The 117,655-nt window shown below is 42.0% G+C and overlaps 1 protein-coding gene across 5 annotated transcripts; it reads left to right on the top strand.

Annotated features, from left to right (window-relative positions):
• The first annotated feature begins 1,946 nt into the window (after window positions 1-1,946).
• DNMBP (dynamin binding protein) lies at window positions 1,947-109,648 on the top strand. Of its 5 annotated transcripts, XM_072739756.1 has the most exons (18): window positions 1,951-2,203; window positions 10,764-10,805; window positions 36,762-36,916; window positions 38,859-38,981; window positions 49,662-51,674; window positions 85,682-85,875; window positions 86,435-86,534; window positions 88,919-89,066; window positions 89,848-89,865; window positions 90,998-91,197; window positions 93,293-93,423; window positions 94,387-94,491; window positions 99,293-99,421; window positions 100,671-101,003; window positions 101,379-101,558; window positions 102,956-103,154; window positions 105,535-106,082; window positions 108,025-109,648. In XM_072739756.1, the coding sequence occupies exons 3-18, from the start codon at window positions 36,772-36,774 to the stop codon at window positions 108,208-108,210; spliced, it is 4,752 nt and encodes a 1,583-aa protein (XP_072595857.1). In that variant the 5' UTR covers window positions 1,951-2,203; window positions 10,764-10,805; window positions 36,762-36,771; the 3' UTR covers window positions 108,211-109,648. The 5 variants fall into 5 exon arrangements, with proteins under 5 accessions (XP_072595858.1, XP_072595857.1, XP_072595855.1 ...); XM_072739757.1 differs by lacking the exon at window positions 10,764-10,805 and having other exon boundaries at window positions 1,947-2,203; XM_072739754.1 differs by lacking the exons at window positions 1,951-2,203; window positions 10,764-10,805 and adding an exon at window positions 2,995-3,119.
• Window positions 109,649-117,655: the final 8,007 nt, after the last annotated feature.

Here is a 117,655-nt window from a genome sequence, read left to right as displayed (position 1 = left end):
ACTTCCTCAGCTCTTAAATATCTGATTCTTTCTCATCCTTGAGATCCCAAGCAAACATTACATCCCCAGGGACTTACCTGACCACTACCATATTCAGAGAAGCTTCCCACTGCTTACCTAGGACCTTATCAGACCAGATCCTCATCTAAACCACAGAACACAGAAATTATTTTCCCAATTCTCTCAAAAGCTGTATATAACTTACACCACTCCATGTTGCACAGGTGAGAAGTTAATTCATTACAATTCAGTGACACTAGGGCACTAGGGACTAATTTTCTATGATTTAATCTATCACATCATCTGGTTTATTTCCTTCACAACACTCACCACACCCTGTCCTTATTTGGTTTATCATTTATTTATCTATTGTCAATCTAGAAGGTGAGCTCCATGAGGGCAGGAGGCTTGTTGTCTTATTCAGGCTGAATCCCAAACATATAGTAAGTGCAATGTCTGTTGCGTTACAAATAAACAGTAAATCTTTGTCGATGACTGAAAAAATATTATTTTGCCCTTAATGATTTAGAATCTTTGCCATGCCTTGGAGCAGTGGTTCTTAAACTTCAGTGTACTCAGTAAGGAAGCTTCCTCCAAAAGATTCAGATTTAGTCATCAGATCGTTTGGAAATTGACGTTTCAGGTAGAAGAAAAAAAGTTCAGGGCACCTGGGTCACTCAGTTAACTGTCTGCCTTTGGCTTAGGTGATGATTTCCGGGTCCTGGGATAGAGCCCTGTCCCCTGCCCCCCTGCCCCTTTGGGCTCCCTACTCAGCAGGAAGTCTGCTTCTCATCTCCTTGGCCCTCCCCACCAGCCCCTCCCTCCCTGTTTGTGTTCTCTCTCTCTCTCAAATAAATAAAATCTTAAAAAAAAAAGTTCAGGGGGGTCTGGGGTGGCTCAGTTGGTTAAGCTTCTGTGTTGTAATCTCAGGGTCCTGGGATCGGGCCCCATGTCAGGCTTCCTGCTCCACCGGGAGCCTGCTTCTCCCTCTCCTTCCCACTTGTGTTCTCTATCTCTGTTGTTATCTCTGTATCTCTCAAATAAATAAGTAAATAAAATATTTAAAAAAATAAGTTCAGGTTGGGTTGGGTATATGTTAAGACATTCAAAATTGTCTTCTTTTTAAAATGAAATGCTTTGGGCATTTGGTGCAGCTGGTTGGGCTTCTGACTCTTGGTTTTTGCTCAGGTGGTGATCTAGGGTCCTGGGATCCAGCCCCCAGGTGGGCTTCAGGCTCCAGGTGGAGTCTATGTCAGACTCTCTCTCCCTTTCCCTCTGTCCATGCACTCTCTCTCTCTCTGGAATAATTAAATAAATCTTAAAGAAAAAAAAAGAAAAGAAAAGAAATGCTTGAGAGGCACCTGGGTAGCTTAGTCAGTTAAGGGACCAACTCTTGGATTCTGCTTGGGTCATGATCTTGGTAGTGAAATCAAGAGAAAGTCTGGTGAAATCTCGGTGGTGGTGAAATCTCGGAGTCTGCTCAAGGTTTTCTCTCCCCTTCCCTCCCCTGCTGCATCTCCCCCTGCAGGCTCTCTCTCACTCTCAAATACATACATACATACATACATAAGATCTTTAAAATGAAATGCTCAATTTTCATTTAATTCTGATTCCACATGATATGGTTGACTCTTTGTCCAGGCAACATTAGAAAGTACATCCGGAAAACACAAAATTGTGCTTAGCTGAATAGTAACAGTATCCTCAAAAACGAGGGCAATAAATTTGCAATGTTACTTATTCTTAGGAAGAAAAGTCACTGTTTTACAGACGAATGAAGCATTTGTTAACAATTTTGTCAAAGCCAGATCATTGATATTTTACCGGAGAGTCTGGTGCTTGCAATGTTTGAGGAAGCAAAGGAGAATAGTATGGCCGTTCCTCAAAAAAAAGAAAAGAAAAGAAAAGAAAAGAAAGCTAGAATTACCACGTGGTGGAGCAATCCTATTTGTGGGTATATACTCAAAAGAACCGAAGTCAAGGCTTCAAACAGATATTTGTCCATCCATGGTCATAGCGGCATGGGTCACACAAGGGTCAAAAGTGGAGGTTGGATGGAACAAGAGCACCGACACACGAATGGGTCAACAGAAGGCTCATCATACAAGGGAGTATTATTGTGACCTGCACACAAGGGGCCTGGAAGACACGCTGAGCGAACGCTAGTCCCCAGAGGACAAATGCTGCGTGATTCCGCTGAGAGGTATCCGGGCCGTGGAGTTCACGGAGACAGGGGTTGCCAGGGGCTGCGTGGGGAGAAACGAGGAGTTAGTGTGTGAGGGCTGCGGTTGCAGTTCGGGAAGGTGACAAAGCAGTGGGATGGGTGCGGGTGTTCTTAACGCCGCGGAGTCCACACTTAGCAGAGGCTAAAGCGGCCCAGTTCACGTATATTTTACAAGGGAAGGAGAGAGGAGAACGCGGGAGAGATTCTGACATGCGGCTTTCTCGGTTTCTGCGTCCACAGGAAGAGGCTTGGGGGCGGTCTTCAGAGTCTCCTGGGTAGGTGGAGGCGGCAAGCTCCCGCGACAGGCCAGCACCGGGCCGCCGTGGCCTTTAACACGCCGAGGGCAGCCTGCGGGGGCTCTGGAACGCGCCCGGGCCCGGGCCCTCTGCTGTGCTCCCGGCGGGCACGGCCTCGGGGCGCCGCTGTGCTGTCCCCCGGGGAGCGCGGCGCAGGCCGGCGAGCCCGGGCCTCCTCCCCCACGACAGTCGCCTCTCTCCAGGCTGGAGGGCGGCGCGGGGCTGGCGCGGGGCCCAGCGCCCGGCGGCGCCGCTGCCTCAGTTTCCCCGGCGGACGCGCTCGGAGTGCCGCCCCTCCGGCGGGGCGCGCAGGCGGGCGGGCAGGCAGGGCGGCGGGCGGGGGGCCGGCAGGGGGCGCGAGCGCGCGGCGGGCGCAGGGAGGTGGGCGCTCGGGGACCGGGGCGGCCCCGGGCCGCGCGGCCGCGAGAGGCGGAAGCCCGGGCGGGAGGCGGGAGGCTGGAGGCTGGAGGCGGGGCGGCCGCGCTGAGTCACCCCGGGTCGGCCCGCCCGCCGCTTCCAGGGGCGGAGGGGACAGCGGCCCGGGACGGGCGGCCGCAGCTGCCCGCCGCGCCGAGGGACCGCGGGGCGGCGGAGGGCAGGTCAGGGGCCGCGCGGGGCGGGGCGGGGAGCTCGGGGCGCGGACGCGGGGCGGCGGGCGGAGGGGCCTGCGCCCCGGGGGCCGCGCCGCTCGGCGGGGCCTGCGCCCGCCCTTCCCCGCGGCGGCCGCTTCCCCGGCGGAGAGCCCGGGGCCGGGGCCGGGGGGACCGGGGGCGCCGGCCCTCGGCGGAGCCCGGGTCGGGTCGGGTCCGCGAGGCCCCCGCGCGGCACAGGCTGGGCGGCGGGCGGCGGGCGGCGGGCGGCCGGCAGTGGGGGACGCGGACGTGGGCTTTTCAGCGGTGTCAAGCCCGGGGCTCTTTCCACCGTGCCGCCCTGCCCCGCGGGCGGAGAGGCGGAATCCGCGAGCTGGCAGAGGATTCAGCACTAGCCCAGCCCCTCGTTGCCGATGAAGCCGTGGGCTTGCCCCGAGTCCATCCACTTGGCCTGGGAGTCCGTGATTCTGCGGCCGGGAGGCCGGGAGCCGGGAGGGCAGGGACGGAGGACTTCCGAAGCGAGGGTTAAGACCTGTTTGGCTAGAGCGCGAGTTTGGGTTTGCTGGAGTTTTGCTGTTACCCACGGACACCTGCATTCCGGCCGCGGGGACTGATGTCCACCAGGCATCAGTTTCTCGAAGCACCTCACCTGGAAGGAGGTGACGGTGCTGTCAGTTGTATAAAGGAATCTTGGGGATACACAGCGGTCAGGTCTCCGCAGATGAGGCGCTGTGGGGAATGCTTGGGGTGTCGAGGTAATGTTTAAATGCAAAACAAAACAAAACAAAACAAAAACACACCCTACTTTAAATGCAGCCTCATTATCCTGTATTGCCTGTCTCATTTATGCAATAATGCCGGGCTCTCCCTATATTGGTAACCTAACTATATTACAGTAATATGCACACCTCGTGTTGAGACACCTTCTTTTCCTAATTAGTGATGCTGGGATATGTGGCGAGCAGTGGAAGGCTCAATATTTAGGGTTTGAGCATCGTTTAGCTCGGATTGTTTGCACAGCTGAGTTCCAGGAGGGGAGAGTAGGGCTGATTAATCCCTGGTTGTATGTGGCGACTGCGGTACCAGGCGGCACACAGGTGTGCTTTCTCAGTGCTGCACTTATTTTCCTCACCACAGGAATAGATTCCAGGTGATGAACAAGTTAGTTTATCCCTCAGCACCTATTTTTCTCTAAATTATTGAATTAAAGGGTCTCTACCCCCTTTTAAGCCCCTGATTTTACGTGTTCATTTGAAACATATGTCACTCATTGTGACAATGAAAAGTTTTAATAAAACGAGTCACATTATCAGCGTTGGCCTAACATAAGTGAAAAGCAATTTTTCTTTTCTTTTTTTCTTTTTTTCTTTTTTTTTTTTTTACTTTTTTTGAAAAGCAGTTTTTCAAATTACTTCAGTGTTAAACGCACTTAAATTCAGAGATTGGCATGGAGCGCTTTGTGAGAATAGCTAAAACCTGACCTGGGAATGGGTTGTGTGGGGTGCACAGATAACTTTGGCAATAAGCTGAGAACATTCTGCCTCAGGAAATGTGATAAGATGTCTTTTATATAGTGCTCATATTGTGTGTGTATTCGGCTGAGATATAATAATCTTTATAGACAATCTGTTCAAATATGTATGTTATTTATTTTGTCTTGCAGCCCCAAAGCAGAGCCTTTCCCACTTCTTGTTTTTTCTTCTGCCTCTTTCTGAATGGCCCTCTTTCCTGCAGAGACCCTTTTCCGTTCCTCTTTCATCTACATTGCAATTCAGAGCCTCCTGCAAGCACTGACTGAGCTTACACTACTTTTTCTCCCCTTAGAGAATATGACTAGTCATAATGCTTTAGTCGTTGTTTAAGATCTAAAAACTAAGGGTGGCTGTTCATTTTTGGAACATATGCAAGACTTCATGAGGCTCTGGTTCTGAAAAAGGGTTAAGTGGACTGCGCTTAGATTTTTATCGTGTGCATCCTTGGAGTCTCAATATAGGAAGGCTCCAGAGCCAGCAAACTCACTTATCTCTGCCTCAGAAGGAAATCCTTTCTGCAGGATGTATAGGGAATCTTCAAATGTGTTCTTGTTCTCAACCCTCCCACTTTACAGGGTCGGGCTAAAATAAGTGAAAAGCTGTTTTTTCAAGTTTCATATACTTCAGTGATTTTTTAAGTTACAGATACTTTTTATATTGGGATTTTTTTAAATGATAAAAGCAACTGCAATAGAATGCAAATGGAGACTTGCATACCTATTGCCCGGTATAAGGCTTGAATCATTTTCTAGGTTGTTTCTGAAGCCACGGTATTACATACAGCATAGCAATATTACAGGATTATCTGCTTTGAAATTCTCAACCATGCTTGGTTTTTAGCTAAAGCATCCTGAAAATTCATTCAGGGTGGCATGAAAAGTTTATTATGAAATTAATATTAATTTGAAATAGTTTCTTATGCTCAACTTAGGAAAACATCTGGATAAACTAATTTGCAAGATTAGATAACAGAGTCTTGTGGGTCAGGTGTTAATTATGAGATATAAGGGACGCCTGGCTGGCTTGGTCCGTAGAGCATGCAGTTCTTGATCTCAGGGATATGAGTTCAAGCCCCACGTTGGGTGTAGAGCTTACTTAAGAGAAATTATGAGATATCAGCCTCTCGCAGAAACCTAAAGTAATAGCCATAACATCAGATCACAGAACAGCTCTGTAATGAAAGAGCCTGTAGACAAACCAAAAGTGTTAGCTTTTGGTTGGGTGCTTTATCCTTGATGCTATGAAAGTCAGCCAGAGGAGATAAAATAAACATAGAGTAGCTGAAATATATTATTTAATTTTTAGATTTTAGAGTTTACCTGAGAACCCAATCACCAAGACCTGGAGCAGCACAGCAGAGCAAATAGGGCATTGTGCTAGGGGTCTGAAGTCTGCACTTCTGATTTGTTCATTCACCACATAATCGTGAAGCACCTGTGTCTACCAGGCAGTATTCTGGGTGCTAGGGATACAGCTGTGAGCACAACAGACAAAGCCCTGACCGTGTGCAGTAGGATTGTAGTGGGGTGGAGGCAGATGTAAAAATGTGAATGGATCAACTGTCACATGATCAGAATGCTATGGAGAACTTTAAAGAGGTATAAGTTGGAAGGAGTAAGTATGCGTGCAGGGGTTGGGGGATTTACTTTGCATGGATTGGTGAGAGAAGGCCTCTGCCAAGGTCACTTTTGATCTAGGACTGGAACGATTTGAAATGGCGAAGGTGGGGGGGATAGAGGGATGAGCAAGTTCCAGGCCCTGATGCTAGCATGTTTGGCATGTGTGAGGGCTTACAAGGTCATAGCAGCCAGGCAGCTCCAAAGCGGGTGAGGGAAAAGTGGGCAGCAGATGAGAGGCGGTGGGAGTGGGAAGGGGCACATCACTGGAGGCCATTGTAAGGATTTGGCCTTTACTCTGAGTGAGGGGGAGAAGTCATTAGAGGGTTTTGAACAGAATTGCTCATGATGACTTAAGTTTGACAGGATCACTCTGGCTGCTGGGTGAGAACAGAGGGGAACAGGGCAGAAAGTTGGGAAGACCTTCCCTGTGACCCTAAACTGTAACAATTTTGGGGGCCTTAGTTTCCTTAACTGTAGAGTGACCAGGTCCCTTCTAGCTGTAGAATTTTTTTTTTTTCCTTTAGGGATTTTATTTATTCATGAGAGACACAGAGAGGCAGAGACACGGGCAGGGGGAGAAGCAGGCTCCCTGTGGGGAGCTGGATGCGGACCCCAGGATCAGGACCTGAGCCAAAGGCAGATGCTCACCCTCTGAGTCACCAGGTGCCCCTAGCTCTAGAATTTTAAGATTCTAAGGAGTGTGGAATATTTCTACGGGGAGACCAGGGGATTGCATATGAAGAGGTTCCAAAAGTGAAGAGCTTCAGATGACCTTGAAAACCTGACTCCTACTCGCCTCTAGCTGAATCATTCCAAATCAAGAGGTAATCGGGTCTTTTCAGTTAGGTTGTCAGGTCATGGGAACAAAAACATTGTTTCGTGAATATTCTCTGCTGATCCCTTTAGTACTCTGCTGATCCCTGAATTTTCTCTTCCTGCTTGAAAAAGGATGAAGAGCTGTTACTCATCAACAGAGCTGGCAACCAAAGTAGCTTTTGTTGTTAGGAAAGTTGGAAACTTTGGGGAAGGAAGCAATTCTAATTTTGTATTTATCATGGATCATTTGAATTCTTTTTTAATGTGGAAGGAATCTGCAAGATTTGTTTTTAATTCCCTTATCCTCTGTCCATTCACCTTATGTCCCATAGGTACTCGTTGTAATGCATGTAATGTGTTTCTTTTTGTGTGTATAGGAACTTTTATATGTATTTTTAATTTAAAATACTGTATTTCATTTTGCTTCTTTTTTCTCTAAATACTGTTTTGAAGATCCATCCGTTTCCCTGTATACATCTAATTCTTTGTTTTTGACTGAATCATTATACTCCATACTATGTGCTCAAACCACAGTTTTTTGTTTTTTTTTTTTAATTTTTTTCTTCAAACCACAGTTTTATGTATCTGCTGTCCTTGTGATAGATATTCACATTGTCCCTACCCCCTAACATAAATATTGCTGCAGTAAGTAATTTCATACCTGTCCACTTATAAAGCTACATAGTATTTACTCAGAAGAGAATTTCTGGGTTATAGGCTGGCATATAATGAATTGATTAAATACCACCAGATCCCTCTCCACAATGGCTACCCCAGTCTCTCTTCCCCCAGAAGTGTTGGAGGGTTCCCATACCCTCACGTCCTACCAATGCTCAGCTTTATCTAGATCTACATCTTTTCTTTTTTTAAAAAAATATTTTTTTTGTTTGTTTATTCATGAGAGACCCAGAGAGAGGTAGACCTAGGCAGAGGGAGAAGCAGGCTGTCTGTGGGGAGCCTGATGCAGGACTCAGTCCTAGGACCCCCGGATCATGACCTGAGCCAAAAGCAGATGCTCAACCACTAAGCCACCCAGGTGGCCCTCTACATCTTTTCTAATGTCATAAGTGCAAAGTGATTTCATTTTGTTTCTTTGCTTATTAATGATTTCAGACATCTGCATACAGCTTCTGTAAATTGCTTATGCATATCTTTGCCTATTTTCTATTGAAGTTGCTATCTGCATTGTTCACATTTAGACTCTGCAGATGTCTTCTCTTTAATCATCTGTTATTTTGTCTTTGTTGTCCTTTTTTTTTTTTTTTTTTTTTTTAAAGAGATTTATTTATTTGAGAGAGAAAGTGTGTGTGTGGGCACCCATGCAGGAGAAAGGCAGAGAGAATCTCAAGCACACTCCCTGTTGAGCGCAGAGCGCAACCTGGGGTCGATCTCAGACCTCTGAAATCATGACCTGAGTGGAAATCAAGTCAGTCCCTTAACTGACTGAGCCACCCAGGTGCCCCTCTTTGTTGTCCTTTGATCAAGAAACAGTCTTTTTTTTTTTTTAAGAAACATTCTTAATTTTGATGTAATCAAATAAATTCTTTGACATGTTTTAATACTTGTGGAGTCTTAAGAAGCTCCTTTCAATCCCTGGGTCATAGCTATGTCTTTGATTTATCTAGAACCCACATTGTATGTGGTGTTAGACAGGGATCCATTCTTATTATTCTTCATTTAATGAGGCTAATTTTCCAATAATATCTCCAAAAACATCCATGGTTTCCTCCATTGAATTGTGGTACCCTCTCTCTCATGGTTTCCATGGATATACTGATCTGTCTCTGAGCCTGTGTTCTGTTCCATTAGTCTGTCAGTCACTGCTCCATGTTTTCTTGCAATGGTTTTGTAATATGTCCTCTTGACTGGCACAGCAAGTGCCTAATCTCTGTTCTTCATTTTTAAGTTTCATTAGCTATTTCTGGACCATTATTTTTCCATATAAAGTTTGGAATTAAATTTCTAAATTCCTCGAAAATTATATTTTTAAAGAATTTTTATTTGGATTACAGTGAACTTATAAACTATTTGGGAGAGGCTTGACATCTTTTTGATATTAACTCATTTCCTCCAAGAGCATGTAACATGTCTCTCCATTTATTTCAGCTCTTTTTAAGAGAATTTTTGTTTTATTTGGAAATAATTTAAAACTAGTGAGAGAGTTCTAAGGTTAGTACAAAGAGCTCCTGTATATCTCTCATCTAGATTCACCAAATGTTAGCATTTTGCCATATTTGCCTTATTACTCCCTCTCTGCATTTCTCTGCATGTTTTTTTTTTTCTGATGCATTTGAGTTAGTTGCAAATATCATGCCCTTTTATCCCTCAGTACTTCATCAGCTCATTTTTAAGTCTTTTATTAGAACTTTAAAGTTTTCTCCATAAAGGTTTAAGAATATATTTAAACTGATTTCTGAATATTTCATAGTTTTGTTGCTATTATGGATCATGTCTGTATTTTTTAGTTGACCATTGTTTAAGAAAAATAGTGTTGATTATTGTATGCTGATCTTGTATTTAACAGCCCTTCTTCCCCATCTTACTCAAATCATTGATTTCTGGGGTTTTTTCCCCTATTAATCACATTCTTTGAAAATATTGATAGTTTTGTTGCTTCTTTCCCATCCTTATACTTCTTACTCTTTTATCTTTCCTTATATCGTTGGCCAGAACTTCCAGGTCTGTGTCAACGCAGTTGCTATGCTAGTAGGCTTCTTTGTCTTGCTTTCAGTCTTAAAGAGAATGAGTCTAATGTTTTCCCATTTCATATACTGTTTGTTTTAGGTCTTTTTTTTTTTTTTTTAAGATTTTTACTTATTTATTCATGAGAGACACGCAGAGAAATAGGCAGAGGGAGAAGCAGGCTCCATGCAGGAAGCCCGATGTGGGACTTGATCTTGGGACTCCAGGATCACGCCCTGGGGTGAAGGCAGGTGCTCAGCCATTGAGCCACTCAGGCATCCCTTGTTTTAGGTTTTAGATGTACCTTTGTTAGGTTAGGGTGTTCTCTTCTATTCCTAGTTTGTTGCGAATTTTCACCATAGATAGTAAGCCTTATCAGATACTTTTTCAGGATTTGTCTCCAAAGAAGCAACATGGCAGCAGGAAGGGTGCATACCCAAATCCTAAGCCTATGCTAAGGTTAAGTTTTAAGCAAAAGATTAGTAAGAGTCTTCGATGCTTTCGGACCTTGCTTATGTAAATTTATAGTAAACGTTTCATGATTCCAGTATAAGCTGATTTCACCATTAGATCAGCTCTTTTCTCCTGCTGTTAAGAGTCAGAATTTAAATAGCTGGTATGAAAAATGAATGAGAGCCATATTCAGCATCACAACTGGGGTCGTCAGCATGATTGTAAATATAAGATATGTAAAATTATAGTTTGCTTACTCTGTGGATCAGTCTGTACTCCAGGTATAAATCTTATCCAAGTAGATCTCACAAAATATTGAGATACTTCAGCAGGTAGCTCTTTAGCAACTATAGCTGCTTTGGTGTTGAGCAACTGATTCTCATTGCCATCTCTTTTGGTATATGATTTTTTAAACTATTTTTTACTAATTATTAAAATTATACATCTTCATTGTAGAAACCTTGCAAAAATATAGAAAGGCAGTTTTTTAATCTTGAATGTTAGCACCAGCCTATAAAAATGTTGATTATTTCTCTCTTTTTATTGGTTAGGGGGAGGGGGACACGCTCGTGAAGGAGGAGAATGCACTTGGGGTATGTATAATTGTATCCCCCTTCCTCTTTCAGGGTTAGGCCATCAACTCTGTTCTTCTTGCTTGATTGATCCTTTGAAAAAAGGCAGAGATGAATAACTTATAGGCATAGGGTAAATGCAGGCTGATTACTCAGAAATTGTGAACAGGCTATGTCTGTGGGAGCCACTGTGCACAGACAGCCCAGCCTCCCAGAAAATGGGACAGTTGTAACCCAAATGCTACTAGACCAAAGACTAGCTTGGTGCAGGAAAAGGGGAGGAAAAGTCTATCCGAGATCACTTTGATTTGGTTCATTTAGTACTTTCCTTTTTTTTTTTTTTTTTTTAAATGATTTTATTTATTCATGAGAGAAAGAGAGAGAGAGAGAGAGGGAGAAGCAGGCTCCACACAGGGGGCCTGACATGGGACTTGATCCTAGGTCTCCAGGATCACGCCCTGGGCTGAAGGCAGTGCTAAACCGCTGAGCCACCGGGATGCCCAGTACTTTCCTTTTTGAGGTCACTTTCAGAAAAGAAAAGTATGGAGACAATAATTGTTTATTTTCTTTTGACTCTGAAATAAACGTAATACAATTTTCTTGTTTCCCTCTTCACTGGCTAGTGTGGTAAGTGGTGAGGGAGTGGTAATAAATAGCAGGAAATGAGAATTCCTAGGTTAACATTCCTCCCAGCTGGTAGATTGCGCATCTGACTGCCCTCCCCTTCTCATTCCCTATCCTTTCGCCCTGCCTTTTTTTTTTTTTTTTTTTTTTTGTCTTAACACTGTCACTTCTTAAAATGCTGTTGTTTACCTTCCCCATCCCTCAAGGAGAAAGTTCTTCAGTGGCAGGAATCTTTGTTTTGTTCACTGATAAATCCCAAGCAGGTGCCTGGCACATAGTGTGTGCTCAACAAATGGAAGCCATAAAATGAATCAATTGTAAAGAGTAGCTCTGTGGTACAGAGCAAGAAATCTCAGGGAGGGGTGAAGAAAGAAAGTTCTCTTGGCCTCCTTTAAATGTATGGGTTCAGTCATTTAGTAGACTCCTCATTTCCTCCTTGACCTTGTATGCTTCACCATCAACCCAACCACAGAGCTAATTTCTCCTCAGCTGTGTGAGCAGCTCCTGTGGAGTCTATGGTTCCTGAAAGTGGAGCATGAGTGTCTGTGTTGCTGACAAGCACATGGTGGGGTAGGGCCCCAGAGAGAATAATCACTGCTGACATTCTAGCCATGGGTTCTGGGCCCAGCACACACACTCTGCATTGTTTTCATGAGGTGATTCTCTTAGGATAAATGATCTGCCCCATCAGCAGAAAAAGTTGCAGTGGATGTGTCGGGTTGTGCTGAACTCCCCAGCCTCACGTCCCGTGTCCTCCCACTTTCTAGTCTATTCTTTCCTCCCATACCCAGTAATGTAGAAACCTTTTGGTGTTTCTCTCATTTCTGGATCCAGTTCAGGATTGTCATGAACAGTCATGGTGCGTATGCCTGGTTACTTTATTATAATGCAAGGCCTCAAATCATATTAACAGCACAATATAGGGTGATTAAAAAGAAAAAAAAGTTCCCGTAAATACACCAAAATGCTGCCCTGGAGGCCAATGCCACAGACCCAGTTTCTCTTGTACAGACTATTTTCTGACTCCTTATCCTGAGATACTGCTTTCATTTATGACTACTGTTCAACACTCCTGACACACCACTGTCCCCAACAAACCTTAGACTCTGCTGCCTGGCCCTCTATTGTGTTCCAAATCTACCTATACATATTAATTTGCTTTTAGATTCCCACATTCTGCTCTCCTCAGACATTCGTCAGATGTCCTTTCCTACAATAGTAATGATAGCAGTAACTATATTGTTAGCCATTTCATCTTTCATTTTTTATAAAGATTTTATTTATGAGAGAGGCAGAGACATAGGCAGAGGGAAAAGCAGGCTCCCTAAGGGGAGCCCGATGTGGGACTTGATCCCAGGATCATGACCTGAGCCAAAGGCAGACACTCAACCACTGAGCCACCCAGGCGTCCCTCATATTTCAATTTACTGAGTTTCACTAATGGTCTAAATTCAAGTAAAAGGAATATAAAATAACAGCAACAATACTAGTGTAGAATGGCAGCTGATATTTTAGCTAGTCACCATACTAATGTATTCTCATTTAACCTTCAGAATATGATTTTATAAGGAAGGTGCCAGTGTAATCCTCATCTTACATATGGAGAAATTAAGGTACAAATTGGTTGAGAGGGGTGTCTGGCTGGTCAGTTGGTAAAGTGCACAACTCTTAATCTCAGGGTCATGAGTTCAAGCCCCACATTGGGTGTGGAGCCCACTTTAAAAAATGGGTGAGAAACTCGCCTGGAAATTATACTGCTGTTAAGTGGTAGAACTAGAGTTCAGACCCACATCAGTCTGTTTCCAAAGCCCATGCTCTTAACCAGCATGATGTACAGAGTAGGCCTCAGATAAGCAGGTAACTGATGACAAGGAGTGACAGAGTCACAGGGTCATTGAGGATTGGCCTTTCCTCAGGTATGCCACATTACTTACGGGTGCTCTGCATTGTGGAGAGCATGGGAGGATTTTGCCTGGAGCCGAAACCATTTGGGGGGGGGGCGGGGCTCTCTTCTCCAGATCCTGCATTGACTGCTGCATATGGACAGAGACAGTAACACCTCAGAAAAGGATGGGCTCTGGAACTATCCATCCACATAGTTTGACTTTTCAACCTTTCTCCTAATGAAGTACTTAAAATTTGCAAAAATGAATAAACATCTGTGTATCCAACACTCAAGTTATGTAAAACTGAGCTGGTTTCTGTATTCCACCTTCCTATGTGTTTTTGTAGACCCTCTGGTTCTAATAACTTAAAAAGAATTCCTTTTTTACTTACCTATGACACAATACTGTTATTGTCACCTAAAAGAAGTAATAATTCCTAAATAAAGAAGCTAGTCAAAAATTCCCCATTTGTCTCAATTTTTTAAACAATTGATTTGTTTGGATCAGGACCCAAGAAATAGGCACACACTGCATTAAATTGTTTTAAGTGGTCTTTAAATGATAAGTCCTCCTTTTTCATTTTCATGTTACAATTTATCTTCTTGAAGAAATTTATCTTCTAGTTTCCCACATTTGGGATTTTTTTTTTTTAAGGATTTGTTTATTTGAGAGAAAGAGTCTTTATTTTTTTTAAGATTTTATTTATTTATTCATGAGAGACAGAGAGGCAGAGGGAGAAGGGGAAGCAGGCTCCTCTTGGAGCAGGAGCCTGATGTCGGACTTGATCCAAGGTCTCTGGGATCCTGACCTGAGCCACTTAGCCACTGAGGTGCCCAGAAAGAGAGACTCTTAAGCAGACTCCATGCTAAGCATAGAGCCCTACATGGGCCTTGATGTCAGGACTCTGAGATCCTGACCTGAGCCAAAACTAAGTCAGATGCATAATTGACTCCACCACCCAGGTGCCCTACATTCTGGATTTGTAAAATGGGTTTTGACTTAACTTCACTGACCAACTGTTGTGAGTTAAGTTGCCCTTCTAATCCATCAGTCACTATAGGAGGTTCCAAGTTCTTCAGCTTCCATAAATAGAAAGGATTCACTGGCCTGTACCTTGCCTGGTCTGGCCGAGACGTAATTTCTGAGGAGTCTTCCAAAGCATCCCAGGTGACACTATCAACAGACTATGTATTTCAAAACATTTTGCCCCAGAAAGAATTCTATAACTTCTAATCGGCAAGGGCATTTCTGTCCCCTGGAGTTAGTGGGGGGAGCAGAGAAGGGAGTGAGTAGTCTGGTTTTCTTCTTTTAGACAGTGTTTGTTGCTTTAAGGATTTCTGGGGCTCGGTGCCAGAACCTCCTTGGGATATTATTGTCTTACAGTTTAGATCTGCTTATCAGGAAACAGAATCCCTGAAGGGTCAGGTAAGAGGAGAATGAGTTTACATTAAAACCAGACTTTTGTTCATGGCTGTTGGGGTCTGGTATTCTCGAGCGGCTAGCTGGACTGTGGAGCATAGTGCTCATATATATGTTTTTCAAACCATATTTTTCATTACTCGTTCTTTTTGCCGCTGCTGTCTAGATGTTATTCCATAATTATGATAGCTGGGACCTCTGTAGATGTGAGGAAGTCCAGTTTTGTCTTATTTTTCTTATAGTCTTGTTGCCTGGACCCGCTAGTCAGCTGGGATCGTTCTGCAGGGTAGTGAGTCAATATTAAAGTGAAGAATGAAAATTAAATGAAAACAGTGAAAATCATTGAAGTATGAAGTGATATGTGGATTTATGTATTCAGTGACTTGGAGAATATAAGAATACAGTATCTCAATATGAATATTTTCATCTAGTTTTAAAGCCAAATGGTTAATCAAGGCTAAAAAATATCTTAGCATAGAATGAGAAAGATGTGATGAATTTATTTGAAATATTTTAAATAATTTTATTATAAAACTACTTATTTTAAGAGGTTTGCTTTCAGGCATTGATAACAATAAAGGAATGAAATTTCTGTGTTGACTTTTACCAGTATGTTCAGACTTGATTCTTATAATCTGTAGGTATGAGTCAGGCTTGGTGTGTGTTCTTTGCTGGTAACTCTGAACACTAACAAAGTAAAATATATTTATTCCCAAAGTGTTAGTGATTTGATAATGCCCTGATTGTTGTTTTTTTGGAGGGATCAATTAGCAATAAAAATAAGCACTTCACATTCACATCTGATCGTAGATAGCAACAACACCCACATGAGCTGATGTGTTTGAAAAGCAGGCTGTAGATTATTAGATCGTAACAATGCGTATTATAAATCTGTAGTGCCTTGCAGAGTGCTGCCAGCATTTTAGTGAGGCTTGAGTGCAGGGTGTATGGTAGGTGGAGAGTGTCTGGAAATGAGGCTGAACTTGTGAGAACAGGGACCTGGTCACCATGAGCTTTGTACAATGTGCAGAGGGGTTTTAGATACTTCTGCATGTGCTGGATGGGAACCCCTTGTGGAACTTCAAGCAGCAGAGAATGATGGGATTTCGTATTTAAAAAGATAATCCTAGTTGCAGTGTGGAAAACAGAACAGAAGGCAAGGAGCCTGGTGGATAACCACATAGGAAGATGTTGCAGTAGTCCCAAAGGAAAAGTGCCAAGGGTCTAAAGTAGGGCAACAGTGATCTCAAATTTGTACATTCCAAGCCCGAAAAAACAATTTTTATTAGGTTGATGCATGAAGGATTTAACAGTGTCAGTGATTTCTCTAGAAGTTCAGGGTTTTTGTTTTTTTTTTTCCAAAAAGTAAATAAATTAATTTTATATCCCTCTTCTATCCCTGGAAGGCATTTGGCAAAGGTTTTCTTAGACTCATAAGCAGGGATCTCGTTTGTGAACTGCTGCCAAATACTTGTGGGTCTGTTGTGAATACACAGCTCCAGCTCATTTAGAGCTTAGAGTAGAGAGGGTGTCAATTGCTTTGTCCTTGTGACCAGTAACCACAGAATCACGTTGCTCCCCCTTCCTCTCAAGAAGACTGTAGCAATTTTGGGCAGTGAACCCCACCCAGAAGTTGCTGCCTTATCTGTATTTTTTATGTTACAATTGGTTTGGGTGATAATGATAGTTCTCCTCCTCCATCATCATCATCATCATCATCGTTCTCATAGCTGACATTTATGAAATCTAGGAGTGCTAGATTTCCTATTTGCTAGGAAGTATATTAAACGTTTTATCTTCATGATCAAACTTAATCCTCCTAACACCCTGTAAATTACTATTACTATCTTCAGTTTATAGATGAGGGAACTAAGGCTGAGAGGTATAAGTAACTTGTCCCATGTCATGTAGCTTGACAGGTGGTGGAGCCAGAAATGGAACCTAGTTCTTTTTTTTTTTTTTTAAAGATTTTATTTATTTTTTTCATTCATGAGAGAGACACAGAGAGAGGGAGAGACACAGAGGGAAAAGCAGGCTCCCAAGGGGAGCCTGATGCGAGACTCGATCCCAGGACCCCAGGATCACACCCTGAGTCAAAGGCACTAAGCCACCCAGGTGCCCCTAATTTATCTTCTGAAATTTGCTCTTTATTGTAGGTCTGCTTAGTAATGTCTATGTAATCAAACACTGTTTACTTACTTTTTATCTGCAGCTCATAACAGGTATAAAACACAAGTATAGAACATTTTTAAAACATGTAGCACTGGGGCAGTGCCTGGGTGGCACGGTCCATTAAGTCTTTGGCTCTTGGTTTCAGTTCAGGGCGAGATCGCAGTCATGAGATTGAGCCCCATGGAGGGTTCCTCACTTAGCACGGAGTCCGCTTAAGACTCTCCTTCTCTTGTTGCCCCTCCCCACTCAAATAAATAAATCAGTCTTAGAAAAAAAAAATGAAGCACAGGACAAACCATGGGGAAGGTGGTGCATGGCTAGAATAGGGAAGCTATTTAAATTTCTAGTTTTTTTTCAAGGTAGACTATTCATGTATGCCTTCACTGTTTTGCCTCAGTAGAGCAATTACTGAAATAGGAAAGACACACAATTTAAAAATTGAGGTATAACTCATAAACCATAAAATTCACCCTCAAAGTGTACAATTGAGGGGGGTTTTTCAAACGTATTGACAAAATTGCGCAACCATAGCCACTATCTAATCCCAGAACATTTGCTTCACCTTAAAAAGAAACCCTGTGCTCATTAGCAGTCATTCCCTAATTCTTCCTGCTGAGACCCTCATTTTCAAACCTGTTGAATACCAAAACAAATCCCAAGGTATGAAAAAAATTCTGACATTATCCACATTCTCTTTAACTTAGATAATAATAACAGCAGCCAACACCTGTATATTGCTTAGTATGTGTACAGTACTATTCTAAGTGCCTTATGTATATTTCAATTTCACTGTGATCGTATGAGGCAGGTTCTGTTGTTAAACCCATCTTACAGATGAGGAAATTAAGTCACAGAGAAGTTAAGTAACTTGCCTCAAGTCGTAATTCTAATAAGGGATGGAGCTAGGATATAAATCTGGGCAGTCTGGCTTTGTAGTCTGTACTCTTAATTATTACATGTGTTTTAAGCTGATCATATTTATATTTGAAGATGATATGAAGACCTGGAAAACATGCTAAATGAAAGACACCAGTCCAAAAGACCACATACTGTATGATTCCACTTACATGAATGTCCAGAATAGGCATATCTATACAGAGTATTTATAGAATAGTAATTTACAGAAAGTCAGTTACTGGTTGCCTAGGGCTGGAAGTGGGGTGGGGTGGGTGGGAGGCTGGGGGATGGGTGGCAGGACAGGGAATAACTGCTAATGGGTATGGAATTTCTTTTTTAGATAGTGAAAATGTTCTAAAATTGATAGTGGGGAAAGTTGAACAACTGTGGGAATATATTAAAATACATTGAATTGTACACTTTAGATGAATTGTGTAGTATGTGAATTACAACTTAATAAACCTGTTTTTAAAAATGATATGAACAGAACCAATCAGAATGATTTTTCTTAGAATAATTTTGTCTTCAAATAAAAAAAAACACTCCCCCACCCTTCTTCCCCCCTTTTATTTGGGGGTACTTAATCACTGTAGCTGACTTTGATTCTAAGGATCTGCTTGCCTACTCAAACATTTCAGATGCTTCCAAGTGCCTAAAAAATCAAAGCCCAACCCTCCCTAACCTGGAAGTGAAGCCTATGAGACTCCATATAGCTCTGTGGGAAAGAATAGCATGATCATTGGGAATATCACTATATATTTTGATATATAACTTAAAGCAATTCAATGTATTCATTCATTCTGCACATATTTATGGAGGGCCTGCTATATACCAGGCAGTGCTCTAGGTGCTTGATATATGTCAGTGAGTAAAACAGACAAAAATATTCTTTGCACTATAGAGTATATAAGAGATAAGGCCTAATTCTATAGGCCTTCATAGAAGTACTATTTGAGTTGGATCTTAAAAGGTAATAGGAATTTATCCAGATGATAAGAGTTATGTGTGTTTGATGGAAGAGTGAGGTGCCCAGCTGGTCCAGTCAAAACATAGAGCATCTATTTTGCATCCTTTTTAAAAATTTTTAGTTTTGACTGTGTAGCAAAAAACTTTAAAATGTCAATGGTTTTACCCCAACAACCATTTACTTTCATCTTCTTGCGTCTGAAGTCTGGCTGCAGTTTGGCTGATATGGGCTGGGCTAGGTAGGTCTCAATAAGCTTTCATTTGAGTTCAAGTCTCTTTCCCTTTGTCTTCATTCTGGGGCCCTGACTGAAGGGGCAGCAGCTTCCCAGGGCATGGTCTTCTCATGGTGGGTTATTAGAGCATAAGGGGACAGTTCAAATCATAAAATATGGTTTAAAACTTCTGCTCATTTCCTTTCCACTGACACTCCATTTGTCAAAGCAAGTCACACGGCCAAGTCCAACAAATGTGACAGGGAACTATATGCTCCGCCCAGAGAGGGAGGCACTGCACACAGCAAAGGGTAAGGATCCACAATTCTATTATAAAGAAAGTGATAAATTTTGAATAGCAATTTGATCTACAAGAGTATATATTATAAACACAAGAAATAGCTGAACAAGGCATGAACATAGAGGTGAATAGACATGGGTATAAAAATGACTGAAAGTTGTAAAGGTATGTCAAAGATGTTAGAGGATTGGAACAGATTGTGGATTATAGTGCTCCACGGATTCACGAATTCTTGTTTTGGTTCTGTGTTGGTGGTATCAGTTTTACTTCACAGCACTGTGATGTAAAGACATTAAATATTTCTTTCTTTATCTTGGTCATATTTTGTCTATTTTAAGTTCCCTCCTGCCTGGCTGTTGGAAAATTTAATTTTAGGCATCATTGGAGCCCTTCTTTCCCTGCACCCAGCAGTATCAGATTCCTGGATCCACATGGTAGAAAACTAGAGAAGGAGCTGTGCCTTTAGGCTATAGTGGTTGCCTCCCAATATGATGGGAAAACCTACTATTCACATATACAACATTCAGAGAGTTTAAAATTCAGAGTTAGAAAAAGATATTCTAATCTATGAACTGGAGAAGTTTAATACAAAACATTTGGAAATACAAAATGCCATGAAATCCTTCTCTCTTTGATGGAAAAACCAGTGTCAGACTTATATTCTCATGTAAACAACTATAAAACTGGGAACAACATGAGGCAGCTGTTTTCAGGCATTAAACAATAGGCAGCACAGATCTGTGAGCCTTGAAAGGAAACACCATGTAACCATATATGCACCCTGGCTTTTGCCTGGGGACATTTTCCCAACTATAGCCTTGGGAACTGGACCTCAAATGAGAATAGTGGTCTCACTGAATAGAGGAGGAAGAGATCAGAGTTTGGGGCTACTAAGAAGGCTGATTCATAGGACAAGATACAGGAGGAGAGGAAGCACCATATGGGTATAGGGGACAGGAATCTGCACGGGGATTTCCCTCAGTTTCTTGTCCATGGGCCAGGCTGGGTATGCATAGGACAAGACTCTGTGAGCCCTGACGCAGAGTGGTTGCTGTGTGGCTGAGAGGTGACCAAAGACTCCTGAGGGGAGTCAGTGCTCAGAAATGTTGGAGTTCTAGTCCAGCCAGAGTGAGAGACCTTGATGAGCACTGAAGGCATTTGGGACCCCAGATGGGACAACTTTAGGAGTGGGAACAACATTCTAGAGTAAAGGATGCATCTTAAGACTAGGGACAAAACCAAAATGGACCCACCCAATGTGGCATAAAACCAAACCCAACAGAATCAAAAGGATCTTACAGTAGTTTAACTGCTTCTCAAACCAAAATCCAACACCCATTAAAGGAAAACAACATAATCTAGGCTTTGTACATTTCATTCACAATATTTAGTACACGATAAAAATTACTAAGATACAAAGAAGTAAAATATGACAAGCAAAAGTGTGACCCATACTATAGAGAAAAAGATATATGATGGCCCAGATAATGGATTTAGCACACAAGGAATTTAAAGCAGCTGATGCAAATGTATTCAGATATTTAAAAGAAGAGATGGACATAATGAATAGATGGGGAACATTAGCAGAGAAATGGAACTATTAAAAAGAGCCAAATGGAAATTCTAGGACTGAAAACTACAAAGCTAAACTAAAGATTAACTGGTTGGACTTATGGGGTGCCTGGGTAGCTCAACGGTTGATTGTCTGCCTTTGGCTCAGAGTGTGATCCCTGGGTCCTGGGCTCAAGTCCTGCATTGGGCTCCCCTCAAGGAGCCTGCTTCTCCCTCTGCCTATGTCTCTGCCTCTCTCTGTGTCTCTCATGAATAAAATCTTAAAAAAAAAAAAACAACTGGATGGACTTAAGAGAACAGGAGAGACATACAAAAGAAAGAAGCCAATGAGCTGGAAGGCAGATAAATTGAAGTTACTCAAACTGAAAAATCAAAAGCAAAAAGATTGAGGACAGGGGATAACGAAGCTATAGTGACTATGAGACAATATCAAGTAGTTTAACATATGTCTAATTGGAGTCCCATAAAGATAGGAGGAAAGCAAGAAATAATATTTGAAGAAGAAATCAAAATCTCCCCAAATTTAGTGACAAACATCCAACCTGCAATCCAAAAAACTCATTGAAACTCCTACAGTAAATATGCAGAGAACTATATTTGAGCCCATTGTACTCACCTGCTGAAAACCAAATTTTCAGTAGCCAGAGAAAAAAGATATGTAGAAAAAGAAATGAGAGTGAAAAATGAGAGAGAAATAAAAATATTTTCAGATAGGGGTGCCTGGATGGTGCAGTCAGTTTGTCATCTGACTCTTGGTTTGGCTCAGGTCATGATTTCAGGATCATTAGATTAGCCCCGAGTCAGGCTCCCCACTTAGCTTCAAGTGGGTTGAACCCCACTTGAAGCTACTTGGGGTTCTCTCCCTCTGCCCCTCCCCCCACTCATGTGCAAAATAAAGCTTTAAAAAATATTTTTAGATAAAAGCTGAGAGAAATTTTTTGCCAACAGACTTAGTACTGTAAGAAATGCTGAAGAATGTTCTTTAGGCTGAAGGGAAATGATAACAGAAGGAAACTCAGATCTGTAGAAAGGAACAAAGAGCATTAGAAATGGTAATTATTTAGGCAAATGTGAAAGACTTTTCTTTCTCAATTTATTTAAAGAACAACTGTTTATAACAAAAATGACATTGTATTATGGGGTATATAATATATTTTATCAGTTATTTATTGCTGTATAACAGATTATCTCCAAAGTTAATGGCTTAAACCAATAAATATTATCTTACAGTTTGTGTTGGTTGGGAATTAAAAGTAGGTTAACTGAGTAGTTCTGGCTCAGAGTCTGTCATGAGTTGCCATCAGAATGTTGTCTGGGGCTGCATTCATCTATGAATCTATGATTCATAGGCTCTATGATCTCCTAAGAGCTTACTCACATGACTGTTGACAGGAGGCCTCATTTTCACCATGTGGGGCTCTCTGTAAGGCTGCCTGAGTGTCCTCACAACCTAGTCTTGGATATCACACTATCACTACCACCACATTCTGTAGTTTATTATTTTTTTAAAAGATTTTATTTATTCATGAGAGACACACAGAGAGAGATTGAGAGAGAGAGAGAGAGAGAGAGAGAGAGAGAGAGAGGCAGAGATACAGGCAGAGGGAGAAGCAGGCTCCATGCAGGGAGCCCGACGTGGGACTTGATCCAGGGTCTCCAGGGCCGAAGACGGCACTAAACCACTGAGCCACTGGGGCTGCCCCACATTCTGTAGTTTAGAAATGAGTCACTAGTAAAGCCCTCAATCAAGAGGAGGGGAATTAGGCTCCTCTCTTTGAAGGGGGCAGTATCTAAAAATTTGTCGGCATACTTTAAGGCTACCACAAATACATAGAGGAAGTATATATGGCAAAAGTAACACAAAGGACAGCATGGGATGGTAAATGAAACTAGACTGTCATATAGTTAATACATTGTATGTAAATGTATGTATAATATGAATTCTAAGTAAATGCATATTGTAATACCTAGAATAACCATTGAGAAATCCAGAGGTATAGCTAAGAAGCCAGTAGAGGAAGTGAAATGGAATACTAAAAACTATTTGACTAGCTTGAAATAAGGCAAGAAAGAAGGAACAAATGGGACAGGTAGGAAACAAATGCCTTATCAATAACATTAAATGTAAATGGTCTAAATATTTTAATTTAAAAGTATAAATGATCAGATTTAACAATTAGCTGTTTAAAGGAGAGGCATTTTATTTTTATTTTTTAAAGGATTTTATTTATTTATTCATGAGAGACAGAGAGAGAGAGGCAGAGACATAGGCAGAGGGAGAAGCATGCTCCGTGCAGGAAGCCTGATGTGAGACTTGATCCCGGGACTCCGGGATCATGCCCTAAGCCAAAGGCAGATGCTCAACCGTTAAGCCACCCAGGCATCTCTAAAAGAGAGGCATTTTAGAAATAAGTCAGAGAAAGACAAATACTGTGTGAACTCATTTATATGTGGAATCTACAAAAAAGCCAGACTCATAGAAACAGAGTAGAATGATGGTTGTCTGGGCTAAGGGGTAGTACTAACGGATGGGTCAAAGAGAACAAACTTCCAGTTATAAAATGAATAAGTTCTGGGGATATAATATACTATACAGCATGGTGACTATAGTTAATACTGTATTATATACTTGAAAATTGCTAAAAGGGTAGATTTTAAGTTTTCACTGCAAAAAAAGATTCTAATGTGATGGATAATCTTAACTAATCTTATGGTAACCATTTTGCTATATATACATGTATCAAAGCATCACATTGTGTACCTTAAACTTACATAATGTCATATGTCAATTATATCTTCATTAAGGTGAAGGAAAAAAAGAGATGTACTTTAAATATAAAGGCATAGATATGGTGAAAGTAAATAGCAAAAGATAAACCATGTAAACACTAAGGGAAAAGCTGGCATTGCTATATTAATGTCAGAGAAAGTAGGCTTCAAGGTAAGGAGGGACATATTGTTATGATAAAAGTCAGTTCATCAAAATGATTGAAAAATTCTGTATATGCTAATAACAGCTTCAAAATACATGAAGCAGAACTAACAGAATTAAAGAGAAAAACAAGTTCCATTAAGAGTTGGGGGTTTAATACCCCTTTCTCAGTATTAACAGATCAAATAGAAAAAGTCAATAGGCTATGATCTGAATGCCAGCATCAACCACCTTAACATAACTGACATTTTATAGAACGCTATTCTAAACAACTGCAGGAATGCACGTAACACTCACTAAGAGAGACTGTATGTGGAGCCATAAAACACCTCAATGAGTTTAAAATCATACAAAGTACGTTTTCTTGTTTTGTTTTGTTTTGTTTTTTTAAGATTTTATTTATTTATCATGAGGCACACAGAGGCAGAGACAGGCAGAGGGAGAAGCAGGCTCCACACAGGGAGCTGGATATGGGACTTGATCCCTGGTCCCCAGGATCAGGCCCTGGGGCTGAAGGCGGCGCTAAACCGCGGAGCCACCCGGGCTGCCCCAAAGTACATTTTCTGACCACAGAATTAAACTGGAAGTTAATAACAGAAAGATCTCCGGAAATATGAGTTATTTGGAAAGTAAACAGTGCACTTTCAAACATAGTTAAAAGAAGAAGTCATATGGGAAATTAAAAAATATTTTTGGTTGAATGGAAGTGAAAGCATCATATCAGAATCTATGGAAAGTAGCTAAAGCACTGTTTAGAGGGAAATTCAGAGCTTTAGATGCTTATATTAAAAAAGAGGAAGAATTTAAAATCTGTTGTCTAAGTTTTCACAGGAATGAGAAAAAGATGAACAAATTAAACCTACGGTTGAAGCAGGGAAGTAACAAAGATAATAGAAAAAGAAATCAGTGTAATTGAAAACAAACAATAGAGACATTTAACAATGCCAAAAATTTATTCTTTGAAAAGATCCACAAAATTGATAACTTCCTAGAAAGACTACGAAAAAAGGAGAGAAAACAAAAATTTCCAATATCATTACAGATTATACAGATATTAAAGGGTTGGTAAAGGAATATTATGAACAACTGTGTGCCAGCAAATTTGATAAGTTTGGATTAAATGGACACATTTCTTGAAAAACACAATTTACTAAAACTGAGACAAATGGAAAATTTGAATAACCCTATATCTTGAAAAAGTATTGAATATTTGACTAAAAACCTTTTCTTCAAGTTCTGTAGGACCAGGTTATTTTCCTGATGAATTCTATCAAATATTTAAGGTTAAAACAAAACCAGTCTAACATAGACTTTTTCAGAAAATAGAGGAGAAAGGAACACTTCGAGTTCTTCATGTGGCTAGCCTATCTCATATTCATAAATCTAACAAGGATATTTAAAGAAAAGAAGATTATAGTGGCAGCCGGTTAAGCATCTGCCTTTAGCTCAGGTCATGATCCCAGGGTTCTGGGATTGAGTCCTGCATTGGGCTTGACAGGGAGCCTGCTTCTTCCTCTCCCCTGCTTGTACTCTTGCTTGCTCACTCTTTCTCTCTCTCAAATCTTAAAAAAAAAAAAAAAAAAAAAAAAAAAAGAATAAGGTTGCAGACTAACATCCCTTGGGAAAATAAGTGTAAAATCTTGAACAAAATAGTAGCAGGGGCACCTGGGTGGCTCAGTTGGTTAAGTGTCTACCTTTGGCTCAGGTCACGAACCTGGGGTCCTGGGATCAAGCCCCACATTGGGCTCCCTGCTTAGCAGGGAGTCTGCTTCTCTCTCTCCCTCTATCCCTCCCCCTGCTCCTTCTCTCTCTCTCTCTCTCTCAAATAAATAAAATCTTTAAAAAAACCAACCAAACAAAAAACTCCCCCAAACTCCAAAACAGTAGCAAATTGAAATTTGTACCATATAAAAAGAATAATAGGAGAGGCTGGCTCAGTTGAAGGAGGTCTGACTCTTGAGCTTGGGGTCATGAGTTTGAGCCCCAGGTTGGGTGTAGAGATTACAAAAAACAAACAAAAACAAAACCAAAAAAACCAAAAAACTTAAACATAAGCAAATAGGGTTTATTCCAGGACTACAAGAGTAATTTAACATTTGAAAATCAATATAATTTGCCACATTAACAAAGGAGAAAAAACTTGATTATCTCAGATTCAGAAAAAGCATTTGATAAAACTCATTTATTTATGATTTTTTTTTAAAAAGCAAACAAAACAGTATGCACAACTGAAGCAAGTCATGAACTATGCCCTTCATTTCTTTTGGCAGGTATTACAATGATCAGAAATGCTAGCTGCCCAGAGGCCCAGCAAAAGACCCTGCACAATCTCTAGGACATAGTTAATTAATTGCCCTGTGATTGTGTGCCTTTTCTATTTTAGCATTCCAGCTTATATCAATTACCAGACACTATTATTAGCATCTGTAGCAGTTTTGTAATCTTGTTATGAAAATGTCATCTTTGTTTTCTATCATGGCAGTCTATAATATAAATCTCCCACCTGTTTTGTTTTGTTCTCCTTTTATCTTATCTCAGCCATTTTTTATAATATGTCACTCCCAGATTCAGGGTTTCCATATAGGTATATTATTTTCTTTACATATCCTACTTTTGCCCCCTCCTCTCCTGTCAGAGATCTTTTCACATGAGATGAACCTTTCCATTGTTGAATTTTAGGTTTGACCATCCTGATTTAGGACATTAAATCCTCCTCATTGACACTGTCTAAGGAATCAGGCATTCACTGTGTTTGCACTCTCTTGGCTTTACTCTCCAGTTCATCTTAAGTAGACACTACCAGAAGATTCCATATATACATTTTTCTTTCAAGTATAGTGGCTCTAGTATTTATAAATGGCAAATTAGTTTTTGTTATTTGTTTGTATAAAGCTTTCAGTCCCTGTTTTCCATTGTGGTGGTGCTCTTTAAAATGAGCTAAAGCACCCACCTTGATAATGGTCTCAGCTATTTTTAACTCTGGTTGGACAGTTTCTTTCCTATTTTTCTTCCTCAGAATCTTTTGTTTTTAGAATTCCTTTTCTGATTTTTCCTCCTAAAATACCAAGAATATTTTACAAGGTAGGCTGAGAAACTCCTCATGTCGTTTTAAATCTTTTTCTATAGCAAAAATCTAGCTTGTACTTGAAACAGATAAGGAAAAGAAACAAGATGCCTACCTTGCAGATCTATGTAACAGTTCCTCACAGTTTGGAACACTGGGTTAATACATTTTCTTGGCGTTCCCTGGAAACTGTCCTAAAATGTCCTGTTTCCACACGTTCGTGGTGTTCCTTGGTATCTGCGGCCTCACCCGAAAGTTTCATCTTCATCTGCACTTCTGCAACTGCTATCAGGTGTGTTATCTGGGCATTTATTACATACACAGCAGAGTGGAGCTGTGAATTTTAATGTATTGCTCAGTTGCTTAGCTCAGACATGTCTAACATATTTACTTATGAGTCAGTAAGTCTTATATTTCCACCCATAATTGAGATTCATGCACGGCTTAAGAAATGGGTACCTGAGAGAGCACTTAAGGAACTCTTAGGTTGACCCATCTAAAAATATTTTTTAATGGAAATATCTTCAAACTTGGTAGGTCCTGAAGTATAACCTTGGGACCTTCCTCCATCAGTGCAATTTTATCAAAAGACAAAATTGATGTAGGATATATAAGCAGATTTTTTTTAAAGTCGCTGCTACTTTGTTTTAGATGAGAAGTGTTTGGTTTATTTATTTATTTTATTTTTTTATTTTTTTTAAGTGTTTGGTTTAAATCCCGAAGTGGACCAAAGGACTGATGGACTGGAAGCCTGATCTATATCCTATCCTTCTGCCAAGGTTGCTGTCTTCCAATTTGGGACCAATTTGAAACAAGCAAATGTGATGTAAATTGTAAGATAGTTTATGGTAGCAGATTCTTTTTCTACCTTCATTACCCTGATCACCCTAAGTCAGAGCAGGCTCTTCATTTTTTCCTAAGAGTCCAACATTCCATGTAGCTGTCTAACCAAAGTATATGTCATGAGTCAGTGCTGTTGTCATCAGAAGAGCAGGAGGCAGAAGATTCTCTTGAGGGAGGACAGCATGGCCCAGACTGTGCTACTCAGCCTCATGGGGGATGCCATGATCAAGATGGGTTCTACTTTTTCCTCCTCGTCCATTGCTATTTCTCTGATAATCACCTGGCAGTGACTGTTGACCTTCTGTTCAAAGTGAACTCCAGTGACAGAAACCAGAAGAGGAAATGCTATTTTCCTAGCTTCTCTCATTTCCTTCCTGAAACAGATTTAAGCTTCATTTTCTGACACTTCTGATCCCTTCACACAAAGCAAAGATACTATTCTTTTTAGCCCTGTTTTGTCAGGAATGAGAGAACTGCACAATTGCTTTTTAAAGTGAAATATTATTTATCATGGCTAGGACTTGAAATTTTAAAAATGGATTTCCATTCCCAAAAGGTAATGTTTTCATGAAGGTCAGTTTCAAGACCTAAAGAAATTTCTACATGCTCATAAAAGCATATTCCTTTGAAGGAACCTGTACTGGAGAGTCCCTACAACGAAGACCCTCTTCCCCACCTCCTGCCAGGTGGGCACAGATGTAGTTGTACGACTCCCGGGCTCCCCCTCTGCAGGAGTGAACAAGGAGAAAAAGCATTCATTTGTTAAGGAAACCCACTTGGAAATTTTGTTCTAGAATCCCAGAATTTAGACTTATACTATGAATTGGGAAATATTAGAATAAATATCAAAAGTGTCACCAGTGTTTTTTGAAGGAATCAATTTTCACAACTCTTTTACATTGTATCCTACTTTCCTCGTAGTAAAATAGATGGCTCTGAGTTTTGAAACAAGAATTTAGAGTTTGGGTCCCATGCACCAAAATCTATCAAAAGTGAGGCTATTCTTTTAGTGGAGTAATACATACATCAATATTTTTTTTGCATCAATATTTTTATAAGTATTTTTAAAGCCTTCAAAATTTATATCTCTAGCTCTTATCTCTCACCTGGCTTTACAATGGTAGATTTAGGAACTAATTTTTTAGTTTTCTGTATTCTTTGTCCTCATTTTTTTCATGCACAGTTCTCAGAAATCCTGAAAATCCCTTTGGGCATGTATCCATCAAAAATCTAGCAAAGTATGGAAGGCACTCTGAGGTTAGGTAAATTGAGGAGGTCCTACCTAGAACGGAATGGATATAGGTTTAGGGTATATTACTAGCAGAAGAGCCACCCCAGGCCTGAAGGGGCAGGGAACCTGGAGTCAACTGATAGCCCAGCAGGGAAGGAGCCAGGGAATAAATACTCCAACGTTACCATCCTTCTGCCATAGCTGTTCTGCTATGCCTCCCGTTGGCTGAACCCAAATGGAAGCCAGAGGTAAGGGAGCACATTGATGGGTTCTTAAAGATCAGCTCTGAGAAGCAGAGTGCAGGGCGGAGGAAGGTGGAGGACAGGCCTAGAAGGGAAATGGAAGACGTCCAGCACATGCTTACTGTTTAGTGGTCTCAGTCTGTACCAGGCTCAGCTCTGTTCTCAAAAGACTGCTTTGGAAATAACTCTTTAAGCTTTGTAACATCAGTGTCTATCAGGGTAAAAGTTTATAGCTTGTGATCTCAGGAGATCTTTCAGTCCAGACTTGTAGATATATTGCTTATTAAAAATGACTGATGACTGAAGTTCCCCAGGCCTTCCTTCACATCCTCTCACTTGTATGACATGCATTTTAAAAACTCTTTTGACTGCGGTATATATATATATACACACACACACACACACACACATACACACACACACACATATATATATATATATAACATAAAATATACCATTTAAACATTTTCAAGTGTACAGTTCTGTGGCATGCACTGTTTTGCAGCCATCACCACCATCCATCTCCAGAACTTTTCATCTCCCGGAACTGAAGCCCTATACCCATTTTCTCCTCACCCCAGTCCCTGGGAACCACCATTCTACTTTCAGTTTCTTAGAGTGTGACTGTTCTTGATACATCATGTAAGTGAAATAACAGGATTTGTCTTTCTGTGACTTAGCATAATGTCTTCAAGGTTCATCTGTGTTCTAGTTGGTGTCAGACTGGCCTTCCTTTTTAAGGCTGTGATATTCCATTTTATGTACATACCACATTTCCCTGCCCCCCCCCCCAAGTTTTTATTTAAATTCCAGCTTGTTAACGTACAGTGCAATATTAGTATCAGGTGTAGAATTTAGTGATTCATCAGTTACATACAACACCCAGTGCTCATCACAAATGCCTTCCTTAATCTCCATCACCCGTTTCACCATTCCCCTTCCTCCCCCCACCACCTCCCCTCCAGTAACCAACAATTTGTTTTCTATAGTTAAGAATCTGTTTCTTGGTTTGCCTCCACCCCCCTACTATGTTCATTTGTTTTGTTTCTTAAATTCTACATATGAGTGAAATAAAATGGCCTTTGTCTTTCTCTGACTTATTTTGCTTAGTATAACACTGTCTAGTTCCATCCATGTCGTGGCGAATGGAAAGATTTCACTCTTATGGCTGAATAATATTCTGTAGTATATATTACCCCATCTTCTTTACCATTCATTAGTCGATGGACATTTGGGCTCTTTCCATTATTTGGCTGTTGTAGATAATGCTACATTCAGTGTCATGGCTGTAACCTAAACATGTGAGGTATGAGGTCTCAGAAATCTACAAGGTGATATAAGAGCAAGGGCTATAGAAACTGAGACACTGAAGGTGGAAGTGAGCTTGAGGAGGAGAGGTAGAAGTGGAGAGTGGGGAGTCTTTAAATATGTGGACAGATGGGAACCTACAATGGAGAAAAGAAAGAACATGTAAACAAATGAAAAAAATCTGGACAGAAAATGCTTTATGGGAGCAGAGGGCATTTTGATTGAGTAGGACTGCACTGAGGGCTACTTCTGAGTAAGTACAGTAAGATGAGGCTTTTGAATGTGCTGTGGGCAAATTTAGAAAAGCTGGATTAAAACTGATTCTTAGCTGGATTGTCTCAGTCCTTAATATACTAGTATTTTGTGCCCCTCCTCTTTTTTTTTTTAAGATCTTATTTATTTATTCATGAAAGACACCGAGAGAGGCAGAGAGAGAGGCAGAGACACAGGCAGAGGCTCCCTGCAGGGAGCCTGATGTGGGGTTGGATCCCAGGATCACACCCTGAGCTAAAGGCAGACACTCCCAGGTGCCCCTTTTATGCCCCTCCTAAAGGGAAATACAGTCTATAGCCTTCTCCAAGTTTATAGTGACCATGGAGCTCTTGTATTGGAAGCTGATTAGTGTCCTCAGAACATGTTTGGGCAAATGATGGCGACTAAGCTAAATTCCTTGGGGACAGGAACTATATCTTGAATGTTCTTTGTATATCATGGGAGTAAAACGGGATTAAGAGGTAGCTTCCATGGATATCAGTTGATAGAAAGTGTTAAAATATCCTTAAGGGATCCCTGGGTGGCGCAGCGGTTTGGCGCCTGCCTTTGGCCCAGGGCGCGATCCTGGAGACCCGGGATCGAATCCCACATCGGGCTCCCGGTGCATGGAGCCTGCTTCTCCCTCTGCCTGTGTCTCTGCCTCTCTCTCTCTCTGTGACTATCATAAATAAAAATTAAAAAAAAAAAATCCTTAAGTCACTAAAAAATTTCACTGTAGATTTAAGAATCTCTCTCTGGGGCAGCCCTGGTGGCTCAGCGGTTTAGCACTGCCTTCAATCCAGGGTGTGATCCTGGAGGCCCGGGATCGAGTCCCACATCAGGCTCCCTGCATGGAGCCTGCTTCTCCCTCTGCCTGTGTCTCTGCCTCTCTCTGTGTGTGTCTCTCATAAATAAATGAATAAAATCTTTAAAAAAATTAAAAAAAAAAAAGAATCTCTCTCTGTCTCTACCTCTACCTGAGAGATAAGCGTGTGTATCTCCTTATGAGATTAATGGTCAAATTATCTGCAGGGCTTTATTTTTCCCTAGGTAGGGTAGATACTTTGGGATAGGAGTTGAGCTGTTTAGGATGATAGAGAGTCAAATGCTCCGGTCAACCACCAACAGGATTAGAGAATAAATACTTAATGAATATTGGGTTAAGCCTGTGTGGGAATTTGACTGAGTCCATTAGGTTTGATAAATATTTGTTGAGTATGTGAATGAATTATAGAAAACAGGAAGACCTTGTGAATTTTTAAGCAATTGAACAATATATAAAAATCAACAATTCAAAAGATTAACAAGGTTCATTGACAGATTAGTGGGGAGAAATGAATTGTATCTTTGGCAGAGAAAAGAGGAAAATGACTCTTAAAACCAACAACAACCAAATGTTAACAGATAATGACCCTAGCTAAGATACATATATGCCAAAGTCTCAGAAGGGAAAGTCTATGGTTCATTTTGAAATGCATCAAAAATAAAATGAAAAATAAACATTTGCAATGTGTCAAAAAATAACTCTGACTGATACATGGATAAAGAGGGATGATAAGGTAAGTGCAGTAAGATGTGAATGGTAGAATGTAAGTGGCAGGCGTAAAATTCTTCCAACTTCGCTGTTTGAAAATCTTTACATGAAAATGTTGGGGAACCAAAGAGAGGAAAATGGAAGTCTAGGCGATTTCAAAGGAAGAACCAGTGAGACTTAAGAGAAGAGATGCTTGTAGTAAAAAGAACATGGGCACTGGAGTCAAATGGATCTGAATTCTGGTTCTGGCTAAGCTGTTTATTCGCTGGAGAGTTGAGATACCCTGCTCAGCGGTGGCACTGGGATTTGAACCCAAGCACCCTGGCTCTAGAGCCTGGCTGTCTACCTTGCAATGCAGCCATGATTCAAGCTTCTAGCTTAGTGTCTGGCACACACTAGCCTCTCAAGTGGTAGCTGTTGATGCTAGTGTACCGTCGGCTATAGAGGGTGAAGAAATCCACAGTACTGTTTGATCCGGAAGATTTATATGACACTGTTATACAAGCTGGAAGGTCAAAGTATTTATGGACTAGAGATCGTTAATTTTGTTTTAGATAAGTGGAAGTAGAGATTTTGAAATGAACAGTTTCATATATGTTTCTAAAGTTTTTTTTTTTTTTTTTAAGATTTTATTTATTTATTCATGATAGAGAGAGAGAGAGGCAGAGACACAGGCAGAGGGAGAAGCAGGCTCCATGCAGGGAGCCCAAGTTGGGACTCAATCCCGGGTCTCCAGGATCGCGCCCTGGGCCAAAGGCAGGCGCTAAACCGCTGAGCCACCCAGGGATCCCCTGTTTCTAAAGTTTGATAAATGATTTGCTCCCTAAAAATGTAAAAGCATGTTATGTACCGAGCACTGCTCTAGACTAGTGAGCAAACCAGACCAAAAATCTCTCCATTCACAGGGTTCTGTGTTCTAAAAGAGTCTGAAGAATTAAGGACCTTTAAGTCTCAGATGCCGAGCGGAAATGCAGGCATTCACCAGCAAGAGCAGAAGATGGTGTTTGCACAGCCCACTTTCCCGATGTCCCTGACATCCTGCTGTCTGGGCAGCCCTCTGCTCTGCTCGCTCTCAAGCCCAGCTGTGTTTTCTGATTTCCTCAGCAGCTCTTTTTACTTCCATCTGGAGTTGGTGAACAGCTTATATAAGCTATTTATGATTAAGTTTCAAAATATCTGTCCAGGCCTCTAAAATGGCCCAGACAGGAACAATAACTGTTGCTTTGCACGAGGGTAGCCAGAGCAGAGAAGACAAAGATGAAATTCATGATAGTCCACGTAAAACAGAGAGCACTGAGATCTCTGTCTGGTCTCTCACACGCATCCTGTGCTGCAGCCGGGCTCTGACTCCAGCGCCCTCGCAGGGTGTGTGCTCCGCAGCGATTACGCACTCATTCCAACAGGGTAGGAGGTCAGTCAGTAAAAGTATTCATCGAGCCAGACCCTCCTCTCCTCTGAGTCATTTTCTGGTACAACAGAAAGGTTCTCAGGGAGAAGCTTTAACTCTTTCAGTTCACCAACTTTACTCCTCAGTGCAATAGGATTTCTCTCTCACCCCCAACGGAGCTTATGTTCATCATTTCTTTGACATTTCAGAGAATGAGGTATATATTTAGTCTGAGAGTGAGATGGAATGTGAGAAAATGGAGTTAGAAGGAGGGAAATAATAGCCACCACAGCCCAGCCTTGAGGAGTTGTGTTAACATATATAGATGGCTAAGAGGCTTGCAAAATATTATGCTTGTTTAAAAAAAATATTTATGACACCACCCTTACAGGGAAATCTGACATCTGGCAACTTTAGCTATTTGGAAGACAGCCAGAAAATAAGAAAGTGGCCTCAGAGCACATAAAAAAATAACTGTTGAAAAACTCTAGCTAGCTAACACATGTAGTTTACCACCACAGAAGAGTTAGCGTTTCCTGTGGAGCTTGTTTACTTTTTATTTATCTGGAAACTTCTGATAATTTGGGCGGGGTCTGTGTGGCCTTCTTTCCCCAGCAGAGTAGAAACAGCATTCTAGAAAGAGGATAGGAAAGCTGACAGAGGATGTTACTGATAGCAAAGGAATGGCTGACCTCAAAAGAGAAAGACCCAAAAGGCCTACAATACTGGTATTATCACAGTAGAGTAATGTATGGTCTTCATAATGAACTTGCATCCATCAGTGAAAGAGTAAATTAGGTTCAGTGTCTTTCCTATTGAATAAGGCAGAGAGGTTAAAAAAAAAAAAGAAGAAAGAAGAAGAAGGCACAGAGGTATATAATGTCTATTTTTAAACATGGTCAAAGCCAAACCAAGTTTTGACAAGTTGAAATGATAAATTCTATGGTGTTTCTATCCTTGAAATAGCACATTCTCTGGTGATGATATATCAGTGAGACAGATTTGAGCTTGTAGCTGATTATGGAAATAATGTTAGGAATAGCTGCTAACATTTATTGAGCACCTCCTGTATCAGCCCTCTCCTAGTGCTTTCACACTATTAGCATACTGTCTCTTTAGAGCCAGTCAGATCTGGGTTTCCATTTCCATTCCATCTGACTTACTGCATGCCCTTGGACAGATTATGTCACCTCTCTGAACCTGTGTCCTCATCTGCAAAATGGAAATCAATAATATACGAGAGGATTGTTGTGAGGACTCAATGAAGGAAGTACATAGTACAGTGCGTGGCACATAGTAAGTGCTCAGTAAATACTAGGCATTGTTATAATGATTTTCATCATTATCATCATCCTCTTGATGATTATTATGAACGTCTAATTATCCCCATTTTTCTGAACAGGAAACTAGTCCAGAGAGTTTAAGGAGTGTGTCCAAGGTGAAATAACTAATAAACAGTGGAGCTGGCATTTGAACTTTGGTCTCTGATTCCAGACCCGTAATTACTTTGCATTCATATTCTGACTCTTTAGCATGTGATTATAATTAGATTTTCATACTTAAAATACATGGCAGGAAAGGGCAGAGGATGTGGGGAATGTTACTGGCCACCTCTTTTTTCCACCATGGACCCAAGTCATCTCATGAAAAAAGTTCCGGTCACACAAAGATAAGCTCCTTTTACTCAACAGTACAAATTAAATATGCAGTGTTGAATAATGTTGCATAATCATCAAAATCTTAAAGGTACCCCACATCAATATACTCAATTATTTATTAGGTGCCTAACATGTTTGTCCATATCACTGTTTCCTTAGATAATAAACTCAATGGAGCTTTAACTATTTTTTTAAATTAAGCATTTAGCACTCTTTGATGTCATCATAGTTATATATGAGATGAAAGTTAGAAACCTCATCTCTAACAACACCAGCTAGATCCTTGAGGTAAATAAAGGAGAATAGACTTGAGGCCTGACACTATGGAGAGCGTTAGCTGCTCCATGTGAAAGATGTAGGGAGAGAGATTGCTAATCATGACTGAATGTTTACAGGTGAGCACATGCCCACTGGTTCCTCCCTTTCTGTTGCTTTAAATGCATACTTAGGCTCCCCAGGCACACATGTCAAGGTAACAGACACATCAACTTAGCATAGCACAGACACAGTAACAGCATGAGGATACTATGCAGGCTTGGCCAGTGGGTGTCTTTGAGCTGAAAACACATTCTTGATCTGGTGTAGTGTATATACTAGATCTTGTATAGAGGTGTCACTTTTATATCTCCCTTGTTCTTTTCATGGATTCCTATTTTTCAGTATGTTTTAAATCTCTGTCTTTGAGGTATGATCCCACATCCTTTTTTTTTTCTTTCTTTCTTTTTTTTTTTTTGCAGTAGGGAGGAGCCAGAATGCCCTGAGCCTGAATCCTGGCCTTGCTCCTATGAACTCTGAGCTTAGACAAATTAAGTTTTCCAACTTGCTGATCATAAATATTCTAATCTTTAAGATAATTCTGGGGAAATAAATGAAATGCCATATTTAAAATCTCTGCTTTGGGGGCACCTGGGTGGCTCAGTGTTTGAGCATGTGCCTTTGGCTCAGGTTGTGATCCCAGGGTCCTGGGATTGAGCCCTGCATCAGTCTCCTCACAGGGAGCCTGCTTCTACCTGTGCCTATGTCTCTACCTGTGCCTATGCCTCTCTCTCTGTGTCTTTCATGAGTAAATAAAAAATCTTTAAAAAATATAAAATCCCTGCTTTGTAAATACCTCTTAAAAGTACCATATTGCCTGTACTTGAAAAATGTGAATTTCCTTATTGCCTTCTTCAAGCATGTTGAGAAGTCTGCATTTACCAACTTGTACCTTTTCTGTCACTCCTAGATAAAGATCACTTTTTTCCCCCCAATTCCAGGATTGCCTTGAGAATCAAATGAAAAATATATGAGGAAATTATTATTTTTGTGAGATAGTACTTCAATTTCTTTAAAAGTATAAACTACAAACTTTATATTTGCTTAGCTTTGACTTGATTCTGTCTTTTGATCTTAAGCGTTGTCCTTCTCAAGATATTGACCTATATCCCAATGTCTTAAATAGTTATGCTTTCCAATTTCTTTTGACCTATTTTTCCAGGTTATAAAACATGGAGGCTGGCTCAGTGGTTCGAGCCATCTTTGACTTCTGCCCCAGTGTATCAGAAGAACTACCGCTCTTTGTGGGAGATATTATTGAGGTGTTGGCCGTGGTGGATGAATTTTGGCTTCTAGGAAAGAAAGAGGATGTTACAGGTAAGGGGCCCCTAATTCCTTGGGTACAAAATAGAGCATAAGCCCTCCTTTCTTTCCATATTAAAAATAAAGATTAGGGATGCCTAGGTGGCTCAGCGGTTGAGGGTCTGCATTCGGCTCAGGGCATGATCCTGGAGTCCTGGGATCAAGTCCCATGTTGCACTCCCTTCAAGGAGCCTGCTTCTCCTTCTGCCTATGTTTCTGCCTCTCTCACTGTGTCTCTCATGAATAAATAAATAAAATCTTAAAATAAAAATAAAGGTTAAATGGGAGGCCGAAGTCAAATACACTTCAGAATCCTTTTGTGTTTTTTGTTATGTCTTTACTGTGGTTTCTGCCAGTGAGGAGAGAATGTTTGTTATCGTTCCATCTCTCCTTATCAGTTCCTTCCAAAGGTTGAGATGGTTCGATACCAGCTGCCCCCAGCCCAGTTTTCTATTCACATGTTTACCTAGGTCTTTATCCTTTGTACTCAGAGCTGTTGCTTCCCTTCTGAAAATATGTGTTACTTCTTTATTCAGAACCCTGTTGTTTGCCATTACTTTTCACTACCAGTCTTTATCTCTGATTTATGGGACTTAAGTTCCTCCCCACCATGTTTTCTCTAGCCATCTATCTTCTTCCAACATTTTCTACCCTTTATTTCACTCTTCTCAAGGGAGCATGATGCACCCTGTTCACTCCTTCCTAGATCCATGGTTGGTCCAAATAGCTACCTTCCATTTCTTATGCACCTGGTTTCCTTTCTTCTATTCTTTAAAATATACATTAACACCGATTTCTTTCATTAATTAGCCTAGGGAAAGGTGGAAGTTTTTACCACACACTGTGCTCTTGTGTTAAATCTAGTCCTTAATTTATATATATTTATGTAAGTTAGGGCTGAAGTTTGTTATATAATCCTTTGAACAGACTCTGGACACTTAACCCATATTTGGGAGATAGTAGATTATTCCCCAGTAGAAATGGTAGCTCAGCTAAGACAAACATGATGAGTAAGATTTAGCAAGGCAAAGAGGATAGATAGATAGATAGATAGATAGATAAATAGATAGATAGATAGATAGAGCTGCTTATCCAAAGGCCCTGGAATGACCAAGAACATGGAGAGTCTGAGAAAAGCTCAACATGGCATGCAGTGTGAAAGGTTGAGGGAGGCAAATGGTGCTGGGGAGAGCCGCAGGAGCTAGATCGCAGAGGACAGAGTGTGCCATGATGAGGAGTTATGGAATGGGATACAATACAGGTGCTTTTTAAACTTCATCAGAGATGAAGTTTAGAAAACTCACTGCTACAGATTGGAAAATGATAGGAAAGGGCAAAACAAAGGATAGGGAGGCAGACTGGGAGTTGTTGAAATAACCCGGGTGAGACATGCTGCTGGCTTGGACCAACATGGTAGGTCTGGAGATAAGTGGAGGATACAAGAGATATTTAGAAGGTGGAATCCATTCTGATGCTTTCCAACTGACAGACTCTGTCTATCTACTACTACCCGTAAAATCCCTACCGATCTTCAGATTCAGATGCAAGCTTTTTCAGTGAATTTTTAAAATTCTTCCTGAACAACTTTCTACCTTTTGTAACTTCCATAGTGATTTGTGCACCTTTAGTATGTCACTAGATTTCAGCATGGAATTATTGCTTGTGTCTGAATTAGATTTTAAGACCTTTGAGAGCCAATACCATCTTACCCATTTTGCCCTCTGCAGGGTGCCCTGTGTAGAGTGGCAGCCAATTAATGCTGATTGGATCAAATTGCATTCTCTGGGCTCTACATGCATCAAACTTTGTGCACTGTACTTTTTTGACAGTAGATTCTCCAATTACGAGTACTCAGTTTTTAATTCAGTGTCTATAAATGGACTCGGAAGTTATTTTGTCTTGGTACACAGACAGAAAATGAAATTTCAACATTGGAAATGTTTGCTTTTATTTTCAGGGCAGTTCCCCAGCAGTTTTGTGGAAATTGTGACCATTCCCAGTCTAAAAGAAGGAGAGAGGCTGTTTGTCTGTATCAGTGAATTTACGTCCCAAGAATTGAACAGTCTTTCCCTCCATCGAGGTAAGTTGGCCATTCAAGAGTAGACTATTTTTTAAGGATTTTACTTATTTAGTTGAGATAGAAGGAAAGAGTGAGAGAGAGAGCACGAGCAGAGGGCAAAGAGGGGGAGAAGCAGACTCCCCGTTGAGCAGGAAACCCAATGTGGGGCTTGATTCCAGGACCCTGAGTTCATGTCCTGAGCCAAAGGTAGACACTTAACTGATTGAGCCATCCAGGCACCCCAGGAATAGACTGTTTAAAATAAGATTAGTTGGGGCACCTGGGTAGCTAAATTGGTTAAGCATCTGACTCTTGATTTCGGCTCAGATTATGACCTCAGGCTTGTGAGATAGAGCCCCATGTCAGGCTCCATGCTCAGTGGGGAGACTGCTTGGGTTTCTTTTCCTCTTCTGCCCCTCCCCACTTGTGCACATGTGCTCTCTCTCTGTCTCTAAAAAATAAACAGGATTAGTGGAGTTGACCCATTTTGACAACTAGATCTCTTTTGGAATTTTTTTAAGTGTCTAACCTCTGGAGATCTTAGTTATAGCAAGATTGTGCTGACAATAATATGCCTTATATTTGCATAGCATTTTGTAATTTCCATTGTATTTTCTCACAAATACATTCTAATTTGATCCTCACCACAGTGCTGGGAGGTAGCAAAGTAGATATTATTAACTGCATTTAATAAATAATGAAAATGAGTTTCAAAGAATGTTACCTGCAGGTAAGAACTTTTGGTCTCAGGAGATGAAGTCATGTCACCTGATTATAAGTTCAGCATTCTTTTTCCACTGTATGAACTTCTAAAGATGGACTCTAAACCATTTCACCAGGGATGCTAGGGTGGATCAGTGGTTGAGCGTCTGCCTTGGGCTCACGACGTGATCCCGGATCCCTGGATCAAGTCCCACATTGGGCTCTCCACAGGGAGCCTGCTTCTCCTTCTGCCTGTGTCTCTGACTCTCTCTCTCTGTGTCTCTCATGAATAAATAAATCTTAAACAAAAATGAACCATTTCACCAAATATATTTAAGTCCACACATTTCTGCATAAGCACAGAAACCAAGAATGTTTATGATCAGTGCAATTTTGTGATGAGTCAGGACAGCCAGCAAAATGGTAGAATTTATTTGGCATGTTATTAATATTGTTACTTGTTCTTTTGAGCATGGCCCTAAAGGGATAGGCTTAATTTCTTAAACCATGTGCACATATGAGAGAGACAGGTCAGAAGTGGGGAAAGACAGGACCTAGCAAACTTCCCTAACCTTTAGGAGAAGAAGGAATATCGGATTTGGATCTCTATCCTCAAATCTATTTTGAGAGTTTCTTACACTTCACTTTACACTGACCCTCTACCTCTTTTCTGAACAGCTCCTTGTTAATCAGTATTGGGAAGGCAGAAAGAAATAGATCAAGATGTTATAGCAGGGAATTTCTATCTGCCTGTACTCACAGCCCTCCCACTGCCGGGGGCGGGGGGGGGGGGGGGGGCTGTCATTCATGTCAGACCAGAGGGAATAGGAGAAAAGTCCAGAGTACAGTGGCTTCGATCAGAGCTCTGCAGAGGATATGGGTGGCATAGATTTGTCCTTTCCTATACCTGGTTCCTGGAGCAAATAGTGGGCATAAGAAAATACTCTGTAGGAATATGCAAGGTCTATAACATTTGGGGAACTTGAGGATGTGGCTTCTAGAATTAGCTTTTTTGCTTCATAATCATATCTTGTGTCATCTAGTTTTAGATACTAAAAAGAAAGATTTTCTGCTGAATGCCTTCTCTGGGAGGACTGGTCTCATGGGTTGTTCTGAACTTGTTTGGAGTTAAAATCCACCTCAGGAATCTCAGGGCCACCAAAATGATTTCTCAGGAAGACCCTAGGCATGGACCTTTCAGCCATGAGCTTCCTGAACCAAGACTGACTCAAACTAAGGCTGGGTCCTGGAATCTGTAGATGTTATCCTGAGTAGGATGGGAAGGAAGGAAGAGGATGCAGCAGGGGCAATACATAGGAAGCAACTAGAAAGAGATAGGCTGTCAGTGGTTTTATCATCTCTTCCCTGATGCTCTCCTGCCAATAAGTGCACTGACTATTCAGCTCTCTTTCCTTCTGTTTTTACCTTTCTTTTATCTCCATGTCTTCTGATTTGAACAAATAAGCCTTTGAGAATGGGAAAGTTAGATGTACCTCTACAATTTGTTTCTTTTGGGAAGTTTAGCATGAGACGCAGAAATGCTATTAACTTCCCTAGTTTTCTGTTCGTGACAGTCCACATTAACAGATAGTAGTTTTACTAGTTGGAAACAAAATCAGTACAAAATGAAAGTATTGTTTTATACCACATATAATTTGGAAGATTTGAGTCTAGGCTTTTCAATTTTCAAGTCTGGTGCTTAGAATGGCCCTTTTACTTCTTAGACTGAAAATTTTTTCCATTAGATCAGTATCTCAGCTCATGAGTAGCATATGTTCCTCGATCCCTGCTTTCTAGTACTATTAATCCTGTTTCCTGTTTCTTTATCTTAGTACCTTCAGTGTAGCAATGAAGCTCTCCTATTCTGTGTAAATAATATTTTTGGTGATTTAATATATGTCAGGAGGGGATTTGAAAACCTTAAGAGCATGTGGGATGGTTTGAGACTTGTTTTATTGTACCATGCTGCCTTAGGTAATTGTTATCGACTTACCTTTCAGAAATATCATTGGGGTTAATAGAAAAGATGACATTTTAATTGCAAATTATATTATTAAAGAAATATATGTGGGGCACGTGGGTGGTTCAGTCGGTTGGGCATCTTCCTTAGGCTCAGGTCACGATCCCAGAGTCCTGGGATCGAGCTCTTCTCTGGGCTTCCTGCTCAGTGGAGAGCCTGATGCTCCCTCTCTTTCTGCTATTCCCACAGTTTGTGCTCTCTCTCTCTGTCAAATAAATAAAAAATCTTAGAAAAAAATATATGGGTTTAGATATATTGAGAGCAGGCAATATAAATTAGGAGATAAGAACTCTGATGGCCCTAGATGTAAATACAATTCCACAATTCCATCGCTATGACTTTAGGTTAGTTACTTGCATTCTCTCAGCCTCAGTGGGATACTAATATCTAACTCAGGTAGTTGTGAAGGCTGCATGAGGTTATATATATAAAGCATCTGGCACAAGGTAGGCACGCATTTAAGATGAGCTATCTTTATTATTCTTAACCTAGGATTCTTGGACTTCATAGATATGCTTTGGGGGCCTTGTTTCCTGATAATTACATGAAGGTTTGTGTATATGGACATTTTCCCAGGGAGATTATATCTGGAATTGGAATCACCAGTAGTTCTTCCAGCAGGTGTCACTCTTTCTCCTTTCCACAAAGCTCTCCAATTGTTTTGAACTGTTTTCTGTCGTTTGAGTTATATTTAAACTCAGAAACAAGGCTATCTTTGTATATCTTCTTTGGAAAAATGCCTATTCAGACCCTCTGCCCATGTTTTAATCGGATTGTTCTTTTTTTTGGTGTTGCGTTAAGTTCTTTATGTATTTTGGATATTAACCTCATCAGATACGTCATTTGCAAATATCTTCTCCCATCCAGTAGCTTGCTTTTTTATTTTGTTGATGGTTTCCTTCACTGTACAAAAGTTTTTTATTTTGATGTACCAAAAGATATATGAAAAGAGGCTCAACATTACTAATCATCGGGGAAACACAATCAAAACCACAATGAGATAATACCTTATACCTGTCAGAATAGCTAAAATCAAAAAGACAAGAAATAACAAGTGTTGGTGAGGATGTGGGAAGAAAAGGAACTCTTGGATACTGTTGATGGGAATGTAAATTCCCATCAGCCACTGTGGAAAACAGTGTAGAGCTTCCTCAAAAAGTTAAAAACTAGGGGCACCTGGGCGGCTCAGCTGGCCAAGCATCAGACTCTTGGTTGCAGCTCAGGTCATGATCTCAGGGTCATGCATCCTCTCCCTCTGCCTGCCACCACCCCCCACCTCTCTTCCCCACTTGCACTTGTATGCACACATGCATATGCTCTCTTTCTCTCAAAATGAAAAAACAAACATAGAAACACCACATGATCCAATAATTCCAATAATTTACCTAAAGAAAGCAAAAACACTGAGCTGCCTGGGTGGCTCAATCAGCTAAGTTTCCAGCTCTTAGTTTCCGGTCAGGTTGTGCTATCAGGGTTGTAGGATCGTGTGATCAAGCCCCACATGGGGCTCCGTGCTCTGTGTGGAATCTGCTTGGGATTCTCTCTCTCCCTCTCCCTCCCCCTTTCCTCAATGTGCACATGCGAGCGTGTGCTCTCTATCTCTCAAATAAATAAATAAGTAAATAAAATCTTTTTTAAAAAACCACTAACTTGAGGGATCCCTGGGTGGCGCAGCAGTTTGGCGCCTGCCTTTGGCCCAGGGCGTGATCCTGGAGACCCGGGATCGAATCCCACGTCGGGCTCCCGGTGCATGGAGCCTGCTCCTCCCTCTGCCTGTGTCTCTGCCTCTCTCTCTCTCCCTCTCTGTGACTATCATAAATAAATAAAGATTTAAAAAAAAAAAAACAAAAAAAAAAACACTAACTTGAAAAGATATGTGCACCTATATGTTTATTGCAGCATTATTTACAATAGCCAAGATATGGAAGCAACCTAAGTGTCTGTTGACAGATAAATGGATAAGGAACACGTGGTAAATATATACAATGGGATATTATGTGGCCATAAGAAAGAATGAGATTGTGCCATTTGTGGCAACATGGATAGATCTAGAGAGTATTATGCTAAGTAAAATAAGTCAGACTGAGAAAGACAAATACCAAATGAATTCACTCATATGTGGAATCCAGAGAAGCAAATGAATAAACAAAACAAAAAAGCAGAATCAAGCCTCTTAATACAGAGAACAAAGTGGTGGTTGCCAGAGTGGTGGAGTGGTAGAGGGATGGGCAAATTGCATGAAGGAAGTGGGAGGTACAGGCTTCCAGCTATAGAATGAAGAAGTCACAGGGATAAGGCTCAGCATGAGGAATATGGTCAGTGGTACTGTGATAACCACATATGGTGACAGATGGTAGGTATGCTTGTAGTGAGCATAGCATAGCATGTAGAGAAGTCAAGTCACTGTGCTGTACACGTGAAACTAATTTAACATTGTGTGTTAATTCTACTCAAATAGAAAAACTTTTTAAAGAGAGAAAAACAGGGTTTCCTCTTAGAAGGATCAGTGCAGTTGTCCAGGGCCACTGACTGTCTTAAAAATAAACAGAAGAAGAAAAAAACAAAAAAACAAAAATGAAAGTATGACAAGGAAAATACAGAGAAAGAGGAGATAAAAAAGCTAGTGGGAGTGATGAAATACCATTAATCATTGCCTCATATAACACAGAATGCCTATAACCTTGTTTCCAGGCCACTTCCCACCCTCAAAATAGACCAATTAGAAATAAATTCATAAATTTATTGTTATTTTTAAATTAAGTTTTAAATTTAGTTCCAATATAGTTAACATACAGTGTTATATTAGTTTCAGGCTACAATATGGTGACTCAGCGATTCTGTACATTACTCAGTGCTCATCATGATAAATGTGCTCCTCATCCCCATCACCTATTTCACCCATCCCCCCACCTCCCTCCCCTCTGATAACCATCAGTTTGTTCTCTGTATTTAAGAGTCTGTTTCTTGGTTTGTTTCTCTCTTTTTTAAAGGTCACGACCTGAGCCACCCAGGTGCCCCTCATTTGTTTTATTTCTTAAATTCCACGTATGAGTGAGATCACATGGTAATTTTTTCTGACTGCCTTATTTCACTTAGCATTGTGCCCTCCACAGCTCTATCCATGTCGTTGCAAATGGCAAAATTTCTTTCTCTTTTATGGCTGAATCTGAATAATATTCCATTGTGTGTATTATATCTTCATCCATTCATCTATCAATGGATATGGAGGCTGCTTCCATAATTTGACTGGATAATTCATAATTTGTAAATATTGCTGCAATAAGCACAGGTGTGAATATATCCCTTTGAATAAGTGTTTTTGTATAGGGGGTAAGTACCCCAGTAGTGCAATTATTGGATCATAGGGTAGTTCTATTTTTAACTTTTTAAAGACTTAATTTATAAATAACCTGATAAATGATATAGCACCCGTGCCCTAAGTCTGTGATGCCATGTGTGTGACATACGAGGGTAGGTTCTGTAATGGCTTATATGGAAATCTAAGTAACATGTGTGGTCAGTCTCCATAAAGCACATAGTATCTTGGGTATTATGATTAGGGTGGGAGGCACCTAATACTACAGAGTCAGACTATTTGTATTCAGATTCTAGGAAGACTTGCATTTGTTCTTACCATCTTATTCCTTTTTTTTTTTTTTTTAAGATTTTATTTATTTATTCATGAGAGACACACAGAGAGAGGCAGAGACATAGGCAGAGGGAGAAGCAGGCTCCCTAATGGGAGCCGGATGTGGGACTCGATCCCGGAACTCCAGGATCATGCCCTGAGCCAAAGGCAGACACTCAACTGCTGAGCCCCACCCAGGCGTCCCTTACCATCTCATTCCTAATGCATTTTTAAAAATATTTTATTTATTTATTCATGAGAGACTGAGAGAGAAAGGCAGAGACGCAGGCAGAGGGAGAACCAGGATCCACACAAGGAGCCTGATGCGGGACTCGATCCAGGGCCACAGGGTCACGCGATCACGCCTTGAGCCGAAGGCAGCCTGACGCCCAATCACTGAGCCACCCAGGCATCCCTCCTAATGCATTTCTTGTTTGAGTAAAAAAATCCAACCAAGCAGCCTGTGGCTGGGATTAACTGCATGAGTGAAAGCCTCAGGTTGGCCCTAAGGGTCACCACACTTCCTATTTTTCTATTTTCAAAGTCTGGGCACTCTCTTCCAACAGTTCCTCATATTGTTTCAGAAGTCTGGAAATGACCACTAGGTAGCCTCCATCCCTCAGGAATCTAAGATGCCAAAGGAATAGCTGCATGACTCTTTCTGATAAAAATGAGAGATTTGTGCAAAAACCTCAGTGCTAGGGCAGCCCGGGTGGCGCAGCGGTTTAGCGCCGCCTGCAGCCTAGGGCGTGATCCTGGAGACCCGGAATGGAGTCCCGCGTCGGGCTTCCTGAATGGAGCCTGCTTCTCCCTCTGCCTGTGTCTCTGCCTCTCTCTCTCTGAATAAACCAATAAATCTTCAAAAACAAAACAAAACAAAACAAAAAACCTCAGGACTCAGCGACAAAATAAAAGTGTTAAGCAAAATTATCTCTCAGGTGCTTTTCAGGATCTAAACTGTGATTTTTTAAAAATTCACGTTTTTATATAGAAGTAGCCAACAGTCTGCCAGGTAATAAAGCTTATCAAAACAATCGCCCAGCTGAAAATAGGAAAAGCAAGCCCTAGTCTGATGGTTTCCTGGAGATCTGGCAAAGCAAGGAAAATATTATAACCCTATAGCTTTAGGAAAGCCAGTTCATTTAAAAGCCAGAGGAGTGGAACTTGTGGCCACCTTTTATTCTTCTTCTTCACCAAAAGGCCTATTGTGCCTATTGTGTCTCCAATTCTGGAGTTTCTGGTTCTGGTTCTGATGGAATAGCCTTAGAGTTAGTGGGTTGAAAAATCACTTGTATAATTCTCAGGACTCCAAGCTCTAACCAATCACTATTGAGTCATAAATTAAAGGAATATAGAAACAGATAATCAAGACCCTATTTTTCAAGAATATCTAAGCAAAACATATCAAATCAGTGAGAACATATTGGTTGCCTTCCACCAACTGCAAAAGCTTACATTATATGCTGTATAACATATAAAAATACAAGTGCCAAAATTAATGATGTAAACGATCATTTCTTTAGTAGGCTACAGATGACCAAGATGAATGTGGATTTCCAAGGTGTCTTGGAGAGGTATGCTAGGGTTTCAGATGGACAGGCTTATGTAGGAGCTAATGAAAATGCCCTTGTGTGGAATAGGGTCTCATAGGTGAGATATTGGCTGACTGGGGTGGGGGTGAGAGGTAGTGGATGCCAGGTTGCACTGAGGTAAAAACATAAAAAAAAAAAAACATACCCAGGTTAGACTGATACTTAGTTACTAAACTAACTAAATCTCTTTAGAGAGTGTCTGGAGCAAACATATATTTCAGATAATAAGAATAGGATTTTTAGAGAAGAATCCTATAAGAGTAGGAAGAAGCTTTCATGCCTTGTGGGACAAGTTTGAGCAGGAGAGGGATGTGATAAGATTGGTACATTGATCAGCTTAGTTTGGCATAAATCATTTGGAAGAGGCTGGAAGAGACAAAGTCTGGGACAAGGTAAGAGAGTGAGATGATGGGGCACCTGGGTGGCTCAGTGGTTGAGCATCTGCCTTTGGCTCAGGGCATGATCCCGGGGTCCTGGGATCAAGTTCTGCATCAGGCTCCCCCCAGGGATCCTGCTTCTCCCTCTGCCTGTGTCTCTGCCTCTCTGTGTGTCTCTCATGAATAAGTAAATAAAATCTTTAAAAAAAGAAAAGAAAAGAGAGTGAGATGATGATTGTTGGACTACGTGGTAGCAAGAGCAAGTAATAAGTGGAAACAGTTTCTGCAAGAAGATATTAAAGGGAGAGGAAACGGGTGGCTCAGTCAGTTAAGTGTCTGCCTTCGGCATAAAGTCATGATCTTTGAGTCCTGGGATGAGCCCCAATTTGGGCTTCCTGCTCAGCAAGGGGTTCTTCTCCCTCTCCCTCTGCACCCCTCTCTGCCCTGCTTGTGCTTGTGTGTGCTCTCTCTCTCTCTCCCTCGCTCATTCTCAAATAGATAAAATCTTTTTTTTTTAAGGCATATAAGAAAATATTAAAGGGAAAGAGGAAGCTAGCAGCCTGGAGCCAGTTTTGGAGGGAAGATATGATTAATTTATTTGGGACTTGGAGTTGAAGAATCATTGTCGTTATCAAATGGACATGGAACACTTGATATGTGAAAGGCATTGTATCCAAGTCAGGAAATACACGAGATAAGTGGTACCTGCCATTAAGGAATATGTGATTCACTTGGTGGGAAGATAGGACAGACTTGATTTGTTTATACATCAAGAGCATGCAAGTTGATACCCTAAACGATAATCCAATTTCAAAATATGCTTGACTATAAAAGGACTTACATGGCTTTGTTAGGTGCTCTGCTGTCCTGGTCTTATTTTCCTTGGGCTGATTCCATTCCCTGATCACCTCTGCTGATGAAAGTGAAGTTGACTAGGTGTTGAGGAAGTTTAAAAAAGGTTAAAACTGATAATTCACAAAATGAACAATCCATCATCAGATAATTAAGCGTTTGTTATAAAACAATTTATTACAAAACTATAGAGTAGTTCCTTAAGTTGCGGGGGGGGGGGGGGGAATCCTCTAAAACTGAGTTTTAACTTCATTTTCTTCCAGAATCACTGTGCCCTATCCTTCCTTTACCTTACTTCATTCAACAGTAATATAGATACTAACTGGTCAATTTACATTTTTGTGAAGTTAACCTGAAACATCGACATTGGAACTATTTTCAAAAACAAAAGTACTGATTGCTAGAACATGCTTTTAGGATTTCATTATGATGTATTGTCAGGGTAAGGATAGTTCAAAACGGCTTCTGGAAGAAGTAAATGAAGAGCTTGTTGCCCACACCCTGTACTGCCATCAAAGAAACCATTCCTGAAGATTTCTTTCATTGTTTCGTATTTGCTACTGATAGCAGTTAGTATGAGAGAGCCGATGCATCTGTACAAAGGATTTTAGTGGACATGTGTATATTCTTTATCATTTATAAACTAATCCAATGGCATAGACTGTAAGAACATTGTTTATAGTGGTGTTTTTCAAACTTCTTGGTCCTAGGAGCCTTTTATACTCTTAAAAGTTATTGAGGCACTAAAGAGCTCTTGCTTATGTGGGTCTGTTGATATTTGCAATGTGAGCTATTAAAACGGAAATTTTAAAAAAGTTTATTAATTCATTTTTTAAAACCTATTTTTTAGGAGTTTATTTATTCATGAGAGACACAGAGAGAGAGAGGCAGAGGCATAGGCAGAGGGAGAAGCAAGCTCCCCACAGGGAGCCTGATGCGGGACTCCATCCTCAGGAACCCAGGATCATGCCCTGAGCTAAAGGCAGATGCTCAGCCACTGAGCCACAAGGGCACCCCTAAAACCTATTATATACTAACATAAATAGCATATTTTTAATGGAAAACAATCAGTTTTCTAACAAAATATAGTGAGAAGAGTATCATTGGTTTACATTTTTGCAAATTTGATTTAATAGAAGAGAGCTAGATTCTCATATTTGTATTTATATTCAATCTGCTATGATATATTGTTGTTTTAACTGAAGTATATGTAAAATGTATGAAGAAAATATGATAGTTTTGACTTTCCAGACTCTCTGAAAGGATCTTGGGGCTCCCCCAGGATGCCATGGACCACATATTGAAAACTCCTGGTTTACAGCACTGTGCACTGTGTTATCACTAAATTGTCAAAATTCACTAAATTGTCACTAGTTCTCCCAATTACCAAAAGTATTGTGCCCTTAAAACTCCAGAGGTATATTTTCCTGAATCTGATAGATGTTTAAAATGATGAGTTGTTTTATTAGTTACAGTAATGTTCTTCTCGGGAGATGACTTAAGTCATTATCTTTGCTTCTCTTTCTTCAGGTGATCTGGTGATTCTCGATGATGCTCCCACTGCCAGCTGGCTGCAGGGCCGAAGCTGCTGGGGTGCCCGCGGCTTCTTCCCATCCTCATGTGTGCGGGAGCTCTGCCTCTCCTCACAGAGCCGGCGGTGGCACTCCCAGAGTGCCCTGCTCCAGATTCCAGAATACTCAATGGGACAAGCCCGGGCACTGATGGGGCTTTCAGCCCAGTTGGATGAGGAGCTGGACTTCAGAGAAGGGGATGTGATTACCATCATTGGAGTTCCTGAACCAGGCTGGTTTGAAGGGGAATTAGAGGGCCGAAGAGGCATTTTTCCAGAAGGGTTTGTAGAGCTTTTGGGGCCCCTTAGAACTGTGGATGAGTTGGTAAGTTCTGGAAATCACAATGACTGCATTATTAATGGTGAAGAAGAGACCCCTACAGGAGAAGAGGAGAGGGGGCCAGAGGAGGATGAGGAGCAGCCGGGGACCTATGGAATTGCCCTCTACAGATTCCAGGCCCTGGAGCCGAATGAGTTGGATTTTGAGGTAGGTGATAAAATCCGAATTCTGGGGACGCTGGAAGATGGCTGGCTAGAAGGATCACTGAAGGGCAGGACAGGCATCTTTCCTTACCGATTTGTGAAGCTGTTTTCTAAAACAAGAGCAGAGGAGACCATGGACCTGCCACAGGAAAGCAGCCCTACTGAAATCCCTGACACTTCCTTAGATTGTCGAGAGAACCCCTTAATGGTGGAGGGAAGGCACAAATCTCCTGAATATAAAGCAGAGAAGTCCAACTGTGTCATTTCTGAAACATCTGCTTCTCCCCTGGAGCATCTGACTTCTGAGTGTGAAGTACACAAAAGCTCTCATCAGGATGAGGGCACCTCACGGGGGCCCCCAAGAAGCCCAGGCTGGGGCCACGAACAGCCTCTTGCCAGACACTCTCCTGCAGAGGATCCTTCAGAGACGATCAACGGGGTTTCTTCCCAACCTCAGGTACCTTTTCGTCCCAGATGGCAGCAAAACCAGTATTATTCTACAACGGGAGGGGGCCACCTAAGCTCAGAGCAGTACTCTGACCCTCTTCCCGTAGAAGCCAAAGCGAAAGACTACTCCAGCCGGCCTCCCAGAGGAATGTACTCTCCACCAAAATCCTTTCAGAAGCCCGTGCCATCTCCTCACGGTAGCTCTTGTCCTTTGGCCCCTAGGGTGGTCAGACCTAGCCTGCTGAGCTCTCAGCTCCAGAGCATGGTTAGAGGTACTAAAAAGTACCACACACCCAAAGAAAATGCCTCCAGCTTTTGTTCTGCATCAGAGAGATCAGAAGTGAAGGCCGGTCTACAAGACAGGATGTTTGCAGCAGACTTGATGGCACTGGGGCAGGGAGGAGGCCACACTGACCTGGATTCTAAGTTGACACAACAGTTGGTAGAGTTTGAAAAGAGCCTGTCAGGACCCGGTGCAGAACCAGAGGCAATCTTGCGCCACTTTTCAATCATGAACTTTAACTCTGAGAAGGACATTGTCCGAGGTTCCTCAAAGTCAATCACCCCACAGGAGCTGCCCGAGAGGAGAAGAGCCCTCAGGCCCCCGCCACCGCGTCCCAGTACTCCAGCATCCACCTCCCCCCATGTGCTTCTTGACCAGAACCTGAAGCCGGAACCACCCTTGGCAATGCGACCCTCTCGCCCAGCTCCCCTGCCTCCCTCGGCACAGCACAGGGTGACTGCAGTCACCCCCGGGCTCTTCACCCCCGGGCTCTTCACCCACGCGAGCTGTGAGTCCCCAGAGAAGGAGGGCCCTGAGAACCTGGACCAGACTTTGGACCAGACTTCCCAGTGTCCACTCGTATTGGTGAGGATTCAGGAAATGGAACAGGACTTGGACATGTGTAGCCCAGCTCCAGAAGAGCCCAACTTAACATTGGAGGAGAAGCAAGATGAATCTCTAAGGGCTGAGACCCCTGAGGATCTTGAGTTCTATGAGAGCAACATTGAAAGTTTGAATATGGAACTCCAGCAACTCAGAGGTAAGTGACGACGAAGTACGAGGTACACATTCCTTGACATCCACAAGTCCACATAACAGCCTCCCCATGTTTTTCAGGGAGATGTTACCATCTTTGATTGACAAAGAATGAGTTGCTTTTTCATTACCTAATTTCTTACTCTGTCTCCCAATTCGACTGCTCTGTTTTGATATATCTTACGACTGTAGCCTCCTGACTTCACTTGCTGCTCAGATGGAGCAGCTGAGACCTCTGACATTTATACCTCCTGTGGTGCTAAGGCCTCCGTTGCAGTCCTATATGTGGGAGGTCCTGAGTATAATGACCTTCTTTAACCAGGCTCTAATAAGGATTAAAGACTTCTAGGCTAAGATTCATGAAAAAAACTCCATCTTATAACTTTGTGGTTTAAGGATTAGGTTTCAATAGTAACTGTAAGAGTTAACAATTATTAACTTGTTCATAATATGGGCTTGTTACCATTTGCTTGCACAAATAATCCACAGCCACCCTAAACGTCTTGGGATAATGCATAAATAAATGAGGAAGATAAGATTTGTAGAGAGTGAGTAGCTTACCAAGGGAGCTGGGAGCTCCTGTTTTTACTATAGTTTTCTGCTTTCCATCTTGTGTGTTCAAAAATTTTCTGTCCCTTACCTGAGGGGTGACTCACCAGCCTCAGGGGACTCCATTCATGTTCACCAGATTCACATGAGAAATAATTTCTAGAGGAGGAAGAGGCAAAAAGCAAGGCAACATCAGCAGTCTAGGGCCCAAGGACGACATGGCCATGTCACTTTGGGCAGGTGTGCCAGAGAGCTCTGAGCCCATATGTCATCAGGGCAGAAAACACTACTGGTGGGCCAGCTACACGGACTCCCTCCCCTCTACTTCAGACTGCTGAACGTGACTGAGAAAATAAGTTCCGAGGAGAAAGAGTATTTTGGGAAGGCCAGAAATTGAGTCATTTTCTGGAAGATGGAAAGCAGATGGTACTACAGAGAGGAGACTTCTATCTGAATATGCTCAGGAGAGGACTGCTCTACAAGGGAGCACAGGTCTGAGGGAGACCTGTGGCAGACTCAGAGGTGGGGCAGTAGGAGGGGGTCCTGGAGCAAATTTGGTGTGATGAGTTGGGGAAGAGCTAGGCCACTGAGGCCTCAGGTCACTGTGCTGATTGGGGGCGGGGATAGGGAGGTGGGGGCAGCAGCACTTACCCTCCAGGTGAAGCATGAGGAGGAGCGCTGGGGCAGGTCCTCAAAAGGTGAGCATGTAGGAGCGCCTGGCCAGCTCAGGTCAATTGGTAGAGCATGCAACTCTTGGTCTTGGGGTGGTGAGCTTGAGCCCCATGTTAGAGGTAGATTTTACTTAAGAAAAGGAATAGGGGGGCAGCCTGGGTGGCTCAGCAGTTTAGCACCACCTTCAACCCAGGGCCTGATCCTGGAGACCAGGGATCGAGTCCCATGTCGGGCTCCCTGCATGGAGCCTGCTTCTCTCTCTGCCTGTGTCTCTGCCTCTCTCTCTCTCTGTGTCTCTCTCATGAATAAATAAATAAAATCTTTATAAATAAATAAATAAATAAATAAATAAATAAATAAATAAATAAATAAATAAATAAATAAGAAAAGGATAGGGACGCCTGGGTGACTCAGGGGTTGAGCATCTGCCTTCCACCCGGAGCATGATCTTGGGTTCCTGGGATCAAGTCCCGCGTCAGGCTCCCTGCAGCAAGCCTGCTTGTCCTTCTGCCTCTGTCTCTGCTTCTCATGAATAGATAAATAAAATCTTAAAAAAAGAAAGAAAGAAAGGTAGGTGGCATTAAAAAAAAATGATCATTTAATATGAGTACCTGAAGTCCTGGGGGATTGCCAGATACTTGATGATTTCAGAGTGTCTGAAAAGGAATTCTAAGGGGATCTTGGCTCAGTGCTACATCCCCAAAGCCATAGCAAGTTCCAGGATCTTCCATTGCCTTCCATACTTGTAATATTTGAGATATACTGGTAAACTATTCTTGTATGAGATATACAGGTGGCAGAACTAAAGTGTTTCAAATTCTAGGTAGTGCGAATTTCTCAATAATGATGCTTTTTAGAGGTGTCTGGCTGGCTTACAGTTGGTAAGGCATGTGACTCTTGATCTTGGGGTAATGAGTTCGAGCCCTGTATTAGGTTCCTCACTCAGTGTGGAGTCTGCTTGAGATTCTCTCTGCCTCTCCACTTGTGCTCTCTCTCTCTCTCTAAAATAAATAAATCTTTAAAACATTTCTACTTATTATATATATATACTTATAATATGACTTATTTATTATAGAAAAGTTGCAAAAAATTAAAGTTCTCATATATCCTTCACTCAGCTTCCCCTTACCTTAACATCCTACATAATTATAGAATATTTGTCAAAATCCAAAATTAATATGATAGTAGACATTTGAAAATTTTAGAAGGGACCATTAACATAAAATAAAAGCTAAATAAAAATAATTTCAAACCTTTAAAATAATATCACAAATAATTAGTATTGAAAAATTATTCTTTTTTTTTTAAGATTTTATTTATTTATTTATGAGACACAGAGAGAGAGAGAGAGAGAGAGAGAGGCAGAGACACAGGCAGAGGGAGAAGCAGGCTCCATGCAGGGAACCCAACATGGGACTTGATCCCCGGACTCCAGGATCACGCCCTGGGCTGAAGGCAGCGCTAAACCGCTGAGCTACCCGGGCTGCCCGAAAAATTACTCTTAAAACAAGATTTTAAATACCCAAACTTTAGCTGCCCTGATAGTACTCATCTTTGTTTTGCTAATAGTCTAGGCATAGGAGAGAGTTTCCATCTTGGATTGATGTTGGTTGAAATAAGAATATACCTAAAAGTATCTTTAGATGGGGCCATTAAGGTGCACGTTGCTTCATGTAAGCTCATTTTCTTTTTTAACAATGAAAATATTTTGTGTTCTTGTTCTGATTTTGACCCTGCCATTGAAATCAATATTGTTTTTGCTAATTCAAAATTTAGACAATAAATTTTTTTTTAGACAATAAATTTTTGACAGTATTCATATCTTAAAAATGTTTTATCGAGGTATAATTGATGTGCACCTGAAACTTATGTAATGTATGACATAATGATTCAATATTAATCATTTTTTCTCTATAATCTTTTACAATATTTTTAAAGAATTATAATCTATAGCAAATATTAAACCCTGGAGAACACTGGGCAAACACTTTTGGGTAGTATTCAAATAATGGAACATTATTCACCACTATGTGCAAGATTTAACACTACACAGAATCATTTGTCAGAATTGCCAATTTAAGGACTTATTTTGTTTCTAAAACTTGGGTATTTCTTGAACAGCACTTCAGAAGATTTGTATAAAATGTACTGTACAAATAAGCTCATTAATATTTATTTTATTTGCCAGAGTGACTCACTGTTAGCAGCACACAGGGCCACGAACACAAACACTTATAAACACACTCACAGCATAGCAACAGCTACAAGCAAAACTAACTGATTAGATCCTGATCACTTCTCTCCAGTGTACTCTTATCCTGGTCAACCTTAACCTTTTACTCTGTGTCAGTTCTTGCTTTGACTTGACGTCGGTGAATTCCTTTAAACCAGTAATGTGTCTACATTTATTACCAGGCTTTATTCTCACAGGAGAATTATAGTATTTTCTCTTGTTTTCCACATTTCTTGACTGATTTTTCTTAGGATTCAGAAAGGCATATAAATTTCCTAAGAAATGCTGAGAAGGAATTCCCAGATGGAATCACTACTCAGTCTCAGTTCAGTTACCTGAGATTAATTTCAAGGCTTAAAATTCTGTGGACAACCAGGATATTGGAATCCCAACTGTAATTTTGTAAGAGGGCTGGTCTATTTATGACTCACTCTCAGGAGTCCTTTGGAATCTTAGCTTCTTATAGAAAAAGGTCTCTTTTTAGACTTCTCACCTCGGATACGGTCTGGGTTTTGAGTTTTTGACCACTTCTCCCCAGAGGATCATTGAAACATAAGTTCTGTTTTGGGGGACTGGCAAAATGTCCTAGGGCAGTACCATTTCTGTGGTTTTTTACCTGTCTGGATTCCAGTTTTCCTTTGGTTTTGGCCAGTGCACTACCAACTTCTCAGTGTATTGATAGTTTTAAGATTTTTAAAATATTTTCTCCGACTTTTTTTAAAGATTATGTTTATTTATTCATGAGAGACACACAGAGAGAGGCAGAGACATAGACGAGGGAGAAACAGGCTCCACACAGGGAGCCCGATGCGGGACTTAATCCCAGGACCAGGATCACGCCTTGCATGGAAAGGCAGATGTTCAACTGCTAAGCCACCCAGGCATCCCTTCCTCCAACTTTTTAAACTTTTTTTCTATAAGAGGGTTGGCCCATATAACCCAAACTTCAATTAGTAGAAATAACAAAGGCCCAAAAATTTTAGATAAGCAAGTATTTGGCCCTGAGAATTTGGGGTTTTAAATTTGAAATTAGCACATAGAGTCAGGGTAGGATAGTAGGAGACGTCTCTGATCATAGCGAACTGGGCAATGAAATGCCGTCTTGCAGGCTGCAGGATGGTATTCAGTTCAGCCACTCATTCACCCAGCAAATGTTTGTTGAGCTTTTGCTTTGTGCCAGATGCTGTGCTAACGACAGAGTAAAACACAGGTGTGAGAAAAAACAAAAAAACAAAAAACAAAACACAGGTGTGCTCCCCTCCCTCAAAGAGCTTCTAGTCAAATAAGCTGCTGGTTAATAAGTGAAGGTCCATGTCTGAACACAGTACCTTCAAATCTGATAAAGAGGTTGATTTCTGGAGCAGTGGAAACATTTAGGGTTAATCCACAGACTTTCAGATTACCTGGTATATGCTACATTCATTCATTTATTTATATTTTATTTAAACTCAGGTTAGTTAACATATATGGTAAAATTGGTTTCAGATGTAGAATTTAGTGGTTTATCACTGACCTACAAAAACCCAATGCTCATCACAAGTGAGCTCCTTAATCCCCATCACCCATTCAGCCCATCACCCACCCACCTCCTTTCATCAACTCTCACTTTGTTTTCTGTAGTTAAGAGTCTCTTAGGGTTTGCTTCCCTCTCTCTTTTTCCCCTTTCCCATATGTTCATCTGTTTTGTTTCGTAAATTCCACATGTGAGTGAAATCATATGGTATTTGTCTTTCTCTGACTTACTTCACTTAGCATAATGCCCTCTAGCTCCATCCACGTTGTTGCAAATGATAAGATTTCATTCTTTTTGATGGCTAATATTTCATTGTGTGTGTGTGTGTGTATGTGTGTGTATTAACAGTATGTGTCACTTTTTAGAACCCCTAGGACTATACCCTGTAGCCCTGAGAGAATCTTACTTTAGCATTTGATAGTTCTGTTCTGTCTCTAGGAGAGGCTCACATGCCTCAAAATGACAAGTACATTCATTTCTTTACTCAGCAAATATTTCTTGGGCACATACTACGAGGCAGGCACTGGCTATCCATTGATTAATAAAAATGACACAGTCACAGTATCATTCATATTTGTGTATCTCTGAAACACTAGTGGAGGTCAGAGTGATACTGACCTCTGTATTTAACCACACTGTGTCTTGCTGTCTGTGAATCATAGCTGTAGTTATTCCGGTGTGGGCTAGGACCCCACTGTTCTGAATCAGTGCAGTAGATGGTAAAGTGTAGAGTCAGCCTCTTCCACATCAGGAACCTTGCTCCTCAGCTTCTCTTTCCTTTAAGATAATGTCAGGAGGAATATTAACCAGAGATTCTCAGGATAATTTTAAAAGACTCTTACAAATCAAATCAGAATGTGCTTTTTAGGAACAGAACATTTTCGGCAAGATACTGAGTGAGATCTGAGGCCCCACTACAGAGAGCCATTCAATTAACAAGTTGGAAAATTACTGATATGGAACCAATAACGTCTTTATATTGAAGTGATATATAATACTCTAGACAGATTTTTTAAAATTTGAAAGTTATGGAAGCAATTTGTTATTTTGAAGATTCTTTGGAATGCCTTGGGTATTAAAAATTCATTCTCAAACTAGTAAAAAATAATAGAGTTAAATAGCCAAAACATTTTGTGGTCTTTCAAGACATAAAAGTTTATGTGAAAGAAATAATAATCTTTCTTTCTGGTTCTTCAGTACATAAGAAAAAAGCAAGTATCCTTGTGACATCTGGTTCAGGGTGTTGGCTCAGTAAAAATGAGCTCAGTTACTTGTAATGGATTTTGGTATAAAACAGCAACCAGAGTCAGAAGGCATTAATAATCTATGTTAATTCAGGATGGAAACTAGCTTTTCCTTTTAGGATAGGTGTTTCAACACATGTCAAGAAATGTAGCTTGAAATGGTTAACTTAGAATTAACCTGTGAATCACTAATCTTAACTTTGTAGTATGACTTTGTGAACATTTTCTCACCCTCAGCTCAGGGCAGAGGGCTTGAGAGGCTGGAATAGATCCAGGGATTTTAAGTATTGGTGTCAGATTTCACTGAGGCTTTGCAGGACCCAGTAAAAAGACCTGACTCCCTCTAGCTTGGAACTTCCAAAGGTGAGCACTCCTGCCACCATCACAGTGCCTGAGTGCCCCACCTCCTACCCTTCACTTTAGCAAATGTAGCAAGACCCCAAAGACAAAAAACTCCAGGGCAGTCATTTATTCAAGAACTATTGAGCTCCTGCCATATTTCAGGCAGTGTTCTGGAGTTACAGCAGTGATCTCTGCCCTCATGGTGAGAGACAAACAATATTTTAGTAGAAATATGAGCATGTGTTAGAATGTAAAAGAAGTTATGGAATCAGGGAAGACCTCACTTGAAAAGCGACATTTGAGCAAAGATCTGAATGATTGTAGGGAGGCAGCAAAGCCAATTTTCGGGAGGGGGAATTGTCACCAGCAGATGGAACAGCAGGGGCAAGAGTGCTTGTAGTGGTTGAGGAATAGCAAGGAGGTCAGTTCAGCTAGAGTGAAGGTGTGGGTTTTACAGTTCGTTGTTAGGAATAAGACGAGAAGCCACAGGAAGATTTTGAACAGGGGAGTGGTAAGATCTGACTTACAACGTTACAGAGTCACTCTGGCTGCAGACAGACACAGGGCAGGAGCACAGGGACTAGTTAGGCTACTGCAATGATGCAAGCAAGAGGCCACGCAGCCTGGACCAGGATGGTAGACTGGAGATGATGCAGAGCGTGCAGTACTAGATAGATTTTGAGTTTGAGCCCATAGGACTTGCTGGTGGATTGGGTGTGAGGTATAAGAAAACAAGAAGTTAAGGATACCATGAGGTGGAGCAACTGGAAGGACTGGAGTTGCCAGTAATTTCTCAATTAATAGTGAAGACTGCAGGAGATGCTGGCTGCTGGGGGAGGTGGGATGGGGTGGAAATCAGGAGCTCAGGTTTGGTCATGTTGACGAGCCCATGAGACATCCGGTAGAAAGTGTTGATTAGGCAGTTTGATTAGGGGAGAGTTTAGGGCTGGGGACATACATTAGGGACAACTAAATTTGGCAGCACACAGACATTATTTAGAGCCACAGCATTTAATGAGATTACTTAAAAAATTTTTTTTAAAGAAAGTGTAGGTAGAGAAAGAGAGGTGGCCCAGGCATTGACCCTTGCCATGAGCTGAATGAACTGGAAAGGTAAGCTGGTGACCGTAACTTTTTTTTTTTTTAAGATTTTATTTATTTATACATGAGAGACACAGAGAGGCAAAGACATAGGCAGAGGGAGAAGCAGGCTCTTTGGATCACGACCTGAGCAAAAGGCAGATGCTCAAACACTGAGCCACCCAGGTGCCCCTACCAGTGACCATAATTATAATTAATTGAGCACTTACTACCTGCTAAACAATGTGCTGGGTCTTTGTTTTTTTTTTTTAAGATTTTATTTATTTATTCAGGAGAGACACAGAGAGAAGTAGAAACATAGGCAAAGGGAGAAACAGGCTTCATGCAGAGAGCCCGATGTGGGACTTGATCCCAGGAGTCCAGGATCACACTCTGAGCCAAAGGCAGATGCTCAACCACTGAGCCACCCAGGTGTCCCTGTACTGGGTCTTTCAACACGTTTCTAATCCTCCACATTGTCCACATTTGACAGATGAGAAAGCTGAGGTTTGGCCCAGAGTGTCACAAGTGGTCAGTGGTGGGGCTGGGATTCAAATTCAAGTCAGTGTCATGGTCCAGTCTTTTGAGCTCTGTCACTATGCCATACCACGAGGTCCGTGTGTCTCAACTTAAAAAGGAAGGAGTGGTTGATCTCTGAGAGCTGGTGGTAGGAAGCTGCCCTTGAAAAACTCAAAAATACCAGTACTTATGGAGGAGGGATCCCAAATCACCCTTGCCAACTTCCAAAATAAATTATGCCAGGCATAACATTTTTTAGTACCCTCATCTGTTGAAAACTGTAAGAGTATATATGTATGTGTTGCTACACTTTGGAAAAATATTTAACCTTCCCTCACAGATATACCTCTGACTGCTAGCTTATCAGTTACACAAGTTTCCAAAATGCTCACTTGTTCATGCTAGCAACTTCCCCAAGCTGCTCTCCATTCCAGTTTCCTATTTGGACCCTCACCTAACTCATAACCTATTAAGTTCATCACCAGGTTTAAATTCTGAGACATCTTAAATGCTTCTTGTAGCCCTATCCCATTGAGAGCATTCACATTCTTCGGAGCATATCAGATTGTCCCCAAACACCTCTAATTTTCCTACATTCCTGTCTTTATTGCCTTTTACAGTGCTCCCTGACTCCAGCTTCTGCTTTTCCTTCTCCCAATTGTCTCTCTTCATTGGGGCTTCCTCTCTTCCTCTGAACGTGACTGAGAAAATAAGTTCCGAGGAGAAAGAGTATTATGGGAAGGCCAGAAATTGAGTCATTTTCTGGAAGATGGAAAGCAGATGGTACTACAGAGAGGAGACTTCTATCTGAATATGCTCAGGAGAGGACTGCTCTACAAGGGAGCACAGGTCTGAGGGAGACCTGTGGCAGACTCAGAGGTGGGGCAGTAGGAGGGGGTCCTGGAGCAAATTTGGTGTGATGAGTTGGGGAAGAGCTAGGCCACTGAGCCCTCAGGTCACTGTGCTGATTGGGGGCGAGGGTGGAGAGGTGCGGGCAGCAGTGATCGATTACCCTCCAGGTGAAGTATGAGGAGGAGCGCTGGGGCGGGTCCTCAAAGGGTGATCATGTAGGGGTGCCTGGCCAGCTCAGCTCAGTTGGTAGAGCATGCAACTCTTGGTCTTGGGGTGGTGAGCTTGAGCCCCATGTTAGGGGTAGAGTTTTCTGAAGAAAAGGAATAGGGATGCCTGGGTGACTCAGGGGTTGAGCATCTGCCTTCCACCCGGAGCATGATCTTGGGTTCCTGGGATCGAGTCCCATGTCGGGCTCCCTGCAGTGAGCCTGCTTGTCCTTCTGCCTCTGTCTCTGCCTCTGTCTCTCTGTCTCTCATGAATAAATAAATAAAATCTTGAAAAAAAGAAAGAAGAAAAGAAAGGTGGCATTTTAAAAAAAAAATCATTTAATGAGTACCCAAAGTCCTGGGGGATTGCCAGATACTTGATGATTTCAGAGTGTCTGAAAAGGAATCCTAAGGGGATCTTGGCTCAGTGCTACATCCCCAAAGCCATAGCAAGTTCCATGATCTTTCACTGATTTCCGTACTTGTAGGATTTGAGATATACTGGTAAACTATTCTTGTATGAGATGTACAGGTGGCAGAGCAAAAGTGTTTCAAATTCTAGGTAGTGGGAATTTCTCAATAATACTTTTTATAATTAATCATGTTCCAGAGAAATGTCATGTCTTCTGTGCTTAAGATGAAAACATGACAAAACAGGCTTAGAAAGCCTCAGTAATTTCCCCAATTATGCAACTGGTGAGTGGCAAAGTCCAGATTCACACCCAGGGCTCGCAGAGCTGCACTCTTAACCTCTAAGCTATCCTGCCCTCTATCTGGCTGGCATCTAGCACATGCCCAATAAATGCTGCAAGCATTCGCTCATCAAACATGTCTGTACCTGCTGGGTACCCCATGTGCAGAGCTGTGTTGAAGACTGGGACATAAATTAGACATGGTTCTTCCCTGCAAGGAGCATTCAGTGTAATAAGTGGAGATAAACAAGTATAATAAAGTAACATGGGTGAGATGAGAGATTTGCTTGGGGCTCTGGAAAATAATAAGAACCATAGGAATCAGAGAATGTCACTGTGGTACCAGTGACATCGGAAGCATCGGGCACCTGACCAGAGGGGTGGTCTGCACAGTTACAGAGATATCCACAAAAGTGTAGGGAGGCACATGTTCTTGCTGGTTCTTTTCCTGTCTCATCCCTCTTCCTTTACCTTTCCTGCACCACCTCCCTTTATGTCTCCTTCCAAATTTTGCTGCCCAGCTTCCCTTCCAGCATTGTGTCCTACAGCATATCTGCTACTGGGAGTAGAGGGGGGATATGGCTGGTCACTACAGCTGATTGCCCACCCTCTGGTGATAAACAGAAAATGTGGGGGGTGGAGGGGAGAAGTGCTACTTTAGGGCCTTGTGAAGAGCCACTGGGATGTTACTGTTGTGTCCCATGACAGGGAGAGCCACAGACAGGGATACCCTTTGAAGGGTTGAATTTTGCCAATAATACCAGGATTGAGAAAAGTAGAAAAGTTGTCTTCCTCTTTCCCTCAGGCCACACGTCTTTGTACAGAGATTTATCACATGAAAAAAGCTCCTGGTTCTCAGCTTCTGATTAGTTCTAGGTCATAGCAATAAGGAGGTGAAGCTGAGGCAGCTTGCATCTTTATGCGAACAATGTCTTTAACCCCCTGAAGACAATAGGACTTAGGAAGGGTGGAGTGGAATGGGGTGGGAGTGAGGAATCTCTACTATAACCCACTATGCACTCTCTTATTCAAAGATCAATTCTTTTAGCTTCACCTAACCTCTTCCAGTGGGTCATTTTATAACCAGTATCCTTCGTACCTGTAATTTATCCTCTTTTATCTCTTCTCTCTGTTGATGTACTAGGTGTGTTTCTTATTTATCCTGCTAGCTTTATCAAAGATATGAAGTTGCTGAAGGGAACTTTGTTTTCTATAACATGTTGTTAGGGAAAGCTTAACCTTTACTTTCTACATTTAAAAGTGTGCCCAGTTTATTTTATGTGCCAGTCTAGGCACATACTGTGGTTGAGTGGCTGGAGACAAGCCTGTGGCCATAGAGGGTGGAGGGACACGTGGGCAGGGGACTGGAGACATAGAGGGAATGGTGGGGGGCAGGGGGGTGGCTGTGTGAGAACATACTTGCCTCAGAAGTAGCCTGCTTCTGACTTAGGCCGTGACAGAGTTTGTTTGTATGCTTAGTTTGAGAGAAATTAAAGTGTTACTACATTTTTTGAGATACCCTCTGTTTTGTGTCATAAAGTCAAACAGAACCGAGTTTGGGTTGTGGCCCTACCTTGTGCCAGCTTATGTGACCAAGTTATTCAAACTCCAAGACTCTTTATCTACAGTAAAGTAAGGATAATACTGAAGATTAAAAAAAAAAAAAAAAAAAAGGTATCAACTTGCTAGCCCTCATCATGATCATAGCACATCTTCGCACTGAAAACCCAGAAGCTGCCAGGGCAGCTGCTGCTTCAGCTGTGGATTTGGAAGGTGAGAGGGCACAGAACAAACAGAAACCTTTGTGTGAAAATCAGAAGATTTGACAATCCAGAGGTTGATTTGATAACTATTAGTAGAGAATCCAGGGCAGCCTGGGTGGCTCAGCAGTTTAGCGCTGCCTTCAGCCTGTAGGTGATCCTGGAGACCTGGGATCAAGTCCCGTGTTGGGCTCCCTGCATGGAGCCTGCTTTTCCCTCTGCCCGTGTCTCTGTCTCTCTTTCTCTCTGTGTCTCTCATGAATAAATAAATAAAATAAAAAATAAATTTAAAAAAGAGAATCCAAAAGCACATTAGGTAGTTGAAAAAAGGAAAAAGAGAACAGATCCCTTGGGATTTGCCCCAATCTACTCCTCCAGCCTTATCTCCTATTACTTTTTTTACTCATTCTATCTTTCAAACTGTTCCCCATTTCCTACTTTTCCATATGTAGAAAGTCTGTAGAGATTCTGCTTATGCTTTGAAGGCACTGTTCAAATGCTACCACTTCCGTGAAACCTCCAGTTGCTCTGCCAGGGACTCTGCTTTGTTGTCATTGCCATTTGTGTTTGTTATAGAACTTGTCACATTTGATTTTTCTTTATAGAGGGTTTATTTAAAAAAATTTTTATTTATTTATTCATGAAAGATACAGAGAAAGTGAGGCAGAGACATAGGCAGAGGGAGAAGCAGGCTTCCTGCAAGGAGCCCAATGTGGGACTCAATCCTGGGACCCCAGGATCACACACTGAGCTGATGAAGGCAGACACTCAACCACTGAGCCATCCAGGTGTCCCTCCTTTATAGTGTTGCTCCTGCATTGCAGGAGGCAGAGACAAACTTGTCCACTTTTTTCTCTCTTCCACAATACCTCACCTATAATAGGTGCCCATCTAATGTTTGTTGATTCAAGTAGGTATCTTTATATGTACCTGCTTTCTAATCTTATTCCCCAGTTCCTAAATATGCTGGATGAAAGAGAGATTTAGGAAATGGTCTTCATGCTTCTCTGGCATGGCAAGTATCAAGGAAAGTGTGAAAGCATACATAACTACATTCTTCTAGGGGACAGTTTTAAAATTACCCATATACTAGATCAGAGTAAAAAGGAATTCCTTTTTCTTCCTCCACTGGGATGTCCCCATGTGTCTGCCTGTGGGAGTTGAAACCATTTGTGGTTTGAGTGCACACCAGCTGGTAACCTGACTGCCGTAGAATCAAACTATTAAAGGAGGGGGAGTTCTGGCTCTCACTGAGGGAAGGGAGTCCCACAGAGTTTCAGATGTTCCAACGATTAGAAAGCTGAACTTAGGGGACGGGGAATGTCCACACGTTTCATGTGTTGAGCTGCACACACGGAAACATTCTTTATACTGCTGGTGGTTCTTTATACCACTGGTTGATTACTGAAATATCTCAAGAGACAGATGAGTTCTACTACCTTAACCTGGGCTTTGAAAGGGGCTGGTCTTGCTCACTGTGCTTTTTGTACAAAACCTTTGGAACCGCAGAATACTTCTGCCTTCAGCACAGAAAGCAGCCAAGCCAGTTTGACCAGCTTGAGGGAAACCATGAACAGAGCTGCCAACTCCAATCACATGAACACTAGTTACTAATTATCCCCTGGCCTCTGTGGGGAAAGCGAGCAGCTCACTGATTGGATGCTGAGGTGGAAATAACTCCACATCTCTCTGTGCCCCGGCCAGAGGAGCAAGGAGAGCGTCTTGGGCACTTTGGGAGACATTTTCAGGAGGACGGACACCGCCTTAGGCCAAGGTGCACCTGTCCACATTTCAGCCCCACCCAGGCCCATGGAAGAAGGAAGTAAAACTCATGTCTTTAAGCACACAGAACATGTGTGAAACCTACAGAGTTAGAGAGGAAAGAGAAGCGGAGAAGAAAGGGCACTGGGCCTCCAGCTGGGAGTATGAAGATTGTGGGAGTCTGCAGAAGAGGGACCTCACCATGCTGGATGGACTTTACCTAGAAGGCAGCTTGGATTCCAGAGATTGGAGCTCGGGCCAGAGTCGGGGGCAGAATCGGCCCTACAGGAAAAGACATTGTGGCTACTGGGCTTTTGAGCAGAGTGAACCAAGCTACTCGGACCATGAGGAAGCAGAAGAAAATGGAGAGGACTATATGGACTATGGAAGTGCGGCTCGAGGTTGTGTTGGTTACAAGAACTCAGAAAATGTGGATTATTGGAATCCAAGCCCAGGGACTGAGGATAATCAGCACACAGGCAGCCCAGAAAGCCAGAGAGCTGGAAGGAATGGGGAAATGAAAGGCCACACAGAGGGTCGGGGTCTGCATTATGATCCTGAGGATTCTAAAGAAACTGGATGGTGCACTCACCACAGTGGTTTGGATGATTCTGTGGGGAATTGTGGTCAACCTGAAAAGTGGCACACGGACCACAGGAATTTTAATTATAACCTTGAGGATTGTAAAAAAGCTAATTTTTATTGTAGAAACCGCAACAATTTATGTCAGGTTCCTGAGAATTATACTAATGGTCGGTTGGTGGACTTCCCAGATTTGAATGGTGTCAGTGAAGGTAAAGAATTTGTCAAATACTATGAAAGGGACAGAAAAGTTTGTCAAAATGATAAAATCTGTCCTAAAGCAAAGACTGTTCCCCTGGATCAGAGTGACTTTGTTGCAGAAAATAAAGGCTATGATACTCTATTTACAAACTGTGAGTCTAAATTTCAGAATTACAGAGGAACAGATTCTGTTCATTACATGAAGAATTTGGAGGATAATGGCTTTGACCGAACAGGAATGATGGCACTTGGGAGCAGAGGGATCTTCCCGGATAGTTTGTGGGATCAGTGGACAGGAGGGGAGCCGGGAGAACATTGTTGTGGCATTCCCCAGGGCCCTTCAGTAGGGAAGAATACTTACCATTTAGGGGAAGAGAGAAAAGGAAATGGCCTGGAGACTTGGAAAAGGAATAGTCGTTTCCGCCGCACAGCACCCAGCAGCCTGAGACGCTCCGAATTTGTGCAAAACAGGAAGAAAACTCAAGGTATGAACTCAACTAGCCTTTTAAGAAGGATAAAACATGAAAATAGTAAAAGGGGTGGTTATACCAGGTACTAGGAACACTCATGCACTGAACCTTAGAGATTTAATCCCTTTGGGAGGCACTTCACAGAGCAAGAACATATATAGTGCTATAAATATGCACTGTGGCCTCCAGAATAAGACCATGTTCTCATGGGAACTTTCTTTACCATTTTTGGTTTTGCCAGGTATCTCTAATCCCAAGTATCTTTTCATTCTTACTGTAATATTTTTTGTTCGTTGTATGGGGATGGCTAGTTCATTATCAAGGCACCAAGACAAAGTTCATTTTCTCTCAATCACTTTAGACATTAGGGAAAAGATTTAACTTGTTTTGTATGGTGTTCATGTCTCTGACATTCAGGAATCTTAAGTAAATAATAAGCACTACAACTCTTCTGGAAACCAGAAGATTAGATTCTTCATGATGCTTTGTTCCTGCACAATGATGCTTTGTATATTCAAATTACTTCATCTCATTTAGCCTTAACCAAGTTATCTGTAACATGAGTGTTAGTTGAGAGTCTTTTATAATATAAAGATTATTTCTTTCTTGCCATTTTGTCTTCTCCAGTTCTCTGAAACGAACTATGTTTATTGCATTTTATTTTGTTGTTGTTTTTTAGAATTACTGGACTTAATGTTAAACCTTTTTTTTTTTTTTTTTTTTAATGTATGTGCTCTTCTCCTGCCAAGCCAACTTTCTGGTTTGAACCAATTTGGGGGAGTGTAGCTAATGAAAAGAGGATAAAGGTTAGAGTCAGAAAATGTGAAATCCATCTCACACCTTCCTCCTAAGTAGAAAGTCTCTCGTCTCAATCTTCAGAATAGGTTCCCTATTGGTGGGGGCATGACAAGTCCCTGATATGATCCCAGAACTGCCAGTGGTTTATCCTGTGGTTTTCCAACCCAGGCTTGACCAAACCAGAATTTCCAGGGCATTGTTTTGGATAAGTCAGGCTCTCCACTTGCATTGACAAAGATAAAAATGAAACCAAACGCAGTCTTATTAGGTGGGAGGCGGAGGTATTTAGCAGCTAGCCATTTTTTTCTAGGTGCATTTTTGCCTAGAGATGATAGGGATTGAATGACCTCTAAATTCCTTCTAGCTCAAAAACCACAAGGCACACAAGTGATTCTGATTCCTTATATTGGTTTTTGTATTGCTCCCATTCCGTTTCCCTACACCTGTTCCTTAGATGAACTTTGTTTCCTGTCTTTAGTTCCTTATTGTATTAAGCTCCTAAGTGTAATCAAAGTGTGTTTACTCTGTCTTAACTAGAGTCAAGCCCTTCTCTCCGGAGTGGTGCAATTTGCCCTATGATCTCTCTAACACCAGCTCAGTCCCACCTTCTGTCATGTCCAGTTTTAGAACTCTCTCTTTTTTTAGCCAAGCACTTAAGTTTTGATGGTGTATTCACATTTAGCTCAGTTGACACCCCTTTTTTGTACCTCTAGGATCCTCTTTGACCTGTAACCAAATCTCGGGCCACCTTCAAACCCTTTTGCTTTCTAACATTCTCTGCTGGCTGTCTTTGAGCACACGCACCACTGCCCATCCTGAATGTTGCAGTTACAACGTGTAATTACAGAAGGAAACAAGTGTCGGAATCTGTGTTCTGCCCTGCATTCACATCTTAGCCCCGTCATTTACTAATAGTGTAACTTTAGGTGAATTACCTAACCTCTTGGAGCTCTGGATTCCTTATTTATAAAATGAAGATAATAATACCTGTGTCAGTGAGATAGCATAAGTAAAACACCCAATACACATCTGGAACGTAGTATAGGTGCTCATAAATTATGATTTATCTCCTGTTGGCCCACCTCCCTTCCCCCTTATCACTTGCTTCACCAGCCTGTCACTGCATGGTCCCCTTTCTCCTGAGATCCAGTCTGAGCCCCGTCTTCGTCGAACATCAGCCCTCAGACCCCGTGTCTGCAGGTGTGATTGTCCACAGGGAGCACCTCATCCTTCCCTCCTCTCTTCCCCCCACTCCCCAACTCTCTTTGAGAAATAGAGCTCTACTTAATGGCTGCTCCCAGCTTCTACCAGGATATGTCCTTTCCCTCACCTGCCTTATCTGTCATTTTCCTAGGGAGGCCTGTCTTAGATGTTGGTAGGGCAGGTCTGTTATGGTTTGCCCTTGGTCCAAGGGTGCGGCCCCTTATCCTGGGAGGTGGGGAGCCTGGAGGCTCTTTTGAGGTTTCAGTTGAAAACCACAGTATTTATTGAACCTCATAACTTGGAGCAACTCAAATTCTAGAAAGTGTCTTCTCAGCCCCAGACAGTTGTATCTGCCAGGCTCTTCTGCCTCCAGCTGTTACTGCTTTCTGCTGGTTTCCTGGAGTCTCATCACCTGAATGCATAGTTCAAGGATTTGAGGGGAATTTCTGCACAGGTTTTGGGCTGCTGTCTCTGTGGCTCCCTTTTTTCCAGGATTTCTCTCAAAATATCTACACACTTCACAACCATAGATGTGAGCCTTTGACTCTTCAGCCCAAGAAGATTGCCAGTTGTTGACTTTCCATTTTTGCTTAATTTCCCCCACATTCTGGATTGTGGGAAAATGACTTCAGGGGTTAAGAATTGAGTAAATAGGGCAGCAAGGGTGGCTCAGCGGTGGCACCGCCTTGGGCCCAGGGCCTGATCCTGGAGACCCGGGATGGAGTCCCACGTCAGGGTCCCTGCATGGAACCTGCTTCTCCCTCTGCCTGTGTTTCTGCCTCTGTGTGTGTCTCTCATGAATAAGTAAATAAAATCTTTAAAAATAAATTTATGAAAAAAAAAAGAATTGAGTAAATATGGATCTTACCTAGCTTGTTTCCCTTGAGTCCTATCCCCTCTAGCTTCGGCCTGCTTATGGTTGTTCTCCAATGCCTTCACATAGTTACTTTAAAAAATGCCTTATCCAGATTTGCTAATAATTTATCAATACGGTGGTTGGTCCAATGTAAATTGCTCTCCCACTGCTAGACCAAAAGTCAGGCACGAAGATTTTACACTTGCTAATAACATATAAGCAGTTGTGATGGGGAAAGGACCTGGTGCTTCAGATTCCATGGTAACTGAGTTATGTGATATTAGGATATCTAAATGAAGAGCTCTTACAGAGAGAAATAGGACGCTGGGATTCAGGTGAGACTCAAGGCTTGGAGATTCAAGGTCAGAGGGCTGTGGATCCCCTATCACTATACAGCATAAGTTCAGTGTTTTATAGATTGGGTCTTCAGGTCTATTCAGTGGGTTACAACTAGCATTTTTGAAAAATAAAAGTGCATAGAACTTCATAGCATAGCTGATGTGGTAGGAGTATGCATGTATAAAGTATGGGGGCCACAGAAAAGAAAAGGTTTGAAAAACACTTAAATCTGATCCACCGTTTTGTTTTTTTTTTTAAGATTTTATTTATTTATTCATGAGAGACACAAAGAGAGAGGCAGAGACACAGGCAGAGGGAAAAGCAGGCTCCTCGCAGGGAGTCCGATGTGGGACTCGATCCGGGTCTCCAGGATCACGCCCTGGACAGAAGGCAGACACTCAGCCAGCCGTTGAGCCACTCAGGTTGCCTGATCCACTGTTTTTGTAACCAGAGAGATGGAGCTCAGAGAAATTGAAATGTGTGTCTAAAACCAATCCTTGGATCAGGAGTTGAATCAAGGTCTCCTGATGCCCAGACCAGTGCTTTCATAAGAGCTGGAGTCAGAAGCACAACTATGAGTTCCTTCTACATAAATGAACTTAGAAAAGCAGAAAAGTGTTGTGTTAGGGATGTCAGAGGATGGGGGACCTCAGATGGAGGCGGACGTGGCTGTGTTACACACAGCAGAGGTATGGGAGGCTTGTGGACCAAGGAAAGACCTTGCATTTGGCGGCTGGGGTGAGGAAGAGGAGCAACCAAGCTACAGAGCACATTATAAGGAGTTTAGGAGGGAAGTGGTGATGAAGATATAGAAGCAGTTTTTTTTTCAAAGATTTAATTTATTTATTCATGAGACACACACACACACACACACACACAGAGAGAGAGAGAGAGAGAGGCAGAGACACAGGCAGAGAGAAGTAGGCTCCATGCAGGGAGCCCGACGTGGGACTCGATCCTGGGTCTCTAGGATCGTGCCCTGGGCCAAAGGTGGTGCTAAACCACGGAGCCACCCGGGCTGCCTGATATAGAAGCAGTTGCTCGAAAGTTTGGGCAGTAAATGCAGTGGAACAACAGAATCCAGGAAAATCTTGTTTTGTTTTCTCCCAAGATGAGAGAAACCAGCATGGATGTGAAGGCACTTTTGCCAGTGTTACACAGATAGCTCAGTTTTTAGGACTCTGTTGGTCAAGGTTTCTTTTCATTGCAAGTATGTGAACATGATCTCTTTGTAGCAACAGACTGTATTCACACTATTGGAGTAAAATGTCTGCCAGTCATTCCAAGACGGTAGCTTTTCATCCTGGCTGATTTCATACACTGATTACAAGCCATGAGTGTGGCAGATGCCAAGAGGCCTCTGCCACTCTGGAGACAAGGGGCATGCCCATAGCAAGTAACCGGGCAGTAACAAATGACCAGCTAGACAGCCCGTGGAGTTTCTGTCTAAGCAACACTAGTAGTGGTGCCAGCACCATGTTAATTTACGCATTTAACAGTTCTCAGAGCACCTTGTGTAGCTTCCTCTCATTTCATCCTGTTACAATAACAGGATGATCCACTCATCCATTTTTATCTAACAGAGTGGTATTGAGTACCAAACACTATCGCATTCTAGTTAGACCTAGATTACCTCAAGATCCTGAGGAGGGTTGGGGCTACTGCTCCCAATACCAGTGGGCTGAAACCAGGTGTCCTTGGGACCAGCTGTTCCCCTTCTTTCTCTCTTTCGTTCAGGGACCATCTTTCTCTTGGTGTTTTTTGCTCTTCCCTGAACTTCTGCTTGGTCTCCTTTTACTGCAGACCCACACTGGTCATTTACTCGTAGTTTACTCCCTCTTCACTTTAGATTACACATAACCATACTCGTCCCACCACCGCCTTGAGGCATTGTTACAGCTTCAATTTCTATTCCTGTCTGATCTGCCTGATATCATAACTCAGATTCCCAGAAGAGTGAGTATAAGTGACTCAACCTGTGTTTTTCAGTTAGTCATTGTCCTATAAACGATTTATTGATTAGGTACAAATCCATGGTCAAAATGATAGAGATGAAGTCCAGGATGGGGGTCACCTGGTTTAAATGACAGCTACAGGACACCGATGGTGCTGATTTGGGATGTATTGGGTTCTGGAGGTGGCAGGCATTCTGAGGCTTGGCCCAGACCAACTGGGCTGGAGATGTCTTTGGCTGTCACAGTGTTAGGGTGCAGGGGACTACTTGCATTTAGAAGGACCAGGAACACTAAATGTTTTCAGTGTGTAGACCCATCCTACACAATGAGGAATTGTCCTGCCCAAAATGCCAGTTGTGTCTCTATTGAGACATTGGAGAAGATGGGTAAGACTTGGGCCTGCCTTTAGGAACTTACGGTTTCCAACAGAAAACAGCATAGAAACAGATAATTAAACACAATTTTTTAAGTCCTTTATAGGGAGGGAACTATTAGATCCCATCCCCCACTTGGCCCTACTACCTTGTGTAAAATATTTAATTTCTCTATGCCACAGTTTCTTCGTCAGTAAAACCAGATGACAGTATTATGAGGATTAAATGAGTTTATAGATATCGAAGTACCTAGGATAGTGCAGGAGAGCCTGGTGCATAAAGTAATGCTAAATAAACATGAGCTCCCACCATCATTTCACCAGCACAGAGATCCCACATCACCCTTGAATACAGTTCAACAGGATGTAGTAACCAGTACTTGTATTTAGCACTATAACAAGCATCAGGGGGTATCCAAAGAAGGATGCCTGCCCCACTCTCAACACACACGAGTTTAGAGATCAGTTGAAGAGGTAGAGAGTGTAAAAACATGAATAACATAATAATACACAAGTGTGTAGTCTAGACAGTGAGTGCTATGGACAGCCAGAAGTGGGGAAGCTCAGTCCTTACTTGAGTTATGGGAAAAGACTTTAGGGTGTTTGAACTTGAGCTAAAGCTGAAGAGAGTGAGTGGGGGTTGACTTGGGCAGAGAAAAGCAGGGGGGGAACATTCCTTTGGGAAAACATTATGAGCGAGTGTTCATACTTGTGGTGACAAAGAGGAACACAGCGTGGGGAGCATGGGAGTACCGAAATCTTAGAAACTAGATGGCGGTTTGGACCAGAGCTTGAGAAAAAAGGTAAGCGAGGCCTACGTGCGGTGAGTCACCCTCTCAGAAACTATGGGAAGATGTCTTCCCCGAGGCAAGTAGTGACTGAGGAGAAGAGCAGGTGTCTAAGAAGTGAGCCACAATGTGGGGGCAGGTGGAGGAGGGATAGGGCGAGATCATTGCAGAAATCAGGAGAAAACCAGAGAATTTAAAGTAAGAGAGAATGGCCAATGCTTTGAAGTGCCCTAGGGAGATCAAGGATAATGCCACCCGATTTGTCGAGGAGGTTATTGGTTGACTGAAAAGACAATATTGCTGGAACAGTGATGATTCAGAATTACTTGCAAAGGACTTATATGGGGGATGAGATCATAGGAGGAGGGCATGAAGACCACTCTTTCAAGACCTTTCACAAAAAGAATCAAAGACCCCTGATTGTAGCTTAGAGGGCACAGAGTTGGACAAACTTTCCTGTGCTTATTTTTTAAAACCAGGGTGTTGTTGCTTGTTGGAGGATAGATGGGTAGGCAGAAGGTAAAGGAGAAGAAAAGGGTAAATGTGTGGAGGCCAAAGGAAATATCTGTAGGGCCATATTTCCCCAAGGGTTGGGAGATGATTGAAGCTTGAAAAGAAATAAGGCCCTCCTGAGGTTGGAGTGACCCAGTCTGGCAGACTCCCACCTAACCCGGAGACCTTGCCCTGGCACCGGGAGTTGTATTCTCAAGCCAGGTTGGTGGTTTTCTCCACAAGCAATTACCTGAATTGTTTTTGTATGTTTCTTCAACAATTTAGGAATACTGGCCTGGGAAGATTGCAGGTCTCTGTAACAGCAAGAAATATCAAGGAAAGGCAAGATATTGAGCGTGGATAGGAAGAGGTACTCTTTTTTTTTTAAGATTTTATTTATTTATTCATGAGAGACACAGAGAGAGAAGCAGACACACAGGCAGAGCGAGAAGCAGGCTCCATGCAGGGAGCCCAATGCGGGACTCAATCCCGGGACTCCAGGATCACACCCTGGGCCAAAGGCAGGTACTCAACCACTGAGCCACCTAGTCATCCCTTTTTTTAAAGGCATTTATTTATTAATTAATTTATTTATTCATTCATTTTTAATTTTTTTTTAAAAAGATTTTGTTTATTCATGAGACATACAGAGAGAGAGAGGCAGAAACACAGGCAGAGGGAGAAGCAGGCTCCATGCAGGGAGCCTGACGTGGGACTCGATTCCGGGTCTCCAGGATCAGGCCCTGGGCTGAAGGTGGCACTAAACCACTGAGCCACGTGGGCTGCCCTTAAGAATTGTATTTATTTACTCATGAGAGACACACGGAGAGAGGCAGAGACATAGGCAGAGGGAGATGCAGGCTCCCTGCAAGGAGCCCAATGTGGGACTTGACCCTGAACCCCGGGATCATGCCCTGAGCCAAAGGCAGATGCTCAACCACTGAGCCACCCAAGCATCCCGGAAGAGGTACTCTTATGGAGCATCGTCTTTCATTTGGATCAGAGGATGTTAGAGGGTACAGTGGGAGGAAGGGTGAATCAAAGGAGCTAACTTGCAAAACCATGGCAGGTCTTAAATGGGATGTCAAAGTGGGAACTCAGAACCTTGACATACCCACAGAGTGAGTGCCCCAGAGTTTTCCAATTTGATATTTCCTGAGAAACCATGAAGTGCCCACATTGGGCATGACCATCAGGTTGTCAAGCCACGGTGGTGGGAGAGTACCTGCACACAGTGATTTCTGGTGGGAAGGTACACGTTTGTATACACAGTGGACCTCATTCCACTCTATCAAGAAACCCCTTTCTTAAAAAAAAAAAAAAAAAAAAAACCCTTTCTTCTAATAGTAAATTGAGAGGAGATAGATGGAATATATTACCTTTTATTGAATCTAAACATCATCTGTTCTAAGACCTTGAATAAGTTTAGGTACCATTAAAAAGAAAACTTCTAACTAAATGTTAACATGCTATTACTTGGAAAACACATCTTGCTTTTAGAGATGTTAAAATGTGAAAAAAATGCGCATCTTGGCATCTACTGAAATGCGGAGATGCTTCTACTTAGCGGTGACTCACAGCAATACTTAGCAAATATGGTTGAATTCCTCTAGCTCTTTCCTCGGTGATTTGGAGATAGGGAATTCGATTTTCTTGCTCTCCAGTCTCTGCCCTGCTTAGAGGAAAATTGAAACCTGATTTATCCTCAGTGTCCTATGTCCTAAATTTTAACTAAAATTTTCATCAAAGTTAGGATAGTTCCTGATTTTTAAAGATCTTTGGGTAGTCTTTTATCCCAACTGTAGCAGAGTAATGCTTAAGGCACTTTAAATTATAATAATTGTTGCCATTTATTAAGTGCCAGTTGCTAAATCCTATGGATTAGGTGTACATTAGGTATGCACAAAAGTCCAGTAGCATCTAAGTTTTGTGATGCTGGTAAAGATAATGTTTCCAGAACCTAATAACTTGACATAGGCTCAGTCAATGTGTGTTGTCAAATGAAATATTCTATTTTGGGACACAGCATATGACATCAAAAGATAAGTACCCTAGGGTTTTATTTTTTTATTTTTTATTTTTTTTAAGATTTTATTTATTCATGAGAGACACAGAGAGAAAGAGAGAGAGAGAGGCAGAGACACAGGCAGAGGGAGAAGCAGGCTCCATGCAGGGAGTCTGATGTGGGACTCGATCCCAGGACTCCAGGATCACGCCCTGCCGAAGACAGGCGATAAACCACTGAGACACCCAGGGATCCCCACCCTAGGGTTTTAATACGTGTTCTGTTCCAAGTTGAGATAGCTCCACTCTACTCCTAGTTTTCTGATATTTATTATAATAAATGGATGTTGGATTTTTTTCAGATACAGTTTTTTTCTCTATCAGTTGACCTGGTTATATTATTTTTCTTCTTTTGCCTGTTGATGTGGTGAATTACATTATTTGATTTTCAAAAGTTGAACCGGCATCAGACACCTAGAATAAGTGTGACTTGGCTGTGTTAAAAACAACAACAACAAAAAGACAAAATAGTACATATTTTTTTGTATTGCTGCTTGAGAAGAGAAATTTAGGGAAAAGACCAAACCAGAGACTAGAGAGGCCTTCATCTGGCTGGGCTTAAAGGGCAATAGGTGAGCAGAAAGGCAGAGAGACAAGCTGGGCTTGTCATGTTCAATGATGAAGAAGAGAACAAATACTGGAAGTACACTGAGCTAGCGCTGTACTCAGGGCTCGCTGAGAGGAAGTGGCTAACTGCCTAGGTGAGTCCAAAGAGGCTTTACATACCAAGTGACACTCCTTGTGGGACTAGTTAGAAGTTGATGTGGTTACTCCAAACTGAGGAGTAAGTAAAGTAACAGAGTGGGAAGTCATGTAAGATTTTAGATCTTGGAAGTGACCAACGGGCCCAACCCCTTTGTTATAGATACATGGGAACAATAGCCCAGACAGGTCACACAGGTAGGAGGGGAGGCAGGACTAGATTCCAAGGGTTTTTTTGAGTGCTTTATTCACTATACCCGCTGCCCTCTGAAGATCTTGGAAGCAGCTCCACTTACAGCCCAGAAATGGAAGCCAGGGGAGATATAGGGTATAGAGACTTGGGGTGACTGCTGGATGCCTCAATCTTGTTTAAACCAACGTGGCACTTACGATTGGGGTCCCAGGAAAAACCTGATTTATATTTCCCTTGTATTGAGGTTTTATTTTTTTCCCCATGTTTCAGCTAGAAAATTAGATAATAGTATATAATGACACCCTAAGATACCCTAAGTTTAATGAGGTTTTACCATCAAAATATCAGATCACACTAGGAAAGAATCTTTGAGAGATTGGGTTCATTCAAATAAATATAACCAAAGCCCTTAATGCTTAATTTGTTTCTATTTTACATTATTCTTTTGTTGCATAAGTTTATGTTTTGCCTGTTCAACTAGATTCATTAAGTCAAATGAGAAAAATTTAAATGCCATCCAGTTTAATCCTACTGCATTTGCTCTTCCTGAACACAGGCCAGATGACATGGCTTTCTTGATGAGACTAAAGAAAGCTTTTGAGGGCATTTTAACTTTTCTACTTGCCCCATGGCCTAACACTCTGCTCAGTAGCTCTCTATTAAATATTCATTCAGTTTTATAGTTAGAACTTGAACAGGATTATAATTCAGATGAATTGATTTGTGGGGTATACAGTGATAAAAGATACATAGAATATTATGAAGGCAAGTGGAAGGAATCAAAGTAAACTACCTCACAGAAACTGAAGAAAGTTTAATTTTATAGAGTAGCACAGAGTAGTAGCCAGAGGGGCACGGACATGAGCAAATTTTGAAACATCACTATAGTATCATTATTAAAATTGAAAATATAAAGCCAGAAATGGCCACATGCATATGGAGAAGACATAATCCACAACAGGCCTTGACCCTTCACAGAAAGCACTGGCCTTGGACGCTGGTTTTGAATATGCAGCTTTCTCAGCCCTGTGGTCAGAGGTCACAGGTCACAGGCCAGCCATGTCATTGTTTTGTGCCCATTTCCTCATTTGTAAAATGAGAGTAGTAATAACTTCCCTCAAGAGACTTGGTAAATATAGCATCAGATGTGTGTGTGTTAGGAAAATAAAGCTTTTCATATAGAGTTTTTTGGCTGACTGTAATAAAAATCTGCTTACTCAAACTGATCATTTATTCCTAGAGAACTATTTGATGAAAACTGTCTTTGCCCTCTTGATAATTTCACTTCTGCTACCTAAAGATTAGATAACAATAATAATGTCCCACCAATAGCACGCCCCTTTAGGATTTCTGTGTCTTTGGTGAGGGTTCAAAAATGGTGTTTGAGTTGGTGCTAGAATTAAACTGACCATCCTGGCAGTATAAGAAATTGCAGACTCTAGTACTTTGAGCCCTTGACTCATTTGATTTTCTGAAGGCCCAGAGAGGGCCTGGAAAAGGAAAGGCGAAATGAGAAGTTTTGAGCTGAGTTTCCCCCATCCCCACTCCTCACTCCTGCCCCAGGGGTGGAAACCCTCCCAGCAGGGATTGTGCTAGAGGCTACTTGCCAAAGCTGGTGGGCAGTTCCAGAGCAAAAGCCACAGAGAAGGTTTTTTTCAGTTCTGGTTGAGATTTTGGACCTGAATGTTATCGATTCCTCTCTGAAGTTGGGTGGCTATGAGCTCTGCAGAAAAGCCAGTGACCACAGTGCCAGAATTGTACGTTGAGCAAACCTTCTCCACATTGGGAGGCTTGAAGGTGCTAAAGTAAAGACAGGGTGGGGGCTGGGTGGCCCAGCTGGAGGGATGTGGAAAGGCGGAAAACCGGGATTTCTGATTCCTCTGGTTGGGCCTGGGGCGAAAATGAGCATATTTACAAAGACAGCTTTCTCTCAAGGTTTTCTAAAGGATAGCTAAACAGGCACTGGTGGATTTGCTTTTCTTAGGAGACTGGCTAATCGTGACTTCAGCCCTGTTTCCTGACCTACGGTCTTCAGCAGTCTACAGGGTCAGGAAAGAGACCTCAGCTCATTAACAAGTGAAGAAAGAATTTGAAATGGATTAGCAGAAATGGAGAACTGTTGGTATTAGAATATTCTCATTTTACGGCAAATTTCTTCCATTTTATTGCTCTTTGTTGTATCAACGTTACGTGTTCACTCTAGAAATATTAGAAGATACGGTCAAAGCAAGGAAAAAAATAGCGGAATTTCCATCCTGTCAAGACTTTCTCATTTTCAAATATACGCACCGAAAGTATTTTCCCTTTTTAACAAAATGGCTATTCTTTCATAGACTATTTTGTAATATACTTTTTTTTCAATTAACCACACAGAGACAGCATTCTGTGTTAGTAAGTATAAATCTCAACAGCTATGATACTATTCTGTTCTGTAGATATGCCGAAACTTATTTAACCAGGCCCCTTTGGGGAAAAAAAATTGCTTCTGAGTTTTTGTACACATCGGAGAACATCCCCATATGTACATCTTGTGCATTTGTCCAATGATTTACATATAATAAATTCCTAAAAGTAGACTCCTGAGTTAGAAGTTTTGACTTGTTTTTATTTTAAGAAGTAGAGAAAGTATTACAAGTTTTTACCTGCTGCCCTATCCCTTGGGGTGGCACATCTGTCAAGGTCACAAGAAAGAGCTGAGGTTTCTTGAAGGGGGCTCTCCCCTTACCTGGGGAAGATGGCTAATATGTAAGTCAGAAAGGCATCAGAAGATAGGATAAAAGAAGCCTTTTCCTTTGTTTCATGTGTGTTCTGCCATAAATTATCCAGAATACTATTGGATATTTACTGTGTGTGACACTACGTTGGCTTCTGAGGGATTACTTACCTTCTGCTAAATGGGGTTTTATACATATCATCACGTGAACATACGCAGATATGCTTAAAGATATATTGTTCACTTAATGGTGGGGGAATCGAGGCTCCCACAGAGGTTAAGTTGTGCTTTAGGGCCACTCTGTCTTATTATTAGCTACCTGGTGGCCACCAGACCCCACAGGTAGAATTCAGATCCCAAGTCGCACGGATTTGCCCGCAGAGGGAGTAGCTACAGGTCAGGGGCCCAGAGGTAGGAGCCTGCTCGGCTCAGATCCCAGGCCTGCGCCTCCGCAGCCAGTTCACTCAACTTCTCGCCGTCGTTCCTCAACTGTACGATGGGGACGATGTGGTAGGGTGGTTGGGAGGATTAGAAACACCAATGTTTGGAAAGTGCTTAGAACAGTGCTTGACACACCCAGTAAGTGCCCTGTAAGTAGTTGTTCAAATGCAACGTTAAGAGGAGGAGTTGCGCTAGCGGGTGGAGGGAAGCAGCTGCCTGGGGCTCTGGCCTGGGCCTGCCGGGTGAGCCTCCCAGAGCCGGTGCGACTCTAGACGCGGCGGGAAGGCCTCTTTACCAGAAGCTGCCATCTCTGAGAGGGCCCCAGATTTCACCAATAGAGACGTTTCTTAATTAGCATTAGTTTATTTTCAATTACTGGCGATACCACAACAGATTCTTATGAGATTAGGAAGCACAGCACCCACACACCCCCCACCCCCCTTGAGCCTTCTGCCCCAAATCCAGCTCCCACCCTGAGGCCCGGGGCCAACTGATGAAGAGGGGTGCCTTCTTCCTGACCTTTTTCCTTGCACTGCCATATTATATCCATTATGGAAACACGTAGTGGTTTTTGCAGGTTTTCTTTTTCTTTCTGTTTTGTTTTTGTTTTTTACAAAGATGGCTTCTTTTTCTGCAGCTTTTGTTTCCTTGGTTTCTTTCAAAGTGTAAATGCTTGGGAGCTGTGAGCAGGGTTCCCCGTTCCCATGAATTACTCTGTGCACTTCTTGCCAAGCGGGGCCCAGCCCACTGACATCTGCATTCTGATGGCTGTAGGGTAAGGTCCCCAAAGTAGGAGGCCCAGGTCCCTAGGCAAAGCCAGGGCCTGGAGAGGGCTGGCCTGGGCCAGAGAGGGGGTGCTGCAGAAAGCCAGGTCCCCAGGCAGACAGTAGACCAAGGCCACCTACTTCACAGTGCGGCCTCTTAAGTGAGAGATGGATGGGCCTTCAGATTCTTCCCTGAAGAGAGCATCCCGGTCCCCCCCCACCCCCCATAAAGCTTAGTAGGGGCAGGCAAAGTGAGAGTAATACCCTTCGATTAAAACTCCAGAAGTGAGGTCGTGACTGTTTGAGAACCGGGAAGGGAATGCAGGAGGGGAAGGTGCTGAAGCCCGAGCGAAGCCGGGCCGCAGCCTGCAGCTCGTTCCCCTCGGAAGGATTCCAGCTCCATCCTTTAGAGCCGGCCCTGCCCTGATAGCCTGGGGGACTCAGGCGATTCATATGTAAATGTGGGAAAGCCTGGGGGAAATGCCTACCCTATTCAAAGGATTTGGGGGTTGCGGAGCATTCCAGAGCTCTGGGAAGATTCTGCTCTGCCCGTTAGCCTGGGACCCACCCGTCGGGCAGCAGCCACTGGGCGCCGCAGGTGCGGGGGAGCGGGGGTGCGGGGTGCGGCGGGGCAGGAGCCCGCGGCGGCAGGTGGCGCAGCCCGAGTGCCCGGGACCTGCCGGCAGGTCAGAGATTTCCCCGCCAGACGCAGAGCCGGCCTTGAGGAGGGGAGAAGTGAGTGGCTTTTTCTGTGACTGTGCTTTCAAGTGTGGCTTGTGGAGTTGCGCGAAGCTGCGGGCTCCCGGGAGCCTTCCTTAGGACCTGGGAAGGAGCCTGGGGGCGCCCACTAGCCGGGGGTGGGCACCTCTGGAGGGGAGGGGATCGGGACTGGGGGGGGGGGGGGCGGAGAGCTGGGAAAGGGAACAAAAGGGAAAAACAACCCTGTACGAATTGTTTTACTAGAGAGAATAAATTTGTGCAGTCAGCTCTGGCTCCAGCTCCTAAATTCCTCCAGGACCATCCGGGGAAGAAGGTGGGAGCTGGTGTGCGCACGGCCGGTGGAGGCTGGTCCTGGCCGCAGCCTCCTCCATGTGCTTCCTCAGCTTTTATTGTTCTTAGAGGAAAGCAAAGTGTTCCAGGAATTGGACAGAGCCCTGCTGCTTGGGGCACCTTACCTTAATTTGCTACAGACAGCATTTTCTGGCCCTCTGTGGGAAAAGAACTAACTTGTGTCCATTTATTACCTTGTTTATTCCCTCAACAGCTTGGCAAAGCAGGCATTATTACTCATTTTACAGGTGAGGACATTGAGGCCTAGAGGGAAATGTGACCTTTGCCTGGTTCCCCAGGGTTCCCGGCTAGAGCAGGGAAGAACAAGATTCAAAGCCCCTCTCTCTACTGCAGCTAGCTGAGCCAGGAGGCCACCTTCTCCTGCTTGGTCGTCCCAGATACTAAAATCTTAGATCAGACTTTCCTTAGGATGTATTTGGGATAATGGAAAAGAGGTTTTACATTTGGAGTCATTTCAAGCCAGATAGTTCTAGTTTGACTTAATCTTGAGCATTGATATGTGTAGACCTTGAGGGTGACCTATGTCTTCAGAAACATGTAGAATTTTGTCAGAATTGCAGACACATTCCACAGGGATTTAAAATCATGCTAAAGTTCTTGGTATTGTATTTTAAAGGCAGTCCAAGAATTTATAAATGCACCTGCATAAATAAATAAATAAATAAATAAATAAATAAATAAATAAATAAATAGCTAGCTAGCTAGCTAGCTAGCTAGCTTCGTGCCAGTAGGTCAAAGGAATTGTTACCATTTCTTTTTTCTCTTTTATTAAAAATCCGAGTTATCCCTAGGTGGCTCAGTGGTTTAGCGCCTGCCTTCGTGATCCTGGAATCCCAGGATCCAGTCCTGTGTCAGGCTCCCTGCATGGAGCCTGCTTTTCCCTCTGCCTGTGTCTCTGCCTCTCTCTCTCTCTCTGTCTCTCATGAATAAATAAAATCTTTAAAAATAATAATAATAATAAAAATCCGAGTTTCTTACTATAGGTTGCTGGCTTTTGATTGATGAGTACCTGATGGAATTAATAGAGCTTTGATTCCTGAGATAGAATATTTTCTGCGTAATTTTCAAGATTTGAAGCAAATAAACCCCGGACCTTTTCTAGTTGAGACTCCAGGCCAGGGAGGCAAAATGGTACAGGATTAAGCGATAGGATTTGGATTGAAATATATTTAGATTCAAATTCCAGAACTGCCATTTGCTCGCTCTGACAAGTTGGTCAGCCTCTCAAAATCCAGGTATTCTATTAAGTAATCTATCAAGTAATAATACAACTTCAGAGTTTTGACATGAATATTAAATGAGTTCAGGGACATAATCAAATATGTAAAGTGTATTGCCTATGGTGGGAATTCAACAAGTGTTCTCCCTTTCAGAACTTTTTAGTCATATTAAAAATGAGTGTCTTCTAAAAATAATATATCATTGTTATATGCCTGAAGGGAACATAGTGTTATATGTCAATTATACCCAAATAAAGAAGATAATACATTTTAAAAATGAGTTTCTCTTCTTAACTTGCCACTTGAGAGACCATATTTGGAACTGAGATCCTATTGCTTGAAATTGCAAAGAAAACTCTAAACAAGCCTCTTAAAAATAAGTTTTACATATGCCGCAATTAATTTAGTCAAATAGGATTATGCAGGCAGCCCAGGTGGCTCAGCGGTTTAGCACCACCTTCAGCCCAGGGCCTGGTCCTGGAGACCCAGGATCGAGTCCCACGTCAGGCCTCCTGCGTGGAGCCTGCTTCTCCCTCTGCCTGTGTCTCTGCATCTCTCTCGCTCTCTCTCTCTCTGCGCCTCTCATAAATAAATAAATAGATAGGTAGATAGATAAATTCTTTTAAAAAAAGAAACCAAATAGGATTATGCTTGAAATTTTGTCATGCTACCAAAAAAAGTTCAAGAAAGATATTTTTCCATTATGTCTTTTTAAACTTTATTTTGAATGATAGAAAATGTACAGATTTTTGCAGTAGTACAAAGAATCTCCTGCATAGCCTTTATTCACATCCACCAGTGTTTAGCATTTTGCTGGGTTTTTGTGTTCATTCTCTCTCTCCACATACCCACACACACACTTTTTTCTGACTGAGTGTAGGTTGGACATATCATGTCCTTTCGTAAGCTTCCATGTGTATTTTGTATGAACCATGGATGTCATACATAACCACATAGATTTGCCATTTGAGGGAATTTTTCTCTGACTTAATCATTTATCTACGGTATGTATTACAACTTTACCAGTTGTCCTAGTAATGTAATGTCTTTTTTAGCAGCTTTTTCCCTAGATCAGGACCCATCTCAGAATCACACGTGGCAGTTATTTGCCATCTCCTCAGTCATCTTTGAGAATTCTCGGGCTTCCTTGTCTTTCTTTCTTTTTTATAAGTAAACTGTACACCCAGTGAGAGGCTCAAACTTGGGACCCCAAGATCAAGAGTCACATGTTCCACTGACTGAGCCAGCCCAGAGGCCCTCTTTGTCTTTCATAACATGACATTTTGAAGAATACAAACCCTCAGTTTGCAGTTGTCTGATGTTTACTCAAGATTTGTTTCAGATGATGCGTTTTTGACTGGGATATCACATATGGGATATTGTATTGTTTCCAGATATGACAAATGGAAAAAAATACGGTCTTTCTGCCCCTTATTGATGATGCGAATTCTGATTACTCAGTGATCATATTTTCCTTTTCTCCACTATATATAGTCACTATTTTTCATTTCTGTAATTAATAAGTAATTTGTCATAACTAACTCAAAACTGGGCGTATATCCTGATCATCAGACCTCACCACCACCATCAGAATCATCCACTGATGATTTGTGCCTGGGCCACATTTTATGCTAATCATTGCAAAATACTGATTTTCTAATTCCCATAATTTCTTCTATATTTATTAGTTGACATTATATATAAGAAAAAACTGTCTTCTTCCCCATTCATGTACTTGCATGTTATCAATATGAATTCATGGATTCTTTTTTTTTTTTTTTAAGATTTTATTTATTTATTCATGAGAGACACAGAGAGAGAGAGGCAGAGGGAGAAGTAGGCTCCACTCAGGGAGCCCGACTTGGGACTCTACCCTGGGTCTCCAGGATCACGCACGGGGCCAAAGGTGCTGCTAAACCGCTGAGCCACCCAGGGATCCCCGAATTCATGGATTCTTTAGTCAGTGGATTATAGTCCATTGCTGTACTTATTTACTTTGTTACTCAAACGGTACCAAATTTAGCCAACGGGAGCTCCTTCAAGCCAGCTCCATGCCTTTTGGAAATACCTCCATCATTTTGTTGAGCACTTTCTTATTTTTTGCCATTAGATGTTTCTGGTTCACCTATACTCTCCTTGCCTCAGTCTTGGAATTAGCTATTTCTCCAAAGAACTCTGCTTTCTTTGAGTGGAGAGTAGTTCTCAGAGACCAGAATCTGGGTGCATCCTCTTTTAAACATTGGAATTCCTAAGTCCTTAGAGAAGAGTCCTTAGAGAGAGATTTTTGAAGACTAAAATCTGATGTGAAAGCCTAGTTTTCCATAAGTAGTGTAAACAGGAGTGTTTTTGCTTCTTACATCTGCTAAAAATATTCTTGTGATCACACTTAGATTAGTATATTTACTTAATAAATTTGTAGGATTTTTTTAAAAGTGGATCTTAAGGAATTTGAAATAAACTGAGCAGAGATTGCTTCATTGGAATTTTTTTCAATTATTTATTTTGGTGTTTAATGTTTATTTTAAATGAACAAATGCCATGCTGTCCCATCTTTATAAATAACTCTCATCATGTCGATTTCATGGGTAATTGTAAAAGCAAATGACAAGGTACATACTGGTTTTCACTTTTAAATCATGCGATGTGGTTCTATAGAGGTTCTTTGGACTGAAAGTACCATTAAAAAGAACTTCATCTTTCTAGTACCTTTGTATCTTCTAGGATATTTGAAGTAACAAGGTGCCAGAGTCTTTATTAAAGTTTCGATAGGGGAAAGAAAAAAAACAAAAGTTTCGATAGCGAGAATCTAAATAATTTTTGTGTATTTCATTGTATATGTTAATCCTCTGTTACAATGACTGGAACATAATAGGCCCTATAGTCACCTAGTTCTCAGGTAATTCCTCTCTAACTCTTCTTAGTTGGCATTGTGATATTCCCAATAATATTTAATGTGCTATATCAATGTTTTTGATTTCCAGTTTGGTATTTCTGCTGCTGACCTCATGCACTGGGTCTTATACTTAATTAAGTGAAAGCAATTCTTTATAAGAAAAGCACCTCTCTCAACCTCTTTCTCAAGAGGTTGTGGACACTGATTTGTCCTCCTAAAATGGGCCAGCTTTTCCTTTTTTAGGGCAAATTCTAGAAATGCTATCACATAGATGAGAGAAGTTCTCTGCAGAAATGAGTTTCTCAGCCCTTCATCTGTTCATAATTAGAACTGATGTGTGATTGGATTTCCTGGTGGTTGATAGCAGTGAGACTTTGGTTCTCAAGGAATGTGTTCTTTTCAGCCTAAACTATTGAAGAGTCGTGCTTTCACACTCAGAGCTGCTGACAAGTTCTCTCTTCCCCTTCTAGAAATGACCCTCCTCTCCTCCCAGTCTTCATCACCGGTGGCCCCACCTGGGTCCATGTACACTGAAAACCCAGAGCAGAGGATGCTGGAGAAGAGAGCCAAGGTGATAGAAGAACTTCTCCAGACGGAAAGAGACTATGTTCGGGATCTGGAAATGTGCATCGAACACATTATGGCGCCCTTGCAGCAGACGCAGGTGGGAGCTGTGGAGAAAGCTCGCTTTACCCTGAATGTGGTCTGGGGATGATGGGTTTGGTGGCTCCAGCACCTGACAGTACAGTGTTTACCCAGGAAACCCTAACTGTCTTGTGTGTGCCAGGTACTTGTCTAGATGCTGAAGGTAGGGAAAAAAGGGTAACAGCATCCTGGGGATTTACTGCCCTTATTGCTTGTTACTTGACCATCTGGTTTGTACTTCTGGAACATTCACTCCAAAGAACTTGTATAGGAAGTGGGCAATGCCATCGGATTTTGGGTGGGACTTTGTATCCCAATGTAATTCTAGACCAAATTGATAACATAGTCTTTTTACTAAGGTAATGGGAGATGGGGTCAAGCAGAGTGTGATTCAGTCAAGGACAAAGAGTGACACCACAGATAATGTTGGCACACTTCTGTTCTGGAATCTTTGTGACAGTGAGTGCAGATGACTTTGAACAGTTTTGTGTCATCCTTGAAGAGATGTTCCTAACATGAAAATGATATGCCATTAATTTCATTTCAATGCATCTTTTCATTTTGTCTCCCTTTCTCAGATACCAAACATTGACTTTGAAGGACTTTTTGGAAATATGCAGATGGTGATTAAGGTCTCAAAGCAGTTATTGGCTGATCTGGAAATCAGCGACGCTGTAGGTATGAGCTCCTGCCATTGCTTCAGAAGCAGCGCCGCCCCCCCCCCCCCCCCCCCCGACCTTTTGTTAAATTTCATGCATCAAAAGTAAGGGGTGAAGCAACCTTGCTGGTACTAAGTAGAAAAATGAAGTTCTAGCTACTTAGTTCAGAGATCACCAGGCCCTCTCTTCTCCTCCTCTATAGCCTACTTTGAGGTGCCACAGGATGTTAGCAATAGAAGAGATTTTAGATGTCACTGTCCAAATTGACAGTTGCAGCCTGTTGATGGATCATGAGATCACTAGAGCAAGTTGTACCCAGTATATATTTTTTCAATAAAGTAAAATAGAAAATTTCAGAATATACTATAAATAATAAACACAGCTATAGTTTTTGGATACTTTCAATTCTACATATAAGTATACTGAGTCATTTAAAATGTTTTCACTTGTGGGTCATTGTCAAAAATGTTTGAAAAACAGTCATCTGTTTTTAATAAACAAAGAAACTATTATCTATTGCTGTGAAACAAATTATACCAAAACTTTGCAGCTTTAAATAAGAAACTATCCCCAGTGCATGTGGCTGAGGAATCCAGGAGTGACTTAGTTGGGCACTTCTGGCTCAGGATCTCTCATTAGGTTGGGGTCAAGCTGTTGGCTTGGACTGCCATCCTCTGGAGCTCAGAGATCCTCTTCAAGGAAGCTCCCTCAGCTCTTCAGGCCCTCCTTCCTTGCCCTGTGAGCCTCTCCATGGACTGTCCTCAGGACATGGCAGCTGGCTTTTCCCAGTGCGTGATCCAAGAGGGAGAAAGGGTTCAAGATTGGAGTCCCACAGTGTCTTCTCTAACTGATCCCCAATATGACATACCATTATTTCTGCCATATTCTGTTGGTCACACAGACCAGCTCTGATACAGCGTGGGAAGGGGCATCCTATCATAGAACCACACAGTTCTAGCCATCCCACCACACATATGACAACATCAGCAGAGGGGAAAAGTAACCCTGTGTCATTTAAGAGTGAGCAAACCTTGCTTAGTGCTCTCCTATCAGATTTCTCTTTATTTCTCATTGGCCACAACTGTGTCATATGCATATGCCTGAGCTGATCACTAGAAAGGAGAATGGGATCATGATGTTGGCTTAAACTAGGCAATGTTTACCTGACTCACCTGGGAGAGAAATGGACACAATAACAGAATCAGGGCAAATGAAAGCTTTGGTGAGCCACTTGAAAAGGGCAGATTGACATGAATTGCAAAAGCAATTTGGGGGAGGTTAAGTTTATTTAATATATTTCTTTGTTTTTTATTTTAATATATTTCTAATTTAACTTTTTTTTTTTTTAGATTTTATTTATTTATTTATGAGACACAGAGAGAGAAGCAGAGACATAGCCCAAGGGAGAAGCAGGCTCCTCACAGGGAGCCCGATGCGGGACTCGATCTCAGGATCTGGGATCATGTCCTGAGCTGAAGGTAGACACGCTTAACCACTGAGCCACCCAGGCTGCCAACTTATTTTTAATATATTCACATGGTACATAAAGTTACAAAGAGCTATTTAATAAAAAGTCTCTTATCCATTCCTTAGCCATCAGCTCTTCAGACTAAAAGCACCCAGTGTTACTAAGTTTTCTTCGGTTGCCTACCAGAGAGTTTGTCATATACCAGCAATTACATATGTATCTTCTCTATCCTGGACCCCATCCCCCATTTTTTAAAAATCACACAAGTGGGAGACACCTGGGTGGCTCAGTGGTTGAGTGTCTGCCTTAGCTCAGGGTGTGATCACGGAGTCCCAGGATTGAGTCCCACGTCGGGCTTCCTGCGGGGAGCCTGCTTCTCCCTCTGCCTATGTCTCTGCCTCTTTCTCTCTGTGTCTCTCATGAATAAATAAAATCTTAAAAAAAAATCACATAAGTGGTAGTGAATTATTCAAACTGTTCTGCACTAAGCCTTCCCCTCACCCCCTCAACAGTGTACCTTTCGAGCAGTTCTATGATCCAGGAAGAGAAATGGAAAAAGTGTACAGAGAGGGGGATAACTCAGCAAAAAAAAATCAAGGTAATGCAGGATGCTGGTGAAAGCAGTGTTAAGTTAGTGTTACTAGTCTGACCAAGGAAAGATTCTGATACAGCCAGGACAAGATTTAGTGAGGAAGGAAAGGATAGGACATGCTCAGGTCTTGGCTGATTAAGACGAGCAGGTCAAGATGAGAAAAAAGCGTCAGGAGACTCTGGGTGTGTAGTAATGTGTAAGGGACTGGTTTTTAGATTATTTTAAACGTGTCTCATAGAAGGAAATCTATTTTACATAACGACCCAAGTCTGATTATCCACTCTACATTGAGGCTTCTGAGAAGAAAGTTACTAAAAACACTATGTTTACCTATATTCCAAAGGGCCTGTGTTTCTCGATCACCGGGATGAGCTTGAGGGAACATACAAGGTTTACTGCCAGAATCATGATGAGGCCATTTCACTGCTGGAAATCTATGAGAAGGATGAGAAGATCCAGAAGCATCTTCAGGACTCATTGGCAGATCTCAAGTAGGAGTTTTGATCCCACTGCACTTCCATCATAATTCTTTAGTTCTGCCTTTGAGAAGTCTGTCTGCACAAACATCTAGATTTCTTATGACCTATCTTATTTTAATCATAAATGATATGTTATTACAGGTCCTGTATGTAATTTGCCCTTCTCATTGTATTGCCTTTTCCCTTGAAAATCTTCAATGGCTTCCTGCTTTGTATCTGTAGATACAGAGTATTAAATTAGCATATCAGGTAAGAAGCAGCCAGGAAGATAGTTTGGTCTAAATAAACAAGACTATAGGTACGAAGACCCAGTTCACTTATTCTTGACCTTCACATGAGATTCTCCTGCACTTAGGTAGGTTATAAGCATATAATGTATGCCTAAGTAGATCAAAGTGAAGTTAGGGGCTTACTAACTTTTTTTTTTTTTTTTTTTTATGATAGTCCCAGAGAGAGAGAGAGAGGCAGAGACACAGGCGGAGGGAGAAGCAGGCTCCATGCACCGGGAGCCTGATGTGGGATTCGATCCCGGGTCTCCAGGATCGCGCCCTGGGCCAAAGGCAGGCGCCAAACCGCTGCGCCACCCAGGGATCCCGCTTACTAACTTTTTAATGGACTAGATATGTCTCCATAGATACTCATAATTTCCCTTTATCCCATGTCATTTTTTTTTTTGTCTGCCCAACTGATAAGCATTAGTTGAACTAAGTCATTCTAAGAAGAATATGAAAATTGGCATTAGCTTTACCTCTAAGCAGCTGTCTGTTTTCTTTTCATGCTTGCTGCCCTGTAGGAGCCTGTACACCGAATGGTAAGTCCCTGGTCTTTGATGCACAAGCTCATTTCTATATTTTCTTCCTTTATAGACCAATCTAGAAGTAGACTTCCTTTGCTATATTTTACTCCATAGCACTTAACCCCCAAATGGCACTTCCTACAATGTTTGTTGCCTGTTTCCTTCCACCAGGACAGGTCACTACTAAGTCTCCAGCACCCCAACAGTACCTGGTATTTATTAGGTGCCCAGAAAATATTTGCTGATTGAATGAAATTGGAAAGGACGGTGAGAGCACAGAGCTATATTTAAGAATCCCAAACATTACCAATAGGCCTTGTATTGTTTTTTAAATTTTTCTTATTTAAATTCAGTTTGCCAACATATAACACCCAGTGCTTATCTCATCATGTGCTCTCCTTAATGCCCGTCACCCAGTTACCCTTTCCCCTACCCACTTCCCCTTCTGCAACCCTCTATTTGTTTCCAGAGTTAGTAGGAGTTTCTCATGGTTTGTCTTCCTCTCTAATTTTTCCCCACTCAGTTTCCCTCCTTTCCCTTATAATCCCTTTCACTATTTCTTATATTCCACATATGAGTGAAACCATATGATGATTGTCCTTCTCCAAGTGACTTATTTCACTTAGCATAATACCCTCCATCTCCATTCTTGTCAAAGCAAATGGTAGATATTTGTCCTTTCTGATGGCTGAGTAATATTCCATTGGTGTGTGTATGTATACCACATCTTCTTTATCCATTTATCCATTCATCTGTCGAAGGATATCATGGCTCCTTCCACAGTTTGGCTATTGTGGACATTGCTGCTATAAACATCAGGGTGCAGGTGTCCCAGCATTTCACTACATCTATATCTTTGTGGTAAATAGTGCAATTGCTGGGTCATAGGACAGCTCAATTTTTAACTTCTTGAGGAACCTCCACACTATTTTCCAGAGTGCCTGTACCAGCTTGCATTCCCACCAATAGTGCAAGAGGGTTCCCCTTTCTCCACATCCTTGCCAACATTTGTTGTTACCTATCTTGTTAATTTTACCCATTCTGACTGGTGTGAGGTGGTATCTCATTGTGGTTTTGATTTTTATTTCCCTGATTAGGCCCTGTATTTTGACATTTGATTTAAAGTCTCTTTTTCCTCTTCTATTAGGGGATGTACAAATTATATTAACCTGGGCTCCTTCCTCATCAAACCGGTCCAGAGAGTAATGCGCTACCCACTGCTGCTCATGGAGTTGCTGAATTCCACCCCAGAATCCCACCCTGATAAAGCGCCCTTAACCAGCGCAGTCCTTGCAGTCAAGGAGATCAACGTTAACATTAATGAATACAAACGGCGGAAGGACCTGGGTAAGAAAAGCATAGTTGCTGAAAAGGAGATACACCCTTGACAATGCTCTCCTCAAAAGAATTATTCCGTCACCAGAGATGGGCAAGGCAGAGGGTGGGCAATGGGGCTGCGTTGAAGAAACAGCGGCAGAATGGGGGGAAACGGTGGGGTGCCTGGGTGACTCAGTCAGTTAAGCATCTGCCTTCTGGTTGTGATCATAGGCTCCTGAGATGGAGCCCCGCATCAGGTCCCTGTTCCATGGGGAGCCTGCTTCTCCCTCTCCCTCTGCCTACTGGTCCCTCTGCTTTTGCGCTAGTGCGTGTGCATATGCGCTTCTGTGCTCGCGCGCTCTCCCTCTCTGTTAAACAAAGAAAATCTTATTTAAAAAAAATAGGAAAATGGGGTATGAAAAAGAAAGCAATAAAATAATGAAAGTACAACCGTGGAATATTGGAAGTAAGGCATCTGTGATCAAACTTGTAGCAATGAGGGTCTTTCCCAAGGATATGGAGAGTGGCTCATTCAGGCGTTGGCATTTGCTTTCTCTGCTCATGGAAGGGCAAGCATTTTCAACCCATGCTTTGACTTGTTTTCCTGCATGTCCTGTAGGATGTTTTACTACCTCCATTTAAGTTAGGACTTTGCCTCTTCAGAAAACCCCAATTTACCTAGTCTGTGGGTCACGTGACTCCTCTCTGGTTAGGACTTTGCCTCTTCAGAAAACCCCAATTTACCTAGTCTGTGGGTCACGTGACTCCTCTCTGCCCCCCCCCCCCCCAAGCAGTGTGTAGTCAGTTGCAAACCACCCAGCACTTTCTTATAATATGGAAGGAACTAAACCATTTCTTTTCTTTTTTATCAAACCTCTTGTGGGGCTCTAATTTGAACCCTCGATGAGTACAGCATTGTGATCATGATAAATTGATTTGATAGTCATATCCTTAAAGAATCCATAATATAGTATAACCTCTTTCTCTACCTTCTACTTCCACCACATCGCTCACATTGGTTATACAATGTTGACTGTGCCTTTAAAGCCCTCAGGCCATCTAGCCCTTTGTCTTGATTCATACCTCCTTTTTAAAAAAAATTAAATTCAATTGGTTAACATACGGTGTATTACTAGTTTCAGAGGTAGAGGTCAGTGATTCATCAGTAATTTTTTTTTAAAGATTTTATTTATTTATTCATGAGAGACACAGAGAGAAGCAGAGACATAGGCAGAGGGAGAAGCAGGCTGCCTGTGGGGAGCCTGATACGGGACATGATCCCAGGACCCCAGGTCACCACCTTAAGGCAGACGCTCAACCACTGAGCTACCTTAGCTACCCTAGCTAAGGCAGAGCTACCTACACTGAGCTCTATTATTCCCAGTGCTCATTCCATCACATGCCCTCCTTAATGCCCATCACCTAGTTACCCCTTCCTCCCACCCCCGCCCCTCCAGCAACCCTGTTTGCTTCCTATGATTAAGAGTCTCTTAATGGTGTGCCCCCCCCCCCCTTGGTTCGTATCCACTAATGTAATGTCTTCATCTCCTACAATAAAATGTGCCTCTGTAGTGCCACACAGTCTTCTCCTTGTGACGCTTCTGATGTCTCTAGACTTTTCTGGAGATTGTGCCTAAGGTATGACACAGTAGTTAATCCCATGACTCCTGTATAGCATTTTAATATATGAGACAATTGGATATAAATATCTTGTTTGTACTGAGACCATTTAAGATGGTCTTATAAAGCAAGTAGTGTTCTTTTCTATACTATATTAGAAAAGAAAACGAGGCTCAGAGGAGTTAAGTGACTTCTGGAAGGACACATCTTGATGAAATGACAGACCCAGGTATTGAGCTCAGAGGTTTCCTGGACTCCAAATCTTAGACTCTTCTCCTGAGCCCTCTGCACTCTTTCCTCCTAACCACCTCCAGTCTGTGCCGTCTCTGCTTCGTCAACTATTCTGTACATCCATATGGTGACTTACATTCATGTTTTGTCTCTATTCAATTATAAGCTCATTGAAAACAAGCACCAGCTCTTGTTTAGGTTGTTGGTCTCATTTTGTGGCTCGTTTTGTAGCCTGTCCATGTTCAGAGAAGGGCTTTCTTGATTCACTCCCTAGTTCTCAAGTATCGAAAGGGTGATGAAGATAGCCTCATGGAGAAAATTTCCAAACTGAACATCCATTCCATCATCAAGAAATCCAACCGAGTTAGCAGTCACCTGAAGCACCTCACTGGCTTTGCTCCACAGGTGAGATTCCCAAGCTTGAAGGTTTGGCAAATCTTTGGCAACTTTGGGGGTTCCACAGGGCAGCCTGCATGGTGTTGATTGGCACGATTCCCCTCTTAGTACCTCTTTGGTGTTTGCCACCTGGTGAATACAGGACCCTGCAGCTACTGTGTATGTGAATCCACCCACCCAACCCTCCATGTGCCTTGGTGAGCTGCATACCAGGTGTACGAGGACAAACTGGTCACTGTATAATAGTTACTTTGGTTTTAGACACCCATGAAGAGCTTATTATGTATTTGGTGAGACAAAATTGTAAACAGGAAGCTAGAAGGGATTTAAGAGATCACTGTAGTTCAACACAACATGTCACAAATTAAAAAAAAAAACAATCCATAAAGTCTGGTTATTTGAAGACATTCGGCCACATTGCTGAGAGTGGATCTGAAGTCATGAGGCTTCATTCTACTGAGCATATATGCCTCCCGCAGTTAGTAGGAAATGACAGTCAGAAAACAATCAGTTGCTAAGTTTCACAGGTTGAGCTCTGTGTGCCGTAGTACTTAAGAAAATAGGAATTGCATGAGATTAAGCTTCGTGTTGACAGGAGATTTAATCTCAGCCTCAAAGAAAGGGGGTGTTTGGGAGGAACAGGGGAGGGCCTACCAGGCAAGGTGATAGCTCAAGCCAAGGCACCAGGGTGAACAAATATGGACACTGGGATCAGGAAGAGAGAGCATCCTGACCAGAGCAGAGCATGTCTCCCTATCAGGAGCAGAGGAAGTAAAGTGTGAAGGCAGGAGGGCCCGGGTATGTTTTGGAGGTCTTGCAAGGTGAAGTCTTTAAATTCAATTCAGTATGATCTGGGGAAACATCAAAGGCTTAAAATGTAGACAAAAGATATGTTTAAGAAAGATACTTTTGCCAATTGGATCTGTTGAGGGGGAATCCAAATCTGCTAACAGCACTGTTTGTTTTGAACAGATAAAAGATGAAGCATTCGAAGAAACAGAAAAGAACTTCCGAATGCAAGAAAGATTGATCAAATCTTTTATCCGAGACCTGTCTCTCTACCTCCAGCATATCCGGGTGAGTGAAGACAGCACCCTGCTTAGAGTCACAGAGGGTATAATTCTGTTTTCCTGCTTGTCAGCATATTGTGGAGTGTGTGCTGAATAATCTGGACTCAAACGACCACTGTGCCCCACTATACTTATTCCTGGGAGTCCTGTAGATTATTTAAGAGGTGACAGCATTTGGATGATGAGCATGCTGAGCTAGTTCTGGAGTGGCCAGCGTCTTCCTCCCACTCTCGGTCACCATCCTCCCCACCAACCTTCTTCTTACTCTCTTCCTCTGGCCAGGTATTTGTGAAGCAACTTGTCACAGTCCATTTTGTCAAGATCATTTCAAAGTTTGAATAATTCGAGAATGGTTCACATGGAGGCACATTTTCTCATAATAATATTAATTTCCTGATGTAATTGCTATCCACAAGGCCTCTAAAGTTAGAACTGTGAACAGGTGCAGAGAGGTGGAGGAGCTGAGGAAGTCAGGTGGTGGTTGCTTCACAATCAGAGGTAGGACTAGACTCCTTTCTGTTTGCGTCTCTCTTTCCCTTGTAAGCTTCATAGAATGGCATTTATAGAAGCCTGTCGTGTACCCCTGTCCCTCACATATGACCATCTCTTCCTGTGAAATAGTTTTCTTAAAAAGAGATCCTCTGCTTTCTAAAAAAAATTCATTTTTTAATTTAAGGAAAATGGTACAAATTCAAAAGATACCGAAGGGATAAGTAAAAAGTAAAAATCATTCTCCAACCCATCTCCTAGGCACCTTTTATTTTTTTATTTTTTTTAAAGATTTTATTTATTTATTTATTTATTTTATTTATTTTTTTATTTTTTTTGAATTTTTATTTATTTATGATAGTCACACACAGAGAGAGAGAGAGAGGCAAAGACACAGGCAGAGGGAGAAGCAGGCTCCACGCAGGGAGCCTGATGTGGGATTCGATCCCGGGTCTCCAGGATCACGCCCTAGGCCAAAGGCAGGCGCCAAACTGCTGCGCCACCCAGGGATCCCAAGATTTTATTTATTTATTCATGAGAGACATGGAGAGAGAGAAAGGCAGAGACACAGGCAGAGGGAGAAGCAGGCTCCATGCAGGGAGCCCGATGTGGGACTGGATCCCTGGTCTCCAGGATCATGCCCTAGGCTGAAGGTGGCGCTAAACCCGCTGAGCCACCCAGGGATCCCTCCTAGACACCTTTTAGAAACAAGTCTGCGTTTGTCAGATTCTGCTCTCATTAGAGATGATTGTGTGTGTATATGTGTGTGTGATACACACTGTTGAGCATCTTGAGTTTTGCATGCATTATTTGGAAGTTATTCTACACCTATGCACACAGAACTGCACTTTTTTTAAACAACTCCACAATAGTTTGTTATATGGATATGCCATAACATATTTAAATTTGTCCCCTGTTGATGGACATTTTTTTTTTTTTAAAGATTTTATTTATTTATTCATGAGAACACAGAGAGAAAGAGGCAGAGACACAAGCAGAGGGAGAAGCAGGCTCTATGCAGGGAGAGCCAGATGTGGGACTCGATCCTGGGTCTCCAGGATCACACCCTGGGCTGAAGGCGGCACTAAACCACCGAGCCACCCAGGCTTCCCCTGTTGATGGACATTTAAACTATTTGTAGTTGGCAGACGATTACACATATTGGTACAAGGAATATCCTTGTATATGCATCATTTTCTGATCTATGAGAATATATCTGGAGACCAGAGTACTAGATTTGCTGAGCCAAATCATATAGCAGTGTAAATTTGCTATTATTAAATTTTATAGACATTGTACCAGTGAAAATTCCCTGTCAGTAGTGTATGAAATGGTTTCCCCATCCCTTGCTAACATCACACAGTGTTACCAAAATCAAAATGTTTTTCTTTACAAGACAGGTTAAAAATGCTACGTCCTTATAGTTTTAATTTGCATTCCTTATGAATGAAGTTGAGGATATTTTCCTATCTTTAAGTCATTTTGTTCCTTTTTCTGTTGATATGTCTATATTTTGAAGCACTTATTTATTGATTTGATGGTCTTTTATCGATTTCTCATAGGAATACTTAGTTCTGACTGCTAGATTTTTGAAACCTTTGTGCCACTTTAGATGCAAACAAATCATGGAAGATTGCATATTGTGTGGTACCTTTTTTTAATAACACTTTTTTTTCTTCAGTCTCTTGAGAACATTGTAGGCTGAATTTTAAAACTTAACAGTTTACTTTGGGGGAATGGAACCTCCCTTTATCTTTTAAGCTAGATTCTCAGATTTTTTTAGACATCACGGCTCGTTAGATCTGTTCCTGTCACCCTAACTTGGCATGAGTGGGTTGAGTTCATCCTTCTGCTGCAGTGTTCTGAGCATGGCTGAAGCATTAAAAACTTAATTATAATGTTTAGTACCTTATAGAGCAAAATTAATGGAAAGCATTTGGCTGAATCTAAAGACCCACAGTCAAATTCTTCAATGTGGTTTACCCAACCTGGAGTAGTGGTACACACCTTAAATCATTCAATGAATAAATCATTTAAAAAACCGGAAAAAAAAAAAAAAAAGTCAAGCCGCTGGGCACACCCTAATCGGAAATCGGCTCATAACAATGTGACCCTGCTTTGTGCCCGCCAAAACTGTCCGCCAATTCTGACCAAAGTAATAAGCCAGCTCAAATGGATACTATAGGGTAAGAAGTAATTCAACTGGCCACCTGCATGTGGACCGACATGACTGTGCAACTTTCTGTGTATCCCATGGGCCACTGGCCCCTATAAAGCTGCTATGCCTCTTAGTTTCGGGGTCCAAGTCCCTGCTCCGCTGTGTTGGGTGCACTTGGACCCAAGCCCGGGCTTGTAAATAAACCCTCGTGTGTTTGCATCAGGGCTCTGTATATGTTGGAGAAAATAGAACAGCCCTGCATGTAAGATGATGGTTTACAACTATTTCTCTCTGTCTGTTGACTTTGAGTTTTCTTAAATGTTTTCTCCGTGTAGAAATTTTTAGTTTTGCATGGTCTGAACTCTTCTTTTATGGCTTCCTAGGTCTATGTCATACTTGAAAAGGTCTTTCCTCTTCCAAGATAATAAATATCTCCCAGGTTTTAGTTTTTTCATTATTTCATTTCTTAAAGTCATTGACTAGCTGGAATTTAGTGTATAAGGTTGAGGTAGGGATCCAGTGTGATTTTTTTTTTTTTCACCTGCTTTTCCAATTGTCATCATTTATTAAGTAAATAATTCCCATGATTTAAAATGCCCCCTACATTTCTTCTAAAGAGCAAATTCTCTTTTTGGCTTCTAAAAAGCAAACTCTCTCCCTTCACATACACAATTAGATAAAGATTAGGGTTTATAAATTTTTTTTTTTTTAAGATTTTATTTATTTATTCATGAGACAGAAAGAGAGAGAGGCAGAGACACAGGCAGAGGGAGAAGCAGGCTCCATGCAGGGAGCCTGATGTGGGACTTGATCCCGGGTCTCCAGGATCAGGCCCTGGACTGAAGGTGGCACTAAACTGCCGAGCCACCCGGGCTGCCCAGACTTTTTAAGAGCATATAAGCTTTAAGTAAGAAATTTGGCAAAAAACACCGTTGATACACAATTCCCAAGTGTGTTCCCTGGCCTAGGACTTTCCCTTACAATTCCTCCACTTTCGATGCCTCCCTGTTGGGGGTTTTCTCCCACTTGTTTTCTAAATGTGTAGCAAGCATATACCTGAGTTCCCAACTCTTAAGAGACTTATCTCCGTAGCAGTGGAAGGAGGACATAATGTTGACATAACTGACAGCCATTTGATGGGCAGGTCATTTTGGTTCTGACTGCTAACTAGAAATGAAGGGAGAAAATGTTGGACAGTTTCATCACCAACATAAAATGAAAAGCCCAGCCAAATAAAATTAGTTGGATCAACTGAGAGAGCTGGCAAGAACAGAAGCTGAGAGACATTACTTTACTCTGGTATCTGCAATGGCATGTGGACTACTATTTTGAGACTTCATGACATTTTTTTAAAAGAATATAAGAGAACGTCATGTTTCATTTTCATTCTCCCACTCAGGAGGAATTAGGAAACTTACATAATTTATCCTTCTGACAAAACACTATGTCTGCACATACAGACGTAGGACTTAAAGAGGTCTGCAAATGTCATAAAATACAAGGTCGTAAAATCAAACTGATACTTGCACAGATGTTTTTTGCTTAGGAACTTCATTTGTCCTTGAAATATAATAATGGAGTTTTGGGTACATTTAAATTTTATTTGGGTTAATATCGAAATAATAGGCATTCCCTTAACTTAAACTAAAAGAAGGTGAGAATCCAGCATTGTTTAAGTAGCCAGAGAAAACAGCCTGAGATTTAAAAACTGTCAGGACCAGTCAGGAAGAGTTTACTGTGCATTCACTTATATATTCATTTATTCAGCGAATGATCATTGAGTCAGTGAACAAAACAGACAAAAATCCCTGCCTCATGGAGCTTACATGTGATTAGGGGGTTGTGCGAGGGAAACAGAGACAATAAACAACATTAGTAAATTATATTGTCTGTGAGAAGCCCTCACATTGGGAACATGAAGCATTGCTAAAGAGCGGATAAAAACCATCACCATTTTTTTTGTAAGTAAGAGTCTGAGTCTTTTTTCTGGTCTCATAAATCATCATTTATGAGAGTGTGCTTATTTCAAAGCTAAAATATTGCACTAGAGAGAAAATTGTTAATCATGAACTCCTTTTTGCCCCATTCTGCTATCCAGGATGAATAGTAAAGGCTAAATAGTTCTGTTTGCCTTACTGCATTTGTTTCTCACTGGCTCCAGGAATCGGCATGTGTGAAAGTGGTGGCTGCTGTGAGCATGTGGGATGTGTGTATGGAGAAGGGACACAGAGACTTGGAGCAGTTCGAGAAGGTGCATCGCTACATCAGTGATCAGCTCTTCACAAATTTTGTAAGTGATTCTTTCTTCAATCCCTTTTCATAGAATGGCTTTCTTCTTGGGGTTCTTAAACATCCAGCTTATGGAAAAGTTAATTCCACCGAGACATACTGTATCAGGAATACCATTCTCTACCTATATTCATATTGGGGTTTTATATTTAGAGCAATGGCTTTTAATTAGTTAAAAGGACAAGTTGGGCTTCTGTTATTCAAAGAGATCCTTTTTATAGCTTGTGATGAGTCTAGTTTGAAGAGACAAAGGAAAACTAGGAAATTTAATCTCCTATCACTATTGAGAACTGAACAAAGAAAACTATAGGAGTACTAATTTAGGAATATTTAGGAATAGTATTTAGAAGTTAACCAGTGGATCTTTGAGATGGCAAGTGCTTCCTTATAAAGACAGTACTGAAGGCCAAATTGCTCAGGCAATTCTAAATATAGATGTGAGATTATTTGATCCTGAGTAGGAAGAGATGAATGGGGTTCTAACAGGTGTTCTAACAGTAGCATCTTATTAAAAGTAAAGTACTAAGTACCTATTTATGTTCTTCACTTGGGAATATCCTGCCTTTCAATGTCTGTCTCTCTAGAACAAATTCAAGAGAAAAATCTTTTGAAAAGTGGAAACAAGTGTTAATAAGTAGTTATGATTAGAAAAGCTATTATGGGTATATGAATGCTTCTCTACCCCAGATTTATGGAGCAGCTACATCTTCAGTTAAATTCAAGTTATGAAAAAAAAAAAAATTCAAGTTATGTAGATGGTACACATGAGAAGTGATACCAGACAGGTTGTGATGCAAGTTTCACATTGATGTGTGTAATTGAGCATTTGTTATCAACTATGGCGTGAAGGCTGGATTAGCATATTTCACAGACTCTTCGGCATGTTCAAAAGGTTGATGAAGGTTATACATTGAGAAGTTTTGTAAAATGCATGAGTCCATCTGGTGTTGGTTAAGTAGAACACTGGTGGATCTGCATGGGTTTAGCTGGTGTGCTAGGAGCAAAGAAGTACAGGTATATAACAGGTGGTACAGGATATAACAAATCAGCCTGAAGGGTATTTCAAAGAATGACAAATATACATGGTCATGGATGTTAACTGGCGTGTGGTGATTGTTCTGCAATATATACAAATATTGACTCATTCTGTTGTACACCTGAAACTGATATTCCATCAGTTATTTCTTAATTAAAAAACATAAACATGGGGTACTGAACAACTGAGCAATCTGATTTTCCTGTCCTTACAGAAGGAACGGACCGAGCGGCTTGTCATCTCTCCCCTTAATCAGTTACTGAGCATGTTCACAGGGCCCCACAAGCTGGTGCAGAAACGCTTCGATAAGCTTCTGGATTTCTACAACTGCACAGAACGGGCAGAGAAGTTAAAGGACAAGAAGACTCTGGAGGAGCTGCAATCAGCCCGGAACAACTACGAGGCCCTGAATGCGCAGCTGCTGGACGAGCTGCCCAAGTTCCACCAGTACGCCCAGGGGCTCTTCACCAACTGCATCCATGGCTATGCAGAGGCCCACTGCGACTTCGTGCGCCAGGCGCTGGAGCAGCTGAAGCCGCTGCTCTCGGTGGGTGTGCGGCGGCTGTCTGTCCTGTCCCATCTCCCTCTTCTCCCCCCACACACTTTGGAGAAGTCTCTGAGGTTCTCCTGGTGTTTTTCTGGGAATGCACACTGGGGCTGCTTGAGAAATTATTCAAACTAGAGAGATTAAATAGGCCATTAGGTCAAATCCTTGCTGGTGCCTGGGCCTCCAAACGGCTCCTTCCTCCCTGAGATCCCAGAAGAGCCGGGCAGCCGGGCCTGCGGGCGGTGGGCACCGGCGCTGCAGCTGCTGAGCAGAAACTGAGCCGGAGCTGCCACTCAGGCCTGGGGGCTCTCAGCCATGGTCCCTTCTTTCTCTCTCTCTGCCCACCCCACCTCCCACCCCCCGCACGGACTCCAGTTACTCAAAGTGGCCGGCAGAGAGGGAAACCTTATCGCCATCTTCCACGAAGAGCACAGCAGAGTCCTGCAGCAGCTCCAGGTTTTCACCTTCTTCCCAGAGTCGCTTCCGGCTGCCAGGAAGCCCTTTGAGAGGAAAACCCTGGACCGCCAGTCGGCCCGGAAGCCACTCCTGGGCCTGGTGAGTGGGGCGTCGGGGAGAGTGGGAAGTGCAGAGGGGTCGGCCCGACACCAGTGGGGACTCCCCACACCCCGGGGCAGGTCCTCAGCCTCCTCCTGGTCTACGAGGCCCAGGGATTATACTCACAGCATTGAGTTACCAGGCTCAAATGAGTTCATATGGATAAAGCACCTAGAAATTGCCTGGCCCGTAGTAGGCACTGTACTTATCGTCAGTATTCATGGACTCGGCTCTGTGCACAGAGGAGCAGTTTCATAGGAGTTTAAATCTCTCTTCGTAACAGAGAATAAAGGCCATTGAGCTCTCTTGTCTGTCGTGGGCTCCTTCATTTCTTATTCCTGAGCACCGCTGCTGGTGCTGGCTACCGACTGCCAGTAGCTTTGTCACGCTTGTTATGTACATCAGAACACCCTCTGAAAAGCATTCTCAGATCTTAGTCTATATAGTGAATGGAGTTTGTAAAGGATTAATGTTAATACTTTTGACCAATTAAGGAAACTGATTTAAGGGTATGTTAACTCTGCAGGCTTCCCTGTGTTTGATCATGTAATTACCTGTTTGAACAGGTAATTATCTGATTCATGGCCAAAACATTAATGGCTGACTGTTTGGTTTTTTTTTAATCTGGATTTACATTCTTTTAGAACTCAGTTTTTCCATATTTTGAAAAGTAGGGTAAGATACACTAGATTATATGGGGCCATATTCGAAAAGATTATTGATCTCTAGATCTTGTAATATTAGATATTTTGATCTTTTGGTGGCACCTTTTTTTAATTTAAGATTTTATTTTTAAGTAATTTCTATACCCTATGTGGAGCTCGAATTCACAACCCCGAGATCAAGAGTCACGCACTCTACCGACTGAGCCACTCAGGCACCCCAAGTGGTACTTTTTAAATTTATTTTTTAAATTTTATTTATTTTTTGAGAGAGCAATAGAGCCAGAGGGCACAAGCCAGGGGAGGGAGGAGCAGCGGAGAGGGAGAAGCCGTCTCCCCGCTGAGCAGGGTGCCCTATGTGGGGCTCATTCCCAGGACCCCCAGGATCATGACCTGAGCCAAAGTCAGAGGCTTAACGATTGAGCCACCCAGGTTCCCCTCCAAAGTGGCACTTTAATCACATTTTTTGGTCACAAGATTAACATATGTGAAACTAAGTGTATGTTAAATTTCCTTCATAGCTAAAAGGCACTAACACATAAACTAAGACATCATGATTTTTTCCCAGCCACACGGACTGACTCAGGCACAAAAACATCTGGTGGGAGTAGCGAGTGGCAGGCTATCCTCACCCTCATTTCTGAGACTTGGACTGTGAGCTGGGATTACATATGGCCACTTGGATGGTGGCCAGGGAGGGCTTTTGTTGATCATATCTCTTGTGTTGCCTTTCAGCCAAGTTACATGCTACAGTCGGAAGAACTGCGGGCCTCCCTCCTGACGAGGTATCCCCCTGAAAAACTCTTCCAAGCAGAACGGAATTTCAATGCCGCTCAAGACTTGGATGTCTCGCTTCTGGAAGGTGATCTGGTGGGCGTGATCAAGAAAAAGGACCCCATGGGCAGTCAGAACCGCTGGCTGATTGACAACGGAGGTAAGAATGTTAGATCTCAGATTACTGTAACTCTCAATGAGGAAAAAGTTATTTTTGGCTGTACCTGAATCCTATGCGGGCCAGAAAAAAATATGAGTCTTTGATTAAAGGGGAAAAATAACCTTATAAGTTCCCATCCATCCATAATGTCCAAGTCATTACCAAAACAAAACCTGTCTTTGGTTTTGTTTTTGTTTTTACAAATTCCAGAGAGGGCTCCATTACTTACCTTGCACCTCGTGGGACCTTGCCATGTTTTATGGCTCTTCAGGCAGCACTTACCTCCCACTGGGGCCCGAGTCCTCTCAACCTGTTTTAAATGAACCACAAAATAAAATAAGCTGCCCTCTTCTGGGTTTTGTGAGTGTGTGAATGAATTTAAAACCCGTAGGAAAGGATTCTTTGTTTGATTTTTGAGTTTTTTGTCCCATAACAGTTTTATCTCATGACTAGGAAATGGCTTTCAAAATAGCTTACAACTTTTTTCTGGCGGGGGTGGTGGCAGGGGTGGCGGGAGAGTTGTCAGGTATAGAATTTAAAGACAAATTAAAAAGAATAAAACTGATCCATATTGTTTGTCCACAATTCCAAAAATCCAAAAAGCTTTGAAAAACGAAGTTTTTTCCCCCCCAAATTCATTTGCCACAACTGTCCCTGATCTGAACTTACTTGGTAGCAAAATCCAAGCAAGGTGTTGTGAGGCTTATAATTGTTAACTCATCTCTTTTGAGTCATATGTTATAGAAACATTAATGGGTTTAGTTATGAGGCGGTGACCCAGACCCTGCTGGGGATGTCATGCCATAGACAGCATATGTACTCGATTACTTTTCCCAAATTCAAAGTCTGAATTCCAAAACACATCTGGCCCTCAGCATTTTAAATAAGGACTGTGGGCCTGTATAATAAACATCCATGTTCACACACTGAAGTGGAAAATAGTGACATTCTTAGTTTGAGAGTACTTTGTGGATTTTCCTGTTTGTCCCTTCCTGCTTACCCAAAAGAATGGAGATTGGAAGTGGGGAAGGAAGACAAGGTGGAGGGTGATAGGCAGGAGAAGCCACTGATGGGTTCGTGGAAGGACTCCTAGTAAAGATCCAAGCTGTCAAGAAGCTGCTCCACCCTTGGGGCTTTGATCTACTCCATCCTGATGAGTGGTGGCAGAAAGCCTGATAATACTGTGTTAGGATCAGCTCATAGACCCTCTAGCCCTCATCATCTGCGCAGGGGACTTCTCATCATTCAGCAGAGGTAACAAAACGCATTCAAGATGAAGACAGAGATGGCCCTTGCTCACCTGAGGTTACGTACTCTGGGTCCCTGCCTTAACAGATACTTCTTTCTTAATATTAAAAAATGTTCCTGCAGATCAAGGATTTCAGTCTTTCATGTTTAAACGTTTTAGCTAAGGGCCCTCTTTGTCATCATCTTAGGTAATTTATTCAAGTGAACATGTGCTGTGCATGTGTTGTGTACATACTAACTCCTATAAGTCACTTCCTACCTTAGGCTCTTCTTACAGTATGTCCACCACGTTCCCACACCAGTGCTCCGGACGGGAAAAGGCCCAGCAGCTGTGTCTGAGGGGCTCTGGCACTATGAGGATGGTTTTAAAATCCCCTTTTCTATGCTCAGTGTGTCTGAACACATCCTTTAGATAAGTCTCTCCAAGCCTTTGTTTCCATGATGTAGACATCCTGTTAAATTTTCTTCATATGCTCATTCTCAAAAATGTGGTCATTTTTATCACTGTCCTCTTGAATCTCTTCGAAGGCTCCTGTCACTCACTTGTTGTGAGGCTGTAGCAAGAACACACCGGCAGGTAGCTGCAGAGCCACATTGTCTCCTGGGATCAGATGTCTCATTTTACTTCATGTCTCTCACTGTTGACCTAGGTTTGTTTTTGTTTTTTAAGATTTTATTTATTTGTTCACGAAAGGCACAGAGAGCGGCAGAGACATAGGTAGAGGGAGAAGCAGGCTCCCTGTGGGGAGCCTGATGCAGAACTCGATCCCAGGACCCCAGGATCACGACCTGAGCCAAAGGCAGAGGCTCAACCACTAAGCCACCCAGGCACCTTTGACCTAGCTTTCTATTCCTTTTTTTTTTTTTTTTTTTAAGGATTTTATTCATTTTCTCATGAGAGACACAGAGAGGGAGGCAGAGACACAAGCAGAGGGAGAAGCAGGCTCCATGCAGGAGCCCAATGTGGGACTAGATCTGGGTCTCCAGGATCACGCCCTGGGGTGAAGGCAGTGCTAAACCGCTGCCACCCGGGCTGCCCCAACCTAGCTTTTAACCATAGTTTTTTCCCTGTGGACTCCGCCCACCCCCCCTTCCATTAAAAGCTCTTTGTGTTGGTTTTTCCTCCCCATAGTCAGCCAAGGCTTTGTGTACAGCTCCTTCCTGAAGCCCTACAACGCCCGCCGCAGCCACTCAGACGTCTCTGTTGGCAGCCACTCCTCCACTGAGTCGGAGCAGAGCAGCTCCTCTCCCAGGTTCCCACGGCAGAACAGCAGTGGCACCTTGACCTTCAACCCCGGCAGCATGGCTGTGTCCTTTACCTCAGGATCTTGCCAGAAACAGCCTCAAGATGCAACTTCACCAAAGGAACTGGGCCAAGAAATTCTCAGTGCTTCCTCAAACTTGGGTTGTTCCGAGAGCAGTCCTTCCAGATGCCCTTCAGACCCGGACTCCAGCCCCCAGCCCCGGTCTTGGGACTCTCCAGAGGCAGCCAGAGACATTAGCCAGCCCGCCCCTGCCCTCAGGGGCTACCGAAACTCCAGGCATCCAGAAATAGGTGGTTACTCCCTACCAGGGCGAAATGGGCAGGGGAAAGATCTCACAAAAGGATGTGCAAGAACAACCCAGGCTCTAGAAGACAAAAATGAAGAGCCAGAAAGCAGGGAGGCAGAAGGCAACCAGGTAGGTGCTCCCTGTCACCATGTGGGACACGTGGCAGCAGTGTTGTGTCAGCGATGTAGGAGTGGGGGTATCTGAGGTGTGTCCAGGGCCTGCATGGTGATCTGGGCTGAGCTCAGCGACAAATCTAATGATGCACACATGGAAACTCGTTCTAAGAGCGAGCACCTCCACACTTGCTGGGCATCTTCTTTTTTGACACTTCGGGGCTGTTTCTGGGCCCCTTCTGCCCTATTGTCTGGTGTTTACAAAGCATTACGATGAAAAGCTTTTCCACTCTGCCAGCCCATGATTCCTCATTGTATAAAGTCTTCCATTTATCCCATCTTTTTAGCTTTTTATTCAAATGGCTATATTTTTTCCCCTGGAATTTAGAAATAACATTCTGACTCCATTTCACTTTTGCCTATTCTTTTTATAATGGCCTATTTTTGTCTTAGGAATTGGAACATACCTTTTGTATCTTGAATGTTTTAAACCTGCATATATTTTTTTAATATTTTATTTATTCATTCATGAGACACACAGAGAGAAGCAGAGACACAGGCAGAGGGAGAAGCAGGCTCCATGCAGGAAGCCTGATGTGGGACTCGATCCCAGGACTCCAGGATCACAACCTGAGCTGAAGGCAGATGCTCAACCGCTGAGCCACCCAGGCGCCCCTAAAACTGTGTATTTGAAAGTCACTTTCACATTCATGGCTGAGTAATCCCTGGTTTGCCCACTTGTTGCCTTCACCCCCTCTTGTAACAGGGAGATTCCGTGTGTACAACATCTGTCTGTGAGCTCATCTCCATCAGGGTTGCTTTTGAGAGACTCACATGTGCTGATTCGTGGAGGTATTTGCCAAGTGCTGGATTCCAAAAGACCAGCTTTCATACGAGCTTCTTCTTTTTTTTTTTTTTTTTTTTTTTAATTTTTATTTATTTATGATAGAGAGAGAGAGAGAGAGGCAGAGACACAGGCAGAGGGAGAAGCAGGCTCCATGCACCAGGAGCCCGACGTGGGATTCGATCCCGGGTCTCCAGGATCGCGCCCTGGGCCAAAGGCAGGCGCCAAACCGCTGCGCCACCCAGGGATCCATCATACGAGCTTCTGAGCTCTGTCCTTCTATGCCACGTTGCTCAGTGCTACAGATGAGCGAAGGGCATGTCCTTTCTCTGCTGACTGTTACTACCCACTGCCCAGGACAGAAATCCACATTCTAGGCCCATCAGTGGACACTCTTTCTAGAATGTGGAAGAGAAGATGGCCCTTTTTTATATTTGGATTTTGTTTAAAAAGCTCACTTCTAGGGATCCCTGGGTGGCGCAGCGGTTTGGCGCCTGCCTTTGGCCCAGGGCGCGATCCTGGAGACCCGGGATCGAATCCCACGTCGGGCTCCCGGTGCATGGAGCCTGCTTCTCCCTCTGCCTGTGTCTCTGCCTCTCTCTCTCTCTCTGTGACTATCATAAATAAATTAAAAAAATTAAAAAAAAAAAAAAAAAAAGCTCACTTCTAGCTTCATGGACTCCTCCAGGTCCTAAGAGTGTGTTTGCATCCTTGTGCACCCATGGGCCTCACGGCTTCCCCTCCTGATCACTGAGCACCACCCACATGCCATATTGACTGAAGGTTCCTTCTTCCACTCTTTAAGGCAACTCTGAAAGAGTAAAAGGATATGAATTTTGGTTTTCTTTGAATCTGCCGTGTCTGTTTAGGGTAGCCACCAACCCTATGTCACTATTTAAATTTAAGCTAGTTAAAAAGAAATAAAGCTTAAAATTAAGTGCCTTGGTCTTACTGGCCATACTTGAAGTGTTTGATAGCCATGTGTGGCTAGAGGCTGCCATACTGGATAGGGCAGGTGTAGAACATTCCTATCACTGCAGGAAGTTCTGTTGGACAGTACTGCTCCAAGCAATTTCCCATTTCCTGATAACTCACTTTTCTCTCCCTCTCATAGGTCTATTTTGCAGTCTATACCTTCAAGGCACGGAACCCAAATGAGCTGAGTGTGTCAGCCAATCAGAGACTCAAGATCCTGGAGTTTAAAGATGTTACAGGAAATACAGAGTGGTGGTTGGCCGAAGTTAATGGGAAGAAGGGCTATGTTCCATCCAATTATATCCGCAAAGCTGAATATACCTGAGCCTGTTCTCCCTCCCACTCAATCTGCTGCCTTTACCTTCCTTCTGTGGAAGGGTTCTGGTGGCCCCTGAGAGGGCACCTGCTCCTGGGACACAGGCCCTGTCTGCATTGTTTAACCATGGCACAGTGCTGCAGGGCACAAGATGAGTCTTGTTTTGTGCCATTGGATTGTCAACTTTGATGCTCTCTAGACTTTCTAGAATTTGAAATGGACCCTGGGGCTTATCAATGATTCAGTGACCACGAGAAGGCACGTCTTAGGTCAGCCTTTGGAAATGAGACATTTCCAATCGGAAGACCAGTATCATATGTATGTGCTCCGGCAATAGAAGATGTTGGCATTGGTTGTATCATATTGAGTTTGGGGTGGTCCCAAGCTCCACGAACAGATGACCAGAAACTGACTTGGATGAAGAGGACTCTCTGGGAGCCCTTTTAGATTGTGCCTCTGCATGTGGCAAGAAGTTTGTTAGATTGTACCAAACCTGGTGTTCCAAAGCTTCAGTGTTTAGCATACATTCACACATACACACCTACTCCTAATTTCTAAAAGTCCCTAAAATCCTACCGTCTGTAATCTTATTTATTTCAAATACTGCATTTCCAGATTGGCCATGCAAAATTCCATTGTTTTCTCTTTTTAAAAAGCGTTTAGGGTCTCTATTTCCCTTCAACCTCTCTATGAAGGTTCTCTTTCCTTTTAGGTCTACAGCCATCTGCCCTTTTCTGTCACTTCTGCTTTATTGAGTCTATGTGTAATGTCTCCTGGCTTTTTACCCGCAACCCAGTAACTGATAGATTTCCCTAGGAGAACAAGATCAGAGCTCTGGCCGCCCCATGGAAAGAGTTTGTCCTACAGTGAGCTGAAATCAGTCTGGCCTGGTGGCAGACAGGGTGCCTTTCTCCTTCATCCACACTCTATCCACAGATGCAGAAAGCATAACACACGTGTATTATATGAATTAGGATAAGCAGTCCCCAGAGGTAGCTTATCCAAAACTTGGAAATAAGCATTTTCTGTTTCACCACTATCCTCCATGCTCAGAGACTAGTCTAAGCCAAACAGATTCTAAAGTGCCTAATTGTACCTCCCTCTGGCCTCAGGAAGATCTTTGCTAATCTTTACACCAAGAATCTCCCCCTGAAAATTCTGTTTTAGCAGGGCTCTTAATCTTAAGTTCTGCCCCAGATATGAAGTCTACCTTGGAATAGAAAACTATGAATTTTGTCTTAAGGGAATTAAGAACGCCTCATAGTCCCTGCTCCTTTATAGTGCACCTTTGGCCTTAAAATCCTGATGAATTGGGAGATACCTGTGGACCCCTTAGCTCTGCGGGTCAGTCAGAAGGCAGCAATGCGAGTCTCTTGTGAATAGTGTTTATATTTAGAGATGTTTATATTTAAGTAGGTATTTTATAAATAAAAGCATTTCTAAGGGCCATGAGTATGTTTTCTTGATTTCCCTCCATGTGTTTAGCCTGAACCTTATTGGATTTCTGAGGGTACCTTTTTGACTATTCAAAACAATGGCAAGATTCCAGAAAATGAGAGGCTAACTGAAGAAATTCAAGTCAAAAATTCACCTTGTCAAATATAATTTCAACAGAGTTACTGTACCCTCAAAAGATAGCCCTGCTGCAGACAACTGCCTGTTTATTTTAAGCTGCTTTTGTACTATAAAACCCTAGCAGAACAGAAGAGCCGAAATTCTCTAAACTGGAATCCCTACAAGAAGGTAAGTAGAGGTGGAAACTGATGCGGTGGAGATTAAATAACAAGAGACAGTAGCAGCTGGGCGAGGCTGGGGATGGAAGGGGAAGAAGCAGCAGGAGCACTGGTGAAAGGTTGACAATGTGTGGGTAACCACGAAGCCTGATATTAAGGACTAGAAAATATGGTTGAATAGGTGGACTCTGGAAAAGAAACTAATAGATCAGCCAGGCCAACTCTTATTTTACAGACCAGGAAAATGGGATCTAGTGACGTTGCAATTTCCCCAAGTCCCACATCAAGTTTTTGATGGATCCTGAATTTAAACTTGGGTCTCGGGTTCTCTAGCTGAGTCTTTACACCTTGTTCTGGAGCCAGACTGTCTGGCTTCAGGTACTTAAGAGCTTTGTGACTTTGGCAACTCCCCCAGCACATGCTTCAGCTTTCTCATCTAAAGTAGATGGTTATACTATCCGCATCATGGGTTGTTGTAAGGATCGAATGAGTTGGTACATGGAGAGTGCTAAAACACTGCCTGATGCATAGTAATAAATTGGAGAGTCCTGAGGTTCCCAATCAAAGAATTTAGTTTTGAGTCTGATAATAAACTGGTAGGTTCTTAGGTAGATTACCTATTTTAGGAAAGCTAAATGGTAACAGGATGATGAAGGAGGACAGATCAAAGGCAAGAAAATCTAATTAGTTGGAAAAAAGTTAACTACTTTGGGCATAAAATTGAGAGTAGACAAAAAGCATCCTGTAAAGACTGAAATAGAAGAAATGATGGTATCACTGGCAAAAGGGAAACTGCTGGGATGGGAGCAGGTTTCTGAAAACATGAGTTTTGTTTTAAACATGAGATGTCTGCTTGTCTTGCTCCTGCAAGTGTGGCCTTCAGCCCAGTGGCATCACTATACACTGGGAGCTGCTGGAAATGCAGGCCCCTCCTGAGTGTATCAACTCAAGATCCGGACATGATTTGTATGCACATCCAAGTTTGAGAACCATCTATCGAGGCAATTTTTTTAATGGACCTTTGTACTGTCAGAAAAGTTGAGAGTTACAAAAACCATGGAAGGAAAGGGTGTCAGATGTTTCAGATACAACAGAAGGAAATGTTATTGAAAATTTCTAAATCCTGCTTGCCTGCTTTCTTCCTCTCATGAATTTTCTCCCTTTCCTGTCTGGAAGTAGCTCTTCAGTTGTGCTTTTATCCAAGAGTCCTAGGAGAAGGGAGCAGTGGTGGCAGTTGCCATCTATAAAGGCCAGATTTCTGGCCTTCATCTCAGATTATTGACCTAATATCTCGAGGTTATTGTGAGAACCAAATAAGGTGTGTGTAAATTTTTGTGCAATGTGAGCTCTAGGAGTACATGGTTCTTCTAAGGAATTAAGTTTTGTGCCACCTTGTTTTAATTAGTTGTGAAGCCAGGACTCTGTTTATGTGGGTGTTGTTTCGGGATCAGGAATACAAACTGGCCCTAGGAGAACACACTTGTTTCACTTGGAGGATCTGAGACCTGAGGACCTAGAAACCTCAAGGTGTATACACATCATCCTAAACCCTCTCTCTCTAGCTGCCACATACAACTTGGGGTTTTAAACTCTTCTCCCTATCAATATGTTATATTGATGGAGTTTTTACTGTAAAACCTTTGTTAGGTGCAGCAGAGCCCTTGCTGTCTCACCCAGTCCACTGGAATTTTCTTGCAGTGGTTACTGAAGATCAGTGTTGTATTTTGCATGTATCAAGAAGGGAGTGTTCAACAACAAACTGGGGGCCTTGCAAGCTGCGTAGGACTATCTATTCCTTCATACGACTCAGAAGTGACTCTCAAAGAGAAAGGAGCCAATTTAGTGTCTTCCCAGAGGTAAATTCTGGTGGTGTGGTGGGAGGGAGAGAATGTTCTAGTTAGACCGACAGCAGGGTGTCCATTCAGGCAACACCCATTGGGAACAGGCAGACACATGGGAAGCCACTGCAGAGCAGGGATGTCACCAAGGCACCCCCTGTGTACCGCCACGCCTAGGTGTCCCTGAGACACCAAGAGGGGTCGAGCTCTCAACCCTTCCCATGGCAGCCACTCCTTAGGTCCGGGGTCAGGGAAGCTGAGAGACAGCTGATCTATCCACAACCTCCTCTTGTCCTTGGAATCTCCATGTCTCACTTTAACAAGGGATCTTCCTACAGCCTCCAGAAAATGATGACACAGAATAAGATCTTTGCAGTTTGATAGAAGGGGTGACAGGCATGAGCACTGAAACCCATTTTCAGCAGGGATGTCATAGTCCTCTACAAATTCAAAGAACAGGATTCACTGAAGATCATAAATTTTAAGTCAACTTCAGTTGGACAGTATTGGCAATTCTTTCAGAGCTTCTTGGACTTAATGGTGTTATATTGGTTTCTCAATACTGCTATAACCGATTACTACAATTTGTGGCCTAACACAAATGCATTATCTTACAATTCTGGGGGTCAAAGTTTTAAAATCAGTCTCACTCGTGGGCTAGAGTCACCATATCAGGAGAGTTCATTCCTTCTGGAGGCTCCAGGGGAAAATCTGTTTCCTTGCTTTTCCAAGCTGCCTGCATTGGCTTATGGCGCCCTTCTCTGGCATCAAAGCCAGCAGCATAGTGTCTTCCAATGTCTCCATCATCACATCATCATTCTGTGACCCTCCTGCCTCTTATAGGGATCCTTTTAATTACATTGAGCTCAAGTGGATAAGGTCATCTCTATATACTTAATCATATCTGCAAAGTCCCTTTTACTATGTAAGGTAAATAAATCCTCATGGGTTTTGAGGATTAGGACATGAATATCTTTGGGGACCATTATTCTATCTGCTGCAGGTATGAAGCCACATCATATTTTTGAGGCAAATTATCTTTTTGAAAATGGAAACATGATCCAGTTCAGGATACACTAGTGATTCTGGAATAGGGGTCAGCAAACTTTTTCTGTAAAAGGCCAAATACAGTCTGTCACAACTCCTCAACTCTGCCATTGTAACCCAAAAGCAGGCATAGATAACACAGAAACAAGTGGGGATGGCTGTGTTTCAATAAATATTCATTTACAAAAACAGCCAGCCAGATATGGCCCTTGAGCCATACCCCTACTATAGGTCTGGGTAAAAAGGATTTTGGTCAACCACTAACACTGAAGTTAATGCAGGAAAATTAGGTCTTTTGGTGAAGGAAAATGAAAAGCTAGCAAAGGTGTAATTGGAACTAATAATGTTATCAGCCAGGAAGGTATCTATGGGGCTAGGAGGTGTCTTTATGATGCCAGAATGTAAACCCGGACAAACCAGATCACAGTTAACCCGCAGATGGGTGCTAACAACAAAAGAGCCAGCAGGCAGTGGTGTTTGCACCAGGTTTTGGGAGAGAAAGCTGTTCTAGACATACAACCAGTGGATAACTTGACATGCTCTCCAGAAGGATTCCAACAAAGTTGTTTCCCAGAGAGGAGTGAGTGGCTGTGAGCTTAAGCAGCAAATCTCCCAAAGATTGCTGCTGCAACAGAGCCTGTCCTTCACAGTGGAAGCCAGGAAGATGGTAAGTGGATCTGAACTCAGTGACAGTGGTTATCAGTAAGAATAACCAGAGGCTATCTCAGCAAGGACCAAGGCCTTGATTGAAGACAGGAGTTCTTATATTAGTTCTTTTTTTTTTAAGTTCAGTAAAAACAAACCAGTCTTCCTGAAACTTTATTTTTCTGCTCATTTTTACCTAAAAGAAATTCTGCCTCACATATGCGGTTTTTTTTTTCTTTTTTCTACGTCTTCCGTATGTAGTTGCTTTTTACACTGCAGCAGTTAAATTCTACAGCATAATCTGTTATTTGCCTATGAAGTAAAAAGGAATGCTATGGAAATGGAGTGCTTCTTACAGCCAATTCTTTTAGGCATTTTAATAATCTTTTACTTTAATATCTTCAAGCATCATAAAGGCTTTTATTTTATTTTCATTCCAGTATAGTTAACATAGAGTGTTGTAATAGTTTCATGTGTACACTCTAGTGATTCAACAGTTCTGTACGTGACTCGGTGATCATCATGGTACATGCGCTCTTAATCCCCTTCATCTGTATATCTTCTTTGGAAAAATGTCTCTTTGTGTATTCTTCCCATTTTTACTTGGGTTATTTGGGTTTATTTTATTTTATTTTATTTATTTTATTTTTTTTTAATATTTGGGTTTATTTTATTTTTTTTTTTAAATTTTTTATTTATTTATGATAGTCACAGAGAGAGAGAGAGAGGCAGAGACACAGGCGGAGGGAGAAGCAGGCTCCATGCACCGGGAGCCTGATGTGGGATTCGATCCCGGGTCTCCAGGATCGCGCCCTGGGCCAAAGGCAGGCGCCAAACCGCTGCGCCACCCAGGGATCCCTATTTGGGTTTATTTTAAATGTTGAGTTGTATTTTATAAAGAATATATATAGAATTGTATATATTGAATATATATATACAATACATTGAAAAAAATATATATATATACACACGATATATATAAAGAATTTTCTTTATATATTTTGGATACTAATCTGTCATTGGATATGTCATATCCAGTATCTTCTCCCATTCATTAAGTTGCCTTCCAGTTCTGTTGATTGTTTCCTTTGCTACATAGAAGCTTTTTATTTTGGTGTAGTCTCAATAGTTTGTAGTTTGCTTTTTTTCCCTCTTGCCTCAGGAGACATATATAGAAAAATGTTGGCTGCAGCTGATTCCAAAGGAATTACTGCTTGTGTCTTCTTCTAGGATTTTTATGGTTTCAGGTGTCACATTTATATCTTTAATCCATTTTTACTTTATTTTTGTGTATGTGTGAGAAAGTGGTCCAGTTTTCTCAACACTATTTGTTGAACAGACTTTATCCCATTGTGTATTCTTTCCTCCTTTGTCCAAGATTAATAGAGCATATAATCATGGATTTATTTCTGGGCTCTCTGTTCTATTCTATTGATCTTATGTCTGTTTTTGTGCCATACTGTTCTGCTTACTACAGCTTTGTAGTATATCTTGAAATCTGGGATTATGGTACCTCCAGTTTTGTTGTTTTTCAAAACTGCTTTGGCTATTTGGGGTCTTTTGTGTTTCCACACAAATTTTAGGATTGTTTTTTCTAGTTCTGTTTAAAATGCTGTTGGTATTTTGATAAGGGATTGTATTAAATCTGTAGATTGTTTTTGGTAGTATGGAACTTAACAATATGAGCATGGAATATCTCTCATTTGTTTATGTCATCTTCAATTTCTTTCACCAGTGTTTTATGGTTTTCAGAGTATGATTCTTTTCTTCCTTGGTTAAGTTTATTTGTAGGTATTTTATTATTTTTGATGCAATTGTGAATGGGACTTTTTTTGCATTTTTTTGTTTTATTTTTAAAATTTAAATTCAATTAATTAGCATATAGTGTATTATTAGTTTCAAGGAATTTAGTGATTCATCAGTTGCATATAACACCCATTGTTCACTCCATCAAGTACCCTCCTTAATGCCCATCACCCAGTTATCCCATCCCCCACCATCTCCCCTCCAGCAACCCTGTTTGTTCCCTATAGTTGAGTCCTTTATAGTTTGTCTTCCTCTCTGATTTTGTTTTATTTTATTTCTTCCTCCCTTTCCCTATGCTTTGTTTCTTAAAATCCATGTATAAGTAAAATCATATGGTATGTCTTTATCTGACTTATTTCACTTAGCACAATATCCTCTAGTTCCATCCATATCATTGCAAATGGTAAGATTTCATTTTTTGATGACTGAATAATATTCCATTGTAAACATATACCACATCTTCTTTATCCATACATCAGTCAGTACACATCTGGGCTCTTTCCATAGTTTGGCTATTGTGGAAATTGCTGCTATAAACACTGGGATGCAGGTGCCCCTTCAAATCACTATGTTTGTATCCTTTGGGTAAATATCTAGTAGTGCAATTGCTAGATCATAGGGTAGTTCTATTTTTAGCTTTTTGAGAAACCTCCATATTGTTTTCCAGAGTGGCTGCACTAGTTTGTATTCCCACTAGCTGTGTAAGAGGGTTCCCCTCTTTCCAATTCTTGCCAACATCTGTTGTTTCCTGAGTTAATTTTAGCCATTCTGACTGATGTGAGGTAATATCTCATTGTGGGTTTTTAAAAAATATTTATTCATGAGAGACACAGAGAAGTGGAAACACAGGCAGAGGAAGAAGCAGGCTCCTCAAGGGGAGCCCAATGTGGACCCAATCCCAGGACCCCGGGATCACACCCTGAGCCAAAGGCAGATGCTCAACCACTGAGCCATCCAGGCATCCTCATTGTGGTTTTGCTCTGTATTTCCCTGATGCCAAGTGTTATTGAGCATTTTTTCACATGTCTGTTGGCCATTTGTATGTCTTTGGAGAAATGTCTGTTCATGTCTTCTGCCCATTTCTTGACTGGATTATTTGTTTTTTGGGTGTTAGATTGGATTGTTTCTTTAATTTCTCTTTTTGCTACTTCATTATTAGTATATAGAAATGCAATGGGTTTCTGTATATTGATTTTGTATCCTTCAACTTTTTCTGAATTTATCAGTAGTAGTAGTAGTAGTAGTAGTAGTAGTAGTGGGGTTTTTTTTTTTAATATTTTATTTATTTATTTGACAGAGAGAGCCAGAGAGCTCAAGCATGGGGAACAGCAGAGGGAGAGGGAGAAGCAGGCTCCCCGCCGAGCAGGGAGTCCAGTGTGGGGCTTGATCCCATGACCCTGGGATCATGACCTGAGCTAAAGGCAGACACTTAACTGACTGAGTCACCCAGGTGCCCCAGGATTTTCTATGTATGTTATCTGAAAGTATTGAAAAATTTCCTTCTTCCTTTGGATGCCTTTTATTTCTTTTTGTGGTCTGATTGCTGTGGCCAGGACTTCCAGTACTATGTTGAATAAAAGTGATGAGAGTGGACATACTTGTCTTATTCCTGACCTTAGGGGAAAAGCTCTGTTTTTCCCCACTGAGTATGTTTGTGGTGGGTTTTTCATATATTGCCTTTATTATGTTGAAGTATGTCCCCTTTAACCCTACTTTGTTGAGGGTCTTTATCATGAATGGATGTTGTACTTTGTCAAATACTTTTTCTGCATCTATTGAAATGATCCTATGGTTTTTATCCATTCTTTTGTTGATGTGATGTATCACATTGATTGATTTGTGAATATTGAATCATCCTTGCATCCCACCTCATCATAATGAATGATTTTTTAAATGTATTGTTGGATTTGGTTTGCTAATATTCCGTTAACAATTTTGGCATTTACGTTCATCAGAGTTATTGGCCTGTAGTTCTCTTTTTTGTGGAATCTTTTTTCTGGTTTTGGTATCAGGGTAATGTTGGCTTCATAGAATGAATGTGGAAGCTTCCCTTTATCTTCTGTTTTTTGAAATAATTTGAGAAGAATAGGTATTAACTCTACTTTAAATGCTTGGTATAATTTTTTAAAGATTTTATTTATTTATTCATGAGAGACACAGAGAGAGGAGCAGAGACACAGGCAGAGGGAGAAGCAGGCTCCCTGCAGGGAGCCCAACGTGGGACTCAATCCCGGGACTCCAGGATCAGGCCCTGGGCTGAAGGCAGCGCTAAACCACTGAGCCACCCGGGCTGCCCTATGCTTGGTATAATTCACTTGTGAAACCATCTGGTCCTGGATTTTTGTTCCTTGGGAGTTTTTTTTTCTCAAGATTTTATTTATTTAT

Source organism: Vulpes vulpes, chromosome 15, assembly GCF_048418805.1.
Source record: "Vulpes vulpes isolate BD-2025 chromosome 15, VulVul3, whole genome shotgun sequence".
NCBI classification, from domain to species: domain Eukaryota; kingdom Metazoa; phylum Chordata; class Mammalia; order Carnivora; family Canidae; genus Vulpes; species Vulpes vulpes.
The sequence above is the reverse complement of the archived record's forward strand: the minus strand, read 5'-3'. Positions and strand labels throughout refer to the sequence as shown.

Coding starts and splice junctions, on each gene's coding strand:
- DNMBP (XM_072739757.1), top strand. CDS start 36,772: ATGGAGGCTGGCTCAGTGGTTCGAGCCATCTTTGACTTCTGCCCCAGT. Junction 51,675..85,681: donor GGAACTCCAGCAACTCAGAG/GTAAGTGACGAC, acceptor TTCCCCTTCTAG/AAATGACCCTCCTCTCCTCC. Junction 93,424..94,386: donor TCACTGGCTTTGCTCCACAG/GTGAGATTCCCA, acceptor TGTTTTGAACAG/ATAAAAGATGAAGCATTCGA.